General features: G+C 44.3%; 3 protein-coding genes and 1 long non-coding RNA gene across 19 annotated transcripts; 3 read left to right on the top strand and 1 right to left on the bottom strand.

The window, feature by feature from the left end:
• Positions 1-2,239: 2,239 nt before the first annotated feature.
• On the bottom strand, positions 2,240-26,771 carry LOC146035624 (uncharacterized). Of its 13 annotated transcripts, none has more exons than XM_083159178.1 (8): positions 26,622-26,771; positions 25,571-25,673; positions 25,351-25,476; positions 23,029-23,061; positions 14,671-14,829; positions 14,240-14,390; positions 6,379-6,554; positions 2,240-6,286 (listed from the first exon to the last, which is right to left on the bottom strand). In XM_083159178.1, exon 8 carries the CDS (start codon positions 3,940-3,942, stop codon positions 2,701-2,703), a length of 1,242 nt encoding a protein of 413 aa, XP_083015304.1. In that variant the 5' UTR covers positions 3,943-6,286; positions 6,379-6,554; positions 14,240-14,390; positions 14,671-14,829; positions 23,029-23,061; positions 25,351-25,476; positions 25,571-25,673; positions 26,622-26,771; the 3' UTR covers positions 2,240-2,700. The 13 variants fall into 12 exon arrangements, with proteins under 13 accessions (XP_083015306.1, XP_083015313.1, XP_083015305.1 ...); XM_083159180.1 differs by having other exon boundaries at positions 25,238-25,479; positions 25,561-25,673; XM_083159187.1 differs by having other exon boundaries at positions 25,351-25,479; positions 25,561-25,673.
• A 24,041-nt stretch (positions 26,772-50,812) lies between these two features.
• Positions 50,813-59,270, top strand: LOC146035623 (uncharacterized). The gene is made up of 5 exons (XM_083159175.1): positions 50,813-50,973; positions 54,306-58,261; positions 58,378-58,528; positions 58,633-58,728; positions 58,972-59,270. The coding sequence occupies exons 2-5, from the start codon at positions 54,449-54,451 to the stop codon at positions 59,253-59,255; spliced, it is 4,344 nt and encodes a 1,447-aa protein (XP_083015301.1). The 5' UTR covers positions 50,813-50,973; positions 54,306-54,448; the 3' UTR covers positions 59,256-59,270.
• A 7,765-nt stretch (positions 59,271-67,035) lies between these two features.
• Positions 67,036-74,901, top strand: LOC146035622 (uncharacterized). The gene is made up of 4 exons (XR_014460686.1): positions 67,036-67,153; positions 70,169-70,238; positions 74,264-74,308; positions 74,613-74,901. It is a non-coding gene; the product is annotated as an uncharacterized LOC146035622 (long non-coding RNA).
• A 7,091-nt stretch (positions 74,902-81,992) lies between these two features.
• Positions 81,993-134,879, top strand: LOC146035621 (uncharacterized). Of its 4 annotated transcripts, none has more exons than XM_083159173.1 (6): positions 81,993-82,074; positions 93,881-94,536; positions 97,190-99,444; positions 103,719-103,884; positions 103,958-104,065; positions 134,167-134,879. In XM_083159173.1, exons 2-6 carry the CDS (start codon positions 94,143-94,145, stop codon positions 134,226-134,228), a joined length of 2,985 nt encoding a protein of 994 aa, XP_083015299.1. In that variant the 5' UTR covers positions 81,993-82,074; positions 93,881-94,142; the 3' UTR covers positions 134,229-134,879. The 4 variants fall into 4 exon arrangements, with proteins under 4 accessions (XP_083015299.1, XP_083015298.1, XP_083015300.1 ...); XM_083159172.1 differs by lacking the exon at positions 81,993-82,074 and adding an exon at positions 82,312-82,383; XM_083159174.1 differs by lacking the exon at positions 81,993-82,074 and adding an exon at positions 82,817-82,950 and having other exon boundaries at positions 103,961-104,065.
• Positions 134,880-144,179: the final 9,300 nt, after the last annotated feature.

Here is a 144,179-nt window from a genome sequence, read left to right as displayed (position 1 = left end):
GTAGTGGGCAACCACTGATTCACCCATCCCTGCGCAAAAAATATATATATATTTTTTTTACAAATGTTTTATTGAGACATTGCATACACAGTATAGAACATACATGGTGTTGTACCTAGCATAAGATTCAACATAATCAATTGTCCAGTATGTTGTGTCCACCCATCATACAAATTGTGTAAATTACATCAATAAAGGGTCTGTAAATGTTGAATTTAAATATTCAGTCAAAAAGGTACAGGGGATCCTGGGCAGACATTCTAGTGAGGTACCATGTAGTCATTTTTATACTAGCATATATCATTTGTCTTGTATTAAGAGGAAGAGTGGGTATATAGGAATCCCATAAAAGAAAAAAAAATCCACATATATATATCTATCAACAATAGCTTCTATCCAGTCCATCCTAAACAAGCAGTGGAGTTTAGTTTAAATAGTTAAAACTGTGTGTGTATGGGGGGGGGGGGTCGTCAATCCAGCCCTGGATAATATTTGTTTTTCCCGCTGCACTCAAGGCCAGTAAGAGTTTTTTTACTTTCTTTCGTCATACAGAGATCAGATTAATGATGCCGGATTTAAACTTTTTGAATAATATGCAAGATACAGAAACAACCCATGGGCAATCATTGAAAATCTGTCCTCCAACCTAAAGCCCATAACACAAATTTAATCTGGGTGCATTGAGAGGAAAGGAATATTGAACATTGACATTCCCTAACAGACTCCGGGCCCGCTGCTCTAACCAATTCCAGAGGTTCATCAAATGATTGGTAGTGTACTGTTGAAAGCGCCTCATTAACAGACCCACCGGACTGGTGGAAAAAATGCTAGATCAGGCCGCATTTACTTCAGGCCTTCTTTGGCACTACCCCCACCGGTGATAAGACTAAACCCGGTAAATGGTGGTACATTTCTGATATATAGGTTGAGTATACCTTATCCAAAATGCTCAGGACCAGAAGAATTTTCGATAATGGATTATTCAGTATTTTGGAATATTTTAATAATGTATTTTGAAAGATCTTGCATTTATGCTGTATAAAACACATAAATCCCATGAAATACACACAAAAATATTTTATTTGTGCATAAAAACAACGATTCAAAATGTGAAACAGTTTGTGTAATATCTCAGGTACTGAATATGAATGCCAATCAATCATTGTCTTGCACATATTTAGTGCCAGATACATATCACGTCCTCAGTAGTGCCAGATACATATCACGTCCTCAGTAGTGCTGTTACACATGTCCCCAGTAAGATTTTAGCAAAAAAATATATATTTTTTTCACTTTCTGGATCGTATGGTTTTCAGAATAATTTGGATAACTGATATTCGGATAAGGGATACTCAACCTGTACTGTACAGTTTTGATATAAATATTAGTGTGCTGGTTTTTCAACACAACATATCAAAAGAAAAAAATATATTGCTATATTTATACAGCATGTACAGTAGAACACTTCATTTAATAAATTACTTCATAAATCATTCTGATGCCCCCCATACACGGTCCGTTTTTTCGGTCCGTTCTGTACTTTTAAAGTACACATCGGATCGCATCCCTAGTGCATGCAGTGTGCATGCACTGCGATCCGATCTGATGTGTACCTAGTACAAAAAGTATGTGCAGCACATACTTTTTGTAAAGTACTATGTGATGCGCGGGAGCACGCATCGCATAGTACAGAACCGAGCCCTACACAACGGACCGTGTATGGGCTCTTTAAAAATGACACATTTTCCATATTATTTTTATAAATACATTTATCAGCTCGAAAAAGGATTGCTTTGTTCTTAATCTTAAAATACAGTAGGCCGATGTACAGTAGGTGAATCTGCACCAGTGATAATAGGCTGCAATTTGGAAATTTAGAGGTAAAGGGGTTAATAGAGGTTTTATTAAACTCATTTTTTGTTCTAAAAACTGAAACAATATACTTGTTCTGACAATAGTGTGGTCTTCCTTGCGTCATGGCCTCGCTAATTGTTTTCTGTGGGGCTACTCAGGGACATGCAGTTCCGGCTGTTTTCCAGATATTGTCCCAGGTAAGCACCTTTGAAGGTCTTCGCATAACTATGCAGTGAAAGTATAGAATAATTGTGATGATTAATTATTTAAGGATAATAAATTAAAAAAATTATATACTTTAATGAAAGCACAGTTCTGAATCAGCGTCAATCCGGTATTGATTAGAGAATTATCAAATAATGGAAACAGCACACAAGGTTCCTGCAACGTTTCAACTCTTTACTTGAGTTTTTGTCAAGCCACATGGTACAATGAAACAACATCGCTTAAATAGCATAGACGTAACATTGCGTTTAACAAAACACCTCCCACATCCGGATCAAATCCGTCGGGTGTGTTGTCAATCAACAGTCAATTAGTTAGTGCAAACATAGATACAATTTACAAACATGAAACATACATAATAACAAACTAGCATACATGACATATATAACACCTCTGATAAAAAGATAACCTCATAGAGCCGGTTACTGATATCCTGCCGAGCGCTTTCCTGATTTATTATGTCATAAATTTATTTAAAGGAGACAACTTTGTACAGATTGAAGTCAATCAGCCAGATCACTTACATTTGTGTCAGCAGGTACTGAGGGGCATATTATATCACATATAAAACATAATTCAACATTAAAGTTTTTTCAAATATATACATTTATTTAAGGTTACTTATAGATAGCACTGCAGGCCATGTGTTTCATTAAGACCCTTTGGGGACAATGCATCAAGTTTAGTAATCCAACGGGCTTCCAATCTAAGGAGCATTTTAGACCTGTCGCCCCCCCGAATTGGTGGGGGCACATGATCTATAATACGGTAGCTTAGCGACGACAAATTGTGCTTAGCTGTCACAAAATGTCTAGCTAACGGTTGCTCACTAGAACCAGACTGCAGTGCTGCTCGAATTGCACTGCGGTGCTGGTTCATCCTTTCCTTGAAGGTGCAATCAGTTTTACCTACATAGATCAAAGAACATGGACATGTAATAATATAAACCACGAACTTAGTAGTACATGTCAGATAATGTAGGATATTGTATTTTCTACCAGAAAAGGGATGATTGAAAGACGATCCCGTTTGTAGAAAACTACAAGTTGTACAGTTAGGACATTTAAAACAGCCAAGGCGCTTTTTACCAAGAAACCCTGTGGGTGCTGGGATACTGATCAATTTTGAAATGTAATTTTTAACCACTAAATCTTTAATGTTCCGCCCGCTCTGATAACAGGGCATTAACTTTGTATTGTGGAACATTTTAAGCTCGCTGTCTGAGGCCACTAGCGGCCACAATTGCTTGGCTTTCCTGGCTGCTTTAGGAGATAAATGGTTAAACTTGTTGACCCAAATGTGTCTGTTCACTGTGGCACTCTTAGCTGTACTCAAATGTATCTGATGTAACGGGATTTGTAACACTTTGTTTTTAACCATATCTAAGGTGTCAGGGTCGTAGCCTCTAGCAATGAACTTGTTATACATGATGTCAACCTGTTTGATGCCATCCTGTCGATTAGTTGACAGGCGGAGAGCTCGCAAGAATTGCGAGTGGGGTAAAGCTTTTTTTAGGGCCACTGGGTGGGCGCTTGATGCCAATAATAAATTGTTCCCATCGGTGGGTTTACAGAACAATGATGTTTCCAGATGGCTGTTCACTTTTTTGATGGTGACGTCTAAAAAGTTGACCTCAGTGTTGTTGATATTAAAGGTAAATTTTACCGGGTTAACCAAAGCATTATGGGATTCAATGATGTTACTGAATTCCTGCTCGCTGCCCCCCCAAATGATGAAGAGGTCATCAATAAAGCGAAAAAAGGCCAAAATTTTATCAGATATTACCTTAGAGCTCAAAAACACATCCTGTTCGATCATGAACATAAAGGAATTAGCATACGATGGGGCCACCGCCGACCCCATCGCACACCCCTCACATTGTATAAAATAACCCCCATCATGGAAAAAGTAGTTCCTAGACAGCACTAGTTCAAGAAGTGCATTAAACAATTCTAGAGGGGGACCCTTGTACAGATGGTTATTGGTTAATGGCAAATTCACAGCTTGAAGCCCATAGCATGAGGAATACAGGTATATAGATTTACCACATCAACAGAACACAATAAACAATCGGCAGGTAAACTGCGCAGGTTACCCAATGCTTTTAACAAAGCTCCAGTGTCTTTCAAATACGTGGGGCGCGCCTGCACACAAGGTTGCAGGAGCGCGTCTAGGTATACTGAAATGGGTTGCATTAATGACCCACGGGCCGAAATTATCGGTCGGCCCGGTGGGTTGACCAATCCTTTATGGATTTTGGGGATTGTATATAGCAGTGGCGTTATCGGGTAATCAGTAGTCAATGCCTTCCAGACCGACTGACTGATTTAACCTTCCCTTAACGCACTGCCTAATAAACAATCCACTTCTTTTTTAAATACACTGGTTGGGTCCCTGGACAATTTTTTATAAGTGCTGGTACAACTCAATTGACTGTCAATCTCAGCTCTATAATCATCCAAATTTTGGATGACTATAGAGCCGCCCTTATCCGCCTGGCGGATAACTATATCAGTATAGGCAGCAAGCGATTTTAATGCTGCTTTCTCATCAACCGAAATGTTCTTTTAAAGTACACATCGGATCGCATCCCTAGTGCATGCAGTGTGCATGCACTGCGATCCGATCCGATGTGTACCTAGTACAAAAAGTATGTGCAGCACATACTTTTTGTACCGTACTATGTGATGCGCGGGAGCGCACATCACATAGTACAGAACGGAGCCCTACACAACGGACCGTGTATGGGCTCCTTAAAAATGACACATTTTCCATATTATTTTTATAAATACGTTTATCAGCTCGAAAAAGGATTGCTTTGTTCTTAATCTTAAAATACAGTAGGCCGATGTACAGTAGGTGAATCTGCACCAGTGATAATAGGCTGCAATTTGGAAATTTAGAGGTAAAGGGGTTAATAGAGGTTTTATTAAACTCATTTTTTGTTCTAAAAACTGAAACAATATACTTGTTTTGACAATAGTGTGGTCTTCCTTGCGTCATGGCCTCGCTAATTGTTTTCTGTGGGGCTACTCTGGGACATGCAGTTCCGGCTGTTTTCCGGATGTCCCAGGTAAGCACCTTTGAAGGTCTTCGCATAACTATGCAGTGAAAGTATAGAATAATTGTGATGATTATTTAAGGATAATAAATTATTTAAAAAATGATATACTTTAATGAAAGCATATATTCAACACATACATATTTTTAAATAAAACACTTAAAAAAAACAATTAGATAATGTCCAGCATTAACCTCACTTTAGATGTGTAATCCCCAGTTAATTAGATCCACTGATACAGGGATAATACCATGTAAAAGTTCCTTTAAGCTCTTACCACTGTCTCTGGTAGACGGTCTTTCTAGTTTGATAAAGGGAGCTCCAGGTGTAATACCTTTCTCAGAGACATTTGCCATTTGAATGATTAGATGGTATTCAAGTTGTTATATGCTCACATCGATGGTGGCACTTGAGCGGTTCTCCCATGTGTCGATGTGATGGCAGACAGCTCGCTGGAAATAATGGGTATAGTCCTCAGCGAGAGGGACAGGGAGAAGGGAACCAGAGCGGTAAAGGAGAAGGTTGTAAGTCATTTCCACCGGTGTGGCTCTGTTGGAGTGGGTTCCTACGCCGGGAGTGATGTATGCCGTGCTGAAGCAGCCTCACCTCAGCTTCTCTCCACAGATATACACCACCAAGCATAGAACACTACCATGCGAAATAATGCAGGGAGATCGCCGCACACTCAGTGTCGCAGGTGTGTGAGAGTTGTCCAAAGGCAAAAGGGCAGTCCAGTGATAATAAATTCAGCAGTGGGTAATGTAACAAGACAATCTCCCCACTCCTGACACGTTTCTTCATCAAAACGGACTGATGGTTTCCTCAGAAGATTCACATACAGTAACTAAACTCTCTCTTTGGCCCAATCAGCAAGACACCAGAGGGGTCAGGTTCCCAGAAGGCTCTTGATAGCTAGATTTGAGCTTCTAGCTGTTGTTGAGTTTATATTTGATATTGCGGCCATAACAAATTGAGTAATAATGTATTGAAGCAATTTATAGTGCAGTTTATGAATTCCATTTCTTGTCCATTTTTTATTGATAAGTAACCACCATTATTTCCCTTCACTGGAGTTTTGGCCTTTCACAAAGGAGTTCCTCCTGGTACGCCCAATACTCAGAGTAGATGTCATTGGTTTCTCTCCATCTGTAAATAAATAAAAAACAAATCAATACAAATCCCAAATGGAAAATTTTAAAAATATATACAGTAAACAGATAGCAATGGATTATACGCACGATAATTCCTTTTCTTCCGAGTACTTCATGGTAGCCTTTAGAATGGGTTCATCCCTCTCTTCCTCCTATGTAGACAGTAGTTTTTTCCCCCAGGATCTAGTTCCTCCTCTTCCTCTCCCAATATAGCGCAGCACCTCCCCAATAGCCATAGTCTTTGAATGTCTCCGCCCCAGATACTAGGGAAAAAACACAGACAGGGAGAGCTAAAAAATATGGGCTGCCATGAAGTACTCCGAAGAAAATGAATTATCGTCAGTAGTTGCTTTATTCTTCCTACTTCATGGCAGCCTTTACAATGGGATGTACTAAAGCAGTAGGGAGGGCAAATACAATACCTTAAGCTAAAGCTTGACGCAAGACTTCCCTTCCAAACTAATTCTCAGACACATCCAGCGCATAATGCTTGGAGAAGGTATGCAAGTGGCTGCTTGGCATATTTCCTTAGCCAAAATATTTGCCTCTCTTGCCCACGAAACTGCCATTGCCCTGGTCGAGTGTGCCTTTATACCTTCTGGGATCATGGGTCCTACTTTCTTGTAGGTGAAATTACTTCTTTGCCACCTTGACATAGTTTGTTTTGAGGGAGCAAATCTCCTCTTTGCTCCCATAGGGACCACAAATAACGACAACTCCTGCCTAAAACTGCTAGACCTATCCAGATAAATTTGGATGGGCCCTGATCACATCCAGCGTATGTAGCTTCTCCTCCTTTTAACTGGAGGAGATAGGACAAAAGCAAGGTAACGATCTGCTGACTCATATGAAAGGATGACACAACTTTGGGCAGGAATGATGGTTTACAGATAGAGCGGGTCTCGCTCTTGCAGAGGAAGGTGGAAGATTCGCCATCCGCCATCCACCATCCCTCGCCAGCCACCGCAAGGGGATGCATGCGCGTCGCCTTACAACGGGGCTGGCACGGGGCTCCGCCACCTCACTGACGGTCACCCCGGGTCCCCGCCGCACAGCCCTAACCCTGTCCGTCTCCCTGAAGCGGAGACGGACAGGGTTCCCGCCCCCCTGCCGACGGGAAACTGAGACGCGCGTGCGTGTGAGATGCACGCACGTCTCAGTCAGATGGGGCACCTCTTCGCCAGATTCTGGCGCAGCGCCAGCAAAGAAGAGGCCAGCTCTATCTGTTCTGTGAACCACTTTATCCGGAAAGATTCTTAAATATGGATCCTTGATACAAAGAGCCTGTAGCTCATCTTCTGGCTGAAGTAATTGCCACCAAGAAGGCTACTTTCCATGTTAAGAATTGCAGGTGAGATCTAATCAATGGTTTAAATGATGCAACCATCCACCCATTTAAAACTAAATTAAGGTCCCATTGAGGGACCACAGACCTAATCCTTGGTCGAATTCTCTTGATAGCTTGGCAAAATCTTCTAATCTGACTATGCTCTGCCAGTTTTCTGTCCAAATCAATGCAGAGAATACATCACAAAGAAATTGAATACATGAGATATATCTGCTTCCGGAAACTTGAACTTGCCACTAGACCATTCTGCAAATATTTCCATATTCTGTAATAAAAATTGTAGACAAAACTTTTTCGAGCTTGGAGAAGAATATCTACCACATTTGGAGAAAGTTTTTTTTCTCTCAACTGCTGCCTTTCAATCTCCAGGCCATCAAACATAATTTTTGTGGGTCCTAACAGTTTACAGGACCTTGACTCAGAAGGTTGTCCAATATTGGTAGGAACAATGGATCTGCCACTGCCATGCTTTCCACCATTGTGAACCAAGCTCTCCTGGGCCAATACGGGAGCATGATTATCACTTGGTTATGTTCTGTTCTTATTTTCCACAACACCCCGTGGATTAGAGATAACTGAGAAAACACATACGCCAGGGAGAAGCGCCATTTCTGAGATAGGTCATCTACCCCGCACGAGCGCGGAGCTGGATTCCTGGAGAAAAAACGAAGAAGTTTCTTGTTGTCTGCGGATGCCATCAGATCTATGTCTGGCTGATCGAAATGATGCACAATCATCCAAAATACCGAATTTTCCAGCTCCCGTTCTCCTGGCATCATGTTCCTTTGACTCAGGAAGTCTGCCACCTGATTGTCTTCCCCTAGTACATGCAGGGCGGATATTGACTGAAGATGTTGTTCAGCCCAGACCATAATAGCACGCACCTCTAATAATTTTTGACTTTGCATGCCTCCTTGTCGATTGATGTAGGACACGGTAATTGCAATGTCTGAAAAGATGCGTGGGTCAGACCCTATTAATGTCTTTGCGGAAGGATTTTAAATCGCTAGCCACACCGCCTTCAGTTCTCTGTGATTGGTAACCTCTAGAAACAGTTGTCATCCAAATTCCCTGACAGGTTTTTCCTAGACCGTGTGCTCCCCAGCCTGTGGTACTTGCGTCCATAGTAATTACTTTGTTTTAGGGACTCATCAGCGAGGAGGTTCTGGTCATTAAGCGATCTTACCCCCACCAATTTAGGGAATGCTTTACCGAATCCGGAATCATCACCTTTCTTAACGATATTCAGAGGTTTCCTTGAATCAACATAATCAAGTGCTGAATCTTCTCGCACCTCTTCTTGAATAGTGATATCTGAAACGTCACTGTATTTATCACTATACCTAAAAACTGAATATTCTGGCTGGGAATAAGCTGGCTTTTTTCCCCAATTGACCAGCCATCCATGTTCTTGTAAAAATCGAATAACATATTCCTTTGCTGCGATAGCCTTGCTTTCTGTTTTTACCAATATTAGAAGATCCTCAAAACACGCCCAAATCATAATCTTCCGTTTCCTGATACACTCAATTAACACTACAAGAACCTTTGTGAAGACTCGAGGTGAAGAGTAAAAGCCGAAAGGCAGACAAGTAAATTGGTAGTGTCCTTTTCCTACGCAAAACCTTAAATACTTTGTCATCTCATGCGATAGGAATATGGAAATAAGCATCTTTGAGGTCGATCGATACCAAATAGTCGTTTCTTCTTAGACCCATCAGAATTGATTTGTGGTTTCCATATGAAACTTTATTTTCTTTATTCAATCATTTAGACCTCTTAAATCTAAAATGGTCCTGAAACCTCCAGAAACCTTGTTTAAGATGAAGAGGTGGGAGTAAACTGCGGACTCCCTTACTACTTCTGGCACTATCTCAACTGCACCTGAGTCGACTAGTCCTTTTAGACTTATTTTTAGAGCTTCCCTCTCTACACCCGGAGTCGGAAGCCTTAAACTTAAAAATGTTGCCATTCTTGGCCTTAACATAAATTCCAGACGATACCCCGTGGCGACCACTTCCAGCACCATTCGTCCCAAATGGTTCGCTTCCAATTTTCTGCAAACTTCAGCAGTCTTCCTGCCACCGGGGCCAATTCCACAGGACACACACCGTCACTGTTTTTTGGCCACCCCGTTTGCCGCATTCCAAGCGCCCAGCCTCTGAGCCTCCACACACACAGGAGCTGAGAGAGCAGGGGGAGTAAGTCTACACCACCGGCCAGGACACGACAAACAGGATAAGGCACCGCCAACCCACACCGCCCAGACCCAGCAGCATAACCAGCCTACCAGGATAAAAAAATAATATATAATACTAACACTAACTACCTGTACATTGATAGAGGAGACAGGAAAAAGACTATGGCTTTAGGGGAGGTGCTGAGCTATACAGGGAGAGGAAGTGGAGGAGCTAGATTCTGGGGGGAAATACTACTTGTCTAAATAGGAGGAAGAGAGGGATGAACCCATTGTAAAGGCTGTCATGAAGTAGGAAGAAGAAATAACCCTTCTATCTCTCTAGCCAGGCTGATCTACTTTTAGTGTCTCTCACTATCAGCAGCCCAGCCTCCAGTACTGCAAATACCTCGATATGCGGGTCTCACACCTGGCCATTCCGGGAGGGTAAACAACCCTGCTCTAGTTCCGTGGGACGACAACCAATTTACCTTAGGTCATCAGCAAGATGCTTTTTGCACCTTTCAAACACGCTATATGGGAATGTGTATTACAACCAATGTAACATACAGATGGAGCAGCTCCTGACGATAGAATCACCAGCCGCCGCCAGAAGGGGACGCATGAACATGAGACATTCCTTTCCGACAGAGCCCTCCGCCGCTCCCCCGCTGTTAGGAACTGTTAGGATGGTTCAGGTCTGTTTTGTGTTCTGTTCGTGTTTGGGCATTTGACTCTTTGGTGGCCTCCGGTGGTCAGGCTGTGCCATTGCAGCTCAAATCTTCTGGAGACTTGATTATTCACTAGGCTGATGAATAATGAGCTCATAATTCCTGCTGGCAGCTTGGCTGGAGATGTCACAGGTGTGCTAATCACCTGAGTCCTTTTTAAGGCATTCTCCCCAGCAATGCAGAGCCGGTCATAGCTTCCTGTTTCCTGGTTTGCAATTTCCTGGTCTGGATTGTCTGAGTTCAGTCATCCAATGCCTTATGCAGGATTCTTCCTGGGACGTGCTGCTGCTACCTTTCCTGCGTGAACCTGCTGACTCTCAAGCATCTGGGAACCACTTTCATCTTATGCCCGGTGTCGTGAGTAGTCTTAGGCTACGGTTAGGTTGCACTGTGGTGCATGTCAGTTGCCCAAAAGGAGCTTGGGTATTATTCCTCCAGTCGCAGTATTTTCCATTATTGGAATTATTTTATTTATTATTTTTGCATTATTATTTTCCATACTTGTGTCACTTCAGGGACTTGTACTTCTGCATTATCCTCTTTAGTCGGGGTTATTAGTTTAGTCACATTGTCCTCTTGGACCTATCCCTGGCGGTCGTCGTGGGCTTGTCCCCACCTAACACCTGGTTGCACCGGAGCTTGGGCAGGCCTAACTCGCCCCTTCAGCCGTGGCGGCTACAGGTTAAGCCTAGCATCCCGCAGCCACGACCACCTGTTAGGGAGGGCCAATAGAGTGAGGTTAGAGGTGTCACGAACATACAGTCTGGGAGATGTTCAGTTACTCCCCGGATCGTAACACCCGCAGCCAACTGCAGTTCATCCCGAAAGTGCTTCCCGCCGCGTGTTGACTGGCATGCTAGTGCATTTGAAACGCTCACATGTCCCAATCATATGGAGAGCCTCGCCACTAGCCTGTGCCAGCTAAGGGAATCTACGGATTCCCAGCGCTGACTGAAAGGCACTCCATCTGTAAAAAAGTGACACACACTGCAAATACAAATGTTTTGCCTTCCTACATAAATTGCAGTACATAAACAGCATTTAAATGGATGAAGAAAATACATTATACTGAAAAAAATTGAGATTACCACTTGACAGAGCTAGTAATCACTAACACCAGTGGGGTAAATTTACAAAGATAGGAGTTCTTGCCTATAGCAACCAATCCGATTATATCTATTTTCTAGAAGGTGCTAAATAAATAAGTAGACTCTTGTTGCTATGGGCAACATCCCATCTTCACTAGAATTCCCAACTTAGTTATGAAACACTGTGGTGTTTAAGGGGTCTATTTAGTAAACTGTAAGAAAAAGGATAAAACAAATACTGGCATTTTTTTTGCCACCTCTATTTTTCAATATTTATATGAAACCATGTGTTACAGGACTGTCTGTGCGGATACAACTCTGCATGCGCCTGCTGAAACACGTGAAGAATTGGTTAGAGGGGCCCATGAAAGTCCCAGGGGACATTTACTAAGATGGAAGTTCTATTTCACATGGGATGTTGCTATGGGCAACCAATCAGAAACTACAGTACTTGGTATTTCTTTAGAACCTTTTAGAAGATAATAGATATATTGGTTTTCCATAGCAACATATGAAAGTGAACTACCATCTTATTCAATTTCCCCTCTGTAATCCTATAGAAAGCGTGGAGAGGACTGCGTTTCCCGTGCAATCAGACATAAGGGGCCAAGGACCTTATTCAGGTCCGTTTGCACGGTCCTGTGCCTTCACGCGGGGCCGATGTTTTCTCTTTGCGCATGCACATTTCTAAGCCTGTGCATGCACTTGGAGCGTGCGGCCACAGCCAACCTTGCAGCTGGCGTGGGGCGAACCATTAGCATATGGGAATGCCCAGCGTTTCATGCTAATGTCAGATGACATGGGTGAGGGAGTAGGGCAGCTGACATCACCGGATGTCAGCTGCCCGCCCACTTCCCTCAGAATGGGCACGTAGATCTAAGGTTGCTCTGAGATCTGCGTGCACGTTCCACATCACAATGTAATAGGTTGTGAGAATCAGAAAGTGAGAGGTTTCTTATTTTTTTTAAGCAGCAATCATTTACACTGAAAAACCAGGTAGCTTTTGCCATGTAATTGATTGACACTTAAAAAAAATGGTAATTCTCTCCCAAAATCTCCCACTTTCTGATTCTCACACCCTATTACATTTGGCCCGTAAGGACTTATGTTTTTAGAAGATGGATCAGTTCTCTCAGCCATTTACTGTAAATATTGTTTGTGCACAGCTCCCTTTGCAGCTCTGCACAGGCAGATATAGAAATGGAGACATGATTGATTTCTCAGGACTGTATACTAAATACAGAGAAACAATGCATACCTCCCAAAGGTGTGGGCATCCCAAAAAAGAGGCGGAGATAAGAAGGAGGTTGGCATGGCCTTGTTAGATGGGGCATGGCCTAGCAGCCAACCCCCTATTACATATATTTCAGGGGGTGCCCAGCACTCCAGTAATGAATAAGCAACCCCCAACCCCCTCCCTGCACTAAAGAGATGCTTCCGCTATCACTGACTGATTTCCGGCTTCCCCCAACTGCCCCCCCCCCCCCCTGCCGGACATTGCCAACCATGGGAGGGATAGCGGGACAGTCTCCAAATAGCGGGACTTAAGGGCCCCTTACACTTGTGAGATTGTCAGATTTGACCCAATTCAGTTGGATTGTCTCAATTTGTCTGACAAAATCTGATGTGCTTGATGTGTAGGACCCAATGCACAATCCCGTGCCATTGGGTATAACCAAGAGATTGCTAGAGATTGATCCTCCTGCACATAGGATAAATCTCGAGTGGGTACTTGTGCATTATCACGGCGCCCACTACGGCATTTGCGTAGTGGGCTATTCAGGGTAGTGAAATCGCATCGCATGCCATTATTGTATGGCATGCGATGCAATTTTCCTATGTAATGTATTCACTGCTCTCTGTCAGTGAATACATTACCGAAATCGGGTCAGATAAAAAATGGCATCGCATCACATGCCATTATTGTATGGCATGCAATGCGATAATATATTGGTTCCGATTGGACATATAATAATGGCATTTAATGTGCTATACAATTAAATGACATATAATGTCATTTATTTAGGCCCCCCCACTATCCACATCATCCTGAAGCGTGGCAAGCGCAGCGAGGGGCGGTGGAACGCGTTCGGCCGACCTTTTTATACCCCCACTATCCACGTCAGTGTGGAGTTGAATTTATATAGTGTGGCGAGCGCAGCGAGCCCCGCGAGGTTACGCGTAACATAATATGCGTCCACTCGCTACACTATATAAAATCAACTCCACGCCAACGTGGATAGTGGGGGTATGAAAAGGTCGGGCGGACGCATTCCCTCACCACGCTTCAGGATGACGTAGATACTGGAGGGGGGGGCGTAAATAAATGACATTATATGTAATTTAATGGTATAGTATAGTGCCATTATAACAGGTAAGATCGCATCTCATCGCATGCCATACAATAATGGCATGCAATGCGATTTCACTACGTTTGCGTACATAGTAAAATCAGGTGCCGTGATAATACACAAGTAAACTCGAGTCAATCGGGTCCAACTTGTTGGACTATAAGTTGGATAAGTGTAAGGGGGCCTTTAGTAGCCTTGTTACATTTACTAAATAGACCCCTAAATCTTGTAGTGGGTTTCAGCCATAGTCTTACCTCCAGGTGTTTGTAAATCTGTGGTAAGAATCCCAAAACAGGAGTACACTCCAGGTTTATGGTGTTGCCCACAGCCAGAGCCCCAGCTTGTCACTCCAGCCAAATACCAGCGATAATCCTTCAAACACACTAGTGGTCCTCCACCATACCACTGAAAGGCAATTGCAGAATACATAAGATTATGATCCCTTTGGATTACAATACTGTTGCTTTACTTGCATATATGAATCAGGCAAGTGCACTGCAGACCAAGTACCTGTCTACATTGCTTAATACTTATGCAATCAGCATTGCTCAATTTTTTATTTTATAAATCTAAAAAACCATAAGTCTTCAGTTGTGTATGTTTATAGATCATTGCTACATTCTTTTTTGGTTTGGTACTACATTGTATTGATTGGTTAAACAATGATCAGTTGGTTTCTAATCACCTTGAGTAACAGTGAGATGCAGTCACGGCCCAATGGTTGTTGATAATTGTCCCACCACAAATGTGTTTATATCCATCTCCTGTATGAACTTGACGAGCCATTCACCAGAGCTGGTCTGTGTGCCCCCGATGATACGACTCATCTTATGCAATACACACTCTGGGGAGATAAAGAATGAAACAAAAATAAATAAGTAAAAACAGTATGTATTGCGAAGCATAATCAGTATTTATCAGAACAAATTTGTACTGTGATCAGATCTGAATAAGGGCCTATGTGCAGAGGGTTATGGCGCAACTAGACAGTGAGCTGTTCAGGAGTTCACGTGTCAGCAGGTGAACCGCTTGAGGGAAGAAACTTTAGACTTCTGGTGGAAATGGCCCTGTAGCGTCTGCAGCAGGTTAAAACAAGCCAATGCCAGGATGTAGTTGGTCCTTGACTATCTTTGTTGCCCGCTCTTTTGCTCTGGACAGAGATGATCTTCTCCGCAGTTCTGACTACCTCTTGGAGTCTGAATTGGTCTCACTCGCTGGCGGAGCCGTACCAGACCAGTATCGACATTACATTAGTGTGGAAGCAAAGGCAAAACCACCTCATCTTGCCCCCACTTGCAGCCTGATCTCGACCTATGGTGTTGCCAACCAAAATCAGCGTATCCAGAAATATAGTTGATCTTACTAGCACGGCCTTGTGGGAATAATCTAATTTAAATCGACACTTAAGATAGTTAGTGTTGAAACATTGAGTCTCTGTGACACTAGTCAACCACACTAAATTTTGCTGTGACTTACTCACCTCTATTTGTATAATAACTTTTTTGTTGCAGGATTTATAATACTAGTAATTAAACTTTATTTGCTAGTATAATTGCTGTGATTTTCATTTTCTTCATTTTTATTTAATTTGTTTTATAACTATTTATTATAATGTTCACAATCCCAAATTTATAGCAAGTTGCTTTTCAATTTATGAATGTCTTTTTGTTGACATCTTGTGTAAAAATTAGACTAGATTAAAAAGATTTAGGGGTACTTGTTTCCTGGCAGGGCACCCAGTATGCATTTAGCGTACTGGGCTATTCTACGTAGTGAAATCGCATCACACAGCATGTATAGTGCTGTGCGATGTGATGTCCATATGAAGTGCACAGGAGTGCTTATGCAATGAAATATCGCATGGAATCGCAGGGCACCAGGTGCGATGCGATATTTAATAGTAGAAGTACCCATGCGATGAGATTTGATGGGTGCTTACTATGAGATGTGATGATGTGTGCTTAGTATGACATGTGATGGGTGCTTACAATTGAAAGCACCTACGCCATTGTTTAGCGTCACCTCCAGTATCAACGCCACCCCGTCGCGGGGCTCGCCATGCTTCAGGCTAGGTGGCTCGCCACACTATATAAAATCAACTCCACGCCGACGTGGATAGTGGGGGGTATGAAAAGGTCGGGAGGACATGTTCCGCCGCCGCCACTCGCCATGCTTCGGATGGCGTGGATAGTGCTGGTGTTTTAGGAACACATTCACAACTGCAAAATCATACAGCTGACATAGTAATGAGGACATGTGTTAACTAATAACTTTAATTTACTTAAATAAAATCATTAATGAAGCATAAATAAATTTAAGAACATTGATTACAATAATTAATGAGAATAATTACAATATAAGAACTTTAAAATAAAAAACATTAATGATTAAAAGTACAAGAAATAAATTCACAGTTAATTGTCCTTAGGGAGGAGCTTCAGTGCTTGAACTATGCAGTGGAATGGGTCATCAGCTCCCAATGTCTTTCTCCACATGAATTCAGTGAGATACGATGGGAGCTAGTTTCGCACAGTGCCTCTTTTGGCGCTTATTGCGCCACTTACATGCGCCCCACAGGTGCTGCACATTTTGTGTATGGACTCCTGTGGCCGGGTCAACAATACTGAAGCGATGGTTAACAGTAAAGTGCTGATAACCAGCCAATTCCAGTTGTGCAGTGCTGTATGCCCTCCAGCAGTCCGTATAGATAGTGGTGCCCGGCTCTATATTCTCCAGGATACACCCCATTAATGTGGTGGCATCACACCTGGGCACCATTTTCAGGAAGTCCAGTCTCCCGACATATCCCACCGAAAATCCGCTGCTGTGGTAAAATGTGGCCTGCGCTATTTTTCCGCTTTACCAACAGCGTCTCGTCTACCTTCACAATGTGGCCAGGTCCACCGATCCTTTGCTGGGGCTGCGCCATAATGTCCATTGCTCAAGCCTCCCGCATCCAGCGGTTATAGAAGACCGCCGTTTTCTTAAAAAATGTCCAGCTGCTAGCTACAATACTAAATAGAGGTGAGCTCCTGGGCCCAGGAATAGATTAACCGCAGCATGTTAACAAAGGACAAGTGGCACCCAGGAAACTAGTGGGCCGCTCTCAGGCTCACCTTCAGCCGGCATGCTTTTACATGGCAGCGCCACATGCATTAAGTGGCCATTTGCACAATTCTGCGCCACCGGAAGGAGATTGTGTCCTTGAAAAAAAGGCGATCGCCTCCTCCTCCGTCTGAGACAGCGTAAACATGGTCATAGATGCAGCCATCTCAATAACTTTCAATAAATTACAAGCAGCTCTGAGGGATGCTTCTACTCCTGTCAGAATATCACCTCAGAATGATTTCTGAGAGGATCTGACAGGGAGTGGGAAAATCGCATCGCATGCTACTAGAACGTAATGCAATGCGATTTCACTACGGTCGCGTACACAACAAAACTGGGCGCCCTGCTAGGAAATAAGTAACGATTTAGGGGGATATGTAGTCAGCTATGGTAATTTTCCACGTGTTAATTGAAACCCAGGGCTATATAACGCCAGAAATGATCACATACAGTATATCTTTCCATGTTTCAGCAGAAATATGCAAAAAATTACCTGTTTTCGGGCCCATTACACATAAAAATACATTGGTCCAGAAACAGATGTCAAATGTACAGAAACACCAAGATAATCAACAGAAAACCAAATAGCCTGGACCTATGTGGTACAGTACTTCTGCGGTTTACCTGACTTGCCAATTGGTATAGGACAGGGAATAAGAGAGTACTGTACTGCTACCAGGCAGGATTATAAAGGAGAGAGGGCAATTTCAGGCATATGGGTCTCATGCAGGTCTCCTTGATACTTGTTTTGCAGTGCAGAGTACTAGATTCCCTGGTACTTGTTTCCTAGCACAGCGCCACCGATTTTAATCGTATGCAATCGGGTTGCAAAAATCAGGCCAATCGCATTGTATTAGTAGTGCCTGATGTCCACGGCAGCCTTCAGGATCCTCTTCAGTGGCATCTCCGGTCCCAGGGGTACATTGCGCTAGTGCACCAGTGACTTTTTTTTGGGTACTTGTGTATTATAACGGCGCCCGATTTCATCCAAATAGCATCCGATATCGCATCCGATTTATCGGCCGATTTTTGGCCGATCTGCGATGCTATTTTGCGTCCGATTTTCGGCCATTTCCTGATGATTTGCATGTTATTCCATCCTTGCACACCCCCAGGTACTATGCGATGGTATGCGATGTGATTTTCGGGAAAATGCCCCTGATTGTACAATTAAATATCGCATAGCAACGCATGCCAGCAAGTGGCATGCGATGCGATGTGATTTGCAATGTTAAATGCACCCCCATTGTTAACGCCACCCCCACTATCAACGCCAACCCGAAGCGTGGCGAGCGCAGCGATCCCACGAGGGGCGGCGGTACGCGTCCTCCAACCTTTTCATACCCCCACTATCCACGTCGGCGTGGAGTTGATTTTAGATAGTGTGGCGAGCGCAGCGAGCCACCGAGCCCGAAGCGTGGCGAGCGGACGCGGATTACTTTACATGTATTCCGCGTCCCCTCGCCACGCTTCGGGCTCGCCACACTAACTAAAATCAACTCCACGCCGACGTGGATAGTGGGGGTATGAAAAGGTCGGAGGAAGCGTACCGCCGCTACGCTCGCCACGCTTCGGGTTGGCATTGATAGTGGGGGTGGCGTTAACAATGGCGGTGCATTTAACATTGTAAGCACCCATCAGGGTGATTGTACAATTACAAATCGAATCACTTCACATGCATCGCATGGCATGCATCACATGCCACTATATTGCATGCGATGCACTACGATGGAAATCGGGGGTGTGCAAGGTGTGCAAAAATGGAACAGCATGCAAATTGGCCGGAAAAAGTGAAAAATCGGTCGAAAATCGGCCGCAAAATCGCATCCGATTTTTCCATACGATTGTCGGCCGATTTTGTGGGCGCCATGATAATACACAAGTACCTTTTTTTTTGTAGAATCTGTGAATAATTATTTGTGATTACTGATGTTTGAGGTCATAGCTGTACATGGGGCCCCATTCTGACTCAGTTGTAGTTTTGCAAAAAAACATCAAAATACAAAATGCAGACTTCAGGTTCCAGTGCTGATGTGCTCAGCCGCAGAAGCATAAGCTCTGTAGTCGCCCCAGCCCGTTCACACACCGCTGCAGACTCCCACACACTCACCCCCATTATACCGGACCTTCAGGGGGACTTCTGGGCACCAGTTGGACCACTTTCTGGCCTCGGATCCTCCAAAACAGCCACAATTGTGGGACAAATCCAAAGATCTCATTATTATTAAAAGAGGTTTTAAGATGTTTAATACCTAATTGACAGTTACCTAGGGCTAGCCTGGATTTCTCACCTGATTGTCCGCTTCGGAGAGTTTATAGGTTAGCATATATAAACCTTAAGTTTCTTTTAGTTATTGTAATGTGCAGAGTTTGTTCTATTACTGAATGATCTGCAACTGGTTCCTCCCCCTCTTTCCTCTTGTTTTTTCCATCATGTATCTTGCAGACAGCACGGACAAATGCAGTCCTTCAGAAATCACCAGATACCCCCATTACTTGCTTCCACTTAATCTACCTAAATAAGATTTATACCCCTTTTACATTGAGGCAAAAACCCAGCTTTTTGCCTTGTGGAACCAGGTCAGCGTCGAGCGTCGGTGTGAAAGGGGTACTAAAAAAAAAAAAAAAAAAAGTGGTTGGGCAGTGTAAATGGGTAAAACCTGTTTCCACCAATGAGGGAGCCCATACCTCCTGACCGCAATGTCCTGTGGTTGGGCAGAGGGCATGTACAGCCTCCGCTACTGTACTATTTAGACCGCAGCTGAGCCAGGGAGGAGGTGAGTGGATGCGGTGGTGAGACATTCATTCAAATCATGGAAGGAGGCTGGGGGCAGTACAGCTGCTTTTCCGGGTGCTGGGCTTGCCCTCAGTATGTTGATACTATTGCGGGGGTCCCGGCTGGTGGATTTCCTGGAGCTTGCACCGGCTCAGGCAGGACCTACCTCCGATGGGGTATACTGTTGGACATTTTCTTTTGGGGGGGGGTTTTAGTTGTATATGTTTTGATAGATATTATTACAGTATGTAATCAAACAATGTTTTCTGATTCATTCATATTAGTGTTCTCAATAACCTAGGGCATCATGACAAAAAGGAGAGTTCATTATCAGCTGCATTTTTAATCTCTGGGCAGTATTCAATGTCCCTAATCGCGATGTGCAGCGAATCCTGTTTATGATTCTCTGCACATTTGCCGTGTTCCGGAGGGCTGGAGCCCTCGCTGACACAGTATTCAATGAGGCAGGGGCTCGCTGCCCCTGACCGCGAACCCCTGCGGCGTCCGGAGGACGGCAGCAGGCAGGGAGATGGAAATCTCCCTGCCTGCCCCAGAACGTATGTGGGGGAGAGCACAGGCTGCCCCCCAGGAAAGCCAGCAGGGGACCGGGTATTCACTGCACCCGATCGTGCATATGTAATGATCGGGAGCAGTGAATATATGATTATCTAATGAGCGGCTCTCGGCACCCTGCTGGCTGCTATGTGTAAAAAATATATATATATTATTTTTAATTAAATATATATTCATGTGCTATAAGCACATGAATAAAAAATAGCATGCCCCTGCACAGAATAAAATTCCAGATTTTTTGACACCAAATGTAAAACAACAACAACTTTATTTTAAAAGTTCACTTTCCACTTCACCATGAAAAGATGGCGTTTTGCTACACGGCAACACAGCGAAAATCATTTAGAAAGACGGCGAAAAGTGCACATTGAATAGGGGGATTCACTTTCTGACCCCCCCCAAAAATCACCTTCCAACGCGAAAATAGCACAAATTCGCCGTGAAACAGGGCGAATTATCCTCATTGAATACTGCCCTATAAATTACAAGGTGAAATAGAAAACTTAAGACTATTTCCTAAAAACAGAAGTCAATTAAGGAGTTTGTTATAGGTGATCTGTAGACTGTATTTCTCTTGTATCATAAGTGACTGTGCTGTAGATATCACATGCATCTTATAATTCCATGATTCCTCCATAGGTATTTAGAAATCACCTTTACCTCTAGGATTTATTATAGATAAATGATATCAGTAAGATCCTTGTTAGGCGCCGGTCCCGGCTCACCTGTTGCGCTGCAGGCGCAGGGACAGCTGCCACGCTCCGGTGATTACTGGACGGGTCAGGGCGGAAGTGTCGGATCATTGCCTAGCAACGCCCTGAACTTCCGCCGCACAGACAGCAGCAGGGGGAGGCTTTGTTCAGTTGCACCTGGCGTCACTTCCGCCGGGGGAGGCGGCTCTTTTGAATAATAGCCGGCTCTGCCTTCTGTCAGGTGCTGGTTATAGCGTCCTGGACCCTGCCTAGCACATGTCTCAGTGGTGTGTTCCTGGTTCCTGTCAGAGTTCCCCAGCCCTTTGCTTTCTGTGCCTGTGCTGCTGTAGTTGGAGACCTCATCTCTGGTTCCACGTCTTCCCAGATAAGTCAGGTGATCACCCTGTAGTCTTCTTTCTGTATTGTGTATTATACCACCTCTGTGCATTGTTGCACCAGCATTGTGTACTATACCACATCTGTGCATTGTTGCACCTGTATTGTGTATTATACCACCTCTGTGCATTGTTGCGCCAGTATTGTTTATTGCATCACCACTGTGCATTGTTGCACTCAGAGGTTGTCACTCCGCAGTTGAGCACTCCTAAGGGGTATCCCAGCCGGCCCGTTCTTGGTAGTTAGTTTTCCTCTTGCACCTGGATCGCCTCCGTGAACACGTTGTCTCTCTTAAGGCCTGGGAGCATCGGGGTTGGAACCGGCATAACCAGCTCCTTCGAACGCGGCTCTTAGAGGTGAAGGTTAGCGCTGCACATGTTCACAGACCACGGTCTGGGGCAACAGAGTTAGGGGGCAGGTTTGGCAGTGCTCCTTCGAGCCCTTACAATCCTGGAACAAAACTTTAATTGTGGACTATATGAGGGGAATTTAAATGTTGGGCACCCGTCCCCTCACCCATGCGCGCCCACTGCTGGTATTCAAATGTTTCTGCCGAGGGGCATGCACAAATCTTCTTAGCTTGCTATCCCAACGAGCTAAGAGTCGAGAAAAGACATTCGATTGTGCGCTCAAACGGGATTTTTCTTGTTGCGTCCATTAGTTTGGTTGGGTTTTATGTGCCTAAACCAGAGCTGAATAGGCGTGATATGCGCCAAAAAAAAAAAATCATAATTTGAATATCGTCCAGTGATCTCCCATCACTTCAGACGGGAGATCAGGTGTGAAAAATCATTTGAATTACCCCCTATAAGTCTAAAGCTGAGTACAGACTAAAGGACTTTTTGAACAATTTTTCTGATCCCGAAAGATTGTAACTTCAAAATGTAAAAAAAGTCAGCTCTGCATGCATCACTAGTAAATGTAATGCTGCCAAATGCAGCGTGGCCGCTGTCGTCACTCCCAGCATTGACAATAGGGTGGCCAATCCCAGGATCGGTAGGATCCTGGAATTTGCCCCTAATATCACCAGGATTTGAATCCCAGTCGCAATGCTTCTGCCCGCCAGCCACACTGCTCCACCCAGCCGCATCAGTTCCGGACACTGCTCTGCCAGGTTCTGCTGCTGCCGCCAACTGTCACCAATAGCCAGCCCTTGTAAGTAGTACTGCAGGATAGCTGAATCCCAGGACTGAAAAAAATGCCCCTGGTTTGGCCACCCTAATTGACAAGTTTGCATGCACTTGCCAATGCCAACTCTGTCAGCTAACATCGGCCAGAATATCGCTGACTACACACATCAAGTGTGTACCCAGAGTCGAGAGTACTATTTGACCTAAGTAATGCATTCATGTAAAAATTTTAAGGAAGATCATTCCGATTGGTTACTGTGCCCTCAGTGTCAGGAGTACAAATATATTTTGTGGTCATGTCCCAGTATATAAAATAGATTAATTTACAGTTGTCCCATATTTTCTGATGTGCTTAGGTGTCAATTTACCGGTCTTCTGAAATCCAGGGTCTCTCTCACCACCTAAAATTTAAATAAAGACAAAAGATGAATAAATGTTACTGCAAATAAGAAGCTATCATTTCATTTCACAACCCTGCTGTATTCTACTATATATTAATCTTTAAAATTTAATTATAAGTACTAGCAATGAGCACATTTATCTCAAGTTTATGAAGGATTTTCAATATACAGTATGAATAGTTTGTATTCTTCACAACTTAAAGTCAATCCAATTAGGTGTGAGTAGGAGTGTCAATATAATACTGTAGAAAAATGGCAAACTGATAATTAACATGATGTATACCTCCCAACTATCCCACTAATATGACAGGGTAGAGCCATAAGGCATGTCATCTCACAGAGGCCAGGTCCCTCCGGAACGATGCCATGTACCTGAATCCATGGGACTAAATGTTGAGAGAGGGGTGGCCAGGATCTCAGGATCGGGAAACAGCGGGATCACGAGATTTGGCCCCAAAATTGCCAGAATTTAAATCCCAGGATTGGCGTTTCTATTCCCGGGATTTCAGGATTAGACTGTGCATGTGCACAGTTGTTCCCGACCCCTGAATGCAGCTCTGAGCAGGGTGACAGTCGGGTCACGCTGCGCCACTGCCTGCTTTTGGCATCACCCACGCAGTGCAGGCTGCAACGGAACTCCAGAGAGGTCAGGGGCAAACGCAGGATTTGCAAAGGGGGGTTTCCTGAGAGAGATAGATATTTTTATATATTTTATATTCGTGGTGGGCAACGATAAAATATATATATTTTTTCCATGTGTTTTATTAAAGATTGGCACAATAAACCTGGTACATGCAATACAAATTAAAGAATTTAGTTTTAGCAGTGGATATTACAGTATTTAGATGATGTATAACTTTATCAATAGGGTATCATCAAAACGACATTCGTATGATAACCATAAATTCACTGATATCAAAATATTGAGAATTAGCGTGACTAGAAAGAAGATACATTGCATAAGTTTTCCAATATTTCAATCGTTAAATCAGCATGAAATAATTGAAGTAACATATGTAAATTATCATTTACATTTTGATCAATTATGTGCCATAGTGCAGTAAAGTTAAAACATGAATCTAGAAAAAAAAATTTTTATAATAACTATAACAAAATAGTCTACTGCTACCAACATAACTCAGTGCCTACCCGCATCCTAGGGCCGTTGATCCATCCAATTTCAAGTAAGGTGAAAATTAGGGAATAAACTCGGATAGTCAATTAAGAGACGAAAAAATATTTTAATCTCATGAAATTTTTGCAAAAAACCCTGCGATTAATGACACAGATTGGGGGGGGGGGGGGGGGGGGGGGTGTTACTTAATCATTGCCGGGGGGGGGGGGGGGGTGTGTGTGTGTGTGTGTGTGTGTAACTTGCGTGTTGCCATGGGTGGGGGGGGTGTGTGTGTGTGTGTGTGTTCCTTGCTTGTTTTGCCAGGGGGGGGGGGTTAAGTGCTCCTTGCCCTGGGGGTTTACTTGCTCGTTGTCAGGGGTTGCAGGGACACAGCACTCCCGGAATCCGCACTTACGGGTAACGCTGGGCACTCTGTACTTCCCTGAGAGATGCTAGAGGAGAAGGAGCACCTCTAGCATCTTTCTCCATCACAGCGGCGGCCATTTTTGGAAGGGGACAGGATCTCCCCCTGCATTTGTCCTGCGATCCGGTCTGAATTAGAATTCAGAGTCATCCTGAACTGCCACCTGTCATACCATAGCCAGGTCAGTGAGATAATCTTCAAGAGTCAAGAGTTTACTTTTGGGAGTTTTAACTTTCATAAACAGGGGCTATAAGTCCATTATTATGCACAAGTATTCTGGACCCATCATTCCTCAGCTCTACCCACCAATTTTTCTCTTCCCTCGACCCTTATTCCTTCTCTTTATCACCAGTACATTCTGCTCCTCCTGTCCCCCCTGCTATATCCTATCCCTAATATGTCCCCCTATTTGCTCTCTCCCCCATCCAGTCACCCTATATTTTCTCTCTAATCTCATCTAGGATACGTTTAGATCTTTTGCTGCAAAGCTAATGGTGTGTTCACACTATTACATTACATTATAAAGCAGGTTGTTTAATGACAGTAACTGTTTTATTGTAAGTGCTTTCTGATCTGCTTTGATACATAACTTAGCAGTTGACAAGAGGAAGGAATGCTATCTTTTCTACATGTCCCACCTGCTTAGTATTAGTATTGTAGAGTTAACACGCACACACTCGTGTTCTACGGTGTCGTCTGTGCGACATTGCTGCATCCAATGCGTGATCCGGCTGATAACAGCTTCACTTACAAAACTTCCTCAATCTTCTGTAAGATGGGCTCAGCGCAGGTCCTCTGTTTTTCCAGTGTGTTACAACATTCCCAGGAACGTTCTGCATCCAGCTTGGCTCGCTAGGGTCAGACCCATGTTGCGTTTCTGCTGGGAGGAAAAGGAAGTTTAGGACACTGGGTTTTCTGAATGCATATTTATTTTTCTTTTGAGGTTAATAAATAGACATACACAAGTTTACCTAAAGTCCTCTAAAGGTTTCTGTACATCTGGATACATTTTGTCCTGCATAGCGTGGACACTGTTCCAGCAACTTCTCCTGTATTAATTCTGGTCGCCTTTTTCTAGAACAAAAAAAATAAAAGATGACAAACATGGCAGGACAGATCAGAGCCAATGCGAATGCTCTAGTCCGTATCATAATTCTACATCTGTAAATACAATGTAAAAAAAATAAAAAAATAAGGCTCTTTCTATACGGATCTTAAAATGAATAATATTTGAGCTATGGGATAATATTTGAGATATAGGAGATTTTTACAATTTATTTGCACAGGTCTAATTCTGAAGATCTAAGGAATACCCTACATAGGGGTATATTCAATGCCGGGGGTGAGCTGTGACAGCGAGTAGTGTTTGTGTTAAAGTAGCGCAAGGATTCACTCTTCCAAAAGGACCTGTGGCAACGTCATCATCTGGTCGGAAGGGTAACCAGGCCTAAAGCATGGTGAGGGTAAGCCAAATGACCAGAAAAACTACAAATCAACAAAATTTCAGGACAAACCCCCACCCAGAAAAAAAATATTTCGAGATTCTCAAATCTGGCAATGCATAATAAGCAAAGGAGTAAAAAATATTATGCATGTCTAAATGAGAGGAGAGCTTTTAAATGAAAGAAACAATAGGTGTCATTATAAGCAAGCGAACAACAGAGTTTGCAAAATAGGGCATGAGCCGAGTAAGCAAGCAACGGCGCCACAGGTGGCTAGCCCAGCGAGCAGCGGCGCCACAGGTGGCGAGCCCATCATGCAGGGGCGCATTGGACACTTGTTAGAACATCTGCAGCGAATGACACTGTGCACTACAGACTGGTAGGAATAACAACAAAACACTGGGCATGAAGCCTGAGCCATAACACTGGGCAGCAGAAAATTTGCGGTAGAGCAATAGGGCAATGTGATCCCATAGCAGCCAGGTTATTATATTATAATAGAATGTATGGCATAGCCCAGCCACTGCAGGGAGAGGACATTACAGCTGGGAACCCCCCTGGCTGCAGAGCAGACACTCACCTGTCCAAGGCCGCAGGCTGTGTGCCACTCATTGGGCTCCTCCAGGATAGTCCTTACCTCAGCTAACGAACGAGGCTGAAGATAGCTTCTTACTCAAGCCCCAGCTTATTATTCAGAACATTCAGTTTTATAAGGGTTAACAAGTCTTGGGCAAAATATTTGACACCTCAAATCAACAGAGGGGGTCAATTGCATAGGACCCACATGTATTTTGCCTTGCCCAGCACTGGTTTGGACATGAAATACGCTGGTAAAGTGGGCACATACACTATATTATGATTTACTATTTGAATAAGTAACTGCAGTTTTGAGTTAACGACTCGTGGGCAACAAACATGAAACCTGAAAATCAACAGAGGGCGGTCACTTGCATATAACCCACATGTAATTTGCCTTGCCCAACACTGGTTTGGGCTTGACCTACACTATAATTTACCATTTTGAATAAGTAGCTGCAGTTTTGCAAGGGTCATGCACAGTCTAATACCCGGACTGCAGCTCTGCGCTGTGTGACGGTCAAAGGCCGCATCACTGCCGTCTGCCCACTTCTGCCTTCCCCACGTGGATCCAGGGCCAGTCGGCACGTTCGGAGGCACCACCGCACACCCTGCCTCCTGCTCAGCCGCCGCTGCACTGCTAATTAAATGTGTGGCAGGGCAACGTGGGGGGGGGGGGGGGGGGGGGGGGCGTACGGAGTTTAAAATTAGGGATTCCAATCCCAGGAATCCTGGATGAGTATTTTTCAATCCCGGAATTTAAAAAAGTTCCCCGGGACTGGCATCCCTAGTTCACAGCAGATGTGTATACAGTAGATAATTGACCGATTTTCAATTTAGCTAAATTACAACTGGACCTGAATAAGACCCTTAGTGCACTATGTAAGAAAGATTTAATAAATAAATTATACATAGATAGGTTTATCACACACTATCCCTTTAAATAGTGACACATGTATTATGCAGTTATGTGGCTGATTGAAAAAGTGAAATACAGGCTTGATGTCGGACAGCGACAGAATCTGTGTAATGTGTGAGTGTCCTGTGTGAGGGATAGTATGGCAAGCGTACAGTATGTATAATTTAAATGTAATAACTTAAATTAAGGTGAGGTCATGTGGCTTGACTCACCTTCCCCGGCATCAGTAATTTACAGCACTACTAGGTGATTCTTATTGCAGAGCAGCCCTCAGTTTAAAGGTATAACTGTCTCAATTGGCATTTCAGAGTTTACGGTCTCAAGACTGGATATAGATACTGTGTATAATATATATATTAGTGCTGGGCACGTTAAACGCATTAATTACACTTTAATGCAGATTACATTTTTTAACGCGTGGAGGGGAGGGCACACGGCGACCCCCCCATGACAGCAAGCATGTATTCCCCCCTGGCAATGAGCATTTACCCCCCCTATGGCAGCAAGCATTTATACCCCCTAGCCATGAGCATTTAACCCCTATGGCAGCATGTATTCCCCCCTGACGAGTGTTTAATCCCATATGGCAGCAAACCTGTATCCCCCCCTTGCAACAAGCATGGAACACCTATGGAAAAAGCATGTAATCCCCCCGGCAATGAGCATGGAACCCCTGGCAACGAGATTGTAGGTAAGTGGCACTTATGTGCCTAACAATGCGATTACAAATTTTAATCATTGCCCACCACTAATATTTATAGATCTCCTTCTCATTATAGGTAACTAATATCACCTGCTGTTACACAAGTATTGAACTAGCTGTTTTGCATACTGCAATATTCTATATTTAGATAATTGTGTAAATATTTTTGAGTTAGATTTGAAAGGGAGTTAGAATTCATTATTGTCTGGGATGGTATGTAACCTCTTACTATTTGTTTATCTTAGTTTTATTGCTAGTGGGAGAGGGGCATTGGCTGGGTGGGGTCTCAATCAGTGAACTTACAAACAGCTTTTAGTACTTATTGAGGATAGAAGGCTGACTATTGAAAGCGGACTATAGATATTTTGTCGGATTTTAAAGTAGGAAGAGTTTTAAGTAGGGAGAAAACAGTTACATAACTTCAGCCTGGACAGAAACGGACAACCAACTTGGTATCTTGGAATGCCGGCATCATTTTAACATCAACTGCAGCATTATTCCGGCGTTACACCAAAAGTGAAACAGAAATACAGAAAACAGCAGCTCAGAAAACCATTGATAGTAGGTGTCCCCCAACATCTTATTTTTGGTCCTCTCTGGGTGAGCTCATTTGCTCACTCGAGTTCCACTATCACATCTATACTGATAATACTGAAAATCTACTGCTCCTGCTATTTCTGTTTTATACATCCTGCCAAAAGTCCATAAGGACCCGGTATGCCCACCAGGGAGACCGATTATTTTTGGGATTGGGTCAATTACGGCCAATCTGTTGGAGTATATCGATTTTTTCCTTCAACCACTGGTGGTCCAAAACAAGTCACATCTTAAGGACACGAGGGATGTCCTCAATGTTTTGGAGGATGTCAAATGGGAAGAAGGATTCATGTTGGTAACAGCTAACGTCAAGTCGCTATACACTATTATCGAGCACCAAAGAGGTCTTGATGCCCTTAAAAAAGGCCTTAAATGAAGAGTGATTTAGAGATTAATTTACAGAATTTTCTGATGGAGGGTGTATGTTTTATTTAGAAAACAATTATTTTTCTTTTAATGGTAACTTTTATCTCCAGAACGTTGGCACCGCGATGGGCACCAGGTTCGCCCCCAGTTATGCTAATATCTTTATGGGGCAGTGGGAGGAGGAGACTATTTGGAACCACTGTCCCCTGGGGGCGAACCTGGTGCTTTGAAAACGATACATACATCGATGATATCATTTTTATCTGGAGAGGTGGGGAGGAGCTTTTAAATGAGTTTAAGGATCATAATACTAATGAACTAAATATTGAATTCACATTTAAAAAGAGTTTTTAGAAGATCAATTTTTTAGATGTTTCTATTTATGTTAAAAATAATCAGGTGCTTATGAGGAACTACAGTAAACCCACAGACTCCAGTGCATACATTCAGGCTGCTAGCTGAAATAACTGGCTAAAATCGATTCCTGAGGGCCAGTTTAGGCGTTTGAGACGTAACTGCACAGACCTGAATGTATACAAGGAACAAGCAGTTGCTGTGGGTAACAAATTTACATCCTCGGGAAATAAGGACGACAGTATAAATTCCATTAATGACAAAGTCGCAGATTTAGACAGTACAAAACTTTTAAAACCTGGAGAAAAGAGGCCTGAAGGCGACCAGTCAAAGTTTGAGTGGGCCTTCATTACTACATTTAACAGCCAATACAAAGTATTGGAACAATCACTCCAGAAACACTGGGGTGTATTGAAAAAGGACCCAATCATCGGGGATTTAATACCTGTGAGACCTAAATGTATTTATAAAAAGGCCTCCACTTTAAGAACGAATCTGGTCAAAAGTGCAGCACCACCTGCAAAACCCATGACCACCATTAAGTCGAAAGGCTTCTTTAGGTGTGGACTTTGTTTAGGGTGCAGGGGGGTACCTGTAGGACCTTCAAAAACAACAAAGATCACTATTAATCAAAAGATCTTTAAAATTTATAATTTTGTAACATGTAATAGTAGTAGTGTTATCTATGGTTGTAAGTGCAACCTTTGGTATATTGGAAGGACATCCAGACCCCTGAAAGTGCGCATAAACGAGCACCTTAGAAATATAAGGAACGGACTCAATACCCATGCACTATCAGAGTTCTTTAGGCAGCATCATAATTGCAATACAAATTATATTGTTATGTTCTGTGGGTTAAAACATATTAAGGAAAATTGGAGGTATAAAGGACTAGCCAAGCAGTTGCCGCGGGCAGAAATGCAAATGATCTATGATTACAATACCTTGATGCCCGGTGGTCTTAACTCCGATTTGGAGATCAAATGATTAATCTAGATTTTATCGTTTTTTATTGTATTTTATCTTGTGTCTTACCCATATGTATATTTGTCACTTTTAGAAAATGGTATACCGATGTAAAGATCGTATCAGAGCAGCACAGCCGTTGCCTAGCTACAAAGAATATGAAAAGTGTAATGAGGATACACGGAAAAGGCTGCTGGGATTTGAAGTCCACATCATCTCCCAACAAGTAATGTTGCTGGCCGGGAACGACGTAAGCTACACAGTTACCATAGCGACACAGCGGAAACAAGGCAACAGCATGTAGTAAAGACCGCTGGGATATGAAGTACTTCTTTCTGACCGGAAATGACATGACGGAACCAGGTGACTCTACTGCGTCAGAGAACCTAGGTAGTCATGGATACCCAAGATGCCGCTACATGCGGCAATGGGAAGCCTCGCGCCTTAGCAAAGGACTATGGGACATGTAGTCATTTTTGTTAATTAGAGTCCAGCTGAGGCGCGGGAGGATCTTAGGTATATAAAGCTGTCACATGCAGGATTTCGGTACACCTTGAGAAAGTCCTCCACAGAGGAAGAAACGTATTGGCGATACTGCATGTGAAACAGGAGAGACGGACTGTGGACCGGATACACTACAGGACAAGAGACCCAGCTGATTTGCCAGTGAGGGACTGTTCTGAGATTTTGTGGAACTGTTCGCACATCAGTTCCAAATCTATCCGGAAATTTCAGTATTCGTCTATCTCAGGATTTTTTATGTATATGTTTTTATGATTGTGGATATCCCATGTACTGTATGTTATATTAAATGAGTGCACTGTGAAAAAACGTACTTCACTATTTCTTGCTCTCATTCTTCATTTTATGTGAATACCTCAGAGAGATCTGAACAGACCCTAAGACTCCAATCGCCTGATAAGTTGTACTCCATTTGTTTTTGTATAAGCGGCACTTATGTGCCCAACAATGCGATAAAAAATTTTAATCATTGCCCACCACTAATATTTATAGATCTCCGTCTCATTACAGGTAACTAATATCACCTGCTATTACACAAGTATTAAACTAGCTGTTTTGCATACTGCAATATTGTATATTTAGGTAATTGTGTAAATATTTTTGTAAGATTTGAAAGGGAGTTAGAATTAATTATTGTCTGGGATGGTATGTAACCTCTTACCACTTGTTTATCTTAGTTTTATTGCTAGTGGGAGAGGGGCATTAGCTGGGTGGGGTCTCAATCAGTGAACTTACAAACAGCTTTTAGTACTTATTGAGGATAGAAGGCTGACTATTGAAAGCGGACTATAGATATTTTGTCGGATTTTAAAGTAGGAAGAGTTTTAAGTAGGTAGAAAACAGTAACATAACTTCAGCCTGGAAAGAAACGGACAACCAACTTGGTATCTTGGAATGCCATGGTCGGCATCATTTTAACATAACTGCAGCATTATTCCAGAGGAAGAAATATATATTTGCTTTATTAGAGATTCTTCGACAAACATGGTTTTATTTCCTTTTAAATGGCTATACCCAGGGCTATTTTTGTGAAGGCTCCAGCAGGAACTGAGGCCCTTATTCTAGTTCACTCTTTCAGACAAAATATTTCTTAGATGGACAAAACCATGTGCACTGCAGGTGAGGCAGGTGTTACTTGTGCAGAGATAATTAGATTTGGGTGGGGTTTTACACCTGCCTCACCTGCAGTGCACATGGTTTTGTCCATCTAAGGAATATTTTGTCTGAAAGAGTGAACTAGAATAAGGGCCTCAGTTCCTGCTGAAGCCTGTACAAAAATAGCCCTGGCTATACCTATACTTTAGCACTTACACTGACATTTTTCAAACTGCACAATGTCTTGGAGACTGTTCCCTGATCAAAAAGCAACAGAAAAAAGATAGTTGAACTATTTAAAAAAAAAAAGTGTTTTTATTTGGGGCGTGGCTTGACTGAGCTAGGGGGTGCCCACGGGGAAGCTGAGCTCTGTTGAAATCCTGTATTAATATCCTGTCTGTGGGGATTTGGACTTGCCTGCCCGTCTTGCTTGGACCCCTGGTGCCCCCCTGATGCTGCTGGACCATTTGACCTCCTGACGGGCAGGACTTGGACACCGGAAGACTTCTGGCCTGCTCTCTCCAGCCTATGGTGCGGCCGAGCCCGGGCGCCATTTTGGGTACTTTAGTTTGCGACTTGTGATTTCAGCGACTTCTCTCAGTGTTCCCCCACCCCAGGTGCTGCAGCGGGCCGGCTGCCGAGCGTTGTCTGCTCCCTGTAACAGTGTGCGGTGTAAGCGGGAAGCGTTCTCGTTAGGGATACGCTGCCGCTGTCCACACTGGAGGTGAAGGCGGTATCCTGCCCGTGTGCTCCCTGGGCCGTGGTCGCCTACTCACATCATCCTGGCCCTGCAGTTTCGGATACTCAGCAAATCCTCATTGATTCTGTGCTGCGGCTGTGTTATTTTTTACTCTGGGGAATAACATTGGACACTGACGCCAGACTCCCGGATTGTGCGCCTGAAGGGGCAACTAGTGAGAGAGCCGACATACTGGATTTGGCTGTATTACCCTTGTTTGCTATCTAACTATTGCATCCACTGAACTGCTTCTAATCTGGTGAGCACCAAAGCATTACTGTGTTTTCAGTGACTATCCTGACTGGGGTGGAGTGCTAGCCTCCACCGTTTCTCCGGTACTGCTACTCATAACTCACTACACATCCTATATATGTCACCATATTATATCCATCACATCCTGGATGCAATTTATGATTCTTCTGCCAGACTCTTATCCCAGCTGGATGGGGTGTTGAGAGCTGCCCCTTCCTCTACGCTTACTCCTGAGTATAAAGGCAGTGAATGTGGATGACTTCTCTGCACCCGGTGCCCTGATGGCCTCCTCTGTCTACACTCTAGACCAGGGCTGGGCAACACCGGCCCTCCAGATGTTAATGAACTACACATCCCAGGATGCTTTGCATTAGTTTTGCTATGTGGCCATGCTGAAACTGATGCAAGGCATGCTGGGATGTGTAGTTCATCAACATCTGGAGGACCGGTGTTGCCCAGCCCTGCTCTTGACTCCGACCATGTGCGTTTCTGAGACTATGTAAATCTGTAGACATCTCCTGCTCCATCTCTATATTCAATCCTAGTAGCAACAGCTCTCCTCCTTTACATCTATCGCTGCTACTGGTCATGATGAGATCCTGGATTCTGTGTATTCCTATTTGCATTGCCACATTTATGTGATCTGGTCCCTCTCCTGACTTCGCTATATTTGTTATATTTCTCCAGGGAACCGAGACCTGGCCTGATTGAGTTCTCCTAAATTGCTTAATTCTCCTTCTCCATATTGTTTTCTTTATTATACTTATTTTATCGTGTTTGCTGCCCTATATGCTACAGTACTATATTTGAAGGAAAGAGATGGCATATTTTTACTTTCTTTAAAGGTCCTATTTTAAATAGCCCTCGGCATATCCTGCCTTCACTATCCTTATTGTCCTTATTGAACATCATATAAAAAAAAAAAATCTCTATTCTGTTGGATTGATCATCTCGGTTGGATGTCAGCTTAGGTTGACCAGGTTTAAACTATCTTAAATATTCTGGTAATTCTGCCCATGTTACTATCCGTGCATTCTCCTCTTTAGGTGTGTGCGGGGGGGTTAGTTAGTTAAGTTAGTTGGGGGGTCAAGGTTACGGGATTCAGATACGCCTAGTTGGGGGTAGCTTGTACAGGGTGGGGGTTATAGGGGTGGTTTGTTTTGGTCCTTAGGGTGCGCTTTGTTAATTTATTTTCCTCTACCTCCCCCCATGGCAGCCCTCACTCATGGGTTTCTCCCCTCTGGGTAGTGCCTTGGAAAGGAAGAAAAGACACCAGCCCCTATAAAAGGGCCCCTCCTTCCTTCTGTGTCTTTTTTCCCCTTTCCGGGTAAGTGCAAGTGAGGTGGCAGGTGGACACTGGCTTACCCTACACATGGACGTGCCTGCGGCGGCTCGGGTCCCTTGCAGAGGATGGGAGATACGGTCAGTTGGACCCGGTGGATCGGTTCATGAGGCCGCATGCGGACTCCCCCCCCCCCCGGGGGGCAGCTACAGGCGGTGGCATCCGCAGGAGTGACTGCTATGGCGGCACGGGATAGCGACTGCCGCGTCACTACCTGGCCCGCGTGCGTCTGCACAGAGCGGGCGGATGTCGACGGCAGTGCGCGGCGCCAGCGAGTGACGCACGTCCGCCGCGAGCGGAAGTGTACTTAGCCGGCGTCGGTGTCTTAGGAGCGCTGTACGGGAGAGTCAGCTTCTCGGGTCGCCGGTGTATCTGAGGTCTTCAGTACAAACGGGGTAAGGCGCCTGTCAGGCAACTACTTTCTGGTGCTTTTCTGTCGGCTATAACGCTGGTAGGCTAAATAGTGTTGTGCATCAGGAGATTTTTTTTCTTGTCCTTAGACCATTAGGTGCGCACTGCTGTCATGGAGGACGATGGTCGTGCTGTGAGGAAGTCAGGGTAAGCCACATTTTTTTAGGGGTGTCCACCGTAGCCTATACGCTTATATAAGTGATTGTTATGGTTCTCTTATAGGTCAGAGACCAGCAAGGAGAAGGAGGTCAGGTCTAAGCACAAGAGACCTCATTTAGACAAATGTGCAGCCTGTGAGAAAGTGTTACCTGAGAAACACGTGGGCATCTTGTGTGAAAGTTGTAAGGCCCCTTAACAGTTACAGCCAGCACAAATGTCGAGTCTAGTGGAAATGTTGTCATCAGCGTTGGCAGAGAAATTTGTGGCCAAGGAGGATTTTGAGAAACGGTCCACTAAAAGGAAACATGTCATCCTTAGTGAGGACTCAGATGATTCTGTCCATCAGTCAACTAGTGCGGTCATGCCAGAGTTTGACTTGAATCAGATAGAGGATATGCCCAGTCAGGATAAATTAGAGGCTGAGGTGAATCCGGATATGATTGATAATCTGTTGAACCTGATTTACAAATCCTTGAATATTGATAATCCACAGGAGGACTTGAGCCTCCAAGAAATGTTATTTAAGGATAAGAAACGTAAGGGTAAAGTGTTTCCTCTGTCCAATACTCTGAAAGAGGTAATTTCAGAAGAATGGAAACACCCGGATAAACGGGTGGTTATCGCAAACAGGATCAATAAGATGTATCCATTTGACAAAGAGCAGGTTTCCTCCTGGGAGGTAGCGCCAAAAATAGACGCAGCAGTGGCGAGACTGTCTAGAAAGACCACTTTACCCCTAGAGGAGGCCAATATATTTAAAGACCCTATGGAGAGAAAAATCGAGCTGGGTCTTAGGAAGCAGCAGTTGGTCGCAGGGGCTGCGTTGAAACCAGGAGCGGCTATGGCTGTTACTTCCAGAGTTCTGCGGGGTTGGTGCCAGCAGCTGGAGAGCGATATGCTGGATGGAGTCAAAAGGTCTGAGCTAGTCAGGATGGTACAGGACGTGCAACTTGCTGTGGAGTTCGTGTGTGAGGCCTCATTGGACTTAGTGCGCCTAGCGGCGAGAGCTGGAGCAGCGGCAGCGGCCACTAGAAGAGCCCTCTGGCTAAAGCCTTGGGCAGCAGATGTGCAGTCTAAAAACAGACTACTTTCCATGCCCTTTCAGGGTGACTACCTTTTTGGCAAACAATTAGATGACTTCGTTTCTAAAGTTTCTGGAGGTAAATCTGTGTGGTTACCTCAGGATAAGGTGGCTAAGAAGACTCCCCCGCCAAGGTTTAATAGGTATCAGCAGCAAGAGTTTAGGGAATCACGGGCTTATAGGCCTGGGAGACCCTACAGAAGGGGATCATGGATTTCCAGGGCCAATTTTCGAGGCCAGGGGAACAAGGAGAGTAGATTCTCTTCTAAAAAAAAGTTTCCCAATGACGCCAACCCACAAGGAGTAGGAGCCAGGCTGCTGAAGTTTCAAAGCGCTTGGCAGAGATCCACGTCAGACGAGTGGGTTCTAGAAGTAGTTCGCTCGGGCTACAAAATAGACTTTGTGAAAAAAACCAGAAGAACTCCTGGTGCAGTCTCCTATTCCAGAAGACATGGAAGAAAGGAGAGCATTATTATCCAGTCTAAAAGAAATGCTAGATCAAAATGTGGTCAGCATAGTGACAAAGTCACAAGAATTTCGGGGATGGTTTTCCCGATTCTTCGTGGTGAGAAAGGCCACGGGCGATTTTCGAACTATTTTAGACCTGCGCATTTTAAACAAATTTATAAGAATAAAATCCTTCAGGATGGAATCGATAAAGTCTATAATTTCGGACCTAAATCAAAACGACTTCATGTCCTCGATAGACCTCAAGGACGCTTACCTACATATTCCAATTTTCGAAGGGCATCGGAAGTTCCTGAGGTTCAGGGTCCAAGGGGTCACTTATCCGTTCAACGCACTCCCTTTTGGCCTGGCAACTTCTCCCAGGACTTTCACAAAAATACTAGTGGTCGTAATCGCATGGCTGAGGCGAAGGGGGATAAGGCTATATCCCTATCTGGACGACATCCTGATCGTGGCAGAATCAGAGGCTCAGCTGGTATTGCATACGGCAGAGGTAGTAGAATGCCTAAAGGCACATGGATGGTTAATAAACGAGAAAAAGAGTCGTCTTGTTCCAACACAAGAAATACAATATCTGGGTGTGATCATAAATACCCAGAACCTGAATGTGTCATTGACAATAGCCAGAAGAGAGAAACTGCTTAAGAAAATAAAATGGATGCTGAAGAAAACGATGGTATCATCTCGAGACTGCATGGAAACTTTGGGCCTCATGTCGGCAGCTCTAGAAACGATCCCATGGTCTCGTTTCCACATGAGAAAGCTTCAAACATGCTTTTTAATGCAGTGGGACAAAAACAGCAGGGGACTAAATCAACGAATAACTCTGTCAAAAGCGTCGAAAAAAGACTGGTGGTCAGACGCGGAACGTCTGGCAACAGGAAAAAGTTTTGCAATAGAAAAACAAATAGTAATTACTACAGACGCCAGTCAGTACGGCTGGGGGGCAACATGTGCCAGCCAGGTGGCTCAAGGACGTTGGTCAACAGAATGGCAAACAGCCCATTCCAATCTGAGAGAGATGGAAGCAGTATATCGGGCATGCGTTTACTTCCAAGGCCAAGTACGGGGCAAGGAATTAATTATAAGATCCGACAATCAGGCGGTGGTGTCTTATATAAACCATCAGGGGGGCACAAGGAGCAGGGCTCTGTTAGAAGAGACATCCAAGCTATTCGAATGGGCAGAAGCTCGCGTGGTAAATATCGCAGCAGTGTTCCTCGCGGGGAAGGACAATGTGATCGCGGATCAGCTAAGCAGAGAAGATTGTTTACCGGGAGAGTGGTCTCTCAACAGTATAGTGTTCGACCTGTTGGTTAAGAAGTGGGGTGTACCTCAAGTAGACTTGATGGCGACAGAAAGAAACAGAAAAGTGCCAGTCTACTTTTCAAGGTTCCGGGAGCCTCAGGCGGCTCAAGTAGATGCTCTGACGGCCGTGTGGAACATGGAAATGGCTTATGTGTTTCCGCCAATTCCCATAATCCCAAGACTACTGAAGAAGGTCCAGAGAGAGAACGTGAACGTCATAGCAGTACTACCCCATTGGCCAAGGAGGGCGTGGTTCAGTACAGTATGCAGGTTAGCAGTGGACAAACCATGGAGGTTGCCATCGACTCAGGGACAAGTGACGAGGGCACAACCCCCATCCTGGAACCTGACGGCTTGGTTGCTGAGACCAAGGCACTAACAGCTAAGGGGTTTGACAAGGAGGTCATTGTGACACTACTTAAGGCCAGGAAAAACTCCACAGTAAAGACATATTATAGAATATGGAAAAGATATGTGTATTGGTCAAAAAGCGAGCATAGGGATCCAAAGACTGTAGCCACGATATTGAGCTTCCTACAACAGGGTCTTCAGATGGGTCTCTCGGGGAGTACCTTGAAAGTACAAATATCAGCGCTTGCTTCTATGTTAGACTGGGATGTGGCAAACAACAGAGACGTATGCAGATTTATGCAAGCAGTAAAAAGGCTGAAACTAAAAATTAGAAGTCCATTACCACCCTGGGACTTAAATTTAGTACTAGGGGTGCTCATGGAAGCTCCATTTGAACCTATGCACGAAATATCACTTAAAATTGTTATCGTGGGAAGTCCTATTTTTGGTAGCAATAACGTCGGCTCGTAGAGTTTCAGAGTTACAGGCATTGTGGGTAGATGAGCCCTATCTAAACTTCTACGAAGATAAGGTAACCTTAAGGACGAACCCGTTGTTTGTCCCAAAAGTAGCATCGGAATTCCACATAAACCAAGAAATTGTACTCCCGTCCTTCTGTTCCAATCCATCTAATAGTAAGGAGGAACGTCTGCATACATTGGATGTTGTCAGGGCCTTAACTATTTACAAACAAAGAACTGCGGAATTTCGCCAAGCCAAAAATCTGTTCATACTAACAGTAGGAAATAAAAGAGGACAAGTGGCGTCCAAACAGACTTTGTCAAGATGGATCAGAGAGTGCATCCTGAAGGCATACCAAATAAGGCGGAAGGAGCCGCCAGAAGGGCTTAGGGCTCACTCCACAAGATCGGTGGCCTCATCCTGGGCGGAGAGGGAATCCGTCTCAGATCGACTAGTTTCGCCTCACGGCTTCGTCAGGATACTGAGCTCAGTATCCTGACGAAGCCGTGAGGCGAAACTAGTCGATCTGAAGGACGTTGGATCCCAGACAGTGCTGTGCAGGACACCGCACACCACTAACCTGGGAAGTCTGCCGGCAGACCCTCAACCACTGCAGCACTCCTGGTAAGCACTGCATTTGGAATACAAGTATGCATCATTTCAGTGCAAAGACACAGAAGTGCATTTGACTATTTGGAGTCCGGAGCAAACCATAAATAACATTGCTTTAACTTTTTAAAAGGATCTATACATATCCCCCTTTTTATGTTAAATGTGAGTTTGTCTTGTTTGTCATACCATCCCTATGTGTATACCAGTATTAGTATAAATCATTTTTTATATGTGTATTTTTACACTGCATTAATTGTACAGAAGGAAGGAGGAGGGGCCCTATTATAGGGGCTGGTGTCTTTTATTCCTTTCCAAGGCACTACCCAGAGGGGAGAAACCCATGAGTGAGGGCTGCCATGGTGGAGTAGAGGAAAACCCATTACCAGGTAATAACCCGGTGTTTTCCTCTCATCTTTGACTAACCAGACATTGGATTCTGTAATGCTGATTTTTCCTGGGCATAGTAATCCCTCTTTACTGGGGAATATAGTGTCCTAGCAAACTTTCCTATTGGTAATGTTGAATTTTTTATTTATTTTAGTGTGGTATTTTGAATGTATATGTATTAAGTGCCCATTGCCCTGGAACCCAGATGGCGCCTCTGGGTGTAGGAATTTTATCCTGCAATGCAGCGATCCAAATGGCAATTTCCACATACAACATCCTTGATATACTGCTGACCTCGTTCAGCATTCTACTATTACGGATATCCTGTCTACAATATACTGCATAAGTATTTTGCGATGTTACCTCAACTTATGTGCAATTCAATGTCTGTACCATTCTCATCCTATGTTTATACTGGGGGTTCTGTTTGTTTGTATGTATGCATGTTTAATTGAAAATTCAAATAAAAATTAATGATTTTTTTTTAAAAAGCGTTTTTTTTTTTTAAATCAGGAAAGTTATTTCAGAGAAAATTCTGTATTGGGGGGGGGGGGTTTGTTGCATGTTTGCTATCTGCAAATAATATAACAAATTTGGAAAGAAGACAGTCGAAAACTGTGTACTAAAACCTTACAGTTTATTTTAGATTTTTCCTCCTGTGGTGAAATTCCCCAAGTTGAGAATAGTGATCAAAGTGGCCAATCACTACATAGTTATGAATCATCCTTAATAAAAGATGCAGGAGTAGGAGATGACTAACTGTATTGTTTATATAAACCAAAAATACCCTGATGAACCTTATACACAATGCAGTCGTTGTAGAAACTGGTTTCACCCAAGGTGTGTAGGTTACAAAAGTATCACTGACATCCAGGTAATTTCACCACGGTTCTGTCCTCTCTGTAAGCCAAAGAAACTAAAAAGAATTAAAGTATCCTCAAGAAAAATACTGGATCTGTATGACACTAAATCAGCTCCTGGAGAAACAGAGTAAATGCATTCCATTTGATGTAACAAGACTATCTTTATCCAATGAAGTTGACAATGTTCCAGTACCAAAAAAAAAAAAAGGGTGTGTCCTTAAATTATCAAACCTTAGCAGAATTTATGCAATTGCAGCCCCAAGTGGAACGCAGTAATAGAACTAGTGCAATTTCTCAAGAAAAATCAGCTAGCTAATATTTTTTTTTTAAAAGACTCAATTCAGTCCATGATTAAAGCAGATCATCTCTCCATGAAGGAATTCATTAATGAAAACATGTCATTTCACAATTTCGCTATCAACTGAGGAATGGAAACAAAATCATAACAGGACAAATTATCGCATCCTTAAAAGTGGTTGGACGGTGACAATATGTAATAAAATAAAGAAAAATTTAGAAGTTCTGTTTTGTAACTTTCAAATACCATCAAGTGAGACAAGCTGGTTCCAAAAAAAGGCATTGTGTGTTCCTGTGCTAGGAGACAGTGCAAGTTTGCAGGATGTACAGAGTACAATTTTACACTACTCCGAATACCAAGTAAAAAGCACTGTCAAGTGTTTATGTCCGTAGATGTTAATGGGTCAATAAATCAGAAGTGCACCCAAACATTCAAAAGGCATACACGAGGGGAAGTGAGGGATAAACTAAAAGCACAGCTCAGAAATCAGACCAATGCTATTGCACACTAAGAAGCTGGCTAATGCTGACAGAACAGCTAATTGCAGGGAACATGGATGAAAATAAATCAATTGATGTTCTTTAGAAAATACAAAGTGAAATCAACCTTGAAAATAGACATGACAAAAATGAATACTGGGATTGTAAATGAATCCAAAAAAACTTGATGGAAAATAATTAAATACAGTTTCTACAAAGCATGCTCACATACAGCACATAGACATGAGCCCATTTGTTCTCCATATGTATTCAGAATCACAGATGCATACGTCAAAAGATTTGCAAGCAGCAAGGCAATGTTTTCTGTACCTAGATGCAACTGGTTATGTAGCATTGAAGCCGAAAGACATTCCAAACCAAATTCTAAACTGCACACTGACCGGTGGAACAAGATCCGCCATCCCGGCGGCAGAAATGTTGTCGTCAGATCAAAGCACACCCACCATTCTGCATTGGCTATCCTGTTTATGTCCTGCCTTCTTGAAAGCTATGCAAGAGAAAGCTTAGTCCACAAAAGGTTGAAATCGATTTTAGTTGGGCTCTAATCCATACATCAACACAGACTTTCAATCAAAACAAGATAATGGACTATTTAAAGAAATGTCTTCTTGTTTGCAGAGGAAAAATTGTGTGTAATTTTGCAATTCTCCATATACAGTATGTGCTGCACACATGATGAAACAGAAAATTATAGCAGAGTTATATATTAGAGAAAACTCTGTATGGGGGGGGGGGGGGGTGTTGCATGTTTGTTATCTGCAAATAATATAACAAGAAGAAAGTGGCTTTACCACATTTAGAAAGACCGTCAAAACTGCGTACTAAAGCCTTACAGTTTACCTTAGATTTTTCCTCCTGTGGTGAAATTCCCCAAGTTGAGAATAGTGATGAAAGTGGCCAATTACTACATAGTTATGAATCATCCTTGATAAAAGATGCAGGAGTAGGGGGATGACCAACTGTTTTGTTTATGTAAACAAAAACCAACCCTGATGAACCTTATACACAATGCAGTCGTTGTAGAAACTGGTTTCACCCATGGTGTGTAGGTTACAAAAGTATCACTGACATCCAGGTTATTTCACCATGGTTGTGTCCTCTCTGTAAGCCAAAGAAACTAAAAAAAATTAAAAGTATCCTCAAGAAAAATACTGGACCTGTGTGACACTGAATCAGTTCCTGGAAAAACAGAGTAAATGCATTCCATTTGATGTAACAAGACTATCTTTATCCAATGAAGTTGACAATGTTCCAGTTTCAAAGATAACCAAAGGGTGTCCTTAGAAAAGGATCAAACATAACAGAATTGATGCAATTGCAGCCCCAAGTGGAACGCAGATTTTTCTTATCAAGAAAAAAAATCAAGCTAGCTAATATTTTTAATAAAGACACAATTCAGTCCAAGAATAAAGCAGATCATTTCTCTATGAAGGAATTCATTAATGAAACACGTCCATCTAATTTCACAATTTGTCTATCAACTGAGGAATGGAAACAAAACCAGAAAATTAATAAGTTCTGCATTGTAACTTTCAAATACAAATCGAGTGAGACAAGCTGGTTCCAGAAAAAGGCATTGTGTGTTCCTGGCGTGCTAGGGGACAGTGCAAGTACAATATTACACTACCCCGAATACCAAGTAAAAAGCACTGTCAAGTGTTTATGTCCGTAGATGTTAATGGGTCATTAAATCATAAGTGAACCCAAACATTCAAAAGGCATACACAAGGGGAAGTGAGGGATAAACTGAGAGCACAGCTCAGAGAAATCAGACCAATGCTATTGCACACTAAGAAGCTGGCTAATGCTGACAGAACAGCTAATTGCAGGGAACATGGATGAAAATAAATCAATTGATGTTCTTCAGAAAATATCAAGTGAAAATAACCTTGGAAACAGAAACGACAAAAATGAATACTGGGATTGTAGGTTAATTCACAAAAAAAAAAAAAAAAAACTTGATGGAAAATAATGAAATACATTTGCTACAAAGCATGCTTACATACAGCACATAGACATGAGCCCATTTGTTCTCCATATGTATTCAGAATCACAGTTGCATTTGTTGAAAGATTTGCAAGCAGCAGGGCAATGTTTTCTGTACCTAGATGCAACTGGTTCTGTAGTAATGAAGCCAAAAGACATTCAAAACCACATTCTATACCACACACTCTGTATTTCATTGACCAGTGAAACAAGATCCACCATCCCGGCGGCAGAAATGTTGTCGTCAGATCAAAGCACACCCACCATTCTGCATTGGCTAACCTGCTAATATCATGATTTTGCAAGAGAAGGCTTAGGCCACAAAAGGTTGAAAATCGATTTTAGCTGGGCTCTAATCCATGCATCAACACAGACTTTCAATCAAAACATAATGAACTAAAGAAATGTCTCCTTGTTTGCGAAGGAAAAATTGTGCGTAATTTTGCAATTCTCCATATATGTGCTGTACACATGATGAAACTTATGAGCATCAAGCTGTCAAAATTTAAGGCAAGCAAAGATACAAAACAATTTTTCCTTTACTCATTTGCATTACTACAGACTGCAGGTAGCCTTGGTGAAATTGAAATTTACGGGTGGAGTACGTTTGCTCAGTGCAGAAGGAAACAAATGCATGCACAGCACACATTGCAGAATTGAATGAGGCTATCAACATTTCCAAAATCTCAGGGATAGAAAACATTGCAGAGACTGGTTCAAATAAAGATTTGGATAATGGCCCAAATGAAGAATGGAATATCAAGAGAGCAAAAACAAATAGGAAAGGGTTAATCACACAGGGAGAGTGTTTTGTTGGTAGACAATAGGTGACCTCTCAAATAATTATGTCGCAATCATCGATTATCATGGTACGGGTGTGCTATCACGGGACATGGTATTTAGAGCAAAGAACAATTCTCTTGAGGAGCAAGAAAAAGAATGTCACTTTGTGATGCACCAGGGAGAAGGAGAATATTAAAATATAACCTTTATTTATTATATATTATATATATAAGAACTTTAGCGAAATATTAAAAAGGACACAATACAAACATGTAACAAACATAAAAAGGGATAAAGATATCCCTCAGTCCGTGGGGTCCCACTTCCTACTATTTCCACAATAAATTTATGTTTTTCACAATACTAGTGTTTTAGTGCGTTTTTAAACTGTAAGTCACACTGATTACTGCAAATAGTACCAGATAGTCGTGAATGGGTGTATATACTTTTTAGCGGTGATGATGAGTATGCCCAATAATTTCTAAACAGCCATCTAGATATAGTATGTGGGAATAGCCATTAATTTCTGGGCCCACATATCATAGGGGAATACAAATACTCCCTATTACTGGGGTATAATGCCCGATGATATTACAGCCCTGGTTAGGGCCAAATTTTATAGATCACTGTCAATGTAGATGGGCAAAACACATAGGCGGCGAGCTGGATATTGTAAGTCCGGTCCGTCAGATGGGACAGCGGGACTCGCAGTCAACTATCTGATGTACTGCGCCCGCTAGTCGCGTCTGCCTGTATGGCGTGACCGGCTTACTAGATAGCGTGCGGCTAGGGCAGATCAGCCTGTGGGGCTGTCAGCTAGTGTATGGAGCGCCGGAGTCAAGTATGTAACTCCGCGCTTACTCGCCACAGTCCGTGCTAATACCCGCTGTCGCTTATACCGCTAAAGAAAAGAAATAAAGATCAAAATGTATTCATGGGGGAGAGGGGAAGTGGGAGCACACCACGGAGTGTACGGTCGGCGTACGCTTCGCTAGTGAGCTTAGTCAGGACCACCTGAGTGGGTGCCTGGAGGCCCAATGAATACCTGCTTAATCATGCTATTCATGAGCTTGTTGCCTCACTGTCACTGATTACTTCACCTGAGATTAAATTGATTGATCATGATGTTAACACCCTTTCAGGTTGTCAGTGTTATCAAGTGGGATTTTCTGCCATTAGTCTCAATTATAAGTTGTTTAGACGACTAATGTATAAAGTAATGTTAGGTTAATGCGCACCATGGTTGATGTTGATAAATTGGTGTAAAATAAAATCTTTTGTATTAAGATCAATTGTGTCTGATGTAGATTGCTGAGGTATAGGATCGCCAAAGATAATGATCTTAAAGTGGGTATGCTAAGCATGTCACATGGCTGTTATTTTGTCATGTCGGGTCGACGTGTCGGCTCCAATGAAGGATGTTGGAAAATATTAATTCCCAGAATGAAATTAAGGTGTGTGGATTGTAATGGTCCCCATTTGATGGTTGTTTAAGAATTCCCGCTAATTGCAGGATACTTGGAGCGCTGGTAATCGGCGTATCATAGGAAATAGTAGGAAGTGGGACCCCACGGACTGAGGGATATCTTTATCCCTTTTTATGTTTATGTTACATGTTTGTATTGTGTCCTTTTTAATATTTCGCTAAAGTTCTTAAAGATATCATAAGAATATCAAGAGAGGTTCACCATTTTCAAAGACATTTTCTAAAATGTTCACACAAACAAAAGCAGAAGATGATGATAGTGCAACAGCAGCTGAGAATGTGCTATACTGTCCAGCATTAATAAGCCTGCTTCAGTTGCCACAATCCCATTATGGAGTGGAATAATGTTAAAAAATCTAAGTCTTCTCAAAACTCGGGACACTAATGCAACAGTGGAAAATTGGTTCAGGACTACGAAGGTCATATTAAAATTATAGACTTCATCAAAGGCCGGGAGATTTTCTACAGTGTATGTATGAGTTTTTGCAGGGAAGAATGAGAGAAATTGGTTTGAAGTTTTTCAAATCTGTATAAAAAAACGGAAAACTGAAAAAAATAAAATCAAAGTGATAGAGTAGCCCAGGAACATCTTACCCAGTTAGAAAAGTGGCAGAAAAGAAAAAAGTAGGAAAAAGTATACAGGCCAAATACTACCAGCCACCCATACCAAATTCTATAAAACAACTGGCTCAACAAAACTGTCCAGCTTGGTCCTGGAAAGGGAAACTTGGAAACAAGACTATTATCCTACGCAACACATGTACCGTTGACATTTTGCTTTTTATAACTCATATGGCAATAAGGAAATATGATTGGATCTTAAATGAATTAGAGCAGGGGTAGCTAACTCCAGCCCTCAAGAGCTACCAACAGTTCACGCTTTCCAGACAACCTAGATGCTGCACAGGTGCACTCATTACTCACTAACACATTTTAAAAGATCGCCAGGTGGAGCTAATTACTTCACTTGTGATTCTGTGAGATCTGGAAAACATTAACTGTTGGTAGCTCTTAAGGACTGGAGTTGGCTACACCAGAATTAGATCATGCATGTCCAAACTATGTCCCTCCAGCTGTTGTGAAACTACAAGTCCCATCATGCATTGCCACAGTTTTGTTATTAGGGAATGCTAAAACTATGGCAAGGCGTGTAGTTTCACAACAGCCAGATGGCCACAGTTTGGACATGCCTGAATTAGATGGTCTAAAAACACAGGATTCGAGCATCAATACATTACAAGTCCATCAGCATTTTCAGAGGAAAGATTGGATTAAAGGAAAAACAGAGTGGTTAAAGCATCTGAATAGCTTTTCAAGACCGAACTGTGACCAAACATATGGAAGAGAAGAGGATTTGGTTGGATGCCATTTAAATTATCTACTTAAAACAACAGCCTGCCTGCAGACCAGTTACCATTAGATCCTCCAGTAATATAGAAATTAAGAACATTTTCATTTTCTTTCTTCCTAGCATTAAATATGTTTTTGATGTATTTGTTGACATTCATCATAATCCCCACTCCTTTCAACCTTACCCTATTCCCTGCAGCCTAATCCCCCCCCCCCCCCGCATTGTTACCCTAATGTGTGGCCAGCAGTCTAACTTGAATGTTTTGAGATTGCCAACATGTGTCGTCGTCATAACTGTTGACATTATGAATGTCGAATTTGTCATTGTCACATTTTTACTACATCACATGGGTAAAGGTTTTGTATTGCATTGTAGTTATATAACATTTTAGGTAAACATAATTTTCCTATTAAAACAAAGCCATCATTATCCTTTATAATAAAATTCTAAAGGTCTACACACAGGGCAACTTCTGCCCTGTGCCGAGTGATGAACTTACAGTAAGCACAGATCGCTCAGCACACATCATAGGCACACATGCAAGTCAGATTGGTAAGAAAATAGGTAAAAAAAATCACTACGTGCCTAGACCCCACAAGTCTGCTCCTCGAATAGGAACTGGGTGGGACAGAGTGCAGCATTATTGTGGAAGAAAGGGGATAGGGGGGGAGAGAGAGGGGTTGAGGTAGAGAAGTAATTTGTAGAGAGTAGTATGGGCAGAATAGGACAGTGGAGAGTAGTGCAGATTTTTTCTAAATATATATATATATATATATATATATATATATATATATATATATATATATATATATATATATATATATATATATATATATATATATATATATATATATATATATATATATATATATATATATATATACATACATACATACATACATACATACACACATTTTTTACCCAGGTGGGATACTGCTCCCTTCGCTCACATACAACCAAAGAAAGAGACCTCAATCCGGTCTGATATATTAAAGTTCCCGAAACGTTGCCTATCAGACCGGATTGAGGTCTCTTTCTTTGGTTGTATGTGAGTGCCGGACGAAGGGAGCAGTATCCCACCTGAACTTTGTACATTGACTGGCCGGGGCACCCCTGCTAATACTGGTGTTTGGAGTACCGGATCATCCACATATCACATACATACATACACACACACACACACACGTAAGCTTGTCAAAGCAAAAGTATTTTGCACACCGGTTGACACTACATGGTGGGGTAATTCAGACCTGCTCGCTAGGCTACATGTGTTCAGAGCGAGAGGGTTAATGCTGCCCCATCGAACGCATGCTGCCCGAGCGCCTGTGCAGGGCTATGTACAGATGTGTCAGCATACACATCCATTCGCTTGTGCGTCCACAGAGGAGAAATCCTTCCATGGTTACTTACCATCTAAGGATATATCCTCCTGGCTCCGGCGCTTGCCAAGTGAGTCAGAACTCACTCGGCAACTTAACATATTTGTCCCAAATCAGGGTGGGCGGTGGCACTGATGTCATCATCATCCCACCCGAACATGCATGGGAACAGCTGCATTACCTGGGCCGCACCCAGTAATTGCATGCCTCCACCCCGGAACACCCCCTGCCCGGGGAATGACAATTTTCCCGAAGGTGCTCACAGTAGGGTAGGGTGGGGTGGCACTTGAGTGGGGCAGGGGACTGCATATGCGCATTAGCACCTATGCACAGGCCCCCACCATAGGGGATTTGCCCGAATTTGGGCTGTTCCAAGCAGGTCTGATTCGGACCCGTGACCAATGAAGTAAATCGGTACGGCTTTCCTAGCACAGCGCCCATCGCATTAATCTTGTACATTTTTATAAGGCATACAATCTGTGCGATACGTGCGATTTTGGTCTTTAAATCGTATGAAAAACAGTAGTATAGTAAGGTACGATGCGTGCGAGTCGATGACTGCGATGTATGCGTTTAAATCGATTGCCGTTGATAGTTTGGGGAGGCATTAACAATGGAAGTGGAGTTGACATTATAAGCACCCAATTTGATGCATCAACACGCGTCCTCCGACCTTTTCATACCCCCACTATCCACGTCGGCGCGGAGTTGATTTTATAAAGTGTGGCGAGCGCAGCGAGCCACCGTGCCCGAAGCGTGGCGAGCCCCGCGGATACCTGTGAAGCCCGCGAGGGGACGCGAATACCTGTGAAGGTATCCGCGTCCCCTCGCTGCGCTCGCCATACTTTATAGAATCAACTCCTGACGTGGATAGTGGGGGTATGAAAAGGTCGGAGGACGCGTACCGCCGCCGCTCGCCACGCTTCGGGTTGGCGGTCATAGTGGGGGTGGTGTTAAGAATTGCTTCACTTCACATACAACCGAAAGGAAACACATTTGATTCTTTATCGTATAAGCACCACCACCATAGTAAAATAACATGAAAATCATATCACATTGCATGCCATGACATACCACTACTTATGATATGTGAAGGCATGTGATAGGATTTACAATGCCCAAGATAAAAAAAACAGTATTTATGACATTAAAACAGTATGACCGATGCGATACATGTGATAAAAATGGATACGATGAAAAATCACTGTAGTCGCATAAATCGTATACATCGCATGCATCTTATGGTGCAGAAACACATAAGATGCATGCGATGCTTGCGATTAAGGACCAATACATGCGATGCTTATCGTGGGCGCCGTGCTAGGAAAGCAGTACCAGTAAATCAATTGTTGGTCAGTTTTGGTTTGCACAGGCACTGACATACAACACAGGTCCGCAAGCTGAAAATACATTAAAAGTGACCCCTGTGAATGCTCAAACAGGACTTTTCACCTGCACCACAATTTACAACTATTTTGATGGACTGTTAGCTAGTTCAATAAATAAACTGATTTTAAGATGTCAATTTTATTCAAAATAGTAAATAATGGTGTGAAAGTGCCAACTTTGCCAGTGTATTTCATGCCCAAACCAGTGTTAGACAAGGCAAATGTGGGTCATAGGCAAGTGACACCCCTCTGTTGATTTCAGGTTTCATATTTGATGCCCAAGACTCGTTAATGCTTCCAAAACTGCAGTTACTTATTCAAATAGTAAATCATAATATAGTGTATGTGCCCACTTTGCCAGCATATCTCATGCCCAAACCAGCATTGGGCAAGGTAAAATACATGTGGGTCATATGCAGCTGACACCCCTCTGTTGATTTGAGGTGTCAAATCTTTTTCCCAAGACTCGTTAACCCTTGCAAAACTGCAGCTACGTATTTAAAATGGTAAATTATTGTGTATTTCATGTACAAACCAGTGCTGCTCAAGGGAAATATATGTGGGTCAGACGCAATTAGGTGTCAAATGTTTTACCCAAGACTCGTTAACACTTATGAACCTGAATGTTCTGAATAAGAAGCTGGAGCTTGAATATTAAGTGGATAAGAAGCTTGCCGAATAAGAAGCTAACTTCAGCCTCGTAGCTACCATGTTCGGGAAACTCCAGCTTGATTTCCCACAGCCTCACAGGGAAGCTGCTCGTCCAGCCGGTGGGGTCTGCAGCATTAACAGCGGCTCATAGGCTCCGCCACACCGACAGTTTCCAGGTCAGCAAAACAAGGCTCCTTCCTTCCCGCCCCTTGCTGCCGGCACTCCATTGCCTCTGCTGGGGCTGCTGCTGGGGAACTCCGTGCCAGCAGTTCTGTCGCCTTCCGAAACTCTTCCGCCCGGCAGTGCTCTCTGCAGCTAATGGTTCCACCCCTTCATTTCTCTCATTGGCACAGTCACCTGTTACGTTGCAGCCATTGGGCAATTTATATATAAGTAGGACACATGATAATAACAGACCAATGGGGATAAAGTGTGGGCGGGTTAAAATTAGATTTCAAAGTTGTGGCTGTTGTGTTATGTGGAGCCGGTCGCGAGATAGCAAGAGGAAAGCCGCTCCTGGCAGCAGCAACAGCGGGCACCGGGCGTGTATGTAGTCACGGCGCAACACCTCCGTACAGTGAGTAATCCTGTTGATGATAATAGCGGATGGGTCATATTGTGCAGTGTACGCATGGTTACCGTCAGGCAATGCCCTCTTACGTATCTGCCGGTTAGAGACTAGACTAGATCCATATTTACAGTGCTACCTCTCTACAATGACAGAAGCCAGTCCTGCAATCAGTGCCACCAATGAAACCTCCTCTCTCCTGGCTGTACTGAATACCTTTCTGTCACCATAAAGTACTGTACATAGCAGAGTTGCCCTCGTTTCTCTATGCAGGGCTGGGCAACACCGGCCCTCCAGATGTTAATGAACTACACATCCCAGGATGCTTTGCATTAGTTTTTCTATGTGGCCATGCTGAAACTGATGCAAGGCATGCTGGGATGTGTAGTTCATCAACATCTGGAGGGCCGGTGTTGCCCAGCCCTGGTTACTTGTTTCCTAGCACGGCGCCCATTGCATACCTTAATTAGTGGTATGCGATCGGACCCAGTTTTCCGGTCCTAACGGTGCCCATACACGTTACAATTATTGTATACAATATCACATCTTGGTTTTGCAATGAGATCTAGTACAAAAATGTGCAGCACATACTTTTGGTACTAGATCTGATCTCATCGCAAAACCGAGATGCGATTAGATGCGGTATTGTATACAATAATTGTAACGTGTATGGGCACCTTAAGAGCCGCACTGTATAATTTTAATATCGCATGCCATTTCTAATTGTACAGGCACCCTGATGGGTGATTACTATGTTAAATGATCCCCCATTGTTAACATCACCCCCACTATCAACGCCAACCCGAAGCGTGGCGAGCCCACGAGGGGCGTTGGTACGCGTCCTCCGACCTTTTCATACCCACACTATCCACGTCGGCGTGAAGTTGATTTTATATAGTGTGGCGAGCCCGAAGCGTGGCGAGTGGACGCGGAATACATGTGAAGTTATCCGCGTCCCCTCGCGGGGCGTGCTGCGCTCTCCACACTATATAAAATCAACTTGATGTGGATATGAAAAGGTAGGAGGCCGTGTACCACCGCCCCTCGCGGGCTTGCTACGCTCGCCACGCTTCGGGTTGGCGTTAATAGTGGGGGTGGCGTTATCAATGGGGGTGCATATAACATACTAATCACCCATCAGGGTGCATGTACAATTAAATCATCGTTTTGATCGCATCACATGTGATGCGATCAAAACGATGTAATAAAATTAAAAACATGGGAGCCGTGCTAGGAAACAAGGACCCTCCATAGACCATGGGTTAGGTCTAAATTGAAGTGGTTTTGGGAGACAGAAAAGAGTGTCTTCTACTTGTGCACCAAAAGAATTAGACTAGTAAAATACGACTTAATAAATTTGTTTTCAAATTGTAAATAAAACCAAACACACATGGAACAACATATGATGAGTTGAGTTAAAAAGGATGAAATCCTCAACTAGTGGGACCCCAGTACACAGTATCCCTGTATTTATTGATATTTCATATGGTGTGACACAATCTAGTGTAATCAAGGATAGGTGAAATGACAATTCCTACCTATTCGGGGATAATACCCGTTTCATTCTGCTAATAGTACATTTTCGTGCTGTTTTGTAATTGTAGAGGTGACTAAAATGTTGGTCACAATAGTTAATAAACATGCAACGGGTTTTTACTGGTGCATATTAATAATTGAATGTCCCCCTGTGCCGTGGAGTCAGGAGGGATAGCCTAATAAAATAAAATAATATTTGTCTCTCATGTCAAATCAGACCTGAAAATGCACCAATAGTTCAGTCTGCATCCACACAGAGCAAGAAATAGTTTTACAACAAAAGTAAAGGTGCCTACACACTAACTAGGGGCATACACACGGAGCGATTTTGTGCTACTTTCTAAGCAATCTGACTAGATTGCTTAGAAAGTAAGCACAGAACTCTCCATGTGTATGTCCCGAGAGATTAATTATCTCTTGCTAACTAAGTGCATACAGTCAAAATCTAGTCAAATTTCTTAGCAGGGTACTGCAAATCTCTCTGTGTACAGAATGAGAGATACTGATCGCAATCTCTCATTCTGAACCACTACCCGGCCTTTTTTTGCTTAAGCAGAATTGCTTAGCAAAACCATTTAGCACAAATCTCTGCATGTGTATGTATTCCCCATGGGAGATCTGGACACCAGGAAATCACCTACCACAAATAGCTTAGCAAAACTGCTTAGCACACATCTCAACGTGTGTATGCCCCTTTAGTTAGCAGGAGATAATCACTCGGGGCATACACACAGAGATCTGTGCTTGCTTTCTAAGCAATCTAGTCAGATTGCTGAAAATCTTTCATTATAAAGGGGCATACACACGGAACAATTTTGTGCTCTTTTCTAAGCAAAGTCTTTCGCCTCCTGAAAATCTCTTGATCTTTTAGAAAATAGCTGTGTGTATGCACTACTTTGGTGACAGATCTATCAGATTTTGAATAAAGGCCAGTAGACACTGGGTGATATTTTTTAGCTGAAAGCCGCTCAAATTTGGTGTTTTGTGCAGCTTTCAGCTCAAAGCCGCCCCCGGGTGAGCGGTGATGTGCGTTCCTGCATCAACAACGGGAAAGACGTTCATCTGCTAGTATTACCAGCAGATGAGCGGTTTTGCATAGCGCTGCGCTATGCAAAGCCATCCCGCCCTCTGCAGAGAAGAGCAGGATGTGTGCTGCACATGATACACTCTCCTCTGGGCACAATGCAGGAAGCTTACTCACACATCCCATAATAAAGAAATGATGGCAAATGCAATGAGGTCCGGAGTATTTAGCACAAAAAGTGTTGCAAAACTTTACAAAACCCTTGTTTTGTGGGTATTTGGAGTCTGAATTTTTATTTTGCTTCTCCCAAAATTTGGAGCTCCTTCATTCTGTAGTCATCTGTCCTGTGCCATTCCCACTCTTAAGGTGCCCATACACGTACCAATTACCTGGTACTTTTTGTGCTAAAATAGCATCGTTTTGCATGCGTTGTGCATGCGATTTGATGCTATGTTAGCACAAAAAGTACCGGATAATTGGTACGTGTATGGGCACCTTATCTACTACTTACATTTCAAAGATCATGCTATTGAGGCAGTGACCGATTTAGCACACCATGGCTAAGTTGCTCTACAAATTCATGACATAACATGACATCTGAAGACTTAAATGAACTAGAAACTTGACCACATAACAAGCTAAATCCTCTTAGCATTTTCTTATGTAAATACCATTTGATCATTAAGCTGCTCATGATTCCGATCTTCATGTACTTGTTACTATAACTGATGTGACATGTGCATCACTTGCTCTGTCATTCATATACTCGTTCATTTTTCAGGATTTACAAGAAAATCGAAATTTGACCTATTCATCACTCACTTTCTGAGCAAGTGGCTGTAGTATTCCAACCTGGAGGGACCTACACAAAAAACAACCTTGGTGCCAGTGGGCACGAAGAGTCCTCTGCATCAGCTACGGCGTATGGTGCTGAAGGACATAAAGAATGACCCTGGTGTGAGTGCTGGGTCGCACCCCCCTTTGGGTTTAAGCAAAAGACGAATGAGCGACTCTGGATGCATGTCTTTGCAACCACACAAATCCAAAATGAGAAAGGGCATTCTGCAAAAAGGAGTAGATGATTGCTTTGCAGGTTATAGGAGTGAGCAAAGTGTAATGACTATATGCTCTGACCTCACAAATAGAGAGACCGGCTCTGTGGACTTCCAAAGTAAAAAGAAAAGTGTCTTCTGTAAAGCTGGAAGCTCACATCAGGGAGAATTAAAGAGCGATGGAATAGTCCACACCGGTACAGCTAAAGAAAGTGTGCCGCTCTTGCCTTATAAAATGATATTGTCACTTCCTGAACACCATTCAGCATCTGAACCGTCGAGCGCTTCCAGTATGTCTGGGTCCTATTTTGCAGACCCTACAGTTTACAAACAAAATAAGGAACAGCAGTCTGCTGAGAGTACAGCTGACAATAGTGCAAGGTTTTTCAGCACTCCAATGGTTTCAAAAAAATTTAAGAAGAAACTTACTCCTGTCATGGAACTGGATATTGAGTCCTATACTTCAGAGGAATGTATAAGTCAAGAAAATATATCCAGTACCGATATCGTTCCCAAGAATTCCCATTCTGTGGGTGTCCTGCCGCAGGAAAGTCCGACACAGACTACTCCCCTATACAGAAGCTTTTTTGCTGCGGAGTGCCAAGAAATAGTTAACCAGATAGAGGGCATAGAGACAGTTGGTAAGAGTCCAGCCAAGAGGAAAGCGCAAGAGTTGGATGTGTCTACCATTGACGCAGAACCCCCTCCCTACGATTGCACACCAATGAAGTCCATGCTGGCCTGTGAAGTGGCCAGGATGATTCGTTCACTGGACAACAGTCCCATAAAGGAGGGGGTATCTTTATTTGGGGAGAGCCTGCTGGATCTGGAAAAGATGGACCTGCAACTTCACGACTTAAGTGTGTCTGAATGCAGCAAAAGTCAATCTTTGAGTAACTCTGGCATTGAAGGGATTTTTTATTTAAGCGATGAACTGAATGGCTGCTCTAGTAAGAAAAGACCGAAGACTGAACAGCTTCAGAATGAAAGTGAAACACATTCAACATGCCAAACGGAGGTGACTGGACCTTTAGTAAGAGAGGCAGACCATGTCTTACCTGTAATACAACTGGTTGACAAGAAAGCATGTGACATTGAGTCTATAAGTGACTGTGCCAGTAACAAGAGTGGTAGCACCAAGCAAAATACTAAATTCCATGCTGAAGGGAACATTCTAGTTGACAAAACTCAAGTAATGAAAGTGGAGTCCTCACCAAAAGGCTTGGTCAATACCAAACAGAATATTGCATCGTTCCTTGAGGAGAAGACTGTAGGCAGTTCTATGCAGTTAAATGTAAGAAATGTACAAGAGTGTTCCGACATTACACTGGACATTCTGGTACCTCATGAGAAGTTCCTCCCTAGTATCACTACCAATCAGATGGTAGTACAGAAAACGCCTATCCACCTCACACTGGTAAAATCGATGCATAAGGGATCCTCCACAGCGAATATTACTCATGAGATTGAATCTGTGCCACAAACCTCGAACATCACACAGGACATTTCATCCCTGCATGAGGAGATCAATATAGCCAACACCACTCAGGTGATTGATGTGGTGCCACAAACCTCTGCTAACTTCGCAGAGGAAGTTTCACCAACACATGACGTTGATACAGTCGATATATCACAAATAATTGATGTAGAACAAAACTCTACCAATGCCACACAGGAAATTGCATCAATGCATGAGGAGGTCACTGCAACCAATTCAACGCAGGTAATTGAAGTAGGATCATCTGCCAACACCACACAGGACATTCCATCAATGCATGAGGAGATCAATGTAACCAATTATAGGCAGGTAATTGAATTAGGACCTCAGTGCACTATCAACACCACACAGGACATTCATTCAATGCATGAGGAGGTCAATGCAACCAATTGTACTCAGGTACTTGAAGCAGGGTCATCTGCAAACACCACACAGGACATTCCATCAACACATGAGGAGATTCCTATGGGTCCTAGCATAAAAATAATGGAAGTAGTGCCACAATTAACTTCCAATAATACAGAAGCGGCATCATTGTTGCATGAGGTCTGTACAGCTGATACCACACAAGACATTCCATCAGTACATGAAGTGATTGCTACAGCAAATACAACCCAGGTTACTGAGGGAGGGCCACAATCCTCTGCCAATACAACACAGGACATTGTATCCATACATGAAGTGATCCCTACAGCTCCCAACTTAGAAATTATGGGGGTGTCACAATTGACTGACAATAATACAGAAGTTTCTGCATTAGCGGATGAGTTAATTACAGTCAAGGCAGATGACCTTACGATTGCTTCTGATGGTCCAGCTGACAAAACAGTGGCTAGTCCCTCAATGCATGATGAGGTCTTTAAAACTAATATTCAAAAATCGGTGGTATGGCAGAGTACTTCTGTATGCACCAAAACAGAAATTGTTCCTGTGGAGGATATGGTTAAGGCAATCACCAGTCCTATTACAGATGTATTGCCAAATACTGCCTACAATGCTTCACAGAATGTTAGTTGTTTGCTTGCTGATGTCATTATAGAAAACACTCCGGTGTTTGAAACTGTGCTCCCAACATGTACACGTGCAGTCTTGGATATGAATGGAAAGCATAGCATTGTGGTAGCTGATGTACTACCTCCAGACGCAAAGGTCTCCGAAGGCAGCCAAAACAGTATTTCTTCTCCAAAGGCGGTTCTTGCTCAGAGTGTGCGACTGTCTATGTCACCCTCAGGTAATATTGTCACTGAAAATAAAGAGGATGCATGGGCACTAAATGTTCAGGAGAATGTTGGAAGCCCATCTACCCTCCACCCACAAGAAAATGTATACCCCGATAAAGAAAAGGCAATGTGGATGCCAGAGTCTGCAAAAGGCCAGATTCTGGAAGTTGGTATGGAATGTGTGGCAACTAATCATGGCATACTAGCGAACACTACTGCACAGAGCAAAACAAAGGTTTCAGAAGGAAAGCTGTTAAATGCAGTTGAGGAAAAATACTCTAAAAGTGAGGTAGTGCTGGCTTCCGTGCAGAATGAAGTGGATACCTGCAAAGAATCAAATGCTGATCCATCACTCTCTGAATCTTGTAGCATGATCCAGGAAGAAGAAAATGTCCATGATGTGAGTGTCTTTTCGGCTGGGTCCCTCTCTTTTGTTACTTCCACACCTGTTCCAGGTTTTAATAACTTTCTGTTTCAGAAACAATGCCAAGATTCTGTTCACCAGGACCCCAATGTGTCTCTTGGCTCTGTATCAGGGGATACCATAAAGCAACAGGGTATTGCTATGCAACCCAAGTCTCTGGGAGCTCAGGCATTGAAAAACCAAAATAAACCAATATCAAAGTGCTCAATGCTCCCGCACTACACAGAAAGAGGCATACGTCCTCCCTCAGGACTAATACCCCGACAAATCCCTCCATCATCTGGCATTCCTTCTGCACGACGATCGTTGGCTCTGTTTAATACCACAGGTCAGAATCCAGAAAAGGAGCAAGTGTTCTCTAAAAATACACCAAGGGGAATCCCTGGCAGAGGAATTATCCGGCCTCCAGTGACCCGCCAAAGTTTGCCCCGAGCTGGTCTCGGAAATGTAAAGCAAACCACAGAGGGCGCAGGAGCGAGCATGCTGGCAAACCAGTTTAAAGGAAGCCGCTTTAGGACTCCCAAAGCTGCTGCTGCTGTAAAGGTCTGTATAGAGGTTATGTTTATGCTCATCTGTTTCCACACACTATATAATTTTTTTTTTTAATCTGTCACATTCGTTTTCACTGCTACAATTTCTCCTTTCTCTTTACTGTACAGACCCTGTCTACTGCTACACATTCCCAGTTACCCATTACCTCCTGTTTGGTTAAACCACCTTCCCGATTATGTGCTCCTAGCAGTGGACGTCTCTCAGTTGGGGTTCAGAAAGCCAACCTACAGGATCCAGCATGTGGAGAAGCAGTTAATGGTGTGTGTCCTCGTCTAATATCAGCTGGCTAGGAAATAATAAATTAATTCTGATCTAGAAATCTCATTCTCTATATCAAAATGAACTTTCTTGTTTTTCCACAGAAGTAAGAACTGGTCTGCAGAAACCAGGAATTTCATCCATTCGCCCCCCTCTACATTCTCAGAAAGTTTCTCCAAAATTGAAATCCAATCTTTCAGGTGAGTAGGACCCAACTAAAATAAACCTGGGAAATGTGTACGTCTATAGCCTACATTCAGATCATTACTACACCATTCCCCCTAATTGGCATGCTACAATAAAGAAGATACCTCTATACAGCTCAAAGTGGAGGGCTGCTGATACTTGTGGTTCGAATGGCTTGATATAAAACTTTTGTCTATTTTTACATTGGGGAAAGAGACAGTGAGCGCATATTTCTCAGGAATCTTTCTGTGTTTCAGGGTTACCAGTTAAAAAAGCTATTCCAGGGTTTGGATTGCGCAAAGAAACTGGTTCAATGAAATGTGAGAGTAATTCTGCAGGATCCTCCTCAAAACAGATTGCTCCATCTGCTACACATCTAAATGAAGCGGCATCCCTCCATGGTGGCTTAAATTCTAGCTCTTCAAGTCCTGTTGAGCAAGCTGCTGAGAACCAAGAAAACCATATCCCCAAAACTGTCCTAGAAGCAAGTGCAAGTCTTCCAGCCACCACATCTGGTAGGTCTTCTTCTATATTTGCTTGATACAATACAGTGGCCAAGGACAAGCACACTTGTAAAATGCAGAATAATATGGGAATTCTCCTATACATTTATACAGACAAATGTGTGGTCTGTCACTGCCAAATGCTCCTTTCTTCGAACATTTGGCAGTGACTGAGAATAAAGTTATATGGTAAAGTAGGCTTTGGAGAGATTTGGATGGGTGGGCACCAATCCTGTAACGTGCAAGTTCTTGTCTGTAGGATCACTGCCAACTAGGTGTCATGCAATGGTCCCTTTTTATATAGCAGTTCTATGGGGATTGAACACTCATTCATATTTGTTAGTATTATCCCAAACTAAACATATGTCCTACTGCTGTATCCTGGAAGTACCAAATTCCTTACCATATTTCTGGCTTTAAGTATCTTGCAGGCTTAAATGATGGTCAAAAGTGTTTGGTTGGCACTGGTGCACTACTGCAACCGACAGCATGGTACTTTTTTATTTTTGAATTACAAGTTTTTTTGGTACTTGTGTAATAGCACGGTGCCTGGCTACGCTACATTTTCAACGTAGGCTAAGCTACAATGTCAGCGTAGCCCAACGGCTGCCTAGCGTACTTAGCGTAGTGACTCCGCGGCAGCCCGGCTCTGTCCCCAGCGTCCATGTCAAGCCTAGTGAGCGCCTCTCAGACAGCGCCGATAACAGCCAGATCCCCTGTGCTGGCGGAGAGGGGATCATGCGGGCGTCGGCGGAGAGGCACTCCAGCTGTCTGAGACGCTCCAGCGTCTCAGTAATTATTGCGGCAGGGTACGGCAACCGCGTCCGCTTCAGGGTGGCGAGCCACCAAGCCCGAAGCGTGGTGAGTGCACGCGGATTACTTTACATGTATTCTGCGCCCGCTTGCCACGCTTTGGGCTCGGTGGCTCACTGCTCGCCACACTTTATAAAATCAACTCCATGCTGATGTGGATAGTGGGGTATGAACAGGTCGGGGGGCTGCGCTTGCCACGCTTCGGGCTGGTGTGGATAGTACGGGTGTTTCAGGAACACATCTGACAGGGACGCTAACTACGCTGGCTGCGGGAACACTCCGCTACTTCCGACAGGGGCGCTGACTACGCTAGCGGGAACACTATGCTACTTCTGACTGACTACGCTGGCCGCATGAACCCTACGCTGATTCTGACGGGCCGCTGCGCTAACTACGTAACGGGCGCCGTGCTAATAGACTAGTACTTTTTTATTATTTATTTTTTTAAGCATCTTTTCATTACAACAACTTGCCTTGTAATGCCTTTTTAGCTGAGTAAAAAAAAAAAAGGTAACTGGTTCTGAGAAGAGCAATGTTACTTCACTGAACTGGAGTCCTGAGTTTGACTTGCAACCAGGGTCCTATGTTCTTTCCATATTAGCGTGTTTCCCATGTAATTCTGTGGTTTCCTCCTGCAGGACTACATGCCTGAATTTGAAACTTAAGCTACCATGATGACGTTCCTTTGGTATACAGCACTAAGGTCGACATGCATTGGGAATGCATGGGTGTATGTTGACAGTCAAAAGGTCGACATGGTTTTTTTTTCCTTCTGGCGGTATTTCATGCCCTACCATCCACTAGGTCATGGTGGAAGAATAAAATCGTGCCCGAAGCATGGCGAGCACAGCAGTGCACAGATACAGCATCAGTGTTGACCTATCCCAGGTCTCTTGTCGACCTTGGTTCATGTAGACCTTAGTGCTGTCGACCCTGTGGCCCATACCCAAAAAATGCAGGCACACATTCAAAGCCCCAATGCTGGATGCACTATACGGTGCTCTCCCGGACAAATGCTATATTGCTTACAAACTGAACAAATGCTATATTGCTTACAAACTGAACAATATTGCTAACTATATCGTTCATTGATATCACCTGGCCCCTACTGTACATGCAGACTGCATGTTCAGATGGTTGGGGGGATGTTAACAATATAGTGCGTGCACACTAGATCATATCACGATACCGTTAACTATATAGTTGTTGTGCATATAGTTTACAAATATCTTAGTGCACCTTTAGAATACAGAAGAAGAAATTGATAAATTCTACAATTAAAGAGCACTATAGAAATAAAATTAACATTTTAAAGTGAGGTGTTTTTTTTAGCACGTTTGGCAAAAATTGTTGCCCATCCAACATTTCACGATGGTAACTAAAATCCCTAATACTGACACATTATTGCAATTTATCAAGGTCTTACCATTTTAATGCCCATTTTATTAGGAAGACCGCAATGCAGGGACATGTGCTGAGGGCAGATGGGAGGGGTGAGAATGTCAAGCAGAAGGAATCTCTGCCTCAAGTATAGAGTACGTGCTAGCATGCCAATCTGATTTCCCCACTTGCCAGAAGGAAGTCTGAGGTTGGATGTGCAGCACGTCCGACCTCCGACTCTGGTCTGATGCTCAAGGGATCGTGGATTGGATGTCTCATGCAATTTGTGAGATTTCTTCCGATCCACCGGAATCAGGTGATATTGGACCCAAATCTCATAGTCTTAACTGCACTGTTATGTGGTGCCCACATGTAATTAGTTTAGTCAGGGGCGTGTAAATGGAGTTGGAGGATATGCAGAGTTGATAGATATCAGATGGAAGGTTGTGTATTTGAACTGGTTGATCGCCAGTACGTATCCTGGTGGGCATTAGAAGGCAAGTTAGAATCCGAAAGTTAAGTTGCCCATACACAGTACAACTGTTGGTACTCTTTACCTAGAACGGCGCCCGTCGCGGGCATCGCGGGTACATTTATGCCTGCACGCGACCGACGCGATGCCCGCGATTTTCCCATTGAAAACCATGTTAAACCTGAAAAATCGCGTCGGTCGCGTCGCGGCCGGCCATAAATGTACCCGCGATGCCCGCGACGCGATGCTCCCGATTTCCCATAGGAAGCAATGTTAAAAGCCGCGATGGACCCGATTTTAGTGTTAAATGCCTCAATCCACCCGATTTGGCCATAGAAATCAATGTTAAATGGGCCACAGAGCCCATTAACCCTTAAATGTCCCCCCAAATTTTTAACGCCACCCCACGATCCACGCCAACCCGAAGCGTGGCGAGCGGCGGCGGTACGCGTCCTACGACCTTTTCATGCCCTACTATCCACGTCGGCGTGGAGTTGAGAATAGAATAGTGTGGCGAGCGCAGCGAGCCACCGAGCCCGAAGCGTGGCGAGCGGACGCGGATACCTTCACAGGTAAGCGCGTCCCCTCGCGGGCTTCACAGGTGTCCGTGGCCACGCGGACACCTGTGAAGCCCGCGAGGGGACGCGCTTACCTGTGAAGGTATCCGCGTCCCCTCGCGGGGCTCGCTGCGCTCGCCACGCTTCGGGCTCGGTGGCTCGCTGCGCTCGCCACACTATTCTATTCTCAACTCCACGCCGACGTGGATAGTAGGGCATGAAAAGGTCGTAGGACGCGTACCGCCGCCCCTCGCAGGCTCGCTGCGCTCGCCACGCTTCGGGTTGGCGTGGATCGTGGGGTGGCGTACAAAAATTGGGGGGACATTTAAGGGTTAATTGGGGCTATTTGGGCTCTGTAGCCCATTTAACATTGATTCCTATGGGAAAATCGCGGGCATTGAGGCATTTAACGCTAAAATCGCGGTCAATCAGGCTTTTTAACATTGTTCTCTATGGGAAAATCGCGGTAATCGCGGGTACCCGATTTTCATGTACCCGCGATTTACCCGCGATGCCCGCGATTACCGCGATTTTACCCGCGATGCCCGCGATTTCAATCGTGGGCGCCGTTCTAGGTAAAGAGTACCCAACTGTTATGTGCGATGAGATGCGCGCTGCTGTCACACATCTCATTGCACAGCTCAAAGTATGTGCTGCATCTCATTGCATTGCAAAACCTATGCAATACGATGCGATATCTCCTATATATTTGGCTACATCTGTCACTCAAAGTGGGTGTCTGTGTCTATAACGCTCTGTTCCTGGACTTTCCTCTTAATGTGTGATTGCCTTCATCTGTGCTGAACACCTTTCTGAGAAATTAACCTGTTTAAAACAGGTGATGGCAATCATACATTAAGGGGAAGTCTAGAAACAGAGCATTGTGTCCCTCCTGGAGAGGGTCATGTTGGGAGGTATGTGACAGAGAACCAGCCCAGTGAGCCCACAGACAGTGCCAGACACCCACTGCCTTCCCATGTTGCCCAGCACTGCTACTCCACAGCCACCAGGTGAGTGCCCCCCTCCCGCGATTTGCGGCAAAACCTCCCCCCCGCGCCCCCCCCCCTCCCGCGATTCGCGGCAAAAACACCCGCTCCCCCGTGACCCCCCCCTACCGCGATTCGCAGCAAAAACACCCCCGCGACCCCCCCTCCCGCGATTCGCTGCAAAAAGAACCCCCCCACGACCCCTCCCGCAATTCGCGGCATAACCACCACCCCGCGACCCCCCCCTCCCGCGAATCGCGGCAAACCCTCCCCCGTGACCCCCCCCCCCCGATTCGCGGAAAAAACACCCCCCCCGCGACCTCCCTCCCGCGATTCGTGGCAAAAAGAACCCCCCCGCGACCCCCCCCCTTGCACGATTGGCGGCACCCCCCCTGCGACCCCCCTCCCGCGATTCGCGGCACCCCCCCCCCCCCCCCCGCAATTCGCAGCAGCCCCAGGATTAAATGGCACATGCAAAACACTGACATGGCTATGGTCGACAATGAAAAAGGTTGACATGAGTTTTTGAAGATTTATTTTTAATTTTTTCATATTCATTGTCATGTGTCGACATGGACACCAATGAAGTGGCACACTTATGTCAACATTTACATGTGTTGACCTTTCTGTGTTGATTTTTTCTTGTGGCGATTCGCGTCACACCCCCCGCAACCCCCCCTCCCGCGATTCGCGGCACCCCCCGTGACCCCCCACCTCCCGCAATTCGCGGCAACCCCCCACCGGAACCCCTGTGAACCCCGCCCTCCCGCGGTTCGCGGCACCCACCCCCGCGACCCCCCCTCCCGCAATTCGCGGCACCCCCCCGTGATTCGCGGCAGCTCCAGAATTAAATTGCACATGGAAAACACTGACATGGCTATGGTCGACAATGAAAAAGGTTGACATGAGTTTTTGAAGTTTTTTTGTCATTTTTTGAATATTTTCATATTCATTCTCATGTGTCGACATGGACACCAATGAAGTGCCACACTTATGTCAACATTTACATGTGTTGACCTTTCTGTGTTGATTTTTTTCTTGTGGTGATTTGCGTCACACCCCCCCCACCCCCCCCCCACAACCCCCACTCCCGCGATTCACGGCACACACACACACACCTCCCCCGCGATTCTCGGCACCCCACCCCGTGACCCCCCCTCCCGTGATTCACGGCACACCCCCGCGACCCCCCCTCCCATGATTCGCCGCAACCCCCGCCCCGTAACCCCCCTCCCGCGATTCGCGGCACCCACCCACGCGACCCCCCCTCCCGCAATTCGCGGCACCCCCCCGCGATTCGCGGCAGCTCCAGAATTAAATTGTACATGGAAAACACTGACATGGCTATGGTCGACAATGAAAAAGGTTGACATGAGTTTTTGAAGTTTTTTTTTTTCATTTTTTGAATGTTTTCATATTCATTCTCATGTGTCGACATGGACACCAATGAAGTGCCACACTTATGTCAACATTTACATGTGTTGACCTTTCTGTGTTGATTTTTTCTTGTGGCGATTCGCGTCACACCCCCCCACCCCCCCGCGACCCCCACTCCCGCGATTCACGGCACACACACACCCCCCCGCGATTCTCGGCACCCCACCCCGCGACCCCCCCTACCATGATTCGCCGCAACCCCCGCCCCCGTAACCCCCCTCCCGCGATTTGCGGCAACCCACCCCGCGACCCCCCTCCCGCAATTCTCTGCAATCCCTCCCCTCCCGCGATTCGCAGCATCCACCCCCCCACAACCCCCCCTCCTGCAATTCGCGGCACCCCCCGCGACCCCCCCTCCTGCAATTCGCGGCACCCTCCGTGACCCCCCCTCCCGCGATTCGCGGACACCTAAGTTGCAATACAGGGCATCTTTCATACAATTTTAACCATATTTCTCATATACAAACGTTCACAAATTAAGGGGGCGCAGCCCCTTACGACGGTGTGAAGAGCGCCCGTAGGGCGCGATGAATCACCTAGTTGTATAGAATAATTGTATTCAAGCCACATATAGCGGACAAGCGGGACCCGTTTAGGCTGTATGTGGGTCACACAGCGGTCTGGCCTGATCCTGCAGAACAGGATGAACTGAATAAACCTAAATATTAACATGAAGCGTGTTTTTTTTTTTTTTATGTAATTATTTCAGTGCTCGATATGCGTGTATTGGGAAGAAAATTCTGGGTACTTATGTAATATCTGGGCTCTCGTTTTTCTTATGAGACGCGTCCCCTCGCTCGCCACGCTTCGGGCACGGTGGCTCGCTGCGCTCGCCACACTATATAAAATTAACTCCATGCGTAGTTGGATAGTAGGAGTATGAAAAAATGGGGTGCATTTAACATGGGAGCCCAGATAATACATAAGTACCGAATTCTGTATTTATAAATCTTCTATTTCTGGTATATATTTCTGTATGTAATTTCAGCCAGTCTCTAGCTATTAATTGAATGAAGGTAAAGTGTCTGAGAATTTTATTATAAGTTCCACATCCCTAGTTTTCTACCAATATAAATATTCGGCAAGTGGGAACTTTCTGAAATGGACCACTGCACTTAGCTAGAGTTCTGTTTCCGGATATGTTTGTCAGACAGAACATTATTGGTTCCATGAATCCTCTCTTCACCTGTTGTACCATTTTGGCAGTTCAGATTGGATATGCATGTTTTCAGTCAGATCACTGGAAGTTAGTTCTCCATTGGTTAACAACTTGCCTGGCATGGTCACATCTTTTGTGACCACACACTGATCTGGTTGCGATAACACGACCAGTTAAGTGCAGAATGATATTCTTCTGGCAGCTTCCAATCAGAGGGATCTCATGGCCCTTCTGCATATCTGCACTCTCCCCTGGTGTCTACTGTATTGCTGATTGGTCAGCACAGAAAGACACCCCATCTGGTGGCTGCACAGAAGCGCAGCTGTTTGGGCAATATAAATTAACCCCCTCACTCCCCCACTGTGTACCTGCTATTTAATGCACATTTTTCCTTGTAGCTCCTGAAGTGCACTCTCTGGTGTTTACCGCATGGGGGTACTGTCTAGGGAAGCCAATCCCGGGGCATTTTTTTCAATCTCGGGATTGAAAAATGCCTCAATCCCGGGATTGGCTTTCCTAATAAAAAGACACCCTGACTGCCGTGCATTTACTTATATTTGATGGGGTTGCTGGGTTGCCGCTCAGTGTCATACTGCCGGGAGCCAGGAGCCCGGTTGCTGGGTGGGGGGAGGGTTGTCCATGCTGCTGGGTGGGCGGGCGGCACGGCATCATACTGCCGGGCACGACCTCTGCCTGCGCAGTGTGACCTCCTGATCTCGTCACGCTGAGAGGTCACGCTGCGCAGTGCTGCCGAGAGAAGTCGGGCAGCGTCTGAGCGATGCTCAGACGCTGCCCGGCATTAGACTGGGCGCAAAATCCTGGGATTGAAATTCCGGCGTTTTGGGGGCCAAATCCCAGGATCCCGCGATTGGCCACACTAGTAGTGTCCCTAATTGAATAGCTTGCAGCAAAGCTTTATCCCCGGGGTAACCCTGTGGCAAACAGTACATATACCTGTAGAGGCAGATTCAAACGGCTATTGTAATGTTGAGAGCACAAATCTTTCTATGTATACCTGAATGTAGAATTGTGTCCATTATTTGTAATTGCAGGCAGTATTTTTTTCCTCATGAATGTTGTTTAATTTCTGTTCAATAGTACAACGGAATCAGAGCGATGCCGCCACCTAGAGGTATGTAATAGTATTTAATATAGCTTTAAAAATGTAAAAAAAAAAATCTAATACTAGTATGATTTATTTATTAAGTTTCTTATATAGTACACACATATTCTGCAGCGCTTTACAGAGAATATTTGAACATTCACATCAGTCCCTGCCCCAGTGGAACTTACAATCTATATTCCCTACCACATATACACGCACAGACATTCTAGGGTTAATTTTTGTTGAGAGCCAATTAACCTACCAGTATATTTTTGGCTTGTGGGAGAAAAACTGAGTAACCGGAGGAAACCCACGCAAGTACGGGGAGAATATACAAACTCTGCACAGATAGAGCCAAGGTGGGAATCTAACCCATGACCTCAGCGCTGTGAGGCAGTAATGCTAACCATTACACCATCCGTACACCATTCTTGCATACATACATGTTGGGTTTGTTTGGGGGGGGGGGGGGGGGGGGGGGGATTTTGCTGTTTTTTTTTTATCTGTTTTCACTTTCTATAGTCTGTTTACTCCTATAATTGTTTTTTTGGGGGAGAGATTTGAGTAAGAGATTATGTTCTGAGCATTTTAGTGTGGGAGGTTTCCCACAGTCTGGAGATACACACAGATTTTGCTGAGCGATTTAGTATAGGAGATTTGTGTTAAGTATAAATAATAATCATTTAATAATCGGTCGATATTACAGGAGGGTGGAAGTAGATTGCTTCTTAAAACACAAGTGATTTGCAGTCTGTTGCTAAGCGATATGACTAGATATATACTACATCATTGAATGATCTAGACTGGTGATAGCGACGTGCAGGGCTGCGCATTCCCATCGCAATGGCGCATACACACTGAGCGATTTGTGCTTAATTCCTTAGTTATTTAGCCATATCGCTTGTGATATTATGGGGCATGTGTATGCCCCATAATCACTGCATATTTTCTCCTGAAGCTAGTACTGACTTGATTTATATGGTCTGGTGGCTTAAATTGTATCATGTATTTGGGCTGAAGGGTGTAAGAGCTGACATGTCTTTCTGTTCTATCTAGATGTGTAGCAATAGAGATCTAGTTAATGGGTTGACTTGCCACAGCATTAAAGTTTAGTACTGATACATTGAAATAATGATGAAAAACAAAAACTAACAAAGTACTTGTGATAGACTAAGCATAAAGGCCCATACACACTGAACAATTTCAGGGCTATTTCTAAGTGACATGACTACACTTAAAAAATAAGCACGGATCGCTCTGTGTGTATACTCCCGGGCGATGATGATGCAGTCAAAATCTAGTCACAGTGCCAGTGTTCTCATCAGAGAACACTGGTCGGCACAGATCACTCGGCACATGTTGCTGGGGCATTGCATGTACTGTATGTCAGCGATCTGTGCTTAAGCATGAAGTTTGTCACCCCATGTAAACGGGGCTTAAAACCCAGATAAGCCATCTGATTGCAGTCTAGTTCCCAGTTTAAACTCCGATCAGATTGTATGGCCTATGGTCTTCCCGCTTCATATACAAACCAATTTGTGGTGTCTATACCTACTAGCCATCACGTAAGTTAAACAAACACCCAAGCAGCTGGTGGCACCATCCGAGCCTGTGCAATGCAAACCCAAGCGAACAGGAAAGTATTCACACAATATTATCAAATGACTTTGGATGGGACCATTTTTGCCTTTTCCCCGGATGATAGATCTACAGTGTCTATTTAGACTGTCAACAGGGTCCAAATGTCAATACGAAAAAAGGTAAAGTTTGACATGAGTTTTTCATCATTTAAATTTTTTTTTTAAATCTGTCTTGTTTGCTTCACCCAGTGGCAGCTCTTACCTCTGTGGAGGAGGGGTCTGCCCCCCCCTGCTGCTGCAACCACTAGTGCCCACCGCCGGTGCCAGCTGGACCCACTGGCATCGCCTGCTGGTCCCTGCTGCCGGTCCAGACCCCCATCGCGGGACCGGCGCATATGCAGTAGCTTTGGACGGGCATACGCTGGCCCTCAGCCTCTATGGGCTGCTTCGGAAGCAGTCCACAGATGCATGTTCTCTGCCCGGGTCCGGTGCATGCGCAGTATTGTCCTCGGTACTGCGCATCCCTCCCTCTGCAGCAGCCCATAGAGGCATCCCGGAAGGAGGGAACACCTCCAAATGGGATTGCGTTGTGGAGACTTGCAGTTTGGACTGTCACTGTTAACCACAGTGAAGCCAGTGCAGTCTGCATCTGGCATCACACAGCGGCAGATTTTACCTGGGGGAGCTGCAGCCCATAGGTAAAAAGCACCACTAGCTTCACCGTCCTTCTTTGGCATAGAGGGAGAAAATAGTATTCTGAGTGTAGCAAGGCACCAAGCCTGAAGAGCCATGTGAGGTATGTATTACACTAATTGGGGGTCCATGTTGACTGTTGTCGATAACACAAAAAAAAAGTGAGAAACTCATGTTGCCCATTTCACGTGTCAACAGTTTGACCCTGACCCCCTATTGCATATCGACCTTTTGTGGTAGACCTATTGACATTTAGACACTGTCCATCTAATCATCCACACCCCCATAACATGACAGTCCAGGTTTTAATGATCTCCAGTGCTCAGCACAGATGGTTCTATCAATGTGACTGCAATACTGTCACCTGTGTCCATGCATGTATACCAATAGTGCGCTATAGAAAATCAAGTAGAAATGGAGAAATACCTTTACAGTGAAATAGGTAGAAAAACAGACTCCCTTCACCCACTCCGATGTACAGTATACCTGGAGCCCTAACTACTCTTAAGCATCACAGCCACCAAAAAGTCACTCCTGCATTTATAGATTAGACTACTTACACAAAATCTAACTATATTGCAATCTGTCTTTAGAGAAAAACCGACTGCAAATGTCAGTGTGAACATAGATTATAGGACCTCTGTAGGGTAGTGTGTGTGCAGGTGGGGGAGAATTATCTGAATGTATAGAGAAATAGCTGCACAGACATTGTTCTCTCTAGCTCTTGGGGATTTTATGGTATTTATTATAATATATCTATTTATTCTAGACCTGTGAATGCTGCCATGTGAGGTATAGCCAGCTTTTGAAGGAACTTGAAGACCTCAAGCGACGTGTTGGTGAGAATATGTATTACCATGTATAGGTCTAAAAATCCAATTATTACCCCCAAACAATAAACCTTATTGATTCCTAATTAAAGGCTGCTACACTTCTTGGAAGACCCAGCCAGATGGCTTCTGAATGGTATTGTAAACTATATGAACACTAAGAAGCTGATCATGTCATAGTTTCAAAAACTTATGTGAATTCACAAATATATATTGTGTACATTACAATAACTAGGTATTTGGTTATATGGGATTTCTCATCAGGACTCTTTCTCCATGTCTACTACTTTTGCTGACTTAAGTATTCCTGCATTAATACCCATGCATCAGAAAGACAACCCAGGAGGCCCCTTATTGTATAGTATATTGCAAATTTACAGATCCTTATATTAAAACCATTTACAGATCACTGACCCTTTTTGTAGGTTCCCTCCTCACGCAAACTTGGCCGCGAGGGCCCATATATTTTGTTCATTAACCCTTTAGTGCCAAAATCTGTGAGCTGTGCAAAATATCCGCTAAAAATTCCAGTGTCCTTTTTTTAATATAATTTAAAAAAAAAAATGCTGTGTACAAAAAGATATTCCCACATAAGGTAACCATTACAGGCCATTATGATGTATAAAGATGTTTCCTTTGCAGTTTTCACACCTATTTTGACAAATACACTCAAAGGATTTATACTGTTTTTATATATTCACCTTTGCAACATGGCTAGCTTATTGATTGGAGGCCCAGATAATGACAGGCCAGAATTTAACATTTCCTGGTGACCACCTTCACTATTTGTTGTCTCATAATTCAAGTTTCAATAAAATACATTTTGAAAAACATTTCCTGGTGACATTTCAGGCAGAAAACTACTATCATTACCAGATTTATATATAAGTACCAGAAGACTGCTATTTTTAATCCTTGTGCTTCTTTAAAGCTGGAATACGTGGGTCGGTTACGCAGGCGGCAACTAGATATAAGAAAGCTCATAAGCTTAATTTCAAATTAGCTGAAAAGGAGACTGCTCGCTGAGAAACTGCACATAATAAATTAGCTGAAAAGGAGACTGCTCGCTGAGAAACTGCACATAACTGCACATAAGGCTGACCCGACACCCCCCCCCCCCCCCCCCCTCCCCTTAAAAAATCCTCTAAGACTTATTGATAGCAAGGGAAAAGGTTAACTCTTTTCTCTCTTCCTCCAAGAAGTACAATTAAACTGTCTTGTTTGTATCAGATCTTAGGTCTTGCGAAATAAAGCTGGTAGTCTCTTAGCCCGGAAGTTGAGGTTACCGTGCCATTGCATGTATTAATCTGGTATATAATTCTAAGGGCCGGACCACACATAGTGGTGCAGCTGGTCCCGCTCACATAGGCTCCTATGCGGACACTTACACATTAGTGTGCTGTGGTAAGACCGGACAGTGGGACTGCCTGATTTCTAGGCGAATACATACATTCAAATGTGTAACACTAGAAATCCGAACCTGTTCTGCAGGATCCGGTCCCCTGCTATGTGTGTAACCCTACACTGCCTCCTTGTGACCAATCTGGTCCCGCTGAACTGGACCTGCTTAGTCCGGCCTTTAGGTTTCTGATACCTACGATATTGCAAACACTTTTGTCGCCTATTACACTCGGCTATATAATTTACATTCTAATTCTAACATCCCCCAACCACTAGAGGCTGAAATTCAGTCCTAAGCAACCTCTCCACCTGAGCTAGATTCTGAGGCCCGCCTGTCTGCTACTAGTTCTGATAAACGATCATGGAGAACACAACTATTGATGTCATGCTGCATGACGAGGCCCCTGGTCCCGATGGCTATCTGATTAATTTCTGTAAAAGTTATAAAAGGGAACTAGCATTTTTTAATGAGGTGTCTCAATCTAATAGTGGGTACACATGGTGCAATTTTGCTTGCAATTCGATTGTTATCGAATGGTACAGAAAATGCATTAGATTTGACTATATAGTACAGATCTGTACCATATAGTCTTGCCTGACAAGACTATTTTTCTATTTGATTTACACTGCACGGGTGCGTGCATTGGGGTTGAATCTGCATCGAATGTAGAAAAACCATTGGATGCCCATTTGATTTTCTAGTCTACTTTGCTTCTATAAGCAAAATCGAATAGACATGTAGTGCATATCTCAATGTTTACCCTTTTTATAATGCTTTCCCAAAATAAATCTTGGAAGCCCAAATTGTTGCTATACACAAGCCCGGTAAAGCTCCCACTTTGGTTCAACATTATCATCCAATAGCATTGTTAAATAAGCTTTTCGACAAATTAATTGCTTATAGTCAGGCATGTCCAAACTGTGGCCCTCCAGCTGTACACATACCAGCATGCCTTGCCATAGTTTTAGCACTCCCTAATAACAAAACTGGGGCCGGCATGATGGGACTTGTAATTTCACAACAGGTTTGTTTTGTCCCAGGCATGCAGGCCCCAGACACTACTTCTAAATTAGAGCACTGCGGATTTTAATAAAGGACATCTGGTGCTGAAAAGGAGTTCTATTACACTGGGGATAACTGCAGTCTGTATTGTTGCAATTTGGTTTTAGGAATCATGGATTATATTTTAGCTCTATACTCTGTCCCCTCAATGGTTGTCTCTCCTTGGGGTTTGGGGTCAGTAATGGCAACCGAAAGGGATGCCCCTTGTCTCCCCTTACCTCTGCATTGGCTATTGAGCCTCTGGCTGAAACTACTAGATCCAATGTGGTCATAGGAGGACCTGTAACATAGTAATTAAGGTTGAAAAAAGACGACCATAGAGTTTAACCTTTTTGACTTAGGGAATCCTATAGATATGACTCATTGAAGTCAGTAGTTCTTAGTGGCCAAAAATGTATCCAGTATTGATTTAAATTCATTAGCAGTAGTTGCTGTAATTACCCCCGCCGGCAATGCGTTCCAGAATTTTTAATGGTGAAGAATCCCCTTCTTAATTCAGTAAGGAATTTCGGTACTTGTTTCCTAGCACGACGCCCAGATTTGCTACGTACACAAACGTAGTCAAATTGCATTGCATAGTACTAGAATGCAATGCGATTTACACTAATTAATGTTCTTAACAAATTTGATTAATGTAGCATAAATAATTTAAGTAAATAATTTATTAGTTAACACATGTCGTCAGTACTGTGTCAGCTGTATGAATGTGTTCCTAAAACAACAGCACTATCCATGTCACCCCGAAGCATGGTGAGCGCAGCTGAACGCGTCCTCCGACCTTTTCATACCCCCACTATCCACGTTGGCGTGGAGTTGAATGTATATAGTGTGGTGAGCCACCGAGCCCGAAACGTGGTGAGCGCACGAGGATTACTTTACAGGTGTTCTGTGTCCCCTCGCGGGGCTCGCCACGCTTCGGGCTTGGTGGCTCGCTGCGCTCGCCACACTATATAAAATCAACTCCACGCCAACATGGCTAGTGTGGGTATGAAAAGGTCTGAGGATGCATTCCGCCACCCCTCGTGGGGCTCGCCGTACTTCGGGGTGGTGTGGATACAGGGGGTGACTCAAAACAATGCCAGAGGTGCTTACAATTGTAAGCACCCATCACGTGTAATCACATGTCATAGTAAGCACCCATCACATCTCATGGCATGGGTGCTTGTACAATGAAATATTGCATCGTATTTGGTGCCATGCGATCATATGCGATATTTCATTGTATAAGCACTCCTGTGCACTTAATATGGACATCGCACAGCACTATATACGGTACGCGATCCGATGCGATTTTCCTACACAGAATAGCCCACTAAGCTATTTGCTTAGTGGGCGTCGTGCTAGGAAACAAGTACCGGAATTTATTTTCCTCGAGTCTCCGTACATACCCATGTGTCCTAAGTATAGGCCTGTTAGTTCTAATAGAATGTTCCTTTTTAGAACGTATACTTTAACATTGGGATTTTATTTTTTATTTAAGACTTTATTTTCTATGGCAGAATATTTGATTCCAAATATTATGATGCATTAAATTTTTCCTTTTTTTTACCTATGTTTTTCCTCCTTCCAGGGTCTTTCTCTCAGGGTATGGCCTAGTGGATAAGTAGTTTGTAAGGTGAGTAATGCGGACAACCATGCTCAGTGTAGATTTTCTGCTTTATTATGTACAATTACACAAAATGAAATTGATATCATTTTCTAAATTATCGAATAGTGTCCTACATAAAGTACAGGCGCACTAGGTCCTGTGTCACAAAGTTGCAGGCAATAATTATTATTATTATTATTTATCCAAAAATGTCTGTCTCCATGCTCTACAAGACTTGGCTTCCAAACTAGTGAAGTTTAACTCTTGTGAGCCTCATGAGAGCCTTTGGGCATTTATTTTAAAGCCTTTTGCGTAATGTTTGCTTTATCAGGTGCAGTATAAAATGCAAGGAACACATGAAGGAGGAACACATGGTGCCTACACACCTGAAGAAGAGTCCAGGCCCAGGACTTGTGTTGCACATGAAATTAATTGCCAAGCTGCCTATAGTCATGGATGAGGCACAAGCTGCTACTTTGTATGCACTCGCCATACTGTATCTACAGTACTTGTGTCCTAACCTGACCTCGTGTAAATTCTTTATTCTCGGTCCTGTTGATCGTGCTATCATATTGTAACTTATTTTATTCTTAAAGTAAAAAAATAAACTGTTATCACTTGCTGTTCTCCTTTTTTTTTCATTTGTCTCCCCCTCCTCCCAATAAAAATAAAATAAAAAATACAATGAGGGGGAGCTTGCATATTTTAGAAGTAATAAAAGGAATATACTTTTGTCGTTTCCTAGGCTGTAATAGCAAATAAGTCACTTCATTATCCATTTTGGATAATTCAGATGTGTTCAATTTATGGAATAGTGGGGCACATGTTCTAAGCCTGATAAAGTGGAAGGTGAAAAGGCACCAGCCAATCCACTCCTAACTGTCATTTTCCAAACAGATTGGCTGATGCCTTTTCACCTTCCACTTTTTCCCTGTTTCATCACTTGACCAGGCTTAATGCATTTGCCTCACTATATCTAAATCCCTAAGCATTTATTGCTGCTTCTAGAGAGCTGTAAAGATTTAAAGCAGACAAACATGAAGATGATCAGCTTTCCCTGGAGTTCTGTGTGTAGGAGGGTTGGGCATACAGTCGCACTTCTATATGTTATTATAGGTGTTTGACAAATGACAGGAGCTAGTTGGCTGTTTATTGTTATTATTAAAAGTTTCTTATATAGCGACACATATTCCGCAGCGCTTTATAGAGACTATATGAACAGTCACATCAGTCCTTGTCCCAGTGGAGCTTACAATCTATATTCCCTACCACATATACACACACACACAGATATTCTAGGGTTAATTTTGTTCAGAGCCAATTAGCCTACCAGTATATTTTTGGATTGTGGCAGGAAACCGGAGTACCCGGAGGAAACCTACGCAAGCACAGGGAGAATATACAAACGCCACACAGTTAGAGCCATGGTTGGAATCTAACCCATGACCTCAGCGCTGTGAGGCAGTAATGCTAACCATTACACCATCCGTACCGCCCTGGCTGGTAGATTAGCACTCCACTTTATTACATTTTGAAACCACACATTCTGCCCAAAGTTGAGATTTTTTTTATACACCGGTCAGACAGAATAACAAGATTGGTTGGGGACCCTGTTGGGTGAGTTGGGGGTGCACTGGAGACCAGGATAGTTGTGTGAACCAAGGGGAGGGAGGAGTGACCCTACCAGAGAGCTTGCAGTCTAGAAGAGATGGGCTGAACGAGGATATTTATAATTTGATAGGAGAGGGGAGCAGCGCTATAAAAGTTTTAAAAGCAGGATTTAGAAAAGGTAATAGTGGAGGAGAGGACAGAGGGAGAGTGGATTGTGTTGTTTTTAGAAATGTCACCAGTGGAGAAGTTGCATAGTTAGACAGGCAGCAGCTTTGAAAATACAGGGTGAGGGGAGTCATCTAGTAATACCACTCAGTCTATCACAGTAAAGTCTGCTTCAACCTGTGTCTGACTCAGGATACTGGACACCACTTGAAACCAGGTTTCACCAAATATTCACAAACCTCCACTAACATTTATTTAGCTCTTCTGCTTTTATTAGCTGGTGATATATCCACAAATCCAGACCCTAATCACCTGCCCCACTCACATTCACCGGAGTCAAAACAATATAGAAATCTAGCCAACCTCATAAATGTCACATGTATCGCATCACCCTCCAAATTACTAAAATGTGCCTTACTAAATGCACGCTCTGTTTGCAATAAACTAACATCAGTCCACGATATCTTCATCTCTGGCAATTTCAATCTGGTGTGTATTACAGATGCTTGGTTCATGCAATCAGACACTGCTTCCCCTGCAGCACTATCACGTGGTCCTGAGACAGCTGTAACCCACCTGAACCAGACTCTACAAACTGCCCTTGATGAAGCTGCTCCAGCTACTTCTCACAATCCACTTATGCTTAGATGACAACCGTGGCACTTTTAATTAACACTACACCTGCAAAAACTATCATGTAGATTTGAACATCAGTAGCGTAAATCTCAAAATCCAAGTGACATTGTCACATTTAAGACAACCTACCACTCCTATCGTAATGCTCTGGACACTGCTAAACAAACTTATTTTCAATCTCTCATCTCTTTTCATGCCACTAACCCCAAGCGACTTTTTGATACATTTAAATCACTTCTTTACCCTCCCCACCAGACAATATCAGTGCGCAAGAGCTTGCTTCCTTCTTCAAGGAAAAGATTGGCTGAGGAAGAGCATGCAATTTCATCTTGGATTCTAGCAGTGACTTGCTTACTTCCTTTCCTGAGCCCTTTGCCACTTTCTCCTCATTTGACCCCACAAGTGAGGACAAGTATCCACACTCTTATCTTCCTACTCCACTAACTCTCCTCTTGATCCTATACCCTTACAAGTCATTAAAGCTCTTTCTCCTGTGCTTATCCCAGTCTCAACTAAAATCTATAACCTCTCTCTCTACTGGTATATTTCCTTCTCTGTTAAAGCATGCACTTATTACTCCCATTCTAAAAAAAAAAAAAAAACAATTCTGATCCAAACTCTAATTACCGTCCTAGCTCCCATGCCCCTCCAAGCTACTTGAGAGACTTGCCTACACTCGCCTCACACACTTTCTTAACTCCTACAACTTATTGGACCCACTTCAGTCAGGCTTTCGCTCTCAACACTCCACAGAGACAGCACTGACTAAAGTAGTAAATGTTCTGGTCACTGCTAAATCTAAAGGCAATTTCTCACTTATTCTTCTAGATCTCTCAGCTGCCTTTGTCACTGTCGACCACTCTCTTCTCATACAAACACTACAATCCCTAGGTCTTCAGAAAACAGCTCTTTCTTGGTTCTCTTGCTACCTATCTAATCGCTCTTTTAGTGTTTACTTCACTGATGCTACCTCCTCCTGACTACCTCTGTCTGTTGGAGTACCACAAGGTTCAGTCTTAGGTTCTCTGCTTTTCTCAATCTATACCTCATCACTTGGGAAACTAATCAACTCTTTTGGATTTCAGTATCACCTGTACGCTGATGATACTCAAATCTATCCTCCCCGGAATTGTCACCATCAGTATTGCTCCGTGTCTCTGAATGTCTTTCTGCCATTTCATCTTGGATGTCCTCTCGCCACCTCAAACTCAACATTTCCAAAAAAGAATTAATTATATTCCCACCAGCCAAGAGTGGTTACCAACCTGATATCTCTTTCACTGTTGAGACCACAACAATTGATCCTACTCCACAAGCTCGCTGCCTAGGGGTCATTCTCGACTCTGAACTATCCTTTATTCCTCACATTCAATCTGTCTCTAAATCGTATTACATGCATCTAAAAAAACATATCCAAAATTTGTCCATACCTTACACAAGACACTGGAAAAACTCTAATCCATGCACTCATTTTATCACGCATTGATTATTGCAATTGCCTCCTTACCGGTCTTCCTAAGAAAAGACTCTCACCACTACAATCCATTTTGAATGCAGCTGCGAGGCTGATCTTCCTGGCATTCATCGTCTGCTGATCCGCTTTGTCAGTCTCTCCATTGGTTGCCTGTATATTACCACATTCAATATAAAATACTTCTACTTACATACAAAGCCATTACTCTGACTACACCGACTTATATCTCTTTGCTTATCTCAAAATATATCCCCACCCAACGTCTCCGCTCTGCACACGATCTGCATCTCTGATCCACACTCATTGCTCGCTCCCACTTACACTTGCAGGATTTTTGTCGGGCAAGCCTATCATATTCAGGACCCCCACACAACCTCCAGTAGCATTCATATCTAATTGCATCCCATCAGGAATGTCCTGTAATCTGGTGGGACTGCCATGCTGTGGAATTCTATCCTTATGTATCCCTCCAATTATCCCTATAGATTGTGAGCAGGGCCCTCCTAAATCCATGTCGGTTTGTATCTACCTACCGTATATGGTCCTTTAGTCAGAGGCGGTGGCAAGGCCTGGTGACGCAGAGGCTGATGATGTTGCAGCCTCTGTGCTGCTGTCACGCTGGCCGGAAACTAACACAGAGGCAGAAACGGAGGACGCGCCAAGTGCTGCCGGGCAGGAGAGTAAGGAGCAGCCAGTATCGGTAAGCAAGGGCTCCGGCACTGGGGCTCATGACCTGCCATGGTGAGTGTGGAATACATGCAGCGCTGTAATTACACATTACAGCTTCCCTTCCTGTCACACGCTGTACTTGGCTATTCATCCTGTAAGATTCCTGCCAGCTGGGGAACAAAAATGACAGGAGACCCAGCTTAGGTGCCTCGGCTTATATTTGGTTCGAGTATACACGGTAGTTTGTTTAATCACTGTAGTTTCCAATTGTAAAGCGCAATGGACTATGCTGCACTACAGTGGCGTAAGTTCGTCCCAGTTGCCCGGAGGCAAGATAAATATTGGTGTCCCCCCCCCCCACACACACACACTGCACCTTACATACAGTAAATATATATGTATGTATGTATATTATGTTTAAAAATAAAGAAACTGTGACTTCTATGGTCCTGCTAGGAGGCAGAGTCAGCCACAGAAGTGATATCAATGGCTTTCAATTAACTGATTCAAAATTGCAGGAGAGGAGAGGTGCCCCCTTGGGAGCAGGAGCCCGGCGGCAGATGACTCCATTGCCTCCCAGAGTTCTGCCTCTGCTGCACTATATAAGAAACTGTAAATAAAAAATTGTTAGGATCTTTGCTGCTTGATAGGATGTCCTTTCCAAATGTCCTTGAACCCACAATTGGCTCCTTTTAGGCAGGATGGGGGTCATTCCAGCTTGCTCTGACATTATTTCCACTCCAAAAGCCAGTGCTTGAACTGGCTTTTCCCAGATCGCGGGTCTTTGCCTATTATAAAAAATAGTCAATGCCCTGCTCATTACACAGCATCGCAGTGTGCTGAGTGGGTGTCCCACTATGTGCTGATCGTTCATGCTGCAAATGTTGCTCAGCCAGAATAGCTGGGTCGCCCGGTATGTACAGGGCTATAGACCTGTTAAATTGACGAAACTACTGAGATGGGTGTGGTATAACTTGTTGACAATCATCATGTCTACATGAGATGCCAACAGTGTGGACCTGTCAACATGGAACAGACTCAGCATGTTGAAATCTCTAGTTGGATTATTAATTAACCATCCCTGCTGGTCTCGTAGCTTCTTTGACATCAACGTTGTCTTGCAGACCACAGTGGCCACGTGGAAGTCACTTCTGATATGGACCTTCAATGCTGTGGGCATTTCTCCCCCTAAGCCTTACCTCCCCCCACATCCGAACACCAACCTTCCTGGCAAAAATAAACCAGTCTCAAAATGTTAAAATATCACATGGCTCAATGAAAATCACAGCTGTTTCTGAGCAGGGATGGGGAACCTTTTGGCTTCCCCGCTGTTGCCAAACTACACATCCCAGCATGCCCTGCTACAGTTTTGCTATTTAGCTATGTTAAAACTTGCTGGGATGTGTAGTTCAACAACAGCTGAGAGCCAAATGTTCCCCATCCCTGATTTAGAGGAGGCCTGTTGACAGTTTGAACCATGTTGACATTCTAATGTTGATATTCTTGTGTCAATTGTTACATAGTAGTTTAGGTTGAATCCATCCCTCAAGTTCAACCTTTAGTTACAGTGTATGATCTGTTTGCTATATCCCTTTATATAAATTGTATATTCTGATACAAATTATCATTGGTGGTTGTACCCCCTGGATGTTTAAATGAATTTATTGTGCCTGCCGTCACCACCTCTCCAGGAAGAGTGCCACAATTTAACTGCCCTGACCGTAAAAAAAAGTTCTTCCTTCTAGAGAAACATCATGCGGCTTAGACAAAGGGCCTGATTCAGACCCACTCGCTAGGCAGCGTATATTCCCTGCTTAGCGAGGGGGTAAGTGCCACCCCGATGATGTCCTTCACAGGCATATTGTGTCAGCTGTGCAACATAGCCAAGTGGCGATATATGTAAAGATATATTGGCACATCGTGCTGTGCGTATACCTGCTGCAAGGGTCAGTTGCGATTGACAGCTTAACTGCATGTAAATGTAACCGCACGCACAGGTTGGGTATGGAGAACATGCTGCCCAATCCATCGAAAGATCCCTTGATCTGCAGATCTCTATAAGTGTGTATCCAGCTTAAGGCATGCAGATCATGGCAACAACACAATAATATTGTTACGACATTGCTAATCTGATGCTCTAAAGCGGTGGTTCTCAACCTTGGTCCTCAGGGACCTCCAACGGTGCACGCTTTCCAGGTCACCTCACAGATGCACAGGTGCACTAATTACTCATTGCCACATTTTAAAAGATCCACAGGTGGATCTGTTGTCAGATCGGACAGTGTGATCTCCATACACGCTGATCCATCCTGCCTGATGTCATAACTGGATGGGCCCACTTTCATGCACCCACCCAGTTTCACTGTCAATCACCGATGGCTCCTGTGTGGATGGTCAGTGTATTGCCAGTACCCACAGATCGATGCACCGATATATCTTGCTATATTTTTTGCATAAGATATTTCTCATGCGATTGATCAAGCCAAGATAAATCTCATGAGATATATCTTATGGTATACAATTATAAGATAAGATATATCTGATGGTTTGGATTAGGAGGCTAGGGGGGGCTGGAAATGCCAATCGAACTTCTGTGATTCATCGCATGCACAAAAAAAACCACTTCACTTTCCATCCGATTCCGATACATCAGTGGTGCAGTATGACCGACCTAGGGGCTCCTATCCGACACTCACAGGACCATGCATCGATCGTATGAAATCGTGCAAAATCGTTCTAGAGTATGGAGCCCTTAAGAGTTCACTGTGAGACAAAGAAAGCAATGAAATTAGAAGTGAATATTGTTTTGTAGCCTCACATACAATTCAATTATAAAGCTTATCGCCTTGCAGATTACACTCTGCTGTGGGTGGGAATAGTTTGATTCCTAAAACAATCCCACCCACAAATCTGTGCTAACTACTACAACAGGCTGCCATAAGAAATCTATATCCCTTTTAATCAGGGTTGCCTACCTGACCCTCTCCTTCAGGGAGAACATGCTTTGTTCCTGGGCTTCCCTGGTAATGTATGAGTGCCATCACCTGTGGGGAGCTAGGTAATTGATAAGAAAGGTGTTTCACCACAGAGGATGGCAATCATACATTACCAGGGAAGTCCAGGAACAGAGCATTTTCTCCCACAAGGAGAGTGTCAGGTAGACAACCATGCTTTTAATTACTTGTATAACAACCGGTGCTATAATTCTCCAGTATGGCAGTTTTCCCTAGGTGTGTCGGTAAGCATTGAGGGACATAGGGAGAGTGTGCAATAGTAAATGCCAGATTGTGTATGAAGTAAGTACAGTTAAGGGAGTTGGTTTTGTATCTGAGTTGTTAAATGTACATACCTCCCAACATGACCCTCGCCAGGAGGGACACAATGCTCTATTTCTGGAGTTCCCTATTAATATAGGGTCAACATCACATGTGGTGAAACGCCTTTCTTATCAATGAACCTGGTTAAAACAGGTGATGGCAATTCTAAATTAAGAGGGCAGTGCATGAGCAGAGCAATGTGTCCCTCCTGGAGAGGGTAATGTTGGGAGGTATGAATATATATTGATAGATTTTATAAAAATAATCTCTAAAAAGGGAAAGGAGGTTTGTGCTCATTGCAGCCAATCACATTCTAACTATAATGTATCTTGTACATTCAGGAAAAAAGTTAGAATCTAATAGATTGCTATGGGCAAGTGTATTAAATGTGCCCCATGTATCTCCGTCTCAAGCTATATGTTTACATGTATCAATAGTTAATTAGGACCAGGATTTTGGTGCAGGCTTGTCCTGAACACAATGTTGTAACCAAGGGTGTAACTACCACAGGTGCCAGGAGTGCAGCTGCTATGGGGCCCAGAGCTGAAGGAGACCCATCTTTACTATTTAAGTCATATGTTCTACATACATTTATCACTATCAGTTGCTAACTAGGAGGCCCTTACATACTTTTGCTATGGTGCCTACGAATATCTAGTTACGCCCCTGGTTGTAACACAAAAAAACAAACATCTGTTAGTAATTTCCCCACAGTCATCCACCAATTAGCTCATTGCTTGTACTTATACACCGGCACATCTCCAGCACTAAACACTCATGCAAAGCAACCTCCACATGTAAGTCCTTCGGCTTATTTCTAATGTATATAGGAAACAGTACACTTGTATATACTGTAGTACACACTATCATATATAAGTAAGCATAGTGCTAAAATATATTTAGTTATTTTTTTTTACAAAATGGTTATGTTGAGTGACTGAGAGATAAATGTTGTTTATGACTATTATACCATCTCTCCAGAAAAATAAAATAAACCTACAGTATTTACTATAATCCCACTTTTACAGAATAGAATGAAACATAAAAAAAAAAAATCAACACTTCAGCCTTTGGAAGCATTGCTGTTCAGATATTTTGTAATTAAATAGCTTTATTTTTATTTTCCTGCTAAAAATATTTCAATAGGTGACCATGGGGTGGATGTATGAATGTTTGTTCTGTGTGAGAAGTGGTATAAGTGCTGATACCATACCTTCCAACATGACAGATTTCATTAGGTACAAAATGCTCTGCTCCTCAACTTCCTTCTTCCATTATGATTGCCATCACCTGTGTTGAACTAGTTAATTGATGAGAAGGGTGTTTCAACAGGAGTTACAGCAATCATAATGTAAGAGGGAAGTCCGGGAGCAGAGCATTTTGTACCTAATGGAATGGGTCATGTTGGAGGTTATGATCTGATACTGCTTCTCCCACATGTATGATGAAGTGTGCAAGGTGACAGGGGTACTATGCACCCCTGTCTATATCGGTGCTGCTATCTAGGATGCAGGGAGCAACGTGGTGCTGATGGTTCTCACACCGGGTGTGGATCATTTGGTCTACAACAAATAGGTTGACATGGGTCTAGGTTGACACAAGCATTAGATCGACATTTTTTGTTTTACCCAAATGTCGACATGGACGCAGTTTGAAGTGCACCATATCCCCTCATATCGCTCACGATGCTTTGGACATAGTTCCTCGCTACGCTCGGCACATTATTTTATTCTCCAACCACGTCTTAGTGGATGGTAGGGCATGTAATCCCGCCACTGAGCTACAAAAAAACAGTGAAAAAAACCATGTCGACTCAATGCTTGTCAACCTAGTTGTTGTATACCTAATGACCGTATCCCCTCACACCTGCCACACATATTTTCTGCTATGCTGTCTGTAATTGCAGACTGCTGAGTTCTTAGCTGGGTACACACGTACAGATCTATCTGTCCAATCTATCTGGTGGGAACAAATATCTGGAAATGTATGTGAGCAAATGACAATCAAAACTTTGCTCCCAAACTTTGGAAAACAGTCAGACAGACAAATTGGTTTAATCAATCTGATATAACAAATTTATCCAAGCAATTGTTTTTCTCTGTTTTCCAGTGTTTGGAAGGGAAGGTTGATTGTCATTTACTGATGCACATTTCCAGATTTTTATTACCATTAGCCAGATTGGACAGATAAATCTTTGTGTGTGTGTGTACCGTGCTTTACGCACAGGGTGAGATCACTTCCTCAGTGTATACACAGCTTTAAACTGATTTACACACAATTAAACTCATTGAGGTTAAGATTTTACCATTGGCCGACTTAGGTTCTGAATCCATTATGTGCTTTATTTCCAGCCTGTGTGTTCCTTCGATCCGTGCTATTCAAATCGGAAATATTGGGACAAAAAAAGTCCAATGTGCAAGTTGATTACAGTTGTTTTTGTTAATTCATCCACTGGATGGTGAATTGTTGTGAATGGATTTCCCCCTATTTGATGCCATGCACACGGGTAGGATTTCACCCTGACAGGGAGGGGGCTAACTGATCGCTGGGAGGCAAAAAGTTGCAGCCATGCAATCAGGTCTAAATTACCCTCAAAGTCCCATGTTCCAGAACCTGTTTTTTAATAAGGTTGGATGAGGGTTTGCTAGACAAATCAAATCACGGCTTTTAAGTATGAACAGGGTATAATGGTGCGCACAGGGAGGGGGCTAACTGATCGCTGGGAGGCAAAAAGTTGCAGCCATGCAATCAGGTCTAAATTACCCTCAAAGTCCCATGTTCCAGAACCTGTTTTTTAATAAGGTTTGATGAGGGTTTGCTAGACAAATCAAATCACGGCTTTTAAGTATGAACAGGGTATAATGGTGCACACACACACGGTGCAATCTATCTAATTCAAATCGCACCCTGTTTATTTTGCCTTGCGATGCTCCCTCCTGTGTAGACCATATTGTAAGGCAATTAGTATGTGCAGACAGGTATATTTGAACTAGATCGCATTGACCCTTGAAGTGTCCTCAAAAATTGGGTGTAGTTCAAATCCCACCCAGCGTGGTAAAATAACTTTTCATGAGGCTGCTGGTAATATTAAGAACTGTTTTTATTATATGCAGTAGATTCATTTCTGGATGGAAGAGGTTTACATTTTTGGACATGTAAAAATAGTAAGCCATGTTGGCATCTATTACTTCGGGTGTTTTTAACATCTGACAATTAGAGGACATTGGGGCAGATGTATTAAGCCTTAAGCTGCCCATACACGTCCCAATACGGGCGTGCGTTCAGTGCTTAACTAGCACGCATCACATCGCATTGCCTGTGCATGCAATGCGATGCAATGTGATGAAAACTAAGTACAAAAAGTATGTGCAAGCACATACTTTTTGTACTGTGCGATGAGGTGCCGCGGACAGCCTGCATTGCAGCGTGTATGGGCTGCTTTAACAAGAGATAAATGCAAGGGTGATGAAGAGAGATAAATGTCCAGCCATTGCCAATCACCTGCTAACGGGATGCAGTTGAAATCTCGGCGGTCGGAATCCCGACACTTTCTCCCTCCGTGGGTGTCAACGACACCCATAGAGGGAGAATAAATTAGCGTGCCGAGCATAGCGAGGCACCGGGCCCGCTGTGTGGCGAGCGCAGCGAGCCCGCAATTGGGGGCGATCCGGGATTTTGGCGGTCAGGATTCCAGCAGCGGGATTTTGAACGCCATGATTTCGTATGTATTCCACCACTAACTGCCATGTTACAGGCTGTGTTTGAAAAAAGTCAGTAAGGAGCTGATTGGCTGGACGTTTATCTCTCTTTATCACCCTTGCATTTATCTCTTGTTAACGTTTAATACATCTGCCCCAATGTATGAAGTAGTGAAAAAAATGGAGATATCTCCCATAGCAACCAATCAGTTTGTACATTGTAGCTGATTAATTGCTATGGGCAACTTCTCCAGTCTTTTCAGTGTTTTCCTGCTCTATAGGATTGATATATCAGTCACAACCTCAGTCCTCAAGGCACACTAAAGCCTCATACACACTAAGCAATGCTGTAAAGTATCTCGCTCATTTTGGCTCTTCTGAGTGAAATAGTGTCTAATATCATCTACTGTGTACACTCAATATTGTTAACAATGCATGCTCCAGCAGGTCGGTAATGATGTCTAGGAGTGATGAAAATGGATTTCGGGCCTTTAGGCCATGCCCCCTTTAATCTGAGTTTATGTCCCCTTCCTGCCGGGGTATTTTCTTTGCACCTGGTGTCTCTAAAGGCCCATCCACACTGGGCTACTTTGAGCTGAAAGTCGCTCAAAGCCGCCCAGTGTGTATGGCCCGACGATGAGCGCTGCTGCGCGCGCACCCACAACATCGACGGGAAAGCCGTTCATCTGCTGGTTATAACAGCAGATGAGCGGCTTTCAGGATGGCTTTGCATAGCGCTCCGCTATTCAACGCCGTCCTGTCCCCCCTCCGTCGGCGCCGGCAGGGGGAAAGACACTCAGTGTGTATGCACGGAGCGGATTTCCCGCAGCAGTCATCGCTGTTCTTACATGCTGGACAGGGCCGGCACTACCCGCTCAGCAGAGGATGCAAAGCAGGTAGGCGCCGGGCAGGAGAGGCGCCGCTGTCCCTGCTCTGCATCCCCTGCTCTCTCTGAGGCTGCCGGCTGCTGCTGCATCTGTCACACTGCAGGGCACGCAGCAGCGCCGGAGGCACAGAGTTCCCTCCAGGCTGGCTCATAAACATCAGGGCAGCAGCAGTACGTACTAAAAGAGGCGGGGCTACACAGACGGAGGGGCGGGGCTACACGGACAGAGGGGGCGGGGCTATGATGGAGCAAGACTGAAGAGAGACACAGTAGAGCAGTGATTTTCAACCTTTTTACCTTGCGGCACACTAAATAAGACTTTAGAATTGCCAAGGCACACTCTAAGATCCCCACAGGGCAAAACACATTGGCCACCACAGGAAAAAAAAAAACCTATTGGCCCCCACATTCAAAACAATCACACTGGTCCCCACAGGTAACAAAAATAAAATACATTGGCCCTTTACATGAAAAGAAGAGACCAGTAAATAACAGTTGAACTGGTGGTGGCTGTAAACTGGTTTGGGCTTCTCTAGATGTGGCGGCACACTTGAGAACAGCTCAAGGCACACTAGTGTGCCACGGCACACTGGTTGAAAAACACTGCAGTAGAGGCTGAGCTGCCAGGACAGCAGACTAAAGTGTGAGTGTACTAATGTTGGCAAATGGTGTGGGCACGTGTATAGGCAGGCAGCATTACCAATGTCAGCAACTGGTGTGAGCATGTGTGTAGTCAGCGCTATTAATGTCGGCAACTGCTGTGGGCACGTGTATAGTTAGCGCTACTAATGTCGGCAACTGGTGTGGGCACGTGTATAGTCAGCACTACTAATGTCGGCAACTGCTGTGGGCACGTGTATAGTTAGCGCTACTAATGTCGGCAACTGGTGTGGGCACGTGTATAGTTAGCGCTACTAATGTCAGCAACTGGTGTGGGCATGTGTATAGTCAGCGCTACTAATGTCAGCAACTGGTGTGAGCATGTGTGTAGACATCGCTACTAATGTCAGCAACTGGTGTGAGCATGTGTGTAGACATCGCTATTAATGTTGGCAACTGATGTAGGCATGTGTATAGTCAGCGCTACTAATGTCAGCAACTGGTGTGAGCATGTGTGTAGACAGCGCTATTAATGTCAGCAACTGGTGTGGGCACGTGTATAGTCAGCGCTATTAATGTCGGCAACTGGTGTGGGCACATGTATAGTCAGTGCTACTAATGTCGGCAACTGTTGTGGGCACGTGTATAGTTAGCGCTACTAATGTCAACAACTGCTGTGGGCACGTGTATAGTCAGCGCTATTAATGTCGGCAATTGGTGTGGGCATTTGTATAGTCAGCGCTACTAATGTCGGCAACTGCTGTCGGCACGTGTATAGTTAGCGCTACTAATGTCGGCAACTGCTGTGGGCACGTGTAAAGTCAGCGCTACTAATGTCGGCAACTGGTGTGGGCACGTGTATAGTTAGCGCTACTAATGTCAGCAACTGGTGTGGGCACGTGTATAGTCAGCGCTACTAATGTCGGCAACTGGTGTGAGCACGTGTGTGGACAGAGCTAGTGATGTCGGCAACTGGTGTGGGCACGTGTATAGGCAGTGCTACTGCTGTTGACAACTGGTGTGTGTATATGGTTACACAGTGCTACTAATGTCGGCAACTGGTGTTGGCATATGTTTACACAGTAGCGCCTTGAGTCCTGTTGGAGAAAGTGCGCTATATAAATTCTACTTACTTACTTACAGTGCTACTAATGTCGGCAACTGGTGTGGGCATATGGTTACACAGTGCTACTAATGTTGGCAACTGGTGTGAGCACTACGTTTAAGCAGAGCAACTACTTTTGGCAACTGGTGTGGGCGTTCTGAATAAGCAGCCCTTCAAATGTGGGTATATCCAGGAGTATTCGGAGCATTATGTGTAGCATAATGTGTGTCAATATCATATGGGCATTATGGTGCTTGGCATATTTTGTAAGGAGAATTACGGTGTGTGGCATAATGTGTAATGGGCATTATGGTGTGCTGCATATTGTGTAAGGGCCATCATGATGTGTGACATAATGTATAATGTGTAATGGGCATTACTTTATTTATAATGTGCCTTACTGTGTGTGGTATCATGTGTGAAGCATAATGTATTATGGGGATTACAGTGTAATTGGTACTTTTATGTGACGATGCTCATTCCCCATAAAGCTACGCTCCTACATTTTTGCGCGCTCCTACGGCACAAACTCTCCCTGTTTTTTGAACTCGTGGCACCAAAATGGCTAGTTACAGCTGTGTAAGGTGAATAATATTGTGCTACTATGTGGTGTAATTTGGAGTGGGAGTATTATTGTGTGGCCATTCCCCTTCCTTGAGAGATCACACATTTTTCTTTTGGTGTGCGCTGTCCCTTTGTAAAGTTTGGGTGGGCGCAAATTTATAGTTTGCAGGAGGGCGCCGAACCCCCTAGCACCGGCCCTGATGCTGGGCATAGTCGCCCAGTGTGTATGGACCTTAAGTGTGGTGTTAAATTGATTACACAAAACCACCATATGTCCTGGTGGCAGGGCTGGATTAAGGCTTGTGCGGGGTGCCACCAAATATATGTAGTCCAGGCTACTTCCAAACCTGTCCTATGCTGCGGACAGTGTATACTGCAGATGTACTAAAGAAAGAATGCGATAAAGACCCTGTTTTCTGGGTTTTACCAGATTTTGTAAATGTACTAAAGTCCCTACCTGCAGAGGGTTTCGCCAGCTTTGGCATTTCTATTGGCTTTTCTGTGTGAAAGATAATTTGTGAAGGCTTGGGTTTGTATGATAAGAAGTGGATTACGATAATGCTTGAATTTGAATCACACCCTGACTGGTTTTAGACACCCACATGCACAGCTAGATTATATATATATATATTTTTTTTTTTTTGTGTATGTGGATCTGGCTTTTTGTGGGTGGGCCAATTGATACTCTATCCACATTGTAGCTCCACCCACAATATCCACAGTGAGGGGATGCCAAAAATATATTCTTGCCTACCAAAAATAATTAGGCTTGGGCTGGCCCTGATACTCTTTTACGCTTTTTATTACCTAACTAGGGATGTGCACCGGCCACTTTTCGGGTTTTGGGTTCTGATTACCTTGAAGTTTTGGGTTCTAATGGGTTTTGGCAAAACACCTCCTAAGTGTTTTGTGTTTGGATTTTTTGGGTTCTAAATTTTTTTTGTTAAAAACTGCTAAAATCGCAGAATTTATTTTTTTCTTTTTTTGCTCCTATGCTATATTAACCTCAATAACATTAATTTCCAGTCTATTCTGAACACCTCACAATATTGTTTTTAGGGCAAAAGGTTGCACTGAGGTAGCTGGATAACCATGCTAAGCCACACAAGTGTGCGGCACAAACACGTGGCTCATGTAAGAGTGGTACTGCAGCGGTAGATACGGCAGTATTAGGCAGTGAGCCCCAAAACAGACGGTAGATACGCAGGGCCGGCGCCACCACTAGGCAGTTCTAGGCATTTGCCTAGGGCGCCGGCACCTGGAGGGCGGCAGTTCGCCCCTCACCCCCAGCATATAGCTGTCGGCATCCCTGCAGTGCTGGAGTGGGCAGGGGTGTCCGTGCCGCGGGTGTACCTGCGGCGCTGTCACTGTATAAAGCTGCTGGTGGCAGCGGGGTCCCTGAATAGAGAATAACTAGCGCTATGCGTGGGAAGCGCTTCTGGGTTTGAAACCACTTGCCGCACGCTGATTGGCTGAGATTCAGCCAATCAGCGTGCGGCAAGTGTTTTCAAAATCAGAAGCGCTTCCCGCGCGCATAGCGCTAGTTATTCTCTATTCACTGCAGGGACCCCGCTGCCGCCAGCAGCTTTATACAGTGACAGCGCCGCAGGTACCCCCGCGGCCCGGACACCCCTGCCCGCTCCAGCACTGCAGGGACGCCGACAGCGTCCACCACAGGTACCACCCCCCCCCCCGGGCACTAGGGCGCCCCCACCCTGACTCGCCTGGGGCGCTCCGGTGCCTTGCACCGGCCCTGAAGATACGGCAGTATTAGGCAGTGAGCCCCAAAACAGACGGTAGATACGGCAGTATTCGGCAGTGAGCCCCAGACCAGATAGGTAGATACGTCAGCAATACTAGTATGTGCACCAGCAGAAATTATAATAATTAATTTTATTATTAGGTACTGCTTGGCAGTGGCACACATCAGTGCACCAGCAGCATGGAATTATTTTTTACAGTCCCACACAGCACAAGTATTATTTTTTTATTAAATTAGATATACAGATGGGGCAGGTCCCATCTTGGCAAGGGATGGCGATGGCGACGCCAGCCGCCATCCCCCGCCAGCGCCATATCCCTGAGGCGGAGACGGACAGGGTTCTCGTCGCCCCGCCGACGGAGATTGAGACGCACGCGTGTCTCAGTCTGATGGCTGGCAAGGCTGCTAGCGGATCGCCAGCGGGGACGTTCTGCCGATTCGCCAGCCAGGAAGAGGCCTGACCCATCTGTAGCAGCCTAGTATGTAGTTGTACTACTAGGTAGGTACACTTAGGCAGTGGCAACAGTGGACTGAGTAAATAATACTGGCAACCTCTAGTCACAGTATTCAGTGCAGGCAGCACCAGTGGACTATATATAATTCAATTAATTAAGTATTAATAATATAGCAGCCTAGTAGGTAGAGAAAAAAAAACTACTAGGTAGGTAGGCAGGCAGGCAGTATCACTGCCAGTTGTCACCACAAAAGGTAGTTATATTACACACCACCAGTAGCTTTATGCAGTGCACCAGCAGAATGTATAATAATTAATTTTATTATTAGATACTGCTTGTCAGTGGCACATGTCAGTGCACCAGCAGCATGGAATTATTTTTTACAGTCCCACACAGCACAAATAGTATTTTTTAATTAAATGATATAGCAGCCTAGTATGTACTAGGTAGGTACACTAGGTAGGCAGTAGCACTGCCAGTGGCAACAGTGGACTGAGTAACTAAATAATACTGGCAGATTCAGTGCAGGCAGCACCAGTGGACTATATATAATATAATTCATTATTCATATAATCTATATTACAGCACAGCACCAGAGGTAGGCCCCAGCACAGAGGAGACCGTAGTATTACAGGTACACAGTTAGACTGTCCTCCTTGCTAGGGAGAGCCCACCCTAAGCAGAGAGGAGAACAGAGTACACAGCAGCACTGAGGAAGACAGCCCCAGCTAATAAAATAATTACAGCACAGCACACCAGAGGTAGACCGCACAGAGGAGACAGTAGTACTACAAGTACACAGTTAGACTACACAGCAGCACTGAGAGACAGCCCCAGCGAATAAAAAAATATTGCGTTCAAGTCAAGGTCAACCTCAAGTTTAAGCCCCAGCAGCAGCACCAACACACCCTCTCCCAACCCACTACTAGACTGGAGTGAAGATGGCGGGCGCAGCAGCCGCTATTTAAAGCCTCGCGAAATCCGGCGCCGGGAGATGACGTTCTGACCACACGGACGGGCCCCAGTCAGGCGGGAATCTCCGATCGCTGCTCGGAACCGGGCTCGGAATGATGACGTCCGTAGGGGCTCGGATCTCCGGAATCCGAGTCTGCACATCTCTACTAATAACCAGTTATACAGTATGTTGTGATACTATATGTGATAATGAATAGGCTCCTTAGTCTGGCCTAAAACACAAATAACCCCTTGTGATTGCACAGAGTTTGTTTTGCATTCTATTAAACACATTTTATCTCTGATTTAACATCAAATGTGCTTCCTAGATTGTGAACTAAAACAAGTGCTATATTGGCTGAATGATTTATGTGCAATGGGCCTGGGTCTGGTTCACTCGCAAAACCTTTCTCTCCCATGTGCACTGCAGGTGGGGCTGATGTAACATGTGCAGAGAGAGATTTGGTTGTTTCGTTTCTGTGCAGGGTAAATACTGGCTGCTTTGTTTTTACACTGCAATAGCATACCTCCCAACTTCGGTCCTGACGAAATAGGGACACTCGCGCGAGCGTCCGAAAAGGGGGCGGGGTATATGCAAATGAGGTCGCCGCTTATGCTAATTAGCCGCGACCTCATTTTCATACGAGAATAGACGCTGTGCGCATGCACACAGCATCTATTCTACTAGATTGGGGGGTCTCCCAACTGCCACCCCCCGCAGCGGGACAATGCCTGCCGCGGGTGGGACAGCGGGACAGGACCCGAAAATCGTGACTGTCCCGCTGTATTCGTGACTGTCCCGCTGTATTCGTGACTGTCCCGCTGTATTCGTGACTGTCCCGCTGTATTCGTGACTGTCCCGCTGTATTCGTGACTGTCCCGCTGTATTCGTGACTGTCCCGCTGTATTCGTGACTGTCCCGCTGTATTCGTGACTGTCCCGCTGTATTCGTGACTGTCCCGCTGTATTCGTGACTGTCCCGCTGTATTCGTGACTGTCCCGCTGTATTCGTGACTGTCCCGCTGTATTCGTGACTGTCCCGCTGTATTCGTGACTGTCCCGCTGTATTCGTGACTGTCCCGCTGTATTCGTGACTGTCCCGCTGTATTCGTGACTGTCCCGCTGTATTCGTGACTGTCCCGCTGTATTCGTGACTGTCCCGCTGTATTCGTGACTGTCCCGCTGTATTCGTGACTGTCCCGCTGTATTCGTGACTGTCCCGCTGTATTCGTGACTGTCCCGCTGTATTCGTGACTGTCCCGCTGTATTCGTGACAGTTGGGAGGTATGCAATATAGATATCAGTTTGAAATACAAGCCCCCACCCAAATCTCTCTCTGCACATGTTACACCCCCCCCCTCCCCCTTCCCTGCAGTGCACATAGAGCCAGATGTATCAAGCTTCAAAAAGTGATTAAATGGAGAGTGATAAACAGACAGCCAATCAGCTCCTACCTGTCATGTTACAAGCTGGGTTTGAAAAATGACAGGTAGGAGCTGATTGGCTGGCTGTTTATCACTCGCCATTTTATCACTTTCTGAAGCTTGATACATCTGGCCCATAGTGTTGTCCATTAAAGAGATAATTTGCTTTTGCGAGTGAACCAGAATCGGGTCCAATGTCCCTTGGCCCATCACAAATGTATTTCAGTAGTAACTTACTATATACCACTTTTACATTTTCCTTTCTTTGTTTCCCCCTAGGTTACATCTTATATTCCAGTGCACAATAGTTAACGGTTTGCTATTCAATACTAGTTTTAGAATGCAGCCATTTCTTATTCTACGGTGGTGAATGAAGGCAGGATACAGTATGGTGGATACAGTACATGCACTGAGACTGATGTAATCCTGGGCGACCTGTTCTGAGCAAGGGAATTTGTTTCTTTGCAGTAATACATTGTACAATTCTTGAGAGAGGCTGTGTCGAAGTAATCCAGCCAACGTAGTACCTGAAGGTCCTACCATGGAAGCAGACCTTTCACATGTTACTGAAACTAATACAACATACACTACTGATCCTGTGCTGCAGGAGGAAGAGCTGGACAATGTCCCTGCTACTGGAAACTATGCATATTTCAGCACCCCTGTACGTGTAAATAGTAAAGAGAGGTCTATTCCTGGTTTAGACCCCCAGGGGGATCCCTTGTGTTACAAAAGTTTCTTCACTGAGGAATGTGATGATATTGTTCATCAACTACAAAGCCGAGAAATCCGAGGATGGAGTGTAGGCAAAAGAAAGCTGGAAGAACTTGATATATCCACAATTGAGGCAGAGCCTGCTCCTTTTTACTGCACGCCCAAGTCTATTTTGAATGATCCCACCTGCAGCACCAAAAGAAGAAGACTTGCTAATGCTGGTGAGGCTGGTGATTGCTATCTATATTGTAAATCTGCTGAAAATATTCAAGTGCACTAATTTGTCTCCTCTTCCGGTGGGTTTTTATATTGAATGTTTAGTATTGTCAAAGTATGGGTAATTTTAATTGTTAAGAGGGTAATCTATAAAAATTAGATTTGACAATATGTTTGCTTTATATTCCAACTTGCAATTCACATTCTTCTAAAGTCAAAATTCTGGTTTACTCGCCACTGTTAAGACCCATACACACTGGGCAACTTTGAGATGAAATTCACTCAAAACAGCAGGTTTGAGCGTCTTTCAGCTCAAAGCTGCCCAGTGTGTATGCCAGGAAAGCCGTCCATCTGCTGGTAATACCAGCAGATGGACGGCTTTGCATAGTGCTGCGTTATGCAATGGCGTCCTCTCCCCGCTGATGGCGCCGGGCAGGGAGAAAGCCGCTCAGAGGCCAGTATTCAATGCCGGTACGAGCGGCCGGCGAGGGGGTTAAACTGCGAGGATCACAGAAAACCAGTGATCCTCGCAGTTTAACCCCCGCGCCAGCCGCTCGCACTATGCAACGTTCCGGGGGAATCCTCGCAGTCACAGAACTGCGAGGATTCCCCTAAACTGCGAGAGCCGAGGCTAGTGCAGCAAACTCGCTGTAATTAGCCTCGGCTCTCGCAGCTTTTGGAGGCACATTCGCAAATTCCCCCTAGCTCAAAAAACGGAGCGAGGGGGAATTTGCGAATGAGGGGTGTCAGTTGAATACTGACAGGGTGAGCGGTGACTGCGAGCAAAAAGTCCTGCTCGCAGTCACCGCTCGCCCACGGCATTGAATATATGCCAGTGTGTATGCACTGAGCGGCTTTCTCCCCAGCGATAATTGTGATCACTGTCCATACACGCTGGGCATATTCGCTAAGTGTGTATGGACCATTACAAGTGCCCCAAAATGGTCAATGCATTTCAATATACAAACATACAGTACCATAGGGAAAAAAATGTAAACTACAAGATCCAACATTCCTTCTCAGCCATGGGCATGCTATTACACTTATCTTTAATTGTTTTTGCTTCTATTTCTTTTTTAATATGGCTGGAGTTTCAAATGTTGGTATTGCCTGTATTTATTGAGCTGTAACTACTAAAATGCATTTCTTAGTCACATAAATGGTAAAGCATTGCTTTTGTTCAACAGAGTAAAATGTATATATTAAAAAAAAAATCATCTAAACTTGAATAAAATAACAATTTATGGCTATAGAGCAATCTCAAACTGGATACACAATAGAGCATGGGTCCTCAAACTGCGGCCCTCCAGATGTGGTGAAACTACAATTCCCAGCATGCCTTGCCACAGTTTTAACACTCCCTTATAGGAAAACTGTGGCAAGGCATGCTGGGAATTGTAGTTTCACCACATCTGGAGGGCCGCAGTTTGAGGACCCATGCAATAGAGGATCTTTTCAATCTTTGTAGTTGGAGGGAAAATCTGGCAATGTATATGAGCAAATGATTTGCTCACAAAATCTGCAAAAAAATATTAATTAGTAATTTCAATAAATTGGTTAAATCAAATGGATTTAACCAATTTCTCTGAACATCCATTATTGTCTGTTTCCAGTGTTTGGAATGGTCAATTGTCATTTGCTCCATTTCATTAGCAGATTTTCGCTCCAACCAGAAAGATTGAACAGATAATCCTATAGTGTGTATCCACTTTACACATTCCCAGTTTGCATTTTATCATTTTTCCAAAGCACTTGCCAAACTTGAACAGCCAGACATCAGCATGAGCATCACAGATCAGCAATTTGCTAGAACAATCTTGGGGCCAAATGTAAAAGGGTGTGAAAATCAGAAATTGTGACATTTTGGAAAAGTTGTCCCTTTTTTTTTTTTTTTTTTGTAAGGGACAATCAATTACATCAACCTGTTTTTTGTTTTTTTGTTGTTTTTTTTTCTTCGGGTAATTGGTTGGATGCCACATAAACAAAATGGGAAAACTCTCCCAAAATCTCTCACTTTCTGATTCTAACAACCTATTACATTTTAGCCCTTGGGCAATTATTTAATGTAATTTTGAGCCAGGTTCTCTAAGCTTCAAAAGTGATAAAATGGAGAGTGATAAACAGCCAGCCAATCAGCTCCTGTCTGACATTTTTCAAACACATTCTGTGACATGGCAAATAGGAGTTGATTGGCTGGCTGTTTATCACTCTCCATTTTATCACTTTTGAATTTTAGAGAATCTGGCCCTTTGCCTGTAGAATATGTATAGGGTGTTTTTGGTAAACAGGTAACTGCAAGGCCTAGAATAGACCCAGACAACAGGTGTCTTGTGAATCTATAAACTCATGGCTAACCCCCTCCCCCCCCCCCCTTACACCCCACCCCCTCAATTCTGGTGTCCTAGGCCTAATGGTTGAGCTGGCCCTGAACATTGGGAAATTATTAATCCATATTTATACCATGATGTCTTCAAAGCTGATAGGACAGACTTTGCTCATGAGCAAATACAGTTCAGCATATCCTGTGAGCAAGGTGCATAATAATATATCTAAGGTCCTTGCTTATTTATGAAGACTAGAAGAGAATCAATGACCCTACAGTACAACTGACTTGAGTTTTTTTTTTTTTTTTTTATTGTATATACATATTGCTCTTAGATCATACCAGAAACCTGAAGCTACATTCCTTCATAAGCCAATGCAATAAAAGTCCTGGCTTTAAATGCTTTACTTCACACATGCTGGAAGAATCACTACAAAAAATACACCGTTTTGGGGCAGATGCAGATATGAACTTGGTTCAAGCAGAACCCAGCACAATGTTGACCTCATTGACTGCTCCCAAATGCAACCACTTTCAGAAAATTAGACGGCGACATTCACAGCCCGCAATTTCCAGCAATGCTCAGTGTACAGAACATGGTGCTCAAAATTATGTCTACATGCCCAAGAGAGGTATTTCAAAGACAACACTGACCCCTTTGATGGAGACAGGATCAGAAGAATGGAAGTCTGGGAATACCATTAATTCCAAAAAGTTTACCCAGATATACAGAAGTCCAGTTCCAGAGTATAGGAGTTTCTTTGCTGCAGAGTGTGAGAGAATTTACAACAAATTGAAGATGCAGGAGGCAAGAAAAATAAGGTTGAGTAATGTGTCCACTATTGAAGCCGAGCCTCCTCCGGTTTTGTTGAACACTACTGACTCTGTGGAGTTGGAAAATACTCACATCATGGAGAAGTCGGCATTTGGTGTAAGTCGGCTTGATTTGGAGAAGATGAATATGGACTACTCAGTCCCAGAAAGAGCCTTGCCTTTGCTTGCAGTATCAGATCATCTTCTGTGCAGTAACAGTGGGAAGGGACAAACCAACAAAGCGGCAATCGCTAGTTATACTCAATATATTATGCCCATGCTTGGAGAAGGGTCAGTAGAGGGTGCCATGCAGTCCAATGCGACCATATCTGGTGAAGACGCTGTAACAGATGTCACTCAGGACATTGAACTACTGCATTCCACAACGTCTGTAATAGATTCCACACTAGACATTGTGACTATGAGTAACGACATACCTGTGGCTGAAGTGGAGACTCCTGTAGGAACGTTATGTGGCAGTGTATCTCTTGCAAATGCTACACAGGATATAGTAGTAAATGTGGAGCCAGTAACCGATTTCTTTCGGAAGCCTGCTTTAATGCAGAGTGAGGTCACTGTACACAGTAGCATGCATACAGTGACCGCCGTACCAAAGGCCATTCAGGATGTTATTTCCTTACAAACTGAGCCTATTGCTTCTAGCCACCCTTCCTTTCTAGAAAAAGGCACAATCTGCAGTGCTGAAAAGGAAACCTGCCCTTTATCCAGCATTACTATGGTGAATGTAGAGAAAGATGTTACATCAATACAACATTGGGATATTATGTCAGACTATCCTCAATATGTCCAGTCAGTTCCTACTGAAGTGACCTCTCCTCTTGTAATAAATAAGAAATTTACACATTGCAAGAAGATCATTCCAAATGACACTCTGGGCACTAACTTAAAGAACAATAAGGGGACTATGACCACCACTGCACAGGACATCCCAACATTGTACAGTGACATGGCAATGCCCCACACTACTCAGGACATTGTTCTAATTAATGGAGACATGACTCTCGCTAATGCAACACAAACCATCGAGTCCATGTATAATGAAGTATACCTAACCGACACAGGTGACAGTACTAAAGTTATAGCCGCAAACCAAACACTGTTTAGCATTTTGCCAGAAAGTGGGATTAATCCAACTGATGAATCTGAGAAAAGTTGCAGGAAGATGTGGCCAGCTTGTAAACCTGATCTGGATCTAACTGACATTGCCCATTCTGGAAGTGTCCCCCGTACCCGATCTCGCACCTTAATTACCTCTACGCCTCTCCCAGGTGTCAGCACCCATCTATTTATTAAAAAGGTATGCAGAGACTCCATACAGCAGAAACAAAGGCCATTCTTCAACCAAGTTCAAGAACAAAAATGCAGAACGACTGTACAACAGAATGAAACTGTAGTATTGAGTGGGCAGACATCCATTGGTGACACCAAGAGAGTAGAGCGACTCGGTAAGGGTTTACGGCTTCCTCGACTCAGCAAAAGTAGTATTCCAAAGGTATCTGAAGTATCAAAGACACTGCAGCCGGTATGTGCCATTCCTGTTCCCTGCGGTATCCAAGCATTAAGCAATGTGCCTAAAACTCCTGGAATGGCAATGGTTTCGACGAAAGGCCTCACTGGGCTTTGCAGAACAAATATTCGCCCAGTAACACTCACCAGCTTGCCAAGAAAAAATGTAGGTGCCATCAAGCAACTTAAACATCTTGCCCCAAGTCTGCAGCAACACGCCTCTGAAAACTTCAAAGGTTTTGCAGCCAAGGTTAGTAAACCTGTATATTTTTTTTTCATGTATTGAAGCTGCTCACTGTACCTTGCTCATTGTGATCCTTTTCTTTTAGATGTGCACAGATAAACAGACTTCTCAAGAATAAACTATCCATTTTTTTGTTTTGTTTTGTTCTGTTTAGATCAGGGATGGGGGAACCTTTGGCCCTCCACATACCAGCATGCCCTGCTACAGTTTTGCTATTTGGCCATACTAAAACTGTTGCAGGGCATGCTGGGATGTGTAGTTCCACAACAGCTGGAGCGCCGAAGGTTCCCCATCCCTGGTTTAGATAGAAGTTTTAGAAAGCCTAATCTTTGAAGCAAAAAAATGACGGTGGGACTTAAGCTCAGGTAATACTTTCAATGTGTACAAAGTGTATTTCCACATGGACAGCCTTATTGCACACTCAACTGCAAGCCCTATTCTCTGCCATTGATCAGTGCACAAGCCCTACTTCAAGGACAAAATCATTATAAAATAAGAAATTAAATGACCTGCTCTTCTGCAGCCCCTGACCTACTCCATTCCCTGACTGAACTCTTTGGCATCTTTTCTTCATTTGATACCAAAAAAAGAAGAGCATAGATCTACACTCTTCTCAAATCCCTACTCTACTTCCCAGGAGCATAAGTTCATACCAGCCACCCGGTAAGCTAAATAGACCGTGGTGTCCCCCAAGTGGCTCCGACATGCACATGTGCTGATGTCCCAGGGAATTGCCAATGGCCCATCTGGAGAATAATGACTTACTGTATATAATCGAGTAGAAGTAGACCCAAATATAAGCCGAGGTACATAATTTTACCACAAAAAAATGGGGAAAACTTATTGAATCGAGTATAAGCCTAGGGTGGGAAATCCAGCAGATACAGGTAAATTTAAACAATAAAAATAAATACCAATCTTCTTCCCAAAAAGAAAAAGGTGGCTTTGAATGGGGGCGTGAGGGTCACATTCACATACTTACTCCCCCCCGACACTGACGCACACCACCTACCCCACCTGATACAACTATCACACACAGCATCAACCCCCTCTTCCACCATACACACCCCTCTCTGGCACATACAGCACCAAACTCACCCACTCATATACACACACACACACACACACACACACACACACACACATATAGACACACATACACTGACAGCTCTGACACAAACCTAACCAACCCCCCACCACCGACACCTCTTTGACACACAAATCACCAAATCCCCATGCCACCCCATCCCCCAAGCAGTGGCGTAACTATAAATTTTGCTCCCTCCTGCCAAAAAGTTTGTGGCAACCCCTCCCCCCCCCTTCCAGGCTCCTCTCCAGCATGTTTCACCAGCGTGTGATGTGATGACGTCACATGCATAACGGAGAAACTGAAGCAGGAGAGAGGAAGAGAGACCAGCAGACACTGCTGCTTCCATTGGCTCGACGCATCCCAGCACACCCATCCTCCCGCCAATACTGTACACCGTAGCCAATAGCTGGATCTGTGTACAGTCATTTGAATCAGAAGGGAGGATTTGTCATCTCTGCCATGGCCGCACCCGCGCTGCGGCTGACTCGCCTCCAGTGCTCAGTCAGTGCGCCGAGCGGGTGCCGGCGCCCACACAGAACCTGCTGCTGCTTGCTCCCCCAAGCGGCTGCTGGGGCTGCCTTACAGTAGCTACGCCACTGCCCCCAAGTTACACCCCTGTTACAGACAGCACCCCCTCTCCCCCTGACTGTTCTTACACAGCGCTCCCCCCCCTCCATGTTACTGTACCTGTCTTACACAGCATCTCAGTGCAATGCTCCAGTAGCCCTGGGACCATTGCAAAGCATTAGGGAGTGGATGAGTCTTTGATCATAGGAGCGGCCACTCCCACCATTGAGTATTGTCCTCTGTTCTGTCCCACTGCGGCTCCAGGAATATGGAAGCCGCCATATGCGGCTCATGATGCTGCAGTGCACCTAGAAGTACCTGCTAGTGGTAGCAGTGGGTCACTTCCTGTATTCAGATAGTGGCTGGGCGCCGCTGCTCCCTCTCTCCCCATGCCGGACGGTGCTGGCTGTGATGGGTCCCTCTGCCGCCCTTCACTCGGGTATAAGCCGAAGTGGACTTTTTCAGCATAAAAAATGTGCTGAAAAAGTCGGCTTATACTCGAGTATATACGGTATATTGCAGCTAATTGTGGAGATAAGCAGTGACGGCTTTTACCTTTATGGTAGGAGGGAGGCTGCCCCTGGTTGCAATGCCGGCCTCCTGTCCCCCGCCACTGCGTATGCGCAGCAGCCCATAGAAGTAAAATCACGGTCCCTGCACATGCATGCATGTGCAGCCCTGGTTCTATGGCTTCAGCCCATAAAAGCCAAAGAGGCAACCCTGAGGGCGGGAACACCTCCCAATGGGAATGCCTTGGGCGTGTGGCAGGTCCAATAGGAAGTCTCTGCCAGTAGAGGCATCTTTATTTTCAGGTGTTAGCTGCAAATAATAGAGCCCTGAGGCATTTTTCTTTTATCAAATCTTGGAGAAAAATAACATGGTTGCTACTTTATATCTCTCAAAAACGGCTTGTGCCTTATATGCTACAGGCTGTGTGTGAAAAATGACTGCTAGAAATTGGTTGGTACATTCACTAACCATTTTATTTCCCGACAAACTTTAAACGCACCCCCCACCACCACCACCACCACAACAGTTTTAGTATAATTTCATGCATTTCCTTAAAACAACTTTTGCTCTTCGTTCGTCATATAAGGCACAATAGCAGAGATGTAGCTCACTGTATACAAACTTTTGATCTGTTCCAACGCCTTCCAAGAACGATGCAAACAGTTTTTGAGTCCGCATTGACTTGCAAAATCTAATACCTAAATCGAGAGCAAAAGTTCCCTAGGTCTCTCTTTCTCTGTGCCCCTCTCACAGCTGGGGCCCAGTAGCGAGTTCCTCCAATGTCTTTTTGGAGTTACGCCACTGCTACGAACTTGGTCCTATAGTCTCAAGTCAGTGTTTATAGCCAGGCCAGCTATAGGTGCAAAATGAGACCACTGTGCATACATGGCTCTAAGCGGTGTCATCCTGTGGTCATACAAATTGGTGTACAGTACCTGTTCCTCCAATTGGTTTTCTTAAAAAGGCCAACTATTTATCTGTACACTCCTGAAACCTAGAGATGTGTTCTCATATGTTGTTGCTCACATTGAAGACTCCATGTCATGTCATGGTATAGCATATAGTAGCAGGGGGCACGCTCGCACTACCCATATGCTATGAATGAGGAGCTAGAGGCAGCAGGAGGCAGTGCTATGCTGAAATACATACACATTGCAGCCTTCCTGGCATAAGCAGCCTCCTGCAGCAACAAGGTAATAAGACACACACCTCTAATATGGATATTACAACTTTTAAATATTTAGTAAAAAAAAAATGCATTTTTACACTGCAGACCTGCTGAAATTCCAGGGTCTCATTCTGGGTTGCTTCCTTTTCCATGGAGCAAAACCCGGGTTGATGCACAGGCAAAAACTCAGGTAGGCAGAGTAAAAGGTGTATGATGGGAGCACCAGCCCTGTTGTAGTCTTGGCAGATCTATAAAGTTTAAAAACTAGTTTTATAGTGAATGTAAATCCACCACAGCACCTTAATCAAGTGTCTCCCTCAGCAGGAATACATTTTTTTTTTTTTTTTTTTTTTTACATGCGCTCGCCACGCTTCGGGTTGGCGTTCATAGTGGGGGTGGTACAGTAACAAATGCCCTTTGGGGTGCATTTAACATGATTTTAACACATGTCAATGATTTCTGTGAAAAAAATGGCATTGCATCGGATTGCATGCGATGCGATTTTTTTTTTTTCCTATATGATGCCCATCGTGGGAGCCGTGATACTACACAAGTACCTGTAGATCTTCTAAAAACCTTTTTACCTTGGGGCACACAAAATAAGATTTTTAAATTGCCAAGGCACGCCATGAGATCCTCACAAGGCAAAACACATTGGTCCCCACAGGGAAAAAAACAAACCTATTGGCCCCCCATATAAAAAAACAATCACACTCATGTGAAGTGCCAATAACGTTGGCACTTCACATGAAAAGAAGAGACCAGTATATAAAAGTTGAACTGGTGGTGACTGTAAACTGATTTGGGCATATCTAGATCTGGGGGCACACTTGAGAACAGCTCATGGCACACTAATGTGCCACAGTACAGTGGTTGCAAAATACTGTTCTAAATCTACCTGTATTTTAAGTGATACTGTACTTAATGGTTTGTCTTCCTGTGTAGGAGGGAGTGGTGGGGTCCAAGTTACCTATGATTTCTCATTTGAGACCACCTTCTCAGCTATGTATCCCAAGAAGTGGCATATTCACAGGAAAGGCCCAGAGTATTTCAAGAACTCAGAATGCTGGTGGCTGTGGTGTTTCCTCGTTCCCTCCTATGCCAGTAGCTGGTAAGTGCAGGCTAAGTACATGACAGGGACTGCAAACTGAATCTAGTAAGGAATCTTGCTTATTTCCCTCCAGCAGGGGTTGCAGCATCAGAACTTGTCAGACCAGATCAAACTTTCATTCTTCTTCCTCATCCAACAAGTTCTCAGAAGAGCTCTTCCAAAATGCAGACTCGTCTACCAGGTAACACTTCAGGACTGGAGTAAAACTTTTCCTTTGGTGTACCATAAACAAAGCTTCTTAGTATAGCACATGAAGATGCAAGGGTAAGCGGACGGTCGTATTCTGCTGTCTTTGTTGTATTGAGCACTAAATCTTCAGGGTTTATTTAATAGAACTTTTAGTGGAATCCATAACAGCATGTTGGTAATTGGCTTCCATTTGTACCACTAATCCAAGGGATGATACAAGTTAATATTTGATTTGTTCTTGTGCTTTATAGCACACTGGTGTTCAGAATGATGGTAGTTAATTCTTTTTTTTGATCTTCAAATTTAAGGAACATGTAACACTTAACAGTGTGGTCCTAATCCGAACTATACAGCTGCCTTGTTGACACTGCTGAATAAGTTTATACACCGCTGATTCAGATCTGTGATTTACAGCATTGTTACAATCGTTACTCAATGTGTTTTGTTGCGTAGATGGACAGAAAACATAACATCCCCATTATATTTGAGCTTATAGTACGACAAGGGTAACTCCACCATTCTCAGTATATCATGTGTAGCCATTATCCTGTACAGGAAGCAAGGAAGTTTGATATACAGTGATTCAACCACTGCTGTGTGTTATTGCAAAGGTTAGATGGCTCATTCAATATCCACTAGAGCAAGGGTTCTCAAGCTCGGTCCTTGGGTGCACAGCAGGTGCATTCATTACTCCCTGACACAATTTAAAAAGATCCTCAGGTGGAGCTAATTATTTCACTTGATTCTGAGGAGACCTGCAAAACATGCACTGTGTGGGGTCCTGAGGACTGAGTTTGAGAACCTGTGCACTAGAGTGTTCTCATTAGACAGATGTTGAATATGCAAGATCTCCTTTGACAGTGGAATAAATATCAGGGAAGGGTGCCGTATTACTGACTGACCACAACAGTTGGGATCCTGACAGAGGGGCTACTCTCCCTCGTCTGGGTCCCGGACCCACATAGAGGGAGAATAGAATAGGTGGCAAGAGCAGTGAGCCACTGTAACCGCAAGGGACTTAGTTGCGCTAACCCTGCTGTCTGAGTTTCGGCAGTCAGAAATTCCGAAGTTGAGCTAATGACTGTCGGAATCCCGACTGTCAGTGTGTTATACCACACCCCTCAGAGAGGTGGTAGTTCTTCTGACTACTGCTGGCATTCAGCTTTCTGTGGTGGGGTTGCATACTTTGGTGAAGTTCTCTAGTTCATTGGAAGTCCCAAGTGTTAGATTTACTGCCAGTAACCTTTGTCTTGTCTCACATTTTTAACAATGTCTTGCTTTCTCTTTGGCTGCCTATACCATAGGAATCAGGAATACAGTGGCATTAGAATCTAATTAGAAGAAAAAATGTATCACCAGCTCACTCACTTGCTTAAGTTTATCACCATTTATTAAACAGTATAGCTGGTGAACACCACATTAACAAAAAACGGTACTTGTGTATTTTGGCGGCGCCCCCAATGTCCGTCGTACGACGGACAGATCGCATCGCATCGCATGCCATGCACCCGATGGCATACGATGCAATGCGACGCGATTTAGACCCCCTATACGACCAAAAATCGTATAAGCACCCTAAAGGGTTCTTATACAATGTTAAGAACCCAAATGGGTGCTTACAATGTTAAATGCACCCCCAAGCCACCCCCCCACTATAAACGTGAACCCGAAGCGTGGCGAGCGGCGGCGGTACGCGTCCTACGACCTTTTCATACCCCCACTATCCACGTCGGCGTGGAGTTGAGAATAGAATAGTGTGGCGAGCGCAGCGAGCCCCGCGAGGGGACGCGGATACCTTCACAGGTAAACGCGTCCCTTCGCGGGCTTCACAGGTATCCGCGTCCCCTCGCGGGGCTCGCTGCGCTCGCCACGCTTCGGGCTCGCTGCGCTCGCCACACTATTGTATTCTCAACTCCACGCCGACGTGGATAGTGGGGGTATGAAAAGGTCGTAGGACGCGTACCGCCGCCCCTCGCGGGCTCGCTGCGCTCGCCACGCTTCGGGTTCACGTTTATAGTGGGGGGGGGGTGGCGTGGGGGTGCATTTAACATTGTAAGCACCCATTTGGGTTCTTAACATTGTATAAGCACCCATTAGGGTGCTTATACAATGTTTAATCGCATCGCATCGTATGCCATGTACAATGGCATACAATTTCAAAATTGTATGCCATCGTGCATTATCGTATGATATCGCATACCATCGTATGCGTTATGGTATGCAATGCGATGGGCGCCGCCAAAATACACAAGTACCCAAAAACCTATACATTGTATTGTCATTAAGCAACAATTCCTTGTAAGGCAAGTAAGATGATAAATAGTTGCAGTCCTCTCTTCAGCAGAAATAATTAGAAACTGTGGTCCTTATTCAGGTTCACTCGCAAAGGCAAATTCCTTCTCAAATGGACAAAACCATGTGCACTGCAGGTGGGGCAGATGTAACTTGTGCAGTGATAATTAGATTTGGGTAAGGTTTTACTTTAAAGTGAGATCTATATTGCAGTGTAAAAATAAAGCAGTCAGTATTTTCCCTGCACAGAAACAAAATAACACACCCAAATCAAAATCTTTGCACGTTACATCTGCCCCCCTGCAGTGCACATGGTTTTGTCCATTTGAGAAGGCATTTGCCTTTGTGAATGAACCAGAATAAGGGCCTAAGTGTGTATGTATGGATGTATATATGTGTGTGTGTGTGCAGGGGCGCTGGAACGTTTTTAGGTGGGGGGGGCAAGATATAATCTCATTTTGGCGCCCCCTAAATTGCTATATGTTACCCCCAGGCACTATACACACTGGCAGCGGCATATACACGTGGGCATTATACACAGGGCAGCGGCATATATGCATGGGCATTATACACAGGGCAGCGGCATATATGAGTGGGCATTATACACAAGGCAGCGGCATTTACGCATGGGCATTATACACAGGGCAGCGGCATATACACGTGGGCATTATACACCGGGCAGCGGCATATACATGTGGCCAGAGACACCAGGACTGACATTAATCCAGGGGTTGTCATTTACTCGTAAAAAGTGGAAAAAGTGACATCTCCCCGCAGCAGTCATCCATGTGGGCGGAGGGCTGCGAATAGGAATCGGATTCTTGCTGAGGCGCTAAAGCCAGTGGTGTAGCTTGGTTCCACGGTGCCCGGACGTGCCCACGTGTTTCCCCCCCCCCCCCCCCCTGCGCGACGAAAAGGGGGACTGTCCTTGCTCGTTGCCAAGGGGGACTGACCTTGCTTGTTGCTAAGAGGACTGACCTTGCTCATTAATAATAATAACAGGACCCCACAGACTGCTCCCCCTGTATAATAAAAGGACACCACAGGCTGCTCCCCCTGTATAATAAAAGGACACCACAGGCTGCTCCCCCTGTATAATAATAATAATAGTAAAAGGACTCCACAGATTGCTCCCCCAGTATAATAATACGGCTGCTCCCCTGTATAATATTAATATTAATAATAGGACCCCACAGCGCTCATGCCTTGACACCTGGATAGGGTCTCCGGTGCCAGGGATGCGGCGCCATGATGTTGATGCCCGCTGTGCCCGGCATCAGTCAGTGGGAAAGTTAAAACCCGGCAAGCGCTCTCACATCGCGCATGCGCCGGTTTGGGACGCCGGAAGCAGGGATGCGGCGCCATGACAATGATGTTGTGACATCATGGCGCCGCATACCTGCCTCCGGCGTCCCAAACCGGCGCATGCGCAGTGAGAGCGCTCGCCGGGTTTTAACTGTCCGCAGTGCAGACTGATGCCGGGCACAGCAGGGAGCGGGCGAGCAGGGCTGGGGAATTGGACGAGATGTTGGTGCTGCCTATAGGTGGAATAGTTGAAGTAATGCACACTCCTGAATGTCAGTGTGATGCAGCACTATAGGGACTATGTAAAAACCGGACCGGACCACACTCCGGACTGCCGGACAGGACATCAAAATCTGCAGTCCGGACCTTACAAGGTCCGGTCCGGGGGGTGTCTTGCCCGGGGGGTCCCTGTGATAGCTATCACCAGGGACATGGGGGAGGGGAGATTACAGCCTCCCCGGGTGGTCCGGACCGTCCGGTTTTTGCTACATGCCCGGAACATACAGGGAGGCTTTATTCTACCCCTCCTCCTCTACCTGGTGACATGTGTGACAGGCAGCCCCCCGGACAGGACACCCCCGGACAGGACACTCCCCGGACCGGAGGCTACAAGCTACAAAATGCAGAGTTTGATGTCTGGTCCGGCGGTCCGGTGGTTTTGTCCTGGTCCGTTTTCACCCATACCCAGCACTATATGCTGAATCAGGATCTAAAATTGCTACAGTGCTTCTATTGGGGATTATGTTGATGAACAGACAGTGCAATGTGAATTAAATGTGAATTTTTTATTTTGTGCAAAGAATTACACAAGGGGCTGAATGTGAACAAGTGAAGGTTATTAAAAGTCAAAAGTCTTGTCTCTGTTAGCAAGGTGGTCGTGTTACAGGGAGCTGGCGTCCCGACTCCCTGTAGTGCACGCCCCCTGATGGGTACCTGAGAAAGTTTGTGCAAAGCGCACAATGGCAAACAGGTCCCCCGCTGCTGGATCGGTCCCTCTGTGCCACTGGCACTATGCTGTGCTGTGGGGTCTCACAGATGATGGCTATGACGTTTTCTTCACCGGAGCTCAGCGCTGCTCCGTCCGGCTGCCCAGCGCGCTCCTACTGATGACGTCACCCGGCATCAGACTTCTCTGCATGGCTCCGGACTCTGGAAGCCGTCGGGGAATGATGATGATGTCGGCGGCTGTATGTGAGGAGCGATGAAGTTGTCTCGCAGAGCTGGGTGCTGGGCAGGGTGCTGGCGGCAGAGCTCCGGCGCCAGATGACATGTCTGCGCCCGGAGCTGGTGCTACGCCTCTGGCTAAAGCAGCTGTGCGGGCGGGCGGCTGCGATTAATCAGTAATATAGGCTGACGGGCGGGAGGCTGGATCAAGCTTAATCAGCCCACCGCCCGCCCGCCTATATTACTGATTAATCAGCCGCCCGCCCGCACAGCTGCTTTAGCGCCTCAGTAATTTGGGGGGGGGGGCAAGCTGCCCCCTCGCCCCCCCCCCCCCCCCCCCGTTCCGGCGCCACTGTGTGTGTGTAGATAGATAGATAGATAGATAGATAGATATAGAGAGAGAGAGAGAGATATCTCTCTATCCAGAGGTAGGGATCACACTCTCCTCCAATCCTCCAACCACAGTCGACTGCCGGGGTGTCACCTCAGGAAATCCTGGACAAGTCCAGTACACCAATATAGCCACCAAGAATGAGGACACTCACCGGTCTTCTTAAACACAAAAAGTTCTTTCTTTATTTAATCCATCTCACCTAAGTAAAGTGCAAAGTGCATGACAGTGGGCCCTTGGCCCACTGTCATGCACTTTGCACTTTACTTTGGTGAGATGGATTAAATAAAGAAAGAACTTTTTGTGTCCTCATTCTTGGTGGCTATCTATATCTATATCTCTCTCTCTCTCTCTATATATATATATATATATATATATATATATATATATATATATATATATATATATATATATATATATATATATATATATATATATATATATATATATATATATATATATATATATATATATATATACTCATTTGTAGAAAAGGCCGTCACTCTGCCGACTTACTGGGTCCGTTTCTTGCCTGGGTGCCAGCTCCTGGGTTAAATTAACCCTATGTATACAATCGTGGGATGGAAGCGTCACTCCAGGTCTTAGTGCAAATAAACTCTTTATTGGTGGTGTCTACGGCGTTTCGGGCCTCAGCCCGTCATCAGGACATACAACATGACAAGTGTTAACAACATGGTTTATATACTCACATACCCTCGGTCTTCTGGCATCTCTCCGTCCGTTTCCTCCCCTCGGCGTCTCCGTCCTCCCGCCGTGCTTCCGGCGGAGGTGACGTCACGCCAGTACTTAGAAGCCGGACAGGGCGCCCGGAGACCTGGAATGAGCACACATACAGATTCCGTGAATAACAAAACATTTCGACTACGTGATACATTAGAAATCTCTTCCGCTTATTGACGTGCAATATCATCCGCTATAACATTTAATCTGTGCTTAGTGCTCAACATCTCACATCTTAATATTGTGCTCCTGTTAATAAGACCAATCTCACTTGAGGCCACTAGGTGTCACTCCCTCCTGTGAGTTGGATCATCTCAAAGTGCTAGTGCTTATGTGCAATGTGCCAATACATAATATTACATACATAAAAATACAGATACATTTGAACATTATTAAACATTAAAAACCTGCTTATGAGACCACCTCACTCCATAATGACTGCCATATTTCGTACTGTGACTCTAGTTCATAATTAATTAATCTATTTTGTTAGTATTAATATTAATTTAATTTAAATTTAGATATATATGTGCGTGTCTCGCCCCTGTTTTATGGATGAATATCAATTTCTCTAATTTCTTTCTCTGTTTATATGCTTACTTAACTTAATAACAAGGGCCTATTATTACTTCCTCTTTTGGTGTCCCTTTTCATCATCTTAATCCTCCTCTGTTTCCACCTTTATCTATCTCTCAAAGAAAACAACTCATGTTCAATGCCTCATTGAGACCGTTCGGGCTTAATGTATTTAATGTATATATCCATTTGCTCTCCATTCTCAAAAGCTGTTTCTCTCTGTTGCCTCCCCTTGCACTGGCCGGAACATGATCTATCATCCTGTACCTAAGGTTCGCCATGCTGTGACGTGCCATGGCAAAGTGCCTAGCTACTGCTTGTTCACTGGTACCTGATTGCAATGCCATCCTAATCGCTGTACGATGGTTTGCCATCCTTTCTTTAAATTGACATGTTGTCTTGCCAATGTAGTGTAACCCACACGGACAAGACAACATGTATATCACGTATCGGGAGGTGCATGTTAAAGCATGTTTGATTTTATACATCCTACCCGTGAAGGGATGCGCAAATTTGTCCCCCGGTACCAAGTATGTACAAGTTGCGCACCCTGTACACTTGTAACATCCTGCCTTACGTGTAAGGAAATGTGTTGTTGGTGTTTTCCCTACTTTCGTGATATCTATGCGCTTAACTATATCACTGATGTTAGGTCCTCTTGTGTAACTGGGTAACAATCTGACATTTTTAAGACTCTTTAGATCCGGGTCCGATGTTACCAAGGGCCACAGCTTCTTGACTTTTGGCGTGATTTGGGGACTCAGGTTAGTATACTGGGTTACCCACGGCATTACCTCACCTTTATTTCTTACCTTTCTATCACTCTTTTTAAGTAGGTCCTCCCTCTTTTGTTTTTTGGCTTTTATCAAAGCTTGGTCTACCGTTTTTTTGGGGTACCCCCTCTCCAAAAACTTTCGCCTCATTTCCTCCAACTGTTTATCACGGGTTTGCTCATTGCTATTAATTCTACACACTCGGATGAATTGTGCATATGGCAACCCTGCTACTGTTGCTGCTGGGTGCGCACTAGCATGGTGGAGTAATGAATTCCTATCTGTGCTTTTCTCAAATAAGCTCGTATGCAGCTGGTTATTGATGACCTGGATCTTGACATCTAAAAATTGCACCTCATGGGTGCTGATAGTATAAGTAAAGCTTATCGGGTCCTCTGATGCATTTTGGGCCTCTAGTAGCTCTTTCAATTCATCCTCCTCCCCTGACCAAAACAATAAGACATCATCGATAAAGCGGACATAAAAACACACATTTCTCTTTATCTCCGGTCTATCAAAAAAGATCCTTAGTTCACTCTGACACATAAAAGCAGGAAGCAGGAAGAGCAAATCACAACGCCCGACCAGACGGAGCGGACAGTGCAAGAGGGGGCAGAAGCAGAAAGCCGCGGAGAGGCCAAAGAATGTGATCTTTAACCTATCGGGGAAACCGTTGACAGAAGCAGAGGAGAAAGTACTAACATTAGGCCTCAGCTTCGTCCCCACGACTAACTACAATGGCTTTCGCAATAAGGTGGAGAATTATAAGCTACAACGTAAAATAAGACTGAAGGAGCATTTTAGTAATAAAGAAACAGCACAGTTCAATCCAAGCACATTGAGAACAGAAGAGCTTAACAGAAAGTTGAAAGTACCCAGTACATATGATCCACACTCAAATAATCCAACAATCAGAACGTTCTCTAGGATGATGGATGGGGTTGGCCAGAGCTCCACTAAAATCAACTATAAGAATTTAACAAGAATAGAGCAAAAGGCATTACATGACCTAGGGGAACGTACTGACATCATCATCCGTGGAGCGGATAAGGGGGGTGGGATCGTGGTGCAGGACATTGGCAAGTACCGAGCGGAGTGTGAACGCCTGCTGGGGGATAAAATCACGTATGAACTTCTTGAAAAGGACCCAACAGAGCAATACTTGAGGGAACTGCAGGCTCTGTTAACAACAGCGGTCCAGGAGAATTGGATAACATTGGATTTAGCTAAGAAGTTGATGACATCCCACCCGAGAGTGCCAATTTTTTACACAATCCCGAAGGTGCATAAAAATGCACAATGCCCCCCAGGTAGGCCGATCATTTCAGCCCGAGGTTCGCTTAATGAGCCACTGGCGAGAATGATCGACCACCATTTACAGCCATGCATACAGGCGACGGCCACCTACTTACAGGACACCACCATGTTGCTGAATAAACTAGGAGAGTTTTCCATCACGACAGAAAAATTTTATATGGCGGTAATTGATGTCTGCAACCTATATACGTGTATTCCGCACGACTTGGGGTTGCAGGCAACAGAGAGTTTGATTAATGGCAATGCACTGTATGATGGGCCAGCTCCGGCCTTATTTGTGAAGATATTAGAGTACACTCTGACGCATAATTATTTTTTACATGATGGCAGGTATTATAACCAGAGAGCGGGCTGCGCAATGGGTTCATGCGCAGCTCCAGTGTACGCTAATGCTTTTATGTGTCAGAGTGAACTAAGGATCTTTTTTGATAGACCGGAGATAAAGAGAAATGTGTGTTTTTATGTCCGCTTTATCGATGATGTCTTATTGTTTTGGTCAGGGAAGGAGGATGAATTGAAAGAGCTACTAGAGGCCCAAAATGCATCAGAGGACCCGATAAGCTTTACTTATACTATCAGCACCCATGAGGTGCAATTTTTAGATGTCAAGATCCAGGTCATCAATAACCAGCTGCATACGAGCTTATTTGAGAAAAGCACAGATAGGAATTCATTACTCCACCATGCTAGTGCGCACCCAGCAGCAACAGTAGCAGGGTTGCCATATGCACAATTCATCCGAGTGTGTAGAATTAATAGCAATGAGCAAACCCGTGATAAACAGTTGGAGGAAATGAGGCGAAAGTTTTTGGAGAGGGGGTACCCCAAAAAAACGGTAGACCAAGCTTTGATAAAAGCCAAAAAACAAAAGAGGGAGGACCTACTTAAAAAGAGTGATAGAAAGGTAAGAAATAAAGGTGAGGTAATGCCGTGGGTAACCCAGTATACTAACCTGAGTCCCCAAATCACGCCAAAAGTCAAGAAGCTGTGGCCCTTGGTAACATCGGACCCGGATCTAAAGAGTCTTAAAAATGTCAGATTGTTACCCAGTTACACAAGAGGACCTAACATCAGTGATATAGTTAAGCGCATAGATATCACGAAAGTAGGGAAAACACCAACAACACATTTCCTTACACGTAAGGCAGGATGTTACAAGTGTACAGGGTGCGCAACTTGTACATACTTGGTACCGGGGGACAAATTTGCGCATCCCTTCACGGGTAGGATGTATAAAATCAAACATGCTTTAACATGCACCTCCCGATACGTGATATACATGTTGTCTTGTCCGTGTGGGTTACACTACATTGGCAAGACAACATGTCAATTTAAAGAAAGGATGGCAAACCATCGTACAGCGATTAGGATGGCATTGCAATCAGGTACCAGTGAACAAGCAGTAGCTAGGCACTTTGCCATGGCACGTCACAGCATGGCGAACCTTAGGTACAGGATGATAGATCATGTTCCGGCCAGTGCAAGGGGAGGCAACAGAGAGAAACAGCTTTTGAGAATGGAGAGCAAATGGATATATACATTAAATACATTAAGCCCGAACGGTCTCAATGAGGCATTGAACATGAGTTGTTTTCTTTGAGAGATAGATAAAGGTGGAAACAGAGGAGGATTAAGATGATGAAAAGGGACACCAAAAGAGGAAGTAATAATAGGCCCTTGTTATTAAGTTAAGTAAGCATATAAACAGAGAAAGAAAATTAGAGAAATTGATATTCATCCATAAAACAGGGGCGAGACACGCACATATATATCTAAATTTAAATTAAATTAATATTAATACTAACAAAATAGATTAATTAATTATGAACTAGAGTCACAGTACGAAATATGGCAGTCATTATGGAGTGAGGTGGTCTCATAAGCAGGTTTTTAATGTTTAATAATGTTCAAATGTATCTGTATTTTTATGTATGTAATATTATGTATTGGCACATTGCACATAAGCACTAGCACTTTGAGATGATCCAACTCACAGGAGGGAGTGACACCTAGTGGCCTCAAGTGAGATTGGTCTTATTAACAGGAGCACAATATTAAGATGTGAGATGTTGAGCACTAAGCACAGATTAAATGTTATAGCGGATGATATTGCACGTCAATAAGCGGAAGAGATTTCTAATGTATCACGTAGTCGAAATGTTTTGTTATTCACGGAATCTGTATGTGTGCTCATTCCAGGTCTCCGGGCGCCCTGTCCGGCTTCTAAGTACTGGCGTGACGTCACCTCCGCCGGAAGCACGGCGGGAGGACGGAGACGCCGAGGGGAGGAAACGGACGGAGAGATGCCAGAAGACCGAGGGTATGTGAGTATATAAACCATGTTGTTAACACTTGTCATGTTGTATGTCCTGATGACGGGCTGAGGCCCGAAACGCCGTAGACACCACCAATAAAGAGTTTATTTGCACTAAGACCTGGAGTGACGCTTCCATCCCACGATTGTGTATATATATATATATATATATATATATATATATATATATATATATATATATATATATATATATATATATATATATATATATATATATATATATATATATATATATATATATATATATGTATATATATATATATATACAGTATATATATATATCCATATCCATATATATATCCATATCCATATATATATATCCATATATATATATATCCATATCCATATATGTATATGTATATATATATGTATATATATATATATATATATATATATATATATATATATATATCTATATATATATAGCGTGTGGTGCGCGGCAGCACTCGAATAACAGAGACAGACTGCAGGGATTATCCCAACGTTTCAAGACCTTTCGGTCCCTTTATCAAGGTGCAGAAGACAAAATACATTAGTGAAAAACATACCTTTATGCTGATCCAGGCCGTTCGCGCGCCTCCCCGGCGTCCCGCATGGCGCTCGATGATGACGTCACACATGACGGAGCGACGCTGAGGCCGCGAAGGGCATCCAGATCTGCCCATACATCAAAACCTAAACAGAGTGACAAAACAAGAAGAGTCATTAGCCAAGGCTAGACAATAAGAGTACACTTAGCGTACAATGCTGAAAAATGTGTTGTATGAAAAAATACAGTGTACATTATAAAAACATTTTCATTAAAAAGTGTGGATATACATAGCTGCCAATGGTGATCGCTTACTGAGGCGATCTAACCCCTATAGGAAAATGTGACCATCTACTGCTGGTGGTGTCACATATTCCTTTCAGATATATTTAGTCGACACAGCACGGGTGGACACAGCATGAGGTAAATTTATGCGATTTATAAAGAATGCCAGATAACACCAGCATCTATATGAACTCTCCAAAGAACGCAGCGCTGATTCATAAAAAATATGACAGCCCTGCGTGCTCATTAAGGCCTCTGGGGGCCATGGTTTCCAGCCGATAAATCCACCTACTTTCGGCTCGACACAACAAAAGATCCCTGTCCCCTCCTCTTTTTGGTTTAGGTATTTGCTCTATAATTCTGTACCTAAGGGATGCAAGGGGGTGTCTGGCCTGCGCAAAGTGGCGGGCAACCGGTTGATCGCCAGTCCCCGAGAGTAATGCATGTTTGATGGCGGACCTGTGTGCCGCGGCTCTCTCCTTAAATGCCCGTGTGGTTTTGCCGACGTAATGTCGACCACACGGACAACTTATAAGGTACACCACGGAATCAGAAGTACAGGTCACCCGCTGCCGAATTTTAAAAGGTTTACCAGAGAATGGGTGACAAAACTGATCACCTGTCACCATGTAGCTGCATGTAGTGCAGCCACAACACTTAAAGCAACCATTCCTGGGAGTACCTAAGAAGGATGTTGCCGTGGGTACCACCTCCACTACATCATTCCTTACCAGGTAATCCTTAAGGTTTTTTCCTCGGGTGTAAGCACACATCAACCTCTTTTTATGGAGTGATTTAAGTGCCCCATCTGTATTAATGATAGGCCAGTGGGCTTTGGCCATTTGGTTAATGGCCTTGCTTTTAGGATGGTAGGCATTGACCCATACAAATTTTTCTTCTTTGCTTTTCTCACTGGGAGTTAACGCTTGCTGTCTAGTGAGGGACAGAACTCTTTCTTTGGAACTGAGTAATTCTGCCATAGGGTACCCCCGCTCTGAAAACTTGTGCATCATGGTGGACAATGCAGGTTCCAGTTCACTGGGATCACTCACAATTCTGCGCACCCGCAGCATTTGCGAGAAAGGTAATCCTGCTTTGAGAGGGGTAGGGTGATGACTATTGGCCCGCAACAAATTGTTGCGGTCTGTTGGTTTACAGAATAACCCAGTAGAGATGATACCCTCCGATAATTTAATACTGACATCGAGGAAATTGATGTGATCTTTGCTGATGTTATATACAAATTTGATGGGTGAAGAGGTTGCATTGTGCTGATCAAAAACTTGTGCTAACGTACTTTGGGGGCCTGACCACAAGATCAGCAGGTCATCTATGTACCTGGTGTATAGCACAAGATGCCTGCTGATCTCGGGGACGTCCACCAGTAACTCGTGTTCAACCCTGAACATGTAGCTGTTGGCTAACGACGGGGCCACTGAGGACCCCATCGCGCACCCACAGCGCTGAAGGAAAAATTTGTTATTGGACATGAAATAGTTTCTCTGTAACGTAAGCCCTAACAGCTGTAAAAAGAGCTCAATATCTGGTCCCTTGTATAACGGATTGTTGGTTATTAGTGCACGGACCGCCGCGAGTCCCCCCTCGTGTGGAATACACGTGTAAAGACTCGCGACGTCCACTGTGCACAACAAACAATCTGTGGGCACTTGACCTAGTGCCTCCAATTTTACTAGCAGCGTGTTGGTATCTTTAAGGTAAGTCATGCGATCTTGGACACACGGCTGTAAATAACTGTCCAACAGAATAGACACAGGCTGATACAATGACCCCCGAGCAGAGATTATGGGTCTGCCCGGGGGGTCCACCAAACTTTTGTGGACTTTAGGAATGGTGTACAAAAGTGGGACCACCGGGTGCTGAGTGATCAAAGCGTCCCTAATGTTGGGTTCCAACAAAGAGTCACACACTGCTTTGTTCAAGATATCATCAAGTTCACGTTTGTAAGCCACCGAAGGATCTTTAGGCAAAGGTAGGTATACATTGGTGTCGGCGAGTTGTCGTGAAATCTCACGGAGATAGTCTGTAGTATTTTGTAACACTAACCCGCCCCCTTTATCCGCCGAACGGATGGTGATGGAGGAGTCCGTGCTGAGAGACTTGAGGGCTTTCCATTCTAGAGACGAGAAGTTGGATCCTGACTGAACTTCTGAGGCCAAAATCTTGGCTGTATCTTGTTGGATCATGCGACTAAAAGTCTTAATAGAGGGGCTGGATGATAGTGGGTCAAATTTTGACTTCTTGCGAATGGCTGGAGGAATGCTGCTAGCAGGATTAGTGGTTTCCCCTTTGTCCTGAAAAAATTCTTTGAGCTTAAGATGACGATTAATTTTAAATTGTTCAATCTTTACTTGAAATGGGTCCACCTTATTGGTGGGAATAAAGTTGAGACCCTTGGACAACACCCGTTTCTCGGTGGGAGTCAGTATCCGGGATGATAAGTTAAAGATTGAGTCATCTATTTTTTCTTTGTTGCTGCTCTGGGAGGCTTTTTGTAGCCTTTTGTTTTGCCCTCCACGCCTGGTGTAGAGGCGCTGCCGCGAGCGATTTGGTTCCTTGTGCGCACCCCGGCCGGGATGCGCCCCTGGGAGTTTTTTGACTCCTCAAATTCGCTAGCTGATGACCCTCTTTCTTGCGAAGAATCGGTTTCCCGGATGTTATGTTGAAAACGGCGAAACTGTCTCCTACGATAGGGACGTCCAGTCGCATCACCCCCTGTAAGCCAGGGGTAGACTAAATGTTTGTCGTAATCATTGTCGACACGATCTTTTTTATTCTTTTTATAGGCCAACAAGTCCTTTTTATATTTTTCAAGTTGTGCAGACAACTTCTCACTCCAGTTAGTACTAGCATCATTGGACATGGTGGGCAGATGGATTGACTCAAAGTTGGAAATTTTGGCTTTAGTAACAGCCAACTCTCTGGACACTTCCTCAATGACCAAAAGCATGAGGTCGAATGAACATTTGTTCAAAATTGAAGTCCAGGTTTTGCAAAATGGAATGTTGTACCGGCCCAGCGTAGGGACATTTCTGATCCGGAAGCCCCGGGGGATTTTTCTGTCCCTGATATAATCAGACAGCGTCAGTCCGTGATAAAAGAGGTCTGTCTCTTTTCTCTTTAAATTGAGAAGTTCATGGTAAAGCTGTATAGTTTCAGGTGTGGACTGGCATGCTCCCACATCTGCTTTGAACAATAGGTTCTCATAATCTGTATCAGAAAAACTGAACATGGCCCCATGGGTGAGTTCCACTCGGGTCTGTGCCGTAGCAGCCGCTGCTGCGGCAAAGGGGGGTGCTTCCATCTGGCTAGAATCCATGATGTCCACACTGTGTACAGGCAAAAGCCTGAGTGAGTGAACAGGTGGAAAAGTGCAGGTGCAGGTGCAAAACTGGACTTCTGGAGCTAACATCAGCAAAGATCACATCAATTTCCTCGATGTCAGTATTAAATCATCGGAGGGTATCATCTCTACTGGGTTATTCTGTAAACCAACAGACCGCAACAATTTGTTGCGGGCCAATAGTCATCACCCTACCCCTCTCAAAGCAGGATTACCTTTCTCGCAAATGCTGCGGGTGCGCAGAATTGTGAGTGATCCCAGTGAACTGGAACCTGCATTGTCCACCATGATGCACAAGTTTTCAGAGCGGGGGTACCCTATGGCAGAATTACTCAGTTCCAAAGAAAGAGTTCTGTCCCTCACTAGACAGCAAGCGTTAACTCCCAGTGAGAAAAGCAAAGAAGAAAAATTTGTATGGGTCAATGCCTACCATCCTAAAAGCAAGGCCATTAACCAAATGGCCAAAGCCCACTGGCCTATCATTAATACAGATGGGGCACTTAAATCACTCCATAAAAAGAGGTTGATGTGTGCTTACACCCGAGGAAAAAACCTTAAGGATTACCTGGTAAGGAATGATGTAGTGGAGGTGGTACCCACGGCAACATCCTTCTTAGGTACTCCCAGGAATGGTTGCTTTAAGTGTTGTGGCTGCACTACATGCAGCTACATGGTGACAGGTGATCAGTTTTGTCACCCATTCTCTGGTAAACCTTTTAAAATTCGGCAGCGGGTGACCTGTACTTCTGATTTCGTGGTGTACCTTATAAGTTGTCCGTGTGGTCGACATTACGTCGGCAAAACCACACGGGCATTTAAGGAGAGAGCCGCGGCACACAGGTCCGCCATCAAACATGCATTACTCTCGGGGACTGGCGATCAACCGGTTGCCCGCCACTTTGCGCAGGCCAGACACCCCCTTGCATCCCTTAGGTACAGAATTATAGAGCAAATACCTAAACCAAAAAGAGGAGGGGACAGGGATCTTTTGTTGTGTCGAGCCGAAAGTAGGTGGATTTATCGGCTGGAAACCATGGCCCCCAGAGGCCTTAATGAGCACGCAGGGCTGTCATATTTTTTATGAATCAGCGCTGCGTTCTTTGGAGAGTTCATATAGATGCTGGTGTTATCTGGCATTCTTTATAAATCGCATAAATTTACCTCATGCTGTGTCCACCCGTGCTGTGTCGACTAAATATATCTGAAAGGAATATGTGACACCACCAGCAGTAGATGGTCACATTTTCCTATAGGGGTTAGATCGCCTCAGTAAGCGATCACCATTGGCAGCTATGTATATCCACACTTTTTAATGAAAATGTTTTTATAATGTACACTGTATTTTTTCATACAACACATTTTTCAGCATTGTACGCTAAGTGTACTCTTATTGTCTAGCCTTGGCTAATGACTCTTCTTGTTTTGTCACTCTGTTTAGGTTTTGATGTATGGGCAGATCTGGATGCCCTTCGCGGCCTCAGCGTCGCTCCGTCATGTGTGACGTCATCATCGAGCGCCATGCGGGACGCCGGGGAGGCGCGCGAACGGCCTGGATCAGCATAAAGGTTTGTTTTTCACTAATGTATTTTGTCTTCTGCACCTTGATAAAGGGACCGAAAGGTCTTGAAACGTTGGGATAATCCCTGCAGTCTGTCTCTGTTATTCGAGTGCCGCCGCGCACCACACGCTATCTACAAATACCTTTGGGTACAACCTGTCGGCGGGCACCGGTTTGTTTGCATCCATTGAGCCATTGGAGTGCCGCATTCATCAAATTGATATATATATATCTCCAGACCTCGGCAGGAATAAATGGAATTCAACCAGGTATAATTATCAACGTTTCGAACTTTTAATCAGTTCTTCATCAGGATATAACAAGATATAAAAAACAGACTTACATTTATACACCACACCTCCCATCACGGCGCCGCCGGACACACAACCACGCCTACGTCACAGGCGCACATAGAATGCGTCAGCACGTCAGCTGGCGTGTCCCGTATGGGCTGCCTGGGAAGCTAATGGTATCATAGCAACATCATGCATATACAGCCAGATACGTTATTATGCAGAAATGGCATTATAAGTATAAAGTGCACAAGAGAAAATTATTTGTTCAGACATTGCTACGATAACACAATAATTAAAAGAAAATAACACCAAGTGAAAAAAATACATATTAGAAAAATAGAAAAAATTAAAAACAGCGGTACATAGACAGAGTCAACTGTATGTGGCATAGCAAGTACCTGGCAGAATAATCCAACACATTGCAATATATTCATTATATACAAAATGCAGCAGCGGTAAGATGGAGCTACAATACATAACCTCAGTCATAAAACAATAATGACGAGGCAACAATAAAAGGATTAATAGTTGCACAGGACCAAAAAAAAAATAGCAATATCCAGATGGATGATGCTAAAAAATATCATAACCTAAATAAATAGGATAAATAGTTGCCTTAACTTTACAAAAAGCAGTGCAAACCCCTGAACTCGTTAAGGCCCCGGGGAGCAATGGTGTTGAGGCGTTGAATCCATTGTGCCTCACATTTAAGTAGTTGAAGTGAGCGATTGCCTCTACGGATGGAAGCCGGAATATGATCAATGATCATATAGCGAAGTGCTGGCATGGTGTGGCGCGCCTCAAAGTGCCTGGCCACTGGTTGGTCACTGGTACCTTTCTCAAGTGCTAATTTAATAGAGTAACGGTGAGAAGCCATACGTTCTCTAAGGGTTCTGTCAGTTTTTCCAACATAATACATGGAACAAAGGCACGAAATCAAATAAACAATGTAGCGTGTTGTACAAGATAAACGGTGTCTGATAAAGTAACGTTTGCCACTGGATGGATGGCAGAATGAGTCACCTGTGATTAGAGATCTACAGGTGACACAATTCAGGCATTTGAAGCAGCCTGGACGTGTACCCAGAAACTGCTCACTGCCAGAAGATTGCAGCAGAGCGACATCAGATTTTACCACATAGTCGCGTACACTCCTGCCACGGGTGTAACACGGCATGATGGTGGTGTCGGACAGTTTTAGGGAATCGTCCATCTGTATCAAAGGCCAGAGTTTTTTTGTGACTTTGTTAATGCAAGAACTAGCTACATTGTAATGGTTAACTCATGGAAGTCTTTTTTTGTTAGAAGTATTTTTCTGTTGGTTAACCAATAGCGATTCTCTAGTTTTAGACAGGGCTTTGGCTTTTGCTTCATAAAGGAGCGTACGATCATAGCCCCTGGTAAGAAATTTGTTAAGTATGTCATCAATGGCCTTCTCAGCCAAGTCGTCAGTGCTGCAAGTGCACCTGGCGCGCAGAAACTGCGAATATGGCAGACTAAACTTGCTAGAACCCGGATGACAACTGGTAGCATGTAGAAAGGTGTTGCGGTCAGTCGGCTTAGTGTAGACCGACGTGACCACAACACCATCCCGCATGGTAAGAGCAACATCTAGAAAATTAATCGACATTGTGTCGACAGTGTAAGTCAACTGCACGGGACTGCCAGTTTTGTTGTGATTATCAATCATATTGGTGAAAGCATCCTTAGGTCCAGTCCAAATCATAAATAAATCGTCGATATATCCATCTCTGGATTATATATATATATATATATATATATATATATATATATATATATATATATATATATATATATATATATATATATATATATATATATATATATATATATATATATATATATATATATATATATATATATATATATATATATATATATATATATATATATATATATATATATATATATATATATATATATATATATATATATATATATATATATATATAGAGATCTGGAAAGACCGCACTCTCACCCAACAAAGCAACACTTGGGGTGCCCGGCAAAGGTGCACGCAAAGGCGTGTACCCAAAAATAGTCCAGGATCCACACTGAGTGTGGAAGCAGAGCACTCTCCAAAATCACAAATCAGCCTTGTGATTTAAATAAAAAAGTTATTTAATTCCAATTAGTGCAATAAGGCAATATACGTAAATGTATATGCATGCTCCGACGTTTCGGTCCCAACATGGACCTTTATCAAGGAGCCTATGGCATACAAGAGGTTACAGTCAGTAAATGCATGTATCAGCTGAACAAAGAAAACATACATTTGAACTGGAGAAAAATGACATAGTTACGTTTTGCATCACAATAGCGTTCAGTCAACGGTGCAGAGATCAGCCTGGTACAGGATAGGGTCAGCAAGCCAATCCAGCTGCCCTCCTGTCCGGCTATTTATACCTGTCTGAGGGGCTAAGTGCTGGATAGCGCCACAGACACGAGTCTGTGTAGCGCTATAGGACTTCCGGTGAATCCGGAAGTTCAGCGGCAGAAAGCCGGCCGCTGGACCGCACGTTTGGAACGCACAGCTTCCGGGTTAGCCGGAGCTGTGCGCGATCCTGGTGATTAGGGTTAAATTAGCATGGTAGAAGTATTAAGGTATTCGGGGCTGTCATTTGTACGGGACTATCCCTATGGCATTAAGGAAGTGAAGGGGATTACATTTAGAAACCATGCTGCGCTGTTAGTAGCGTAAGGTATATAGCCGGACCGCTGTATTGTATCTACCAGGGGGTAATGTGAGGTGGTAATAAAGTGATAATTCAATTAGGGTCATGAAGTGGGATTTTAATCCCGTGAATAAAGGGATTGCTATTGGTGACAGTGTCAGTGGGGTTGTATCAGTGCATATTGGGTACATGCACACAGATACACACACACATCAACACACATGCACAAACATATGAAAGTGCACATGCGAAGATGCGGGTGCATATGTGCGCATGCACTCCTGGACCCGGGGGGTTCTGTGATCTATGAATGGACTTACAATACTGGGTGGTGTTTAATGGTGGGGGTCGTGGTACCAGGTGCTGGAGTTAAATGGTGAAGGTGTCCTGAAGGAATACAGATTAGGGATGGGTGCCATTCCCTTAAGGGTGTGCTGTGCTTTATCTATTATAGTATTAATATTGTAAGTAATTAGGTGGTTTTAAAGGGGTAGGCTATAGGTTCTGGTGACGTGTCACTAGGTTATACATTAAAAGGACAAATATATTGCAGGAAGCAAAAAAATGAAAAAACAAATAAACAACAAAAAGCACAAAAATGGAAAATGGTGTAGGAGCAAAAAAAGGAAAAGAAAAGACATGATCATAAACTGTTTGACAAAACTTGTTCAATATAAACGTGAAGGTTAGGCAATGTCATCTCAGGAATATGGAAAGGGGATTGTTCTCGTTGAGTCCCTTGGGGGCTAAGGTGTCCAATTTGTGGATCCACCTACTTTCCAGTTTTCTCAGAATCAGGCCCCTGTCGCCTCCTCGGGGGGGTGGGGGTACCCAGTCAATTAAACGACAACGTAAACTTGAGTTCTGGTGTCCCGCGGACAGAAAGTGACGTGGTATTGGTAATTCAGCCTTCTTAAGTTCAAGCGCAGCCCTGATGGAGTTGCGATGGTTCGCCATTCTCTCCCGGAACTTTCTGGTTGTCATGCCGACGTAAGCTAGTCCGCATGGGCAGTTTAGAAGGTATATTACGTGGTCCATGGTGCAATGTAGTCGGTACTTGATTTTGATTGGTCGACCAGTGTGGGGATGTGGGAAGGTTGGGCCTGGTGTGAGACTGTTGCAGGTTGTGCAACCAGAGCATCGGAAGCAGCCCGGTCGTTTCGAGTATAGCCAGGTGGTGTTGGTGTCCATCTGAGGGCTCATAGTTGGACGCATAAGAAGCTCCTTCAGGTTAGGACCCTTCTTGAAGGCCACCATGGGGGGGCCAAAGTTGTGCATCTTGAGGGTGTGGTCTGAGGCAACAATGGGCCAATGCTTCCTAAGGCTTTGTTGAATTGTGGCAGAGGTGTGGTCATATTTGTTTACAAAGACCATCCTTTTTGGTTTAGGTGTCTGTGTGGTCGTTCGTGATCTGCTCATATTACTTCTGGCTTTGATCAGGCATCTGTCGAGTGTGGTTCCAGAGTATCCTCGTTGTTTGAAACGTTCGGTCATTTCAATTAGTAGGGGTTCCATGCATGGAACCCCAACTAATTGAAATGACCGAACGTTTCAAACAACGAGGATAGAAGTAATATGAGCAGATCACGAACGACCACACAGACACCTAAACCAAAAAGGATGGTCTTTGTAAACAAATATGACCACACCTCTGCCACAATTCAACAAAGCCTTAGGAAGCATTGGCCCATTGTTGCCTCAGACCACACCCTCAAGATGCACAACTTTGGCCCCCCCATGGTGGCCTTCAAGAAGGGTCCTAACCTGAAGGAGCTTCTTATGCGTCCAACTATGAGCCCTCAGATGGACACCAACACCACCTGGCTATACTCGAAACGACCGGGCTGCTTCCGATGCTCTGGTTGCACAACCTGCAACAGTCTCACACCAGGCCCAACCTTCCCACATCCCCACACTGGTCGACCAATCAAAATCAAGTACCGACTACATTGCACCATGGACCACGTAATATACCTTCTAAACTGCCCATGCGGACTAGCTTACGTCGGCATGACAACCAGAAAGTTCCGGGAGAGAATGGCGAACCATCGCAACTCCATCAGGGCTGCGCTTGAACTTAAGAAGGCTGAATTACCAATACCACGTCACTTTCTGTCCGCGGGACACCAGAACTCAAGTTTACGTTGTCGTTTAATTGACTGGGTACCCCCACCCCCCCGAGGAGGCGACAGGGGCCTGATTCTGAGAAAACTGGAAAGTAGGTGGATCCACAAATTGGACACCTTAGCCCCCAAGGGACTCAACGAGAACAATCCCCTTTCCATATTCCTGAGATGACATTGCCTAACCTTCACGTTTATATTGAACAAGTTTTGTCAAACAGTTTATGATCATGTCTTTTCTTTTCCTTTTTTTGCTCCTACACCATTTTCCATTTTTGTGCTTTTTGTTGTTTATTTGTTTTTTCATTTTTTTGCTTCCTGCAATATATTTGTCCTTTTAATGTATAACCTAGTGACACGTCACCAGAACCTATAGCCTACCCCTTTAAAACCACCTAATTACTTACAATATTAATACTATAATAGATAAAGCACAGCACACCCTTAAGGGAATGGCACCCATCCCTAATCTGTATTCCTTCAGGACACCTTCACCATTTAACTCCAGCACCTGGTACCACGACCCCCACCATTAAACACCACCCAGTATTGTAAGTCCATTCATAGATCACAGAACCCCCCGGGTCCAGGAGTGCATGCGCACATATGCACCCGCATCTTCGCATGTGCACTTTCATATGTTTGTGCATGTGTGTTGATGTGTGTGTGTATCTGTGTGCATGTACCCAATATGCACTGATACAACCCCACTGACACTGTCACCAATAGCAATCCCTTTATTCACGGGATTAAAATCCCACTTCATGACCCTAATTGAATTATCACTTTATTACCACCTCACATTACCCCCTGGTAGATACAATACAGCGGTCCGGCTATATACCTTACGCTACTAACAGCGCAGCATGGTTTCTAAATGTAATCCCCTTCACTTCCTTAATGCCATAGGGATAGTCCCGTATAAATGACAGCCCCGAATACCTTAATACTTCTACCATGCTAATTTAACCCTAATCACCAGGATCGCGCACAGCTCCGGCTAACCCGGAAGCTGTGCGTTCCAAACGTGCGGTCCAGCGGCCGGCTTTCTGCCGCTGAACTTCCGGATTCACCGGAAGTCCTATAGCGCTACACAGACTCGTGTCTGTGGCGCTATCCAGCACTTAGCCCCTCAGACAGGTATAAATAGCCGGACAGGAGGGCAGCTGGATTGGCTTGCTGACCCTATCCTGTACCAGGCTGATCTCTGCACCGTTGACTGAACGCTATTGTGATGCAAAACGTAACTATGTCATTTTTCTCCAGTTCAAATGTATGTTTTCTTTGTTCAGCTGATACATGCATTTACTGACTGTAACCTCTTGTATGCCATAGGCTCCTTGATAAAGGTCCATGTTGGGACCGAAACGTCGGAGCATGCATATACATTTACGTATATTGCCTTATTGCACTAATTGGAATTAAATAACTTTTTTATTTAAATCACAAGGCTGATTTGTGATTTTGGAGAGTGCTCTGCTTCCACACTCAGTGTGGATCCTGGACTATATATATATATATATATATATATATATATATATATATATATATATATATATATATATATACATATACAGTGGTCGAAGTGGGGCGGTATACGGGGGTATGCCATACCGCCACTTTAATCTGAAGATAAAAAAAAAAACTTTTTTTTCCCCCTCAGGATGCTCTCTGATCACTCAGCAGCGCATATTGTGCTTTTGTAATACCCCTGTACAACGGGGCAGTCTGGCAGGGGACGTTGATGGACAGGGGGGTGTCCGAAGGTGCGCACTATATTCACTCTTTACTTTTCCATACCCCCACTTCAAAATTTCCACTTCGACCACTGTATATATATATATATATATATAGATAGATAGATAGATAGATAGATAGATAGATAGATAGATATCTCTATCCAGAGGTAGGGATCACACTCTCCTCCAACCACAGTCGACTGCCGGGGTGTCACCTCAGGAAATTCTGGACAAGTCCAGTCCACCAATATAGCCACCAAGAATGAGGACACTCACCGGTCTTCTTAAACACAAAAAGTTCTTTCTTTATTTAATCCATCTCACCAAAGTAAAGTGCAAAGTGCATGACAGTGGGCCCTTGTGTATATATATATACAGGGCTATTTTTCGGCCGGAACGCCGTTCCTGAAGTTCAAATTAAAAATGACGTCATCAGGAACGGCGTTCCGGAACCTGCTCCAGGCCGCCCGTCACCAGTATCGCCTACCCGCTCCCTGCTCCCCGCTACCCTGCCCACTGTTTACGGACTCCAGGAGAGACGTGCTGATATGTAACATTCACGTCTCACCCTGGACCGCTAGCCAATGGGCGCTTGCGATCCAGCAGCCAATCAACTGGTGGCTGCTGGACCGCGAGCGCCTATTGGCTGGCGGTCCAGCGGGAGATATGAATTTTACATCTCCCCACCGCAGATCGGATCTGTGACTGACTGTGTTACTGTGAAACTGACTGCCGCGGTGCCAGCAGCGCCTAGCGCTGACACAGGCTGTTGCCGGGCAGCAGCACATTATTACAGTGCGGTACGTGTGTGCCTGTGTACAGCAGCACCCGCCTCCTCCCTCTCTTTATGCCGCTTCCTCCAAGTCGGATAGCGGTGTGAGTAGAGGAGGGGATGCTGCCACTGGCGGATTTAGGGGGAGGGGGGGCACCTGTAAACCTGCATCGGTCCCAAGTATGAATTGTGGCTAGTGCGCGGGTGACGTCACCGTGCACCCGCGCACCGCTAGTGAGTTATGGACGCCGGGCGGCCAGTGGTTAGTCTCACGGGGAGCACTGGCAGCAGCTGCCGGAAGGCGCATGAGAGCAATGGCAGTAGGGATCATGAGGAGCGGTGGCCGGTTTGCAGCTGCAGACAGCGTTACAGTACAGTGCTGTAACAGTCTGTTGTCAGAAGCCCCGGCTGCAGAGAAGCTCGTCTCCTCACCTCTCAGACTGACGGAGACTGAGTGCCTGCAAGACTACCAGCAAGGGGCTGCTCAAACACAGCTACTGACCAGGTATGCCAGGAATGGAAGACCAGCACCATCCCCAGGTCATTGCTTCTATACCACTGCCTGCCTTTTCTCCAGCCCACTGTCCCCTCCATCTAGTTTCTCCCATCCAACCAGCAACTCACCCATCTTTCAGCCCCACACTTCGAACCCCCCAGTCAGTGCCACCCCTCTTTCAAATCAGCCCTTCTCCACCTTAGTGTTCTACCTACCCGCCCCTATATTACTGCCCCATTTTCCCATCCACCCCAGTGTCCCCCAATATTTAATTGACCACCTATCAATGTATCTTCCACCCAGCCAGCTCAGCCCCCCCCCTTCCCTCCTTAACTGGTCCACTGCCCCATCTAATGGTTTCCCTGCTAGAACCCCCCAGCCAGTCCAATCACAGTGTACCTTCATGCTGTATTTGTAGTCTCCCACCTCCATTTGCCATATTTACTGCCTCCCTTTCTATTCAGTTTAATTGCCCCCTCCTTCATCCAGTTAAATGTCACTCTGTATGTAAACCTGTCTAAAGTCCTGGTTAGGACAAATTTCCTCTCCCTGTCACCTTCTGCCTGATATCACTCACTGCCTCTCCATGTCCCCCTTTCTGCAGTGGTACTCTCTGCTGGCGAATTTCTGTCCCAGCGGCTCCGTGGCTGTCAAAATTCTTGTTAGGCGGGGGGAGACTGTGAGGGGAAGGACTGGGGAAGCTGGACAGCTTGGTATGTTCTGGCAGGCTGTCCCCAGTCAGCTCCCACTACTGTAGTTGGGGAGATGCCCAGGCTACCCCTTTGCAACGAGCATAAAAATTTCCCCTGGCAAACAGCATTTATCCCCAAGGCAATGAATGTTTAATATCCCATGGCATCTAGCATGTTATCCCCTGGAAACAAGGCTTTAAACCCCCTGGCAACGAGCATTTAATTTCCCTGGCAATGAGCATGTAATCCCACATAACCACGAGCATGTAATCCCACATGGCAACGAGCAAGTAAACCCACATGGCATTGAGCATGGAACCCCTGGCAACAGCATGTAGGTAAGCAGCACTTATGTAGCATAATTTGTCATATGTATTACGGTGTTTGGCATAATACGTAATGGACATTATGGTGTGTGGCTTAATGTGTAATGAGCATTATGGTGTACATTTTTGGCGCGCCTCCGGCGCGCAATTACGCATACCTGGTGTCAATTTTTGGCGCGCCTCCGGCGCGCAATTACGCATTTCTGGTGTTTATTGTGAATTTTTCCTTAATCCGTGTGGCATTACGGGAATTGTGGCTCAATCCATGTGGCATTATGTGAATTTTAGCGCAATCTGTGTGACATTATGTGAATTTTCTTTTTTAAATGCAAGGCCCCACCCCTTTTGTAGCTCCTCCCATATCACCGCCCACTTTCTGCCCCCGCCCACAGTTCCTGAACCTATTTTCCTACAAAAATAGCACTGCATATATATATATATATATATATATATATATATATATATATAGATAGATAGATAGATAGATAGATAGATAGATAGATAGATAGATAGATAGATAGATAGATAGATAGATAGAGAGAGAGAGATAGATAGATAGATAGATAGAGAGATATATATATATATATATATAGATAGATAGATATATAGAAAAGAAATTTAGAGTGCGCTAAATACAACTCAACAACTTAAAAATTATACATTTATTTTTTAGTCTTTACAAAGACTTCAAATTTAAAAGGTACAGCTGGTCTGTTATTGGTACAGATGGTGTTGTAGGCCCAACGCATTTCGTCAATAAATTGACTTCATCAGGGGCTTAGCGAACAATAAGTCAGCAAGACGTAAAATCACTTTTGCAGATTTAGCGGATCAAATACAGTGTCCAGCGAATAGGGGAGTGAAACTCAATGCGAAACCTGAGTAGGTGGTGGGCGTTAATATATGCCACAGGAAAGCTGCTAATACATCTGTGGGGTCTAGGACCCAAAAAAATCGTTCACGCAGTGGTCAGGAGTATTTGAGTGGTGTGCCTTAATAGGAAATGGACATATAGCGTCACAAGAATAAGTGCAAATGTAGTAATATAGTGGTCAGAGACCCACATCAGCAGTTCAATAATATTCAGGTATGGTTCCTAAGACACTTCAGAACCTTTTAGGAGTGTACAGCCTGGGATCCAAAATCAGAATCTGATTTTGGATCCCAGGCTGTACACTTCCGGTTTTACTCCTAAAAGGTTCTGAAGTGTCTTAGGAACCATACCTGAATATTATTGAACTGCTGATGTGGGTCTCTGACCACTATATTACTACATTTGCACTCATTCTTGTGACGCTATATGTCCATTTCCTATTAAGGCACACCACTCAAATACTCCTGACCACTGCGTGAACGATTTTTTTTTGGGTCCTAGACCCCACAGATGTATTAGCAGCTTTCTTGTGGCATATATTAACGCCCACCACCTACTCAGGTTTCGCATTGAGTTTCACCCCCCTATTTGCTGGACACTGTATGTGATCCGCTAAATCTGCAAAAGTGATTTTACGTCTTGCTGACTTATTGTTCGCTAAGCCCCTGATGAAGTCAATTTATTGACGAAACGCGTTGGGCCTACAACACCTTCTGTACCAATAACAGACCAGCTGTACCTTTTAAATTTGAAGTCTTTGTAAAGACTAAAAAATAAATGTATAATTTTTAAGTTGTTGAGTTGTATTTAGCGCACTCTAAATTTCTTTTCTATCTCTATTTGCCTATCCGGGCTCGGCTAACAGGGGTCCATTAGAGTTGCTGCTTTCATTACCATCTTGGGCGCGGTTGGGGTACCATTTTCTGTGATAGCCTAGTGTTAAAAACCTATTTTGGCGCACATGTGAGATGTAACCACCTGCAGCCAAATGTCTGTGGGTGGTTACATCCCACATTCCCATATGGGAAAAAAATTCCATATTTCAAGCCTGTTAACGTGTACATCTAAGTTTGTAGTATATGTTCTGTTTTGCCTATGTAGTCTTTACTGATTTGGTCAAAACAGGAAAGGCAGTTCAAGGAGTGGAAGGCGCAGGGCAGCACTGCTTAGTGGATCCAGTGACCAGCCTGTAGCTCGCCATTTCACAACCCTGAGACATAGTATAGCTACTTAACGCCACAAAATCATTGACCAAGTGCCAGCTTGAGACCAAATGGATATATAGATTACACAAAGTCTACCCTATGGGGCTAAATTATGCCTTTTATGGTTTGGTTACTTTCTATAATCATGTTCTATTTTAATGTCAATTCTCTTTGGGTACTTGTTTCCTAGCACGGGACCCATCACATGGCTTTGCGTACCATTTTTAGTACTGTGCGATGCGATCTCCATGTTAAATGCACAGGAGTGCTTGTACAATGAAATATCGCATGCCAGCAAATGGCATGCGATGCAATGCATTATTTCATTGTACAAGCACCCATGCCATGAGATGTGATGGGTGCTTAAAATGAGATGTAACCCCCAGTATCCACGCCATCCCGAAGCGTGGCGAGCAGTGGCGGTACTCGTCCTCCGACCTTTTCATACCCCCACTATCCAAGTTGGTGTGGAGTTGATTTTAGATAGCGTGGCGAGCAGACGCGGAATACGAGCCCGAAACGTGGCGAGGGGATGCGGAATACATGTAAAGTAATCCGTGTTCCCTCGTGGGGCTCGCTGCGCTCGCCACGTGTCGGGTGTCGGTGTCTCGCTGCACTCCCACACTATCTAAAAACAACTCCACGCCGACGTGGATAGTGGGGGTATGAAAAGGTCGGAGGACGCGTACCGCTGTGCTTGCCACGCTTTGGGTTGGCGTTGATAGTGGGGGTGGCGTTGACACTGGGGATGACACTAAATGATGGAATAACATTGTAAGCACCCATCTGTGTGCTTGTACAATAAAAAATCATGGAATCATGGGCGTCGTGCTAGGAAACAAGTACTCTCTTTGTTTTGGTATTATTCTTTATGAATTTTTGAATTTTATCTTGCATGTCTGTAATCATGATGGCCTTCCTCTGTTCCTAGGGACATCCCATGCATTGTTTCTGGAGACACTTCTTTGATAATGTTTGACATTATGTACTTTATCAGATCCCTTAACAAGGTTTTTTTTACAGCTAATATCACTTGTAATAACTTGTATAAGTATGTTAAAATTGAAATAGGCTAGGTAAAAAAACAAAAAAAATAAGTGTTAATTATCATCTAAAATATGTAGGCAAATCAACATATTTTAACAATATAATCTGGATTCCCCCAATGGCACAAATCTGATATCACACTTTTTATTGATGTGCAAAAAAAGTTTTTTTTAACACTAGGCTAGCAACGTAATCTGTACAAGGCACATTCACACTTTAATATTTGTATCCTCAGGTCTGAACACATGTTGTTGTTCACTTATGTGTTTTTGCTTTTTAATTGTTTTGCTGTTATTGTTTGTTATTAGATCACAGGGTTTCCAAGCACAGCCGCTTCTCCGTGGCAATGAGACACGGCTCAGTGATGGGCGTTGCAGGTCCTGTCGGTGACCTCAGCGCCCACACTTCCGCTAGAGACAATGGGGGACTCATGGACAGGGAACACGTCAGTCGCCAGATAGACACACACTCAGCAGATCACATCTCCATAGCAACGAGTCGCGGCACTGTGCTGAGACTACATGCATTAAATCGACCACAGAAGTTTAAGCTGGATTAGATTGATACCTCAAATAGGTCGACAACAAAAAAAACACATGTTGTCTTTTGACTGACCTTCCAACAATGTCGACCTATTTGAGCAGTCGACCTTTAGTGCTCACCCTAATACAAACCTTTGTTGTGTCGAACCAACGGCCGTATACCATGATCTCTGTATTCGGCCCACTTCACATTGGAAGAATGCAGTAGGCAGCACTTTATCTTATCCTCCCGGTGCCTTGTGCTGGCCCCACCTCCTTTTGTGTGTGATGTCACAACCAGGGAGCAGGGTCGCTAACACTCGGAAACTACATTGGTCTCCTTAGTCTGGGCCACTGTAGGGGTACTACTGCCATGGTACTGGCTGCAGGGTGCTATTCCATGCACCCTGCAAGCCAGAAGCGCAGGCAATGGGGTGGTTGTAACTAATGGTTACAGCCCAGTTAAACCTATTTAGCTATATGTGGAGATGTGCTTGAAATGCATGCGACTGTATCTCCTGTACTTGTGTATGCATGGTTCATGCCCATTTTTTTACCATGTGCATGTGTAAAGACTGGGCCATTCACTTGCATTGGACGGCCAGCCCCTGAACTTTAGCCTTCTTTTACACAAACCTCTTACAGTATTAAGCTGAAATTGATTTCCTTTCTTTTTCAGGCTTACCAATAAGGAAACCACAAAGACCCCTCTTTAAACATAGTAACAGGGGACCCAAATGAAAACTAAAAGGATGCACCTGTCATGAATACTCTACAGCTCTTTTGTTATGTACATTACTGTATTTGGAAACCTGCCAGTCCCAATAATCAGATCCAACAATGTACTTGGTTGTGCTCAAAATATTTGTAACCATTTTTTTTTTTAATCTCCATATCTTTCTTGTGTACAATTATGGTGTGCCCCCCAGGACCCCACCCTTGTCTACAATTCTCCATGATATGCAAAGCGACTGTTCTGCACTGGGGATCATTCCTGTCATAACCCTTTCATTAAACAGATAAATGTGCTGGAGGTATCTACAATGTAGGAATCCTAGGTAGGAATCTTTTGGTCAACAGTCACTAGGAAAGCCCCATAGGGTCAACTGGGTCATTAGAAAAACATAGAAAAAGTTGACAGGTACAAAAGTTCAATACAATTTAGTTATTTTGGGGGTGCCATTTACCATTTGAAGCGACAAGTATACCGCATCCCCTCGCACTTTCGTGCAAGTTGCCACGCTCTGCTACCAGTGCGTTTGGCACAGGTTACTATCCCAATCATAGTCCACATTGGTGGTAAAGGATGATAAAGTTGGAAACACCCCCCCCCCCCTTGCCATGTAGACCAATTGAATATGTAATTCCTAAACTCTTTTGCTATTTTTTTTTTTAGTATTGAAGTTTTATTGAAGTTTTAGCATTAATACAAAGAATTTACAGTAAAAAAAAAACATTAATTACAATCGGTTTAGAGAAAAAAAAAACTAATTTCAGTGCTCATGTTTTGGCTTTACAATACTACCAGCTACTTACCAGCAGTACCTACCTTCTATGATCATCTCTTTTGCTATTTTAAATGGCGCAACTTATTGACCAGGTAAATCTAGTACATGTCGACCATATGGGGTAACCTAATGACTGTCGTCCAGATACCAGGAATTATTGCATTATTGGTTAGCATGTTGATACCAGTCAAGATTCTATTTTCAGTGTGTTTTATATATTTCAAAGAGCAACTTTTACTAATTCTAAATAGCTGATTTTTATCTCATTGATGTTGTGCAGGTGTATATCCTTTACTTGTTGATTTGTTAAGTGGTTTTACTCAAGGTGAACTATTTTAATTTATTTCCATTGAACACTGCCTCCAAAATATTGAATAGAAGTCTCTAAGTTGATACTGATATGTGAACGTTTATGATAATTGTTTTTATTTATTTTTTTGTGGTGGCATAAAAGATTTTGGGAAGGAAGCTACACTCGCATTCTACATGCCACTACACCAGCAGCAATCATGCTTATGAGCTGTTCTGTGATGTTTTTCTTCATTTCAGTTCCTCTGAATCTCTACCCTTTCATAACAGGTTCTACAATACCTTTTATAGAAGTGGATAACTTTCATATGTTCTTGAATTTTTACAGTAAGGCACTTGTATATTTGAAATAAAAATTAGAGCAAAACCTGGTTCAGCAGTAGCAGTAATTGGTGCATAGTTTAAGGTTGTATGAAGACTGTATATGAAAGGTAAATGCAAGTTAATCTCACATCTTTCTTCTGTGGGTTGAACCAGTAATCTTGCAAATGCAACTAAGGGTGCAGTTCCATTCCTGGAGATGTTAAATCGCCACAGGTAATGTAATGACATCTCGTGGTAGTCATGCAATGCTCCTCTGAGAACATTTTGGATGGCCAGGATATCTTTATTACTACTTCCATATTTTCAAGATCAACACTATGGGGGTGCGAGTTGTGGCAGACCCTATTTACTTTTAGTAGGGGAGCTGCCGTTACCCCTGTGCCAAGAGAGGAGTCCTCCACCAGCAATGGCACCCGCGCTGTGGATCTAGTACATGCTGTGGTGCGACTGCACACGCACAAATGCCCTGCTTCTATGGAGTACATCAGTTGCGGCCAGAAGAGTCTGGATTGGGCTATGCAAAAGGCAGGGATTATCTTCCTAAAGGAAGCCAGCTATCTGCTCATTGGATCATGGTAGCACCTCCCAATGGGACTTTCTGTAGTCCCAAAAGTCACTGGTGCAGTCCAAAACGCCAGTGCCTCTGGCTTTACTAAAACAGAGGAGGAGGAGGGGCACTGCAATATCAATAGCTGGAATTTAATTGGTGCCTCTGGTTCTTAGTAAATGATTGGATATAGCTTCATATATACTAGCTTAATCACCACAAAGGCTGCATTAGCAGAATATGCACACAATAATGGACCAAAGGAGAGTTATCTATAAAATAGAGCATTACGTTAAAAAAAAAAACCTCCATTCATAAAGCGCAATGGAATATGCTGCGCTATATAAGAAACTATAAATAAATAATGCATGGAAGACTCATTGGTACTCTTTACCTAGAACGGCGCCCATCGCGGTGATCGCGACATCGCGGGCAGTACATAAACGGCCGCGACGCGATGCCCGCGATCACCCGATTTTCCCATAGGGAACAATGTTAAAAAGCATAATTGACCGCGATTTTGCATTCAATGCCTCAATGCCCGCGATTTTACCATAGGAATCAATGTTAAATGGGCTACAGAGCCCAAATAGCCCCAATTAACCCTTAAATGTCACCCAAATTTTTGTACGCCACCCCACGATCCACGCCAACCCGAAGCGTGGCGAGCGCAGCGAGCCCGCGAGGGGCGGCGGTACGCGTCCTCCGACCTTTTCATGCCCTACTATCCACGTCGGCGTGGAGTTGAGAATAGAATAGTGTGGCGAGCGCAGCGAGCCACCGAGCCCGAAGCGTGGCGAGCGCAGCGAGCCCCGCGAGGGGACGCGGATACCTTCACAGTTATACGCGTCCCCTCGCGGACTTCACAGGTGTCCGTGGCGACGCGGACACCTGTGAAGCCCGCGAAGGGACGCGTTTACCTGTGAAGGTATCCGCGTCCCCTCGCGGGGCTCGCTGCGCTCGCCACGCTTCGGGCTCGGTGGCTCGCTGCGCTCGCCACACTATTCTATTCTCAACTCCACGCCGACGTAAATAGTAGGGCATGAAAAGGTCGGAGGACGCGTACCGCCGCCCCTCGCGGGCTCGCTGCGCTCGCCACGCTTCGGGTTGGCGTGGATCGTGGGGTGGCGTACAAAAATTGGGGTGACATTTAAGGGTTAATTGGGGCTATTTGGGCTCTGTAGCCCATTTAACATTGATTCCTATGTGAAAATCGCGGGCATTGAGGCATTTTAAAGTAAAATCGCGGCCAATCAGGCTTTTTAACATTGTTCCCTATGGGAAAATCGCGGTAATCGCGGGTACCCGATTTTGATGTACCCGCGATTTACCCGCGATGACCGCGATTTTTTACCCCCGACGCCCGCGATTCTGATCGCGGGCGCCGTTCTAGGTAAAGAGTACCGAATCATTTATTTTTGAATAAAGGTAGGCTGCACAAAGTGGTGGATTTCCCACTTGCCTAGGTGCAACAGAGCAGGCTGACTTCCCTACTACGTACCTGCACACTGTACAGCTGGGCTTTTTTAATCCAGTAGAGGGCTGGGCGAGTGATGGTTAATAAGTACTCGCTCTCCCCTCCCCCTAAGCGCCACTGTGTATAATTCTGTCACAACGTCATTGAATCGTCCATAGTCAGGCACCTACTAAATTTATGCTTGTGTCTTTACATTATTTTGCATGGTTGAGGAATACAGTAGTAGCATACTGTTGATTTGGTTACTACACTACACCTAGCATGTAATGGTCATTGTTTCACCAGCTCCGTTGAGATCTGCTCTGTAGCCATGTTATTTGGAGCAGTACATATTTAGGGATAATGTCAGTGTAGTACTGGTGGGGTGGGATGTTTCTTTGTGCTTATATGTAGGTACTGTGATTGTGATCATTCATCTATCAGTCAGCAAGAGTTCTCTTGGTGCGCATATTCCATGTTTTGTTTTCTGTCCCTAACCCTTTCCTTTCCAACTGATTTGAGCGGTGGCATTCTGGTACTTGGCATTGGGGGGGGTTAAGTGTGAGGTCAAGGGTCAGGGCTGTCATTAAGGGGCAAGGGACTGATATGCCTGTGCCTCCGATGTCCTCCTCCAATAAGGGTAAACTGGGGGCTGCAGGGGGAAGGTGGTAGGTAGATGAGGCCCTAACTATTCTGACAATCCTGAGCCCCACAATCTGTAATGGCAGTCCTGCCCAGCGTGCACTGAACATAGTGGTGGCCATGCAGACTGCGCCTTACATTTTCAGGGTTTGTGATAATATTCTCTCCTTTACTATCTGCATCCTACATTCCAGTACTGCCTCTCATCAGCAGTCTGAGGGAAGGGCAAGGTACGAGCCAGACTATACCTGTACAGCGGCAGGCATTTATCCACACAAAGCCATGCATGCATGAGGGGAAAACGCAAAACTCAACACCGTAAAAGCCTTTGTAGTAATTGAATCCAAGGGGTATATTTACTAATAGGAAGGTTTGCATAAGTGGAGATGTTGCTTATTGCAACCAATCAGAATCTACTTATAAGTTATCTAAAACATACCAGATGGGACTTCCGGTGGGCGGGACGCCATGGCGGCCGCATTTTAGGAGAGCTCCTCCATAGCTGACTGAAATCAGCATCCATCCTAATCCAACGGGCACTGAAAAAACCAGACAAACACCCTGAAAGAAAGCCGACATCACGCTGGTCGTGGTGAGCCGCTTCTGGGAGCTGAGGACAAACACCGGAGTCCAGCCTCTGATGCGAGAGGCCTGCCCAAGACACAGACCCGGCGCCATCTTCTAACAACGTGCAGGGACGGCGACCGGAGGCATGAACATCCAGGCCAGGAGAGACCCCTCTGGACACGCACCCCAACGCCGACAGCACCCGGGGACGCCCGCAACAGACGTGGGTAAGCAACACAACGGCTGATCCTGCTGCCGACCGCATCCCCACCCTAACAGCCGGCACGCGACGTCCGCCATATCCCACGCATCCCCCACCCAACCCCCCGCAGGCCACTCACAGCCAACCCCTGCACCAAATCGTCTCCTGAAGCGGGGAGAACGCACCGGGGCCCGGCCTTTGACCGGGGTGGCCAGCACGAAACCCATACCTGACGACGCCATCCTGCAATTTGTGCGGGGACGCCCGCAGCAGAAGGGGACAAACAGCGTGACGCCCAGGCCAATAACCTGCCATATCCTACCCCAGCGGCAGGTATACAGACCCCACAACAACCCACGCAAAACCCCCCTAACCCTCCGCAGACATCACAGAATTAGCCCCTGCACCAAACCGCCGAGCCCCCCACCGCACAGGGAGAGGGCAAAAGGCAACAGAGGAGGAGGCAAATAAGCCACGTTTCACTGCTGGGGTGAGAACAAAACACCCTCACCTTTATACCAGCATAACCACTCTCCAAAGCAAAACCTGTAACTAAACAACAGCCCCAACTCAGCTCCCAACAACTACCATCTGCTTAAAAGTCTCACCATAAGCAGCAACTTTACTTACTGGAACAGCCTGTGCACCCCCTCCCCCCCGCTGAGGCATATCACAGAATTTTCTCACCACTTGAAAGAAACAAACAAAGCAGAACTCACTATAACAACAAGATAACCTGACTAAGGCAGAACTAACTAAACCTCGGGGTAAAAACTCCATTATCTACACTGCCCCAATCAAGAACTGCCTTACAACCCCCCCTTGAGTGGCACCTTCCCTGTCCTCAAGAGAGGAAAACCACAAGCCACACCACAAAGACACAAGCAGCTGGAACAACCCCCAAACCCGACTACACTGCTTAAGAGCTGAGAACAAACACCTAACACCAGCTATACTACCTGGCAAAAGCAAAGCCTTCCCACGACGAACTCTGATTGCAAGGACTTCTACTACTTATATACCCAGAACTGTTTCTTCAAAAATCACCTCGGATTGTGAACCTTCCCCACGAGCCACATCCGCATTATAGCTGAAAGACTGTTGCTAGCAGCGTGACATATTCCAATTTGGTAACACTATAAATGTGATATTTTTTTTTTTTTGTTGATCTATTTTCAGGTTCACCACCTTTCACCTGTCAATTTATCCTCAGGTTTACTGCCTCTCACATATATGTTTAAGTGCAAATACCCTCTATACTCCTAATCTTTTTAAGGTTTGAGTGACATCTAGTGGAGAGGAAATTTATTGCAGGATCTGGTTTGATTTATATAAGACATAGCAGGATCTATTATCATATGTCAGCTAGCCACGAAATATAATAGACCACTCCAAAAATTCCACATACCTGTTAATTGGAATTTAAAATGCTGGGAAAGTAGATATGATTTTGATTCACTAATATCATTCTAGCCCGAACTCAAATCGTGCTTGTCTAATATCCTACACTAATCGCGCTATACAACAAATCCCATACAGCGTGGCACTGGTGTTACGCTCTCACACAACCCATGCTTACAGGGCATGGATAAATTTATTGGGAAAAACATGCCTCCTAAACAAGCAAACACAGCCACTAAAGCAGGGAAAAATAAAAACATGTCTCAGAGGTCAGGCCCCTCATCCCCTAGCAGTGTTACAGGTGATAGCCTAGAGATACTCGAGGATAGACCACCTGGATTAACAGCTAAAGATATATCAGATTTTATGATGCCTCTTATTGATCAGAGATTTAGCAACCTGCAGTCCAGAGTGGACGCAGGGCTAGCACGAATCGAGGCCAATGCCTCACGAATCGTGGCCCTGGAATCTCGGGTTAGTGATGTAGAAGATGAACTACAAAAATGTTGCGATGAGGCGACTAACCAAGAGGGGGCTATCCAACAGTTGCAGGAAAAACTTGAGGAATTAGAAAACAGATCACGCAGGAATAACCTCCGCTTTATAGGTATTCCGGAATCTGTATCAGGAACATCTCTCCTCACTTACATAGGTGTGGAACTGCCCAAGGCCTTAGGTATACTAGAGAGCATTGAACTACCACAAATAGAAAGAGCACATAGGCTGGGTGCAGTGAGGGAAGGCCAATCCACTCGCTCTCGACCAGTTATAGCCCGATACCTAGACTATAGAGCAAAAGAGGCTATCCTAGCAGCATATAGACGAGCCAGGGAACTGACGGTAGGAGAGAACAAAATTCTAATTTTTCAGGATTTCTCGGTGGCTGTCTCACAAAAGAGGAAGGAATTCTCTAGTATATGCACCCACCTACACAGACAGGGAGTGCGATTCGCCCTCCTGTATCCATCCAAACTGCGGGTAATGGAGAATGGCACCCCGCTATTCTTCACAGACCCAGAGGAGGCGAAGAGACACTTCATGTCAGACGCTTCACCTAGGAGATCACCCAATAGATGACACACCTGCTTATCAAAAGCACCCAAACACTATTATACTACATCCCCGGGCGGGAATGACTAGAAAGTATGATGTTATCACACACGTTGTTTTTTCTAACTGTTCTTATTTTGTTATGTTATTATTGGAAGAATTTAAGTGTGCGCCTCTATAAACAGAGAGCGCCCACATTTGAATTCTCATGGTTTTGGAAAATGTTTGAAAAAGTTGAAATGAGACATTCTATGTGCATAACTGATCACATGTTCTACAGTTATTCTATTTTTCTAATACCAATGCAGAAGGAAAAACTGATACTGTACCCTTTTACCTGTTTCCATAGTAGAGTACTCACTGAATATTATTCTCCATGTTTGAATAAGAGACCTTGGGATACGTCTTGTACTACATATACCACATTGGAAAAACTCAGCGGAATCTCCTCAAAACGGGTGAGTAGCCATGCCGTCCTCTGATTGTCAGCCAAAATTGCCCCCTAAACCCCTAACGATAATCTCCTGGAATGTTAACGGATTACATAATCCGGTAAAAAGAAAAAGAGTCCTAACGCGTCTTAAACGCTTCAATCCTGATGTAATATTCCTACAGGAAACGCATTGGGCCTCAGATGAAACCAACACCCTAAAAGCCCCATGGTTAGGCCAATGCCACGCAGCGTCCTTCCATAGGAAAACGAGGGGCGTAGCAATACTATTCCAAAAAAACCTCCCAGTTTCCATCCTATCGGAAACCCTAGATCCTGAAGGCCGATATTTAATCCTTGACATTGAACTGTATAATACTAAATACACACTAGTGAACATATATGCCCCAAACATTAACACACACACGTATATCCAAGACCTAGAACACCAAATTCAAGCTAGAACGAACTACCCACTGATAATAGGAGGAGATTTTAATATGGTAGAAGACCCCTTAATAGACAGATCCCCCACCACATCTAGAACCTCTGACTTCCAAAGCCGCTTCCTAACATCACTAAGAGCTACCCTGGGTCTCACCGACCCATGGAGATTGCTGAATCCCACGGACAGGACACATACACACCTCTCAATGGTCCATAAATCATCATCACGTATAGATAGAATTCTAGTGGCAGATGAACTAATGACTGAGGTCACCAGAGCCGACATCTATGACATATTAATTTCGGATCATGCCCCAGTCATGGTGGCCCTCAACCACTCATTTATGCATCAAACAGACTATATCTGGCGATTTCCATCCTATTTGTCGGCCTCTGAGGACTTCAAATCATACCTGATATATAATTGGACCAATTACGTAGATGAAAACCTTGACTACTGGGACAAACCAGAACTCTTTTGGGACGCATCCAAGGCCGTTATGCGCGGCCATATCATAGGATATGTTTCTAAAAAGAAAAAGGAAGCCAGGATAAAACATGACCAACTAAACAACACTATGAAATCTGCATTCCAAGCCTATACCACTAACCCCTCAGACACCACACTTCAAACATATAAAACAGCTAGGCAACTATTCGAGACATACCTAGCCACCCAAGCACGGCATGCGCTAGATCACACCAGACATAGATACTACAGATGGGGAGGCAAGGCTGGGAGACTACTGGCAATGATCTCAAAACCCCCTAAAAAACGCAATATCATTACCATGTTACAACATCCGACAACCAAAGTAAATATAACAAAATCAGCTGAGATTGCCTCACAGTTTCAAACATATTTTGAAAACCTCTTTGCATCGCCATCTGAAAATACAACTGCCCAAGAAACCCCCTTTTCAAATGAAGCCTTACCCCGGCTTACCCCAGAGCAACAATCTGCTCTAACAGGAGACATAACACTTGAAGAAATCAATATGGTAATATCTAAACTTCCACATGGTAAGTCCCCAGGGCCCGATGGCCTCACAGGAGATTACTACCGCATACTCCAAACTCACATTACACCATCCCTACTTGAACTCTACCAAAAAATATATAAAGACGGTACCGCTTCCCCTATCTTTAATGAAGCATACATCACACTCCTTCCCAAACCAGATAGAGATCCCACCCTAATGCCATCATACAGACCTATAAGCCTACTAAATGTAGATTATAAAATTTTAACAAAAATAATAGCATTACGCCTACAAACTATCTTACCAGACATTCTTACCCCGTCACAAACAGGTTTTGTACGAAACAGACACTCTGTAAGGGCGGTGCGTGCAGCCCTGGCAGCGATCATAGCATCACACAACTCACCTAATGCCAGAAACATGCTCCTAAGTTTGGATGCAAATAAGGCATTCGATATGATCCTATGGCCACACTTGTTCAATGTACTGGAGAAAAGAGCATTTGATACGGACTTCATCAAGTTCATACGAACAATATATCATAACCCCTCAGCTTCATTAATGATAAACGGATCTAAGGGACCACGCTTCTATTTAGAAAAAGGAACTAGACAAGGATGCCCCTTATCGCCACTCCTATTCAACATAGCGTTAGACCCTATTTTAAGAACACTAGAACACTGGCCAGAATTCAGGGGAATAAAAATAGGCAACCAGGAGTTAAAATTATCAGCCTTTGCTGACGATATTCTTCTCTATATAGCCGAACCCGAACACACTTTGCCCATAATTTTGGATAAACTAATCTCCTTAGAACATATAACCG

This window comes from Crinia signifera, chromosome 9, assembly GCF_055691185.1.
Source record: "Crinia signifera chromosome 9, ASM5569118v1, whole genome shotgun sequence".
Taxonomy (NCBI): domain Eukaryota; kingdom Metazoa; phylum Chordata; class Amphibia; order Anura; family Myobatrachidae; genus Crinia; species Crinia signifera.
Note: the sequence above shows the minus strand (reverse complement) of the source record. Positions and strands in the feature narration are given on the sequence as shown.

Excerpts from the sequence above, each read along its gene's own strand:
- LOC146035623 (XM_083159175.1), top strand. The coding sequence starts at position 54,449 with ATGGTGCTGAAGGACATAAAGAATGACCCTGGTGTGAGTGCTGGGTCG. Across the intron at positions 58,262-58,377 it reads AAGCTGCTGCTGCTGTAAAG|ACCCTGTCTACTGCTACACA; the intron begins GTCTGTATAGAG and ends TTTACTGTACAG. Across the intron at positions 58,529-58,632 it reads ATGTGGAGAAGCAGTTAATG|AAGTAAGAACTGGTCTGCAG; the intron begins GTGTGTGTCCTC and ends GTTTTTCCACAG.
- LOC146035621 (XM_083159173.1), top strand. The coding sequence starts at position 94,143 with ATGGAAGCAGACCTTTCACATGTTACTGAAACTAATACAACATACACT. Across the intron at positions 94,537-97,189 it reads AAGAAGACTTGCTAATGCTG|ATCATACCAGAAACCTGAAG; the intron begins GTGAGGCTGGTG and ends TATTGCTCTTAG. Across the intron at positions 104,066-134,166 it reads AATGCAGACTCGTCTACCAG|GCTTACCAATAAGGAAACCA; the intron begins GTAACACTTCAG and ends TTTCTTTTTCAG.
- LOC146035624 (XM_083159180.1), bottom strand. The coding sequence starts at position 3,942 with ATGGGGTCGGCGGTGGCCCCATCGTATGCTAATTCCTTTATGTTCATG.